The sequence below is a fragment of the Mesoplodon mirus genome (genome assembly GCF_964341445.2).
Source record: "Mesoplodon mirus genome assembly, chromosome: 3".
NCBI lineage: Eukaryota > Metazoa > Chordata > Mammalia > Artiodactyla > Ziphiidae > Mesoplodon > Mesoplodon mirus.
The window spans coordinates 177,337,446-177,472,235 of record NC_138978.1 but is presented as its reverse complement, the minus strand read 5'-3'; the positions used below and the strand labels follow the sequence as shown (position 1 = coordinate 177,472,235).

Below are 134,790 nucleotides of genomic sequence, written 5' to 3'. Positions count from 1 at the left end.
ATTTTGTGCCTGGAGCAATTCCTTCCATTTAAAGCCCTTTACAGTTTACAAAGAATTTCCTCATTGCTCCTCACAAGATAAGCAGTTTACAATGAGGCCCCATAGGTTAAGGGATAGGTTAAGTGACTGGGCAGAACCTGAAACCCAGAATGTGGACACCAAGCACAGGGGTGCTTTCCTCCATCCACCGAGAGGGTTGGATAACCATCTCCTAGGCAGTCCCCGTTGACCTTACAGTGTGGAGTTGTCAGAGGCCTGGGAGAAGCTTAGAAGAGAGCAAGGGATCATTTCCCGGTGCCTGGGGGTCAGCCCAGGCATTCCTTCATGTCACCGCATCACCCCCCAGCATCCTGCCAGGGTACCATCTCTCTCGTCCCCACCCAAGGCCACAGGCTGCCATGCAGAGAACAGACCAGCTGCCCAGTGCTGGGCTCTGAGGCAGAACTTCTGTTCTGGAAAGAGACTAATGGAGTGCCAGGGAAGTGGACCGATTTCCCCAAGGATTCTTGCTTCAGCCAAGTCATCCCACACACTCTCTGTGGTAGGGTCCTTGAGATTTCATTTCACAACTTGCTGGCGGATACCAGGGCAGCGGATGGTAATCCCATTAGAGTTGGCCAGTCTCCCAAACAGGCGGGAATCCTGCTCCATCTGCTGCAGACTTCCTCCTCCCTCACACGGCTGCCAGGCCAGCCGGGGCCATAATCTTGGTGGCAAGCTCTGAAACCTCGCCAAGAAGTCTCTCCAGGACACTTGACGGCAGCTCACGGTAATGAGCAGTGAGGCTGCTGTGCTCCCAGCACTACCACCCCCCAGTCCGGCCTTTCCCCTCAGTCAAAGGATGTGAATGCTCCCCACCCACCTCCGTTCACAAGCTCATGCTTTGTGCAGAGCCTGCCTTACAGAAGCCCTGCGGCACAGACACGCCCCTAGGAGCTTGAAGCTCCTCCAGGACCCGGACGGACCGGTCTGCACAGGGGAATGTGTGTCCTCAACCCATCTCATCATATCATCCAGCAAACTTCACCTCTGATCAGCCCAGCTCTTCTCACGAGGCTTCTTACTGCTCCCAGACCCTCCTTCTGAAGAAATCACCAGCCTCCCATGGAGTCACAAGACTTTAGTAACCAGGAACTAAACAGCATGGAAATGTGATGAATCGCATGGAGGCAAAACAGGACCACAGCAGTACCTACCTGCTGTTATCAAAGTCAGACCAAAGTGCTGCCTGCTTGGTCGTCTTTCAGTTACCCAGGCTATTGGTGGGTATGAGGTCGGGGAGGCGGTGGTAGAGAGAAAAGCACAATTTTTAAAATAAACACATTTAGAATATGTTATTTATCTCAATCTTCTAATGAAACTGTCTGGTACATAGTAGATTCAAATGTTGGTTTTTCTGAGGTTGGAAGGGAAGATATGATTATTCCCACTCTACAAAGAAACAAACCAAGGCCATAATTACTCAAGACTGTATATATATATATATATATATATATATATATATATATATATATATATATTACACTAACAATGAAATATCAGGAAGAGAAAGTAAAAAAAAATCATGTTTAAAATCACATAAAAAAATTCCTTCATTAGGAATAAATCTAACCAAGGAGGTGAAAGACTTATATGCTGAGAACTATAAAATATTGATAAAGGAAATCGAAGATGATTCAAGGAAATGGAAAGATAGCCCATGCTCTTGGATTGGATGAATTAATATAGTTAAAATGGCCATACTACCCAAAGCAATCTACAGATTTAATGTGATGCCTATCAAATTACCTATGACATTTTCCACAGACTAGAATAAATAATCCTAAAATCTCTATGGAAGCACAAAAGACCCAGAATTGCCACAGCAATCCTGAGGAAAAAGAACAAAGCTGGAGGCATAACCCTTCCAGACTTCAGACAATACTACAAAGCTACAGTAATCAAAACACTGTAGTGTTGGCACAGAAACAGACATATAGATCAATGGAACAGAATAGAGAGCCCAGAAATAAACCCACACACCTAGGGTCAATTAATCTTTGACAAAGGAGGCAAGAATATAGAATGGAGAAAAGACAGTCTCTTCAGCAACGGGTGTTGGGAAAGCTGGACAACTGCATGTAAATCAATGAATTTAGAACACTCCCTCACACCATAGATAAAAATAAACTCAAAATGGCTTAAAGACTTAAATATGCCATGACACCATGAAACTCCTAGATGAGAACATCGGCAAAACATTGTCTGACACAGATTGTAGCAGTATTTCCTTAGGTCAGTCTCCCAAGGCAGTAGAAAGAAAAGCAAAAAGAAACAAATGGAACCTAATCGAACTTAAAACATTGTACACAGCAAAGGAAGCCATACACAAAAACAGAAAGACAGCCTACTACTAGGAGAAAATATTTGCAAATGATGTGACTGACAATTTGGGCTTAATTTCCAAAATATACAAACAGCTCATACACTTCAATAACAGAAGAACAAAAAGCCCAACCAAAAAATGGGCAGAAGATCTAAATAGACATTTCTCCAAAGAAGACATACAGATGGCCAACAGGCACATGAAAAGATGATTAACATCGCTAATTATTAGAGAAAAGCAAATCAAAACTACAGTGAGGTATCACCTTGCACTGGTCAGAATGGTCATCCTCAAAAAGTCTACAAATAATAAATGCTGGAGAGTGTGTGGAGAAAAGGGAACCCTCCTACACTGTTGGTGGAATGTAAACTGGTGCAGCCACTGTGGAAAACAGCCTGAAGGTTACTTAAAAAACTAAAAATAGAGTTACCATATGATCCTGCAATCCCACTCCTGGGCACATACGCAGAAAAGACAAAAGGTCTATTTCGAAAAGACACATGCACCCCAATGTTCATAGCAGCACTATTTACAATAGCCAAGACATGGAAGCAACCTAACTGTCCACTGACAGATGAATGGATAAAGAAGGTGTGCTATACACACACACACACACACACACACACACACACACACACACAGTGGAATATTACTCAGCCACAAAAAAGAATGAAATAATGCTACTTGCAGCAACGTGGATGGACCTAGATAATATCACACTAAGTGAAGTAAGTCAGACAGAGAAAGACAAATATTATATGATAGCACTTATATGTGGAATCTAAAAAATAGTCAAATGAACTTATTTACAAAACAGAAACAGACTCACAATGAGAAAACGAACTTATGGTTATCAAATGGGAAGTGGGGGAGGGATAAACTGGGAGTATGGGATTAAAAGAGTCACATGAGCATATATAAAATAGATAAACAACAAGGATTTACTGTATAGCACAGGGAACTATAGTCAATATCTTGTAAGAAAATATAATGGAAAAAAATCAAGGGAAAAATGAATATATATATACATATAGGTATGTATAACTGAATCGTTTTGCTGTACACCTGAAGCTAACACAATATTATAAATCAACTACACTTACATTTAAAATAAAGTATATATATATATATATATGGTAGTGGCCCCTAGACTCAAAAGAGCTTTCCTGGCTGCACATGTCCAGATCCCAGAATCCTGGGGTATATACCTTACCTCTTCCTTCCTCTTAAGTCCTTCATCCAATTAGTCCTCTTGATGCTATAGCTTTAACCTATCTCAGATGTGTACCACCCTCACTATTCCTGGCACAGTTCTAAGCACTTTAAATCTAGTAACTAATTTATCCTCATAAAACACTAAAGTAGGTATCGTTATTATTCTCATTCTACTGATGAGGAAACTGGTGCACGTAGTGGTGAAGTCATTTGTCCAAAGTCACGGGCTTTTAAGTGGCGGAGCAGGAACCTGAGCCAGGTGGTCTGGCTCCTGAGTCTGGGCTCTTGACCGCTGCGTCACATCAGCTCTCACTCATTAAGTCCCTTGAAGGCAAGGATCATCTTTTTTTTTTTTTTTGCGGTATGCAGGCCTCTCACTGTTGTGGCCTCTCCCGTTGCAGAGCACAGGCTCCGGACGCGCAGGCTCAGCGGCCATGGCTCACGGGCCTAGCCGCTCCGTGGCATGTGGGATCTTCCCGGAGCGGGGCACGAACCCGTGTCCCCTGCATCAGCATGTGGACTCTCAACCACTGAGCCACCAGGGAAGCCCAAGGATCATCTTTTTATCCTTATCCGCGAGCCCTAAGAACAATGTCTGGCACACAGTACTTGCTCAATAAGTGTCTACTGTATAAACGGTCGGTAACTGGGAAGGAGGGAAGCTGGAGAAAGGCCATCCTGTTTAAACCTAAACTCTCAGAGCTCAAATTGGCCATGAATTCTTTCCTCTGCTTTTATCCAAGATATTAAACGGCCACAAAAACAGGTCATTGACCCCAGTGAGTCCACTTCTGATGAACTTTGAGGAAGCAGCCCTCCCAGGGGCAACACCAGAACCCAAGGACCGGATGCAGAGCTCCCGGGGCACCCTGCCTGAGGTCCGACTTCAGTCTCCCAGGACTGCACTTCTGGGTCTGGGCTTAGAATCAATAGGCTCCCCACAAAAACTGGAAATCCTACTCGCAGGTTCTATGCTGATGTGCTGAGTTGGAATCAAATGGCGAGGACTTCCCAGAACGTCCCAGTGAATCAGCTGCTCAGTTTGGGACGAATCCAGAACATGTGCCCGTGAAGGGTAGCACGTTGCAAATTGAGATCTAACATGAGCCATCTGGTCTGGAGAAACGGCCAACTGGAGGGATGGGGGCCTGGAAACCTCCCAGAGAGCAAACTTATCTGGGGGAAATGATGAGTCAGCTCTGCCCAGAAACAAAAGGCTTCCATAAAGCCCTTTGCAATAGGCCCCACAGCATCTCTTCTTGGAGGCGTCAGAGTTGGGCAACTCCATCTAAAGGTTACCTTTGGATTCAGGGTTCTAAGATGCCTGGTCCCGGGCTCAGCATGGACCTGGGTACCATAAACCTGCATTGCCGTGTTGGGGACAGCATGGGGTACAGAGAATCATTTCACAGCCAGACAGATGTGCCAGGCAAGACGTGACAGGAAGTACTGGACTGGCCGGGGACCAGCATTTTCCCCTAACATCAAGACAGCTTAGCCTTGATCCTGGAGGACAACTTTCTTCTGTGTCTTCTCCCAGCCATAGTCACTGTTGCCTGTAAAAAAAAGTAAAAAGCAAACCAATTACCAGGTCTAATTATCTCCCTTCTTTCTCCTCTTGGCAGCAGCTGCCAAGGTTCTTGCCAAAACTCTGCTTCACCAACACCCTGATCCAAAAAGCCCCAAGTTAGCGAGAGAAGGCTTTGCCAGCGCAGAGCAGCTGTAAGGCTTCCCAACACCAAGACAGGGTGCGGGAGTTTAGCGCAGGAGCTTCAAAGCAGCTCTCTCCCAGGAGACCCCTTGGCCTCCGCATGTGGACAGAAAAGAAGTAGTGGCACCGGCCACCTGGAACTGCACCAGAAAATGATGCAGTGGCCACCAGCAGCCACTTGCCCTGACTGCCCACCCACCCTGGGAAGTGAGGAGGCTGTTTAAAGGCTTGTTTGTGCTGGTAGTGGGAGCTGCCAGGTAAGGGTGAGCTTCACGGCCATTTCTGTCCAGGCTTGCTTAGAGCTGAGCCCGAGCCCCCCAGCTGAGCTTAGCTGGGAGGTGGGCCAGGGGCTCTCAAGGGGACACTGGGAAGCCCTCCAGGCACCACGCCAGTGCCTGTGCGCACCTCCTTGCACTTCCAAAGTAGCTGTCCTGTGTCTGCCAAGCCTGAGACCTGTTAGTCTCCTCCTGCTTGGAGCCAGAGGTAGCTCACTCCTGAAGGATGCCCCGAGCTTCGAGGCTCTCTTTGACTCTTGCCATAGTGAGCCAGCCTCTAAAACCCCAGTCGCCTCGGGGGCCTGGCCTTGTGGGAGCCACCAGGAGGCCATCTACTCAGCCTCCAACGCTGCAGCCTCAGGGGAAGAAGGACCAGGTGCAGTTCACGACACCTGAGAAGAAGCTGGAGCGCCTTTGGGCTGGTGCTTTGAGAACAGGCAGGTATTGTGTGGTTGGGTACAGAGCGGGTATAGAATACCCATCAGTTCACATACAAACACCATCCCGGCCTTGAGCGGGGAGGGAGCAAGGGCCTTCCAGGAGCCTGGGTGATCTCCAACCAGAATGGAAGAAGGACGGCTGTGTCCATGAGGAGGGTGGTGACCCACACCCAGAAGAAAGCAGGCCCAGACGCCAAAACGGACATGCTTCCCAGCCCTCACCCCAATGCACACAACAATTCCATAGATCTCAGAACCTGTGCCTGAGACACCTCTGCGGATACGGCAATTCCATCGGTCAGTGATCAAAGAATGTTTTCCTAAAATCCTTTGGTGGGGATTAGTTTCTCCACATGTCATCATGCTGGCCATCAGCAAATAATTCCTGTCTGTGTGGTCAAAGGTCAGTGTGGGCCCTCCCAGCCCCTGCATCCTGAAGACAGGCTGTAAAGGGCAGCAAAGCTTAGCTGGATCTTGAGCAACCAGACACAGCTGGCTTGCAACTGGTCAAACGCAGGAGACACAGAACACCTCATCTCTGTGCTGAAGTCAAAGCTTTGCATGTTTTACCATTTTTCTCTTTCACAGTGGCTGGAAGGCTGGGAAAGGCGAGAAGGGAATAAGAGCAGGAGAGAAATTGGGTGAGAGCACAATGGCGTGTGGAGAGAGTGATAATAGAGTGAGAGGTAGTGGGCCTCGGGGAGGGAGCTGTGGGAGGGCGGCTCCCAGGTCTGAGTGGGGAAGGAGACAGGCAGACACCTAATCAGTCATTGTTTCCCCTGGGGCTGGGCTTATCTTCTCCATCTGTCCTCCCACAGTCAGCCAGTGCTCCGGACTTGGTAGGTTTCCCTTTCTCCCTTTACTTACTGTGATGAAGGCTGCAGTTATCAATGTCCTGGTTCCTGCAGCCCCAGGCGGCCACACGAAGATCCCAGGTCAGTCCCTCACCCTGTGGCCTCTAAAAAAGATAAAATCCAGGCAGAAGGGGTGGGAAGACCTTCCTCACCGCGTTTCCAGTCATCAGTGGCCACTCCAATGCCCTCTTTCCCAACTGGTCACCTCTGCCACTAAGGACACCATATTCTGAGTACCCCAGCCTCCCCCTGGAGAAGCGCTGCACCCGCTCCTTAAAAGTGTGTCTCTGTGCCTTCGCTTACACCTTTTCTGTATCCTGAAGCCTGCCCATTCCATCTGTCGTAATCTGACCTTTATTTTTAAAATCCAGCTCCTCTGTGCAGCTTTTCCTGATTCCCATTCCCAAGTAACCTGTCCCTTCTCTGCTCAGAATTGTGTGACTTGAATGTAAACACTTACAGCTTAGCCTTACAGCTGTAGCCTTCTTCATGCCGTGTCCATCCTCCCTCACAAAACTCCAGCGAGTGCCAGGTAGACATTTAAGGACATGTTGATTGACTTGTTGGACTGAATGACTGAGGACATGACAGCTGTGATCAATCAAGAGTCCACAGTCACCATTTCCCAGGCCACCCGGACAGTTTCCACAGCAGAGCCTGCTGCTGAGTGGAGATGTCCTCCGATTGATTTATTTATTTATGCAGTTATTAGTGTTAATTTTATTGTTAGTATTATCGATATTCTTTTCTTGTCATTTCACAGAGCATCCTTGATCAAGTATTCTGCTTTCTTTGGCAACTGCACCTCCCTTCCCTCTGCCAAACTGACTTATTTTCCTCTTCCTTAAGAAGGCACATAGGGAGGGTGGGAGGGAGGGAGACGCAAGAGGGAAAAGATATGGGGATATATGTATATGTATAACTGATTCACTTTGTTATAAAGCAGAAACTAACACACCATTGTAAAGCAATTATACTCCAATAAAAATGTTTTTAAAAAGGCACAATTCTCTATCTTAAGAACAAAACAAAACAAAACTTTGATCACCTAACTGTCTTGGATTTATTTTATTGCAAAATTTCTTAAGTAATATGTATGTTAGTGTCCTGAGATTTGTTTTCCACTTCATAATTTTACTGAGTTTATATACTTAAGACTATTCTCTAATTTTCTTATTATCTTTCAAATCCAAAGGGGTTTTCTTTTTTTCTTATTAGTTACCCATTTTATACATATTAGTGTATATATGTCAATTTATTATTAATTATATGTTGAGTTATTAATTAACACAAACACTGTTCATCCAAATGCTCTAGGGCACAGTCTAAAAAGGAATCCAGAACATTTTTAAAACATGATAAAAATAACATTTACCAGCCTAGGAATAACTGAAGTTTTATTTATCGACCTTTTGTTCCAGCAGTGATCCCCGCCCTCCCCAACCGCAGCCCCCATAACCCCCTACCAGTTGGTTGTCCCCTTTTCCCACCTTCCCCACCGTGCTTCTTTGGTGATGAACAGAATTCCTGCCAGTGATGGCTAATTGGGTTAATGCAGTGACTGCGTAATTGTCCTCTCCCTGCAGCCCAGCCCACCACACTGGCTGCTGACTACCTGCCTCTCATCTGTTCCAGGATCACTAATTTGCAACAATGACTTCCATTGTCGTCCACATCTGGGACTTTGGGGTTTTAAGTGAATCTCCCTAAGGCCGAGAACAGAAGATGCTGCTATTTTGGTTTGTCTCATCTACAATGGGGCCATTCTCTGGGGTTTCTGGGCAGTGCGGGGCTGCCCGGGTGAAGGGGAAATCTGAGCAGTGATGGGACCCAGGCCAGAGCGCAGTGTGCTGAGGAGGGAGGGGAGCAGGCGGGGGTAAAATTCTGACCTTTCTCCCCCAGCGACTTGGGTTTGCATTTCATTTTAATCAGTTTCAGAGGAAACTGACAAGGCAGGAGCCTCGGGAATCTCAGTGCCCCCTGCCATTGGCCTCCGGTCTCCAGAGCACAGCGGCCAGGGTTGGGCAGCATCTGACCTGGCCTGACCCACCTTCCCCCAGAGGAGGCAACACTGAGGGTGGCCTTTCTGATCCCCAAGGCTCAATGGGAGCCTGTTCTCTCTCAACACCCTTGGACAAAACAAGGCTTTTCCCCCCTTGTTTTTTGAGGTGCGTTCATTCTGCTTGAAATCTGTTTCACCTTAAAGGGAGAATTACCTACCCAAAGTATGGCAATGTTAGCATCCTTGGCATGGGGTTCAACTGGGGCAGCTAGAGACAGCCTCCAGGAACCCTGCCACATGCCCGGGGGACGGCTTTGTCGGTGAGGATGGCATGAGGGTGCTAGCACAACCTTTGGTCTCTAAGCCCCTTTGAGCATGGCTTTGGGAAGGGGCTTTGTTTCTTAGGGTGACTTCTATCTCGGCCTGTGTCCCTCCCTCCATCCCTCCCTTTCCCACCCCGAGCCCCCAGCCTCAAGGTGATGCTTACTGTTCCTATGCAGCTCCGGGGGGCTTCTGATCACAGAATCTGGGAGTGCTGGATGTGGGTCCTGGAGGTCAGCTCTGGGCTTCACACAGTCACTCTCTTGTCTTTACCTCCTGACCACCCCTCCCCCCCAAACACCTGGGAGGGCAGGGGATGCTTAGACCTGCTTGAATCCCCATCAGTATTTGCTTCTGCCTCCGGTTTTGATTATTGATAAACTTGCCTTATCCCTGCAGCCCGCTCTGCTCTCATTCGCGTGTAAGCTGTTCACGCACATCTTTGTTTTCAGTGTAGAACACCTGGTAGGGTGACTGACAGGGAAGAGGTGCTCAATAAGTAATGAATGAATTAAACTGGGTTGGAAGTTCCTGGCAATTAAGTAAGAGCTGAGGCTTTCTCTTGAAAGGAAAAGTTGAGATTGAGCAAAAGGTAACAAAGCGCACCAATAACCTCCTCAGCTCAACTAGGGGTATGTGCTGCATGGGGACCATGAAAAGGCTGAAGTCAGCAGTCAGGGACCCGTCTCCGCGTGACCGCCTGCACACCACTGCCCTCCGCCGGACACTGGGCCGAAGCTGCCCCCGACCTGCAGCTGCGTCAGGATGTCCTCAGGTTTCCTTCCCTCCCCATTCTGGATGCAACTCCTGGGCAAACCGGTTTCTCAGTTGCCTTCTCTTACCAGGTTTGTTACACTCTGACTGCTCTGCCTTGAATCCATGAGACCTGGGAAGGCACAAGAGGAACAGCGGCTTCTTTGGCTCTGGTGTATCGTGGGTTCCAAAAATGCTTATTGCATGAAAATCAACATAGTAACGCGCAGTTCCTGGCATGCCAGCAGCACTGTGGACTGTCATTATGATTGTTAAATAAGAAGCCACTTAAGACCCTACTTCTATTCGTAGTCTACAACCACTATGGTGCTGACAGTTTTTAGAAGACAACCGAGGAGAACAAAAAGCTCCAAGGACAGAATTTGAAAACAATCAGTCATTTCTAACTTAAAAACAACAACAGATCTTCCTCCTTAGGGGAAAGAGAGAGGAACAGGAGAGTAAACACAAGTATCGCCAAATCTTGTGGAATGGACTGCTCTCTGCTGTACCGTGACACATTTTCTGTCTTTAATTGTAGGTATTTGTGAATTTGCCTTATTATCTCTGCCCCTGACCTCACTAGCTTATAAATAGTTTGCCCAACACAATCACTGGCCCTTGAAAGTTCTGCAATACATAGGTATTGAATTCCTGGCAGTCAAATATAGTATATGAATGGCTAATAATTTGCCAAATGGCAATAGTAAAATAAGTTTAAAAGGAGGCATCACATTTATGGCTTATAAATTGCTTCAATTTGCTGAAAAATTGTTTTCATCTCCCAAAATTAAACTCCGGGGTTGGCCCCGGGGTCTGGCAGGCTTTTGGATATATGAATCTGAAGCTCAGGGAAGAAGTCTGGACTGAGCAGCATGGAGGTGGAAGTGAAAACCCAAAGAACTACAGAAAGAACTACAGAGAGTGCAATCAAAGTCTGGTATCTTGGGGCCCAGTGCTGAAGTGCTGAAGGGCCAAAAGGGCACAGGAGGCTAAGACAGAGCCAGAGTGGGAAAAGCCAGAAAGGTCGAAGGAGGAGCAAGGAAGGATGGAGTCAAAAAAGCCAAGCAGGGGCTTCCCTGGTGGCGCAGTGGTTGAGAGTCCGCCTGCCGATGCAGGGGACACGGGTTCGTGCCCCGCTCCGGGAAGATCCTACATGCCGCGGAGCGGCTGGGCCCGTGAGCCATGGCCGCTGAGCCTGCGTGTCCGGAGCCTGTGCTCCGCAACGGGAGAGGCCACAGCAGTGAGAGGCCCGCGTACTGCAAAAAAAGAAAAAAAAAAAAGAAAAGGTTGAGAGCTGTCTGCTGGATTGGGAAATATGAAGGTCACTAGTGACCCTGAGAGCAGTTGGTGACCTCGTGAAAGCAACTTCAGTTGAGGGGTGTGGTGGGGACAGAGTGGAAGACACTGTAGTGGGAATGGAATTGAATGGGAGGCAAGGACAAGAAAACAATCACAGGAAGCAACCAACGCAGGCAAAAGAACAAAGGCTTTTGGTTTTGACCTTGCACCCAGGCTGGGCTCCACCCATCGAACTTCCCTACTCTTGCTAGTGACATGTTCTAAAAATCAAAATTAATCATACCGCTTCCCGTTGTTATTAACATCTGCTAGCTTGCCAGCTGCTGAACAACGGAGAGCAAAGTCCAGTGCCAATCTGTTTAGTATAATTTATTTCTCAGACTTGGTTTCTTCATCACTTGTAAAGGAGCGTCGCATAGGTCCATAATCCCTTATCTAAAATCCTTGGAGCCACGTATCTTTCGGAATTCACAGCTTGCTGGATTCTAGAAAGGTACTATGGTACACGTGCCATATATTACATAATACCTCCAGCAGAGCCTAGGCTCCACCCTAAAATCAAATACACCAACTTGGACAAATAAAGACTGCAAATAGCCTTATGAGAGGTCAGGTCAAGTTTTCCACCAAGATATCAAGATACTTCTGTGTTTCAGAGCTTTTCCGATTTTCAGAATTATGTTAAGGGCTCGTGGACCACCCTCACAGGGTTGTTTCAGTGCTCAAATGAGATACGTGTGTGAAGATGAAGCCAAAAGGATAACCACGAAGGGTGCAGAGGCCCTGCTCTTCCTGAGTGGGAATGAAAGGAATTTTTCTTTTCTGACGTGCAAGGGTGAGCAATTTATAAAGGACACCCTTTGATAGCCCTTCGGAAGCTATTTCTCCACAGCTGGAAGGAATAACCTCCTTTAAAGAACGCACCCAAGTGTGGCTGTGGGAACATTTGAATGAAGAAGGGCCTCTACCTTCTTCCTCATCTTGATTTCTCTCTCTCTTTAGGGGCTGGGCTGGGCTAAGCTCGGGGGATACTGCAAGTCATCATGGGACCCCTGACAATGGAAATCACTTCTTTACTGTCACCCTGCCTTCTAAGCTGTGATCTCGATGAGACAGGGACGAGGTCTTTCTTGTTCACTGCCGGGTCTCCAGTGCCTAGCACAGCTCCTGGTGCTTGCCCAGGCTGGGCACTTGATATATGTTTTGCTGAATTGAATTGATCTCTTATGTTCCTCATTGTGATGAAGGCAAAGTTGGCATTGTCTTCACTCCCCTTGTTTTCACCTTCAGGCAAAAACCCCTCCTCCCAGAGGGTCATTATTTCTGACTCTGCCCTCTCTGCCTCGTTCTATATGGCTCCCCCAACCCTGTTCTCATTAACTGAGGATTTGGGCCGCTGGCTCACAGCCTTCTCCTTCATCCTATCCCCTTTCTCACTCATGTGTGACTTTGATCCTAGTATGGACAACCCAGGAACCATTCTCCTCCAAAATGTTAAACCCCAATATCTCATCTGACCATAACTTCAGTTCCTCTTTCTATTATATTACCTGCAGATTTCCTAGAGACCTGGTCCCTTAAACGCTCTCTTTTGACCCAGTTAATTATCCCATGATTTATCACTTTAACTGCTCTCTTGCCTGTACCTTCAACATTTTTGTCCCCTTGTCCTTCTGCCTTGCATACCCTGCAAGTCCCTACTATCTGCCTTTTCCATTCTAAGACCCAAGCTTCTGGATGGTGCTGGAGACCATCCAGACTGGGGCAGATGTGCAGATTGGGGCAATTCCCAGGGTATGATCTACAGTTTCAGCTGGGCCTTCAACTCTGTTTGACATATTTCTTTTAAAGTTTCTGGTGTGCTTCCTTACTCATTTCGCACAAGGGCTTTTCTAAATCTTCTCAAGGCTCCAAACCCACTCTTGCCCTCCTATCTTAGAAGATGGCCTTGCCTTTCAGGTGGCAAAGAAAGTTTACCTTCTTGTCCTCGTATCTACATATTCACCTATATCCTTACCCACCTTACCCTCCTTCCCCACCACCTCAAAGGCAATGGTGAATCTTCTCCTGTTTTCATACATCTGTGCCTTTAGTCCTCCCCTTCACGTTTCCCCTGAAATCTTTTTTTTTTTTTTCGGTACGCGGGCCTCTCCCGCTGAGGAGCACAGGCTCTGGACACGCAGGCCCAGCGGCCATGGCTCACGGGCCCAGCCACTCCGCGGCACGTGGGATCCTCCCGGACCGGGGCATGAACCCACGTCCCCTGCATCGGCAGGTGGACTCTCAACCATTGCGCCACCAGGGAAGCCCTCGGTTGCATTCTTGTGTTTATGTCTCCTCTCTCTTTTACTAAACTGTAGGTGTAACAGCTGGACCCTAATGTCTCCATTCTTGTAGCTCCAGCACTTATCACTAAGCCGCTCAATGTTTGCTGAAGAAACCTGGGCTTTACCATTGGAGTCCAGCCCAAAGAACAGAGGGACAGATCCTCCTCCAGTCCTATAGGGGGCGCTGTGGCAACCTCCATCGTTTCCCCGCTCTCCACTTCTCTGGACCAGCTCCCAGAGCCACACGCTCGGGGCTCCACCTCCTACTTGGCAACATCCCTCCTTCCCATTGGGCGAGAGCGGTCCGGGCCGCCCAATGGAACGAGGCGTTGGTGCGAAGAGGCGCCACCATCGTTGAGCGGCTGGGTCTCTGCAGCAGGAGGTGGCTGCGAGAAGTAGGTGGGCTGCGTCGCGTCGCCTCAGGTCCGTAGCTTTGCCTCCCTCCTGTTCTGCCGCGGGCCCACGATGCCGCAGTACCAGACCTGGGAGGAGTTCAGTCGCGCAGCGGAGAAGCTCTACCTCGCAGACCCTATGAAGGTAAATCACTGGAGGGGCCAGTTCCTCTGTCCCAGCCCCCGGTCAGGATAACTTCTCTGCCGTCCGCTCGGCCTCCGAAGCTTCTCCAGCATCCTAGTAGGTTCTGTGAGTGAGAAGAGACGGACCCCGCCAAGTCCGCTTGTTCCTCCCTTATTAACGGCCCAATGAAGCCCTGAAACGGGCAAGATCGGGGTCATTTCAGGGCCCTTAGGTAGCCTTACCCCGCCCCCAATCCCTGAACATCCCTTATGGCTGTCGTTGGTTTACGTGTCTCTAAGGGCAGGGCTCCTCCCGCTGCAGTTTCGGCCTTCTGTTCCTCAGCTGTTTTGGTGCCCTTGTCCCGTACTACCTCGTGTAAGATAAAACGGTTATGTTTTTCTGCCACCGCAGAGAAATTTTGGAAAGACCCCAGTTTGGAGGCATCTACAGTCATTAGCGTAGTGGTTCTTAATCTTTTGGAGGTCAGTGCCTTTTTGAGAACGTGAGATGCTTGCACCCTTTTCTCAGAAAAATCCATTTGTACGTAGAAGTTTGTAAACAATTTTAGAGGGCCCATGGATCCCTGTAATTCATTCATGGCCCCCACAAAAATTATAATAAGTGAGTGTCAGAGGTTAGCTTATTATTAAAAAGCAAAGAAGTCGCAAGGATGAGGATATAGCATTTGGGTCTTGACTTTTCTTCTTTTCAGGTTTTTATTTATTTTATTGTCATCTAAATAATATTTGAAGCAGCTCCCTGTTAATTAGAAATTTTGCTAGTGGGACTTCCCCGGTGGCAAAGAATCTGCCTGCCAATGAAGGGGACACGGGTTCCATCCCTGGTCCGGGAAGATCCCACATGCCGAGGAGCAACTAAGCCCCTGAGCCACAACTACTGAGCCCACGTACTGCAACTACTGAAGCCCGCGTGCCCAGAGCCCTGCTTCGCAACATGAGAAGCCACCGCAATGAGAAGCCCACACACCGCAATGAAGACCCAATGCAGCCAGAAAAAAAAAAAATCCTGCTAGCTTTTTAGACCTAGATAAGTAACAAGAAGCTGTAAAACATTCTTAGTTTCATTCTTTGCAATACAAAGATGTAATAATAACAAATTATGAAATGAGTTAGATATTTTTGAAATTGAGTACTTTGTTTATGACACAATTTCTGGCTCCTCCATTTGGTAGATTTTGTTTGTAGGGCCATCTGTTTCTTTAAGTAGTACACCATGCGGACAATACAGGATTTTTGTCCAGAAGTACCCACAGTGTAAACTAAAAATATTTGAAAAGATAGTAAAGAATATACAAATTCACATCAAGAGTAATCATATTTTAAGAATGTGGTCATAGGGAAAATGAAAATAAAATGGTAATTATAGAGCATTGCTGTGAACAAGACATGTCTAGTATAGGCAAGAGAGTGAGAATCTTTGAGCCCAATCAGAAAATTCCAGTGGCCTAAAAACTTGTGCCTTCTTATGATAGCCTTGCACTAGTTAAAAAGTGATTTTTTTGATTGGAAGGTGAGGGGATGAGTGGGGAGAGACTGACAGTTATATTGAGTACCTTGTATGTGACAGACATTTTATATATATATTTATTTGTGTAATTTATGTGGACAATTAAGACAGCCCCTTGAGGTAGATGAATAAACAATCTTAGTTACGTTAAATGATTTGCTTAGTCTCTAAGAAATGAAGCTAAAATTTGAACCCACATCTCTAAACCCCATGTTCATGCTATTTCTACCGGTCCATACTGCTGGGACTAAAAAAGAAAAGAAATTTTGTCAGAACTCTTTGGGATCTGTTTTACGGAATTCTGTCTTCTCTCCCTGTTGATTACATCCATCACCTTTTACCATTCTCTGTTGCATCCGCTCTAACTGAAGATGGCATTATTTCTGGACCATGTAATGCACAGTCTGCCTGTTTTTAAAATCCCTTCTTCACTCTCATACCACAGCTCTCTAAAACACAAAAATTGAATTCTCAGTTTCCTGCTTTAAAACTGGTTCTTCATTGACTGCTGGTAGACATCTGGACTCCCAGTCCCCATTCTGACCCTCTCTCCAATCTTGCTGGCTTTGTCTTCCACCATTTCCACTATCCTCAGCCCTAGTCTCATGAAGCTACATAATGCATCGTATCTTCAGACTGCCACTTCAGCTTTTCTCCTAACTTCTTCCCTAAAAGAAAAAAAAAAAGCATTTCTGAAGCCATCTTCATAAAACCTTTTTACACTTCCCCTTCTCCCAATCTAAATTACTTGTGTTCTCTTTTAACATTTTACCTATATATGCCTTTGTAGGGCTTAATTTATGTTGTCTTATGTTTTGATTATTTTGCTTGGTTGAATTCAGAGTTCCTAAGAAAGCAAGAACCTTGATTTCTTTTTCTCTCTTAGTGGCATCTGACATGGTAACTTAGGCGCTCCCTAAGTTACAAAATGGACTCTCTTATAGTACCACAGACCTTTTAACTCTCATTTCTCCTACTCACCAGTGAGTATTCTTTTTTTTTTTTTGCAGTACGTGGGCCTCTCACTTTGTGGCCTCTCCCCTTGCAGAGCACAGGCTCCGGACACGCAGGCTCAGCGGCCATGGCTCACGGGCCCAGCCGCTCTGCGGCATGTGGGATCTTCCTGGACCGGGGCACGAACCTGTGTCCCCTGCATTGGCAGGCGGACTCTCAACCACTGCGCCACCAGGGAAGCCCCAGTGAGAATTCTTTTAAGTGAGAGCTAAAACTTTACGTAGTTGTCAGGCTTAGAATATTTTTTAGGTTCAGTTTCCTTTTGTTTCTGGAGGACTGAATTTTTTTAAATACGTAAAACTGAATTTAATAGCTCAATAAATAGAATCAGTTAGTCTAAAGGTACCTAACCTAGTTGTCATTATTTATACCTACTCAAGTGCTTAGTGCGTTCCCTTTCCTCCCTCACCAAGACAAATCTCAGGGTGGTATGACTTTTTTTTTTTGCAATCCCAGGAGAGCAGAGAGCATAATGGGAAAAGCTGTAGGAAAAGCTCTAATAGCCCTTTTTATCTAGTTTCCAGAATTGTCTTGAGGGTCCTGTGCTACATTGTAACCATTTTAAAATTATGTTCCTGTTTTGGCTTATAGATACTTAGCACTTTTTAAAACAGCTAGCTAAAATTAAACAATAGTTATTTATTTTGGTTAACAAGAAACTTGACTCTGCTGCAGTACACTTGTGAATCCATCATTTAAAGTAGTAAAAATAATGTTCATGGAAGTTGTAAACTCTATTGGGAGATGTCTTCTTTTATTGGAATATCGTAATACCTAAATCATTTCCTTGACTTCCTAACTGTAGAATACCAAACAACAAAAAGTGCTGTGTAGCATGGCACTCAATATAGGAGTTATTCTGGATTTAGAAGGTTGTTGATGGAGACATCATGTTGTGCCATCATGATAAAGATGTGATTTTGCTGAGTAACTTAGCCTGAGTCCACCTCCTGAGAGCCATGGGAACATGGAAAGTATGAACTGCGACTGCAGGGCTCTTTTCCTGGGGAATGGATTTGAACTGAACTAGCCATTTCTGCTATTTTTTCCCCCTTCTTTTCCTGTCATTCCTCTGTGGCTAGGTTTGTTGGTATTGTAGGGGACAAAAAACTTTCTCCTTTACTCTTAGGTGTTATGACTGGGGCTCTGCAAATTAACAGGTAGAAACATACATCGCACAGAAGTTCACAAAGAAATGTGACCTGAGGAATTTGGGACCTATATGCCATCTTAACAAAGGGTGGGAAAGAGGCTGGACAAAGGAAAAGAGGTTTGGGGCTTCTGGGAGGCGGTAAGTTGTGAGAAGGTGACTAGGAAATGTATGGGAAATAAGAGTCGTTTAGTAAGGTTTGTTAGGGAACAAACCTTGTTCTCTTTTCCCAGGGAGAGGGAAACACCTTTACAATTGGAAACTTATGTCACCTTTACAAACGTTAATTTATGTCCTGCTTTTGGCCAGAAAGGGCAGAGAGCTAATCGCCTTCAGCTCAAAACATTCCTTATGCCTAAGTGGTATACTTTGAGGTGGCAAGCTGTGAATACCCCTCAGTATGTTATTCTTACTGGCAAGATATGCCAAACCACCTTAAGAGTCTCACAGGCTCTCTGAATATGGATGTGTCTTGGGAATTTTCAGTACATCTCTTCAAAGTGGCTGAAAATAAAATACCTGACTTTTTTTTTTTTTTTTGGTACGTGGGCCTCTCACTGCTGTGGCCTCTCCCGTTGCGGAGCACAGTCTCCGCACGCGCAGGCTCAGCGGCCATGGCTCACGGGCCCAGCCACTCCGCGGCACGTGGGATCCTCCCGGACCGGGGCACGAACTCGCGTCCCCTGCATCGGCAGGCGGACTCCCAACCACTGCGCCACCAGGGAAGCCCTACCTGACTATTTTAAGTCTTAAAAAAATTGCAGCAATAGAAATGAACAAAATGCTGTTTTCCTGCATTTCAATAATAAGTTTACAGTAAAGGTGCCTTTAGATGTTTTGGCTATTAATTCTAAAAGGATCCATTTTAACCCACCTGAAGACTAAATTATTTATGAGAAATGTCTTCTGACTTCACTGTTTCTAAATATGTATTTTTATTTCAGGCACGTGTGGTTCTCAAATATAGGCATTCTGATGGGAGTTTGTGTATTAAAGTAACAGATGATTTAGTTGTAAGTATACATTTTTATTTGTTGCATACTTTCAGATTTGTTTGAGTTAATTATTTGTTTGAAGTTATTTACATAGAATTTATGCAGGTCACCCATTAGGATGCTTATTTCACATTTCATTCCCAAGTCAAGAACCTTGGTCTGGAAGCTATTTTTATAGGCACTTGGAAAGGTAATTCAACTTGCTTCATTAATGCAGTATGTTAAGTGTACTTTAATAACTGCTCTCTTCGGACCCTAAGCAAGAGGAACGTCGAGACCAAAAGTGGCTATGAGGGGTAAAGGTTTCTTTATACGTGTGTGAGAAGTAAATAATGGTATTTGAACACAAGTTATAGGCTCTATAATTATATTTCTGACCTTCCCTGTCTGCTCACTCTTGTCTGTTCCTCACACCCCATTCATTCCTTACCCCCCTGCCATCTGGTTTCTGCATGAAGTCTCCCACTCAGACTGCTCTTGGTGAGAGCTCAGCAGCAGACCCTTTATGTCAAACCCAGTAGTCTCAGCAGTTCATATTTTATGTGACCTCCTGGCTGCTTCTGAGAAAACCACTTCTTTTAGAAATTATTATTTTGGCATCTGTGCTCCATTTTATCTTGTTTTTCATTTTCTGTTTCATTCTTCTTTGCTAATTATTTCACTGATGTGCCCCCATAAATATTGGTTTCTCCAGGATTCTGTTCTTGATCTTTTCATACCACTTCTGGACCAACCCATTAAGTCCAGTACGGCCTGTATCTGTCTGTTTCCAGTTTTGTACCTTTAGCTCATATTTTTCTTTCGGCTTCCTGACTAGCTCTAAGTTGAGCATCCTGCCTCCTCTACTCGTTAACATTAGCCTGTCTAGAATGGAACTCATCATCTCTTATCAAACTGGCTCTTCCTGTTTTTTCTCTGTTAGTTGCACTGTCGTCTGTCTACCTGCTCAGAAACCTGGGGATCATCTTTGGTCCCTTCCTTTCCCTCATTCTCACGTTAACTATTCCTTCATTTGAAAAACTTGTATTTTGATCCTCCGATAAGTTCCATACATTTTGCTGGGCATTTGTGAATTATTGATTCAAGCTCCCTCGTCTCATTTTCTGCCATGAACTCTCCATCTTGACTGCTAACCTCTTAACTTTAAGGGCTCAACGTCACTCACCTGGACTAGTAGAATAGGCTCTAACTGTGTCCCTGCTTCCAGTTCATCCTTTAGTCGTCCTGTGGTGCCCTGCCGGAGTGATTTCTAAAAATGCAAATTTGGTTGTTACTACCCTGCTTAAAAATCTTTAGTGGCCAAAAAAAAAAACTTTAGTGGCTTCTTATCACTCATAATGTAAATTCCACCCTCATATCCTGTCTAATCTTCGTCTTTTCAATGTTACTTAAGGGCTCCTTTTATATGCCATGCTCTCTTAGGCCTCTGAGCTTTTGAACAGTCTGTTTCCATCTCTGCAATATTGAATCCCACCCCTGCCCCAGTGTGACAAGCCTGCTGCTTATCTTTCAAAACCCAGCTCAAAAGGATTGCTTCATCTCTTACTTTTATTTCTGCCTCTTTTTGTGCTGTTTCACAATTGTCTTATCACATTCGACTTTTAATAGATTGTGAGCTTCAAAATAAAGATAGATCAGTAATATTCTTACCAGTATTTGTAGTGACTAGCATGGTGTCCTGACCCAGAGGGTACTTAGCAAACACTTTATTTTTATTTTTATTTTATTTTATTTTATTTTTTTGCGGTACGCGGGCCTCTCATTGTTGTGGGAGCACAGGCTCCCGTTGGGGAGCACAGGCTCCAGACGCACAGGCTCAGTGGCCATGGCTCACGGGCCCAGCCGTTCCGCGGCATGTGGGATCTTCCCGGACCGGGGCACGAACCTATGTCCCCTACATCGGCAGGCGGACTCTGAACCACTGCGCCACCAGGGAAGCCCAACACTTTTTTTTTTAATGGATTAATTCTTTTAAAAATTTAATAGTGACTTTAAAAATGACTGTTTGGTCATATATTTTACTATATTTGTGTTCAGGGTTCCATTGTGAGGTGGTGTGAAGTCAGATCTTTTAATGATTACCATGTCTTGCAAGAACCAGTTGAGTTTGGTGAAGTAACTGTGAAAATGTGAAAAAGGAAGAATAAATTGAGCTGCATTGTGCTAAACCTAGATTCAAGAGATCTGAATCCTAGCTTAGCCATCTACCAGCATTTCATCCTGGGGAAAGTTCAGGCCAAAACTTTTGGCTCTTGGGGCCTTAATTTTCTTGTCTATGAAGTGCCACAGTGATAGTCTGCTTACCGAGTTGGGTTGTTGTGGAGTGTAAGTGACATATGTGGAAGTGCCCATCACTAGTGCCTGCAGTTAGTAGATGCAGTAAATGTACACGTGAACCTCGAGCATTCACACTGAGAAAACTTTTACTTACGGTTGTCGCAGAGTGAATCGATACATCTGCTGAAGAGAAATTGGTGTATCCTGCTTTAAAAATAGAGGAGAATGCAGAATTGAATTCAGTACAGGAGGCTTTATCTCCAGATGATAACTTTTTGCCTCTGGTAATGATTAAATATAGTTAAGGATTCATGGTAAGCAGTATTGGAAAGAACTTTATTTAAAATTGATGATTCCTGTGGCAAGACCTAAATATGAAAAATACTTTTTGTTCCCTTTCTTAAAACTGCTGAGAACTAGTCCATGTCTAGAAGGGACCAAAGATACAATCAAACCCATCCTCCTAAACAGTAAATATATGAATCAACTCCAACATAAAAATTTGTTTTCTAATGACTCTTAAAGAAAAGTTTGTATACTTCAGTAATTCATTTTAATGGCTAATAATTCCTTCACAAAACTCGTCTTAGACTTCATTACTATCATCATGGAGCTTTGTCTTTTTTATAGTTGCATTTATGCATCATTTTTTTCCAACGCCATGACTGATTTATAATATTGTCTTCTGTGGACCTAAAATCTTTCTGTGTATTTTAGTGAGAAGGTGTTTGTTCTTCTCACTAAACTGTAGTGAGAAGGTATTTGTTTTTCTACAGAACATATACTAAAATTGAAACGGTGGAGATGATTATGGCCGCTTTACAAAATTGTTAGACAAATTTGTACAATGCGTAGATAAAATTTTTTTAAGTAAGTGATTTAAAGGCTGTATGAATTCATATCAGTTGGGCATGATGGGGTTGAACTCCAAAGTACTTAAGTTGATGAATATTACTGTAGGATCATGAAGTTCCCATTGTTTAAAACTCACATGAATCTAAGATGGGCTAAAGAAAAATGGATCAGTGTTACAAGATGAAAAAAAGACTGCCAGCTTAAATTTGATAATTTTGAAGATTCTAGAACAAATGGTTTTATGGCCAGTGATAAACAGATCTTAAGTATCTGTCTAATGAAGAATTGAATTTATAGCAAGGAAGAATTTGGTTTGGTTTAAAAATTATAAGTAATGTCAGAAAATCAAGGTTGAATAAATTTATCTCGTTTGATTTAGGTAGTGACCAGCAGTAAGCAAGGGATTCCAGATTTTAAAAAAATTATCATTAACCCTCCCCCTCCCACTTCACAAATAGAGAAAGGGATCCTAGGATTTATATGCTTTTCCCACTGTAACTCAATCATTTATGACCAGATCCCAGGGATAAAATATCTGATTCCAATCTTGAAGTCTTCTCATCAGACCATGGCAGAATTTGAATACATTATTCAACTGGTCATTTTTGAGAAGCTTCTAATAGAGTTCAGTTTGTTTTTTTAACCACAGCAGTGGCATTTGAAATATTATAAAATACTGCACTTAAGGAATGTAATTGTTGGGGACTTGGAAACTTGCATGTAATTCCTTTAGTATGACCTCCAGAGGAAGTAGAGCGAAACAGTGGTAGGAAAAGACTCAAAATTTTATCCAAGCCTATGTTTGCTACGTCATTGATAATCCAGTTTTACATAGTTAATGTGTGCTTTTAAAACTTCTGACAGTGTTTGGTGTATAGAACAGACCAAGCTCAAGATGTAAAGAAGATTGAGAAATTCCACAGTCAACTAATGCGGCTTATGGTGGCCAAGGAATCCCGCAGTGTTGCCATGGAAACAGACTGAATGGTTTGAAATGAAGACTGTCATGTTCTTAGGAAGTAAATATCTTTTGAATTTGAGAAAGTGTTGGGACAGAAAATACTTTAACTAAGTGGGCTATTCAGAAGCCAAGAGATCATTTTTTGTACTTTGTTTTTTAATGTTTACTTTAGAGAGCTAGGACTGTAAATGCTTTCAGTTAGAAAGCCTTTATTTATTTTTGGAAATGGAACAAGGAATGGCTCTATCTTGGAAACTTTTTGCAGATTGTTTGATGTTAGGCAAAATAAATAATTACTCTCTGGTAAGTTTGTATCAGTAATTTGAAAATGAGATATCAGAAAAGCCAGTTCTTCCTTAAATTTAGTTAATCTGTCTTTAAAAGAAAAATTAAATGGGACCATTTTGCTGGATTCATATATTTCTTTTGGAGCATAAATTTTGTGCTGTTGATGACCAGCAAATATAAAATACGGTAACGGGAATTAACTGTGCACAGCAGTATAGCTGATTATATATGGTAGTGTAGTCTCAATTATATCTAAAAATAACTATGAAAACAAGTATGCTTTACCTTAAACTTTACAAATTTAAACTATATTTTTAAATATAAGGGATTCATAGTATCATTAACTTGTTGAGCAAAGACTAACTTTGAATCTAATTTTCAGTGCTCAGAAACATCTGCTGTTACTTTAAATGCATGAACAGAATGCTCACTAATGGATCAAAACCACCATATTACAGAAATATTTGCCATCTATATTTTCTCAGAAGGGCTAAGGATTATTTGAACTGTTAAATTTTTGCATACCTCTATGACACCTCAACCATTTCTCTCATTACTTAACCAAGGTGTTAAGCATGACTCTCACAACTGTTCTCCATTAAATCAGAAGTATATTATTTGATATTTATCTTATATTTGTAACCTGAGTTTTACCACCTAAATATAATGTTGATTCTTACATTAAAATATTTTTTGTTAGGAATTTGTTGTGTCGATCAGCGTTTTAACATGGAAAGTTCCATTAGCCATAAGAATTTTGGCATGTTTCAGCGAGATCAGTAAATAAAATATTACATGAATATATATTGTTTCTCTTTAAGTTTTTAACTTCTCAAGAATTACTTATTTCTTGACTGGGATATTCTATATTTAGACTAAAGTGAGCCTAATGATGCTATATATACATTTTTATTTATTTTGCTTCTTGGCACTTTTATTATATGACTTTCTCTGAGCTGTATGCTATGGCATTTTGTTTTCTTGATTAAGAAAAGTAACATCAAATAGTATAGGGTTTTTTGGGTTTTGGTGTTTTCCGCCTATAGTAGGATAACCAGAGGTTTTTTTGGCCTTTTTCTTTTTCATTTACACCTTTCACTTTTTAACACTACTTTATGAAGATAACCGGGAATGGGGGAGACTTCTATTTGAGTACTTTGAGTCCTTGTAGCTTGCAGCAGTGATTAAGAGCAGGGGTTCCAAGGCAGACTGCCTGCGTTGCAATCTTGGCTCCGGTGTTCCCCGATCCTGTGGCTTTTGAGACAGTACTTCTCTAAGCCTCCATTTTCTCCTCTGGAAATTGGGCTGACAGTAGTATTCATAGGGCTCTGAGGATTAACCGGCATAACCCCCTTTAAGCCCTCAGCACAGTACCTGGAACACAGTAAAGCTCAACAAACGGTAGCTATCGTTACTATTATTGGTATGATTGTTATTTTCCAGGGGACTGGGTATACGTAGCCACAGCTCTTAAGTTTTCTCACAACTGTAATTGAACAGTTACTTATAAGTAACGTTTGCCTTTTCTACCGAGCTATGTCTATTATCAAATGCCATTTTTGGCAGGTGAGGTGAGACAACATTGTCCCCATGGGGAGTGTTCTTATGTGGCGGGGGAAACTGAAATCCTTAAATCTAAAACATGTTTATTTGTACCTACACAAAATTAAATTACTAAGAGAACTAATTGGTGGTGAAAGTATTGAATCTCTTAAAGACCATATAAATAATAAAACACCAAATTATGTATTCTGAAAATCGCAATGCTGTATACTCTGATTTTTTTCTTTTATTAGGAAGTATTTCTGGATACTATAATCACACATTCATGGACTTTTTTTGGTGGGGGGGCTGCATGTGTAGCTTGCGAGATCTTAGTGCCCCAACCAGGGATCGAACCCCGGGCCCCGGCAGTGAGAGCCCCAAGTCCGAACCACTGGACCGCCACGGAATTCCCCATGAACTAATTTTTAGCAAACTGTTTTGTGATGTATTTGATCGAATGCTGCTGACCCTAAGGTAATCCAAATGAAGTCATCATAGTAATTAAGATTCTACGTACAGTGAGCGGTTTTGTTCTTCTCTTGGAAAGACCCACTCTCCTTGGAGCACAGAGCCCATTAAGCGTTGTTGGCTACATATGTTCTCTGTTGAAAGGGCTGGCTTCTCCTTTCTCCCTAGCCTGCCAACTTTGTGTCTTAAAAATATAAAATTTCTTAGTCACAGCTCTAAGTCAGTGATTAGAGGCAGTGTTGGCAGCATTTTATAGTTGATATCTTCTGTTACCCTTAGAAAAATCTAACAACAGTATGATGGTAATAGTCTTGAAAGTACTGTTGACCCTTGAACAACACGGGTTTGAGCTGCACAGATCCACTTATATGCCAGTTTTTTAAAAAAATGCATAATACAGTAATACACAATCTGCAATTGGTTGGAATTACAGTTATGGAGGGCCGGCTGTAAAGTTAAATGCGGATTTTCTACTGCATAGAGCATCAGCACTCCTAACCCCTGCATTGTTCAAGGGTAAGCTGTATTCTAAAACTAATTCAAAATGAGTGAAATGTGAAATTAATTGCCCAAGGACGATAAGAGGTACTCCTTTCTGCCTACTAAAGATGAAACAAAACCAAATCCCTAGTTAATATTTATTGTTCCCCTTTTAGTAAATACCTTGTTGTGCTAATGGCAATATCATAGTATTTAGTATTATTTCTTTTTAAAACAGAAAATATTCCTCTAGTTCTACAGTTAAAATTTATGATAGCATGAGAAGAAAGTCAAAATATTTCATTCTTCTTTCTTACATTAAAAGTAGTGATTGGGCTGGTTCCAGATAAAGATGAAGAAGCACACTCCACCATGGCGCTTGCACTGAAGACAGCTAGGAGTGCACAGGGCAGCTGTTTGAGGACTCTGAAAAGAAAATAGCAGGTGGGTTGGGCAAGAAGACTAGAATTTGAAGTACCACTGAACCAGTGATGAATAAGTCTTATCATTTTCCTCCCTCTGGTATCCCCCAGCCTGAATTCAACACATCGGAAACCTAGAAGTGAGTACTGGGGTGCAGACCAGGAGTGCCAGAAGCCTTTGGGTCTGACCCAAGAAGTAGAAGGGTAACTTCTAATATTTGGAGAGAGTGCAGAAATCCTTTTTCTTTTTCTACTCCCCGTCCCGTTTTCTGTGTTCTCTTACAGCCCACCCCCAAGCAATCCCATGGTGGTGACAGTGTCAGCTACTGGCAATGGGAGCCTCCAGGAGCCAAAACTCAGGGAGATAGCCCTGCCTTTCCATTACGGCTGTGTTTTCAAGAGGGTGGCACCAACCTTCATTTTTTTTCTCTTCGTTCTTTGTCTGCTTGGCCCTGGATGCAAAAGACGGTGGCAGAAGTATGCAGGGTAACTAAAGCCAGATTTCTTTTGGCCCGAGAACCAATAGAAGGAATCAAAGTACCAGGGAGATCATAGAAAGGAAGGAACTCAAAAAAGTGACCTTATAAAGCTGTTTGTGTAGTTCTGAGTCTGCCCCCAATCTGCTAATGTGTATGGAACTGATTCTTTTCAGCATGTTAAAGACTTAGAAACTGAACAGGTAGACCACCACCCAAATCCCAGACCAGCAGTTGGGAGGCATTCACACACAGTAGGTCCAAAAAGCACTGCAAAAATTGTGAAAGCTGCACCTGTCTTCTGTAGGCTATGATTCCAGTGTCAGTTCACCTTTCAGAAACTACCTGGTGTTGAACACCTGAAAGTAACCCAAAGAAACAAAAACAAAAAGCCTTTGCCTGAAACCTTACCAGGTTGACTACCTGCTGAAACAAACAAAAACTCTGTATTCTCCATAGGATTTAAACAAGGCCCAGAGTTGGTAACAATATTCAAAATGTCAAGGATACATCAAAAATTTCCTGGCATAGAAAACTCTCCAAATTTGGTGAAAAACTTAAAACCTATAGATTCAAGAAGGCCAAAGAAATCCATATCATAATGGAAATCCAATCACAATCAACGAAACTGGACAATGATCTTGAAAGCAGCCAGTGAAAAGCATTATCTATAGGGAAACAATTATTTGAATGACTGGATTTCTCATCAGAAATTATGGAGGCCAGCAGGAAGTGGCACAATATTTCTAAATTGCTGAAAGGAAAGAATTGTCAACCAGAATTCTATATCCACAGAAAATATCCTTCAGGAATAAAAGTGATAAAAAGCCATTCTTGGATGAAGGAAAAGGAAGAGAATCCATTGCCAGCAGACTTGGTGTAAAAAAGAATTACTAAAATGAGTTCTTCAGTTAGAAGGGAAATGATACCATAAGGGAAACTGAAACATTCAGGAATGAAGGAAGAGCAATAGAAATGGTAATTATCAGGCTTCCCTGGTGGCGCAGTGGTTGAGAGTCCGCCTGCCGATGCAGGGGACATGGGTTCGTGCCCCGGTCCGTGAAGATCCCACATGCCGCAGAGCAGCTGGGCCCGTGAGCCATGGCCGCTGAGCCTGCGCTTCCGGAGCCTGTGCTCTGCAACGGGAGAGGCCACAACAGTGAGAGGCCTGCGTACCGCAAAAAAAAAAAAAAAAAAAAAAAAGAACCCACCTGCCAATGCAGGGCACACGGGTTCAAGCCCTGGTCCAGGAAGATCCCACATGCTGCAGAGCAGCTAAGCCCATGCACCACAACTACTGAACCTGCGCTCTAGAGCCCGCGAGCCACAACTACTGAGCCTGCGAGCCACAACTACTGAGCCCGCATAGCACAACTACTGAAGACCACGTGCCTAGAGCCCCTGCTCCACAACAAGAGAAGCCACCGCAATGAGAAGTCGGCGCACCACAACGAAGAGTAGCCCCCACTCACCGCAACTAGAGAAAGCCCGCGCACAGCAACAAAGACCTAACACAGCCGAAAATAAATAAAACTTAAAAAAACAAAACAAACAGTAAAACTGTCAAAACTCCCCTTGCCCCACAAAAAAAAGTACACAAAAGATTTGAACAGACACTTAACTGAAAAAGTTGGAAAGATGGCAAATAAGCACAAGAAAAGATGTTTAACATCTTCAGTTTTTAAGGAAATGAAAATTAAAATCACAAAATATCACTATAGATCTATTACGATGGCTAAAATTAAAAAGACTGACCATACCAAGTGCTGACAAGGATGTGGGACAACCAAATCTCTCATACTGCTGGTAGGAATGTAAACTGTTACAACCATTTGGGAAACAGGCAGTTTCTTTAAAAGTTATACATACATCTAATCATCCATTCAAAGACTTGTACCTGAATGTTCATAGCAGCTTTATTTATTAATAGCCAAAACACTATCAATAGACACAACTGAAGTCCATCAACAGGTTTTTGGATAGACAAATTGTGACACATCCATACATAGCAATACTATTCAGCAATGAAAAGGAATGAACTGTTTATACACATGACAAGGTAGATGAATCTCAAAATAATTATGCTGAGTCAAAGAAGCCAGACATGAAGGAGTACATACTAAATGACTTAACTTACATGAAATTCTAAAAAGTGCAAACGAGTGTATAATGACTGCAGATCAGTGGTTTCCTTGGGGAAGAGGGGAGATGTGGATGGAAGGGATTATAATGAGACATGAGGAACCTTTGGAGGTGATGGATATCTTCACTATGTTAATTATAGTGACAGTTTCATGGGTGTACACATATATAAAAATTTGCAGAATTGTATATTCTGAATATTTGCAGTTTATTGTATGCCAGTTATACCTCAATATGGTGTTTTGAAGAAAAGGAGAGAACCTCCTGAAAAACTGCAGTTAGCTGGCAGCCTCCAATTGCCACACCTGTGAGATTTGCTGCAGGTTCACACTGATATGTCACTCTTCCTGGGCTCTTCCCAGCCAGTAACTGACCATGGCAGGGATACTAGCACCGGGCCAGTCCTGTCCCGTATAGCCTGGCCAAGACCGAGAGCTGCACTGCAGGCTGAGGCTCTTCCTACCCATCTTCCTTCCTCCCTGCTCTCCCTTCACAGGTGTCAGACCTGCACTGTGGTCTGAGGCTCTTTCCCTCTCCTGCTTCCTCTTCTGTTCACAGGCATTTCTTTTTTTTTAAAGAAGATGTTGGGGGGGGTAGGAATTTATTTATTTATTTATTTATTTATTTATTTTTGCTGTGTTGGGTCTTCGTTTCTGTGCTAGGGCTTTCTCTAGTTGTGGCAAGCGGGGGCCACTCTTCATCACGGTGCACGGGCCTCTCACTATCACTGCCTCTCTTGTTGCGGAGCACAGGCTCCAGACGTGCAGGCTCAGTAGTTGTGGCTCACGGGCCTGGTTGCTCCGCGGCATGTGGGATCCTCCCAGACCAGGGCTCGAACCCGTGTCCCCTGCATTAGCAGGCAGATTCTCAACCACTGTGTCACCAGGGAAGCCCTGTTCACAGCCATTTCTGCCAATAGACCTCTACACTTATTCCATCTTGGTATGTGCTTTCCAGAGGACTTGAGTTGATAATGGTATCTTCAAACGTGTTTTTGCTAATGTTCTGTTGGATTGTTGTCATTTCTTTAAGGTTTCTTGGAACCTTGGACAAGTTCTTTAACCTCTGTGCCTCAGTTTCCTCGGATGTAAAATGGTAGATAATAAGAACCTCATAGAGTTATTATGAAGGTTAAATGAATTAGCATTTGTAAAGCACTTAGGGCCTGGGACATAGTAATTTCTATGTGTTTATTAAATTAAAAAACAGGAATCCTCTATGTTTTCAGAATGTCTTTTGTTAAATATTTCCCAAGCATTTTGCCCATTCTGTCATTCATATTTTATCTTTGTGTATGGATACTGTTTTGATCCCTTGGAAACTAATTTGTTATTACTGCCATAACAGATTATCACAAATTTAGTGGCTTAAAAATCCCACACATTTATTCTCTTACAGGAACGGAAGTCTGAAGTGACTGGAAAAGGGCTAAAATCAATCAGGATTCATTCCATCTGAGGGCTCCAGTGGAGAACCCATTTTTTGCCTTTCCCAGCCTCCCGAGGCTGTTCTCATTCCTTGGCTTATGGCTCCACACTGCATCTCCTTTCCTACCCGTACTCTGTCACCACATCTCCTTCTTCCTTTGACCTTCTTGACTCCCTCTTATAAGGACCCTGGTGATTACATTTAGTTCCCACCCAGATAACCCAGGATAATCTTCACATTTTAATGACATCTGCAAAGTCCCTTTTGCCGTCTAAGGTAACTGTCACAGGTTCTGGGGGTTAGCTCAGGGATGTCTTTGGGGGAAACATTGTTCAGCCTACCACAGATACCTTTTGCCATGCAAAAGTTTCAGATTTTGATATAGTCACTTGCTCTCTTAGTCCGTTCCTTTATGGTTTCAGTCTGACACCACTTTTCTTGGCATTCATGTACATGAAACCCAGAAAAGCGGGGAATTCTAAGCCTGTGAGGTTCACCCTTGACCAGTGAGGGATGGCGCTAATACTCCTACTTTTTGCTCCCTGTGTGGACAGTCCTGAGAATCATTTTATAAATCTTCTCAGAAGGTCCCATAGAATCAAGCACCAGTTACCCAGAGCAGTGGTGTAGTTGAAAACACATCCTCGTATTGTCTTTTCCTCCTTTACATTTTCACCTCCCAGCCCTCACTCCTATCCCTGGGATGACTTCCCACATAAGCTACTATAAGTAAGCCTTTGTCTCAGGCTCTGTTTTCAGGGGAACCTAGATGAAAAGAACAGAAAATACTCCTGGAAATTAAAAACATGACAGCCGAAGTGAAAAAGTAGAAGTGGGAAAAGAAAAAATTGCAGAAATACCTCAGAAAATGGAGCCAAAAAGAAAAAAGAGGCAGAAAAAAAGGCAAGAGTAGATAGGAAAAACAGTTCAAGATTTGGATATAGGAATTCCCTAAAAAAGAACATGGAGTGGAAGAAACCATCAACAAGATTATTTAAGAAATTTTTGCAAAATTAAAGGACATGAATTTCCAGACTGAAAGGGCCTGCCTAGTGCCTTGCATGAGGGTGAGAGTAGACCAAATATCAGGACCTATGATCTCAGAATTTCAGTATAATGGTGATAAAGAGAAGCTCCTATAAGCTTCCAGAGGAAAAGGGGGGAGAGGTCTTTTTTTAAAAATTAATTAATTTATGTATTTTTGGCTGCTACTCTTCGTTGCGGTGTGTGGGCTTCTCAATGCGGTGGCTTCTGTTGTCGTGGAACAGAGGCTCTAGGCACACGGGCTTCAGTAGTTGTGGCTCACGGGCTCAGTAGTTGTGGCGCACAGGCTTAGTTGCTCCGCAGCATGTGGGATCTTCGCGGACCAGAGCTCGAACCCCTGTCCCCTGCATCGGCAGGTGGATTCTTAACCACTGCACCACCAGGGAAGTCCTGGGGGTGGGGGGTGGTTCTTTAAAAGGATCAGAACCTTTAAAAGGATCAGATACCTTTAAAAGGCATCAGAGTGGCTTTGGGCTTCTCAAGGGCAATACTAGAGACTAGAATATGGTGGAGCAATGCCTTCAAAATTCTGAAGGAGAACTGTTTCCATCCTGGACTTTTGTATTCATCTAAACAGTTAAAGGGAAATATTGAATAAAGACATTTCCCAGACACATTTAGATTAGGTTTTACTGAGGTAACCCTCCAATCTCAGTATCTTGAAAAAAGTTTATTTTTTGCTCCAATGACAGACAGTTGTAGCTCCTCAGCAAATCGCGGGGGGCAGTAATCTACTCCACAATGTCTCAGAAATTTACCTGCCACATAACCTTTTTCAGGAAGTCACTCCAGGGGGTGTTCCTCTAAAATGGAATGAATCAAGAGAGACGAAGACATGGGATATAGGAAGTGGATACCTAACATAGGAGATAGCAGGAAGGAATCCCCAGGATGGTGGAGACGCGGGAACTCAGATGACAGCTGTGCTGCAGGGATGGAGCCACCAGACCAGATCAGAGGCAGGTCAGGGAGCTCCTGAGGCACTTCTTTAAGAAAAGGAAAAAAATCTGACGTGAATGAATTTACTACGAAGGGATGTATATAACTGATAGAGAGGTCAGTGGTGAAGTAGTGATCGGTACAGAGAAAACCAAGCAAATTTTTAAAATATTAATTCTAGGGAAAACATGTTACACAGGAAAAGAAAATCATAGTGATAATAGCTTGGCCCTGAGTTGCCTTCAAATAATGAAAACACTGAATATTAAAATGTAAGTAAAATTGGGGGGAAGGAATACGGGGCGGATGGAAGTTCCCTAGCGAAGTCAGTTGAAGAGCTAATTTCCTTATCTGTTGAAGTCTTCAACAGGTAGTGCCTAAGATGAGGTTAAAAAAGAAAAACACTTGGGCTTCCCTGGTGGCGCAGTGGCTGGGAGTCTGCCTGCCGATGCAGGGGACACGGGTTCGTGCCCCGGTCCAGGAAGATCCCACATGCCGCGGAGCGGCTGGGCCCGTGAGCCATGGCCGCTGAGCCTGCGCCTCCGGAGCCTGTGCTCCGCAATGGGAGAGGCCACAGCAGTGAGAGGCCCGCGTACCGCAAAAACAAACAAAAAAACACTTAAGTATACAAACATAAAAATCAGTTAAAAGGGTTAAACCTGGTTTTTGCTCTTCAAGGAGAACAGGGGTTGGAGGTGGGGGAAAAGGGCTGAAACTGCTGTTGTCTTAAAACCATGTAGAGCCAACTGAGGCTTCAAATGATTGACTCTGATTAAAATACTGAGTTTAAATAACAATCTCCCCGTCCTGGGCAAAACAAGAATGAAATGATTCTCCTACTCAAATAGGGTATCGTCATAATGCAGTGTCCAATGCAGGCCCATAGAGGGCTCAAGAGGGCCTTGACTTCCTTTGAACTTTGTGTATAAACTGTGTTTACAACTGGCTTCTTTACTAAATTCTTCTGTTGACTTTTGATCTTCATGAGATAATATTGTTGACCTTGAAGTCCTGGGAATATAGTATAGTCAGTGATCTCAAGAAACGTGGGAGAAAGTGGTCAGTGTGAAGTAATTTAAAAGAAATTTCAGGATTGTTGAGTAAGAATATATCCTTCTGCCTTTCTGTGGACATAGGAAAAGTGCTTTAAAAAATCCAACATTTTGCATCTTTCCTCTTCGTTTGCATCTTTTTGTAAAACTATGAAATCTATTTAAAACCTAAAATTTGGGCTTCCCTGGTGGCGCAGTGGTTGAGAGTCTGCCTGCCGATGCAGGGGACACAGGTTCGTGCCCCGGTCCGGGAGGATCCCACATGCCGCAGAGCGGCTGGGCCCGTGAGCCATGGCCACTGAGCTTGCGTGTCCAGAGCCTGTGCTCCGCGATGGGAGAGGCCACAACAGTGAGAGGCCCGTGTACCACACACACACACAAAAAAAACCCTAAAATTATTTTCTATTTGTGGTGACTCAGGACATATTACTTTATTTTGTCATTCTTGATAACCTCCCAAAAGATATCTTTGTAAATTATCTTGTCTATTGTACAGTTGACAGAAAAAATCAATAAACCAATCTACAATAGGAGTAGAAAAGAGTTTTATTTGAGCCAAACTGAAGATTACAGCCCAGGAGACACAGATTCAAGTAGCACTTGAATTGTGTTCTGCCAGACTACAAAATGGAGGAGGCTTATAAAGGCAAAGACTGCAAAATTATAGGAGCTGTTTGTCAAGAATTATAATTGGAGCTGGCAAGACGTAAGGTTGCCTGCCAAGGGAGGATTGGTTGTAGTCCCAAATGGTTGCATAGTTACAAGGGGAGACCTTGAGACCGTGAGGTTGCAGCTGGCAGCTATCAGATATTGTTTTGAGAACGGATGGTTGTGTCCTTGAGTCTGATACAGTTCAGAAAATGTAATTCTTAGTAATCCAGGAACGTGTCTGAAACTGTGTCCAAAATGGCCATTCAGCTCCATTTTGAAGGCTTGAACCACAGTTACTCCATTTTGATTTTTTAAAATGCATTCTTTGTGTTAATGGTTAAAGCAGATGTACAATGCATGTTTAATAGGCCACAAACAAGCTGTTCTTGTTAGCCTAAAGTTCAAGTTAAATCATGTATAAGCCAGAATAAGTTCTTATACTTCACTATGTGAAAATCTCTTCCATTAGTTGGGGTAGCACGTATGCTAACAGATGACTGTTAAATATACTTGATTATAAAAATGATGAGAAATACAGATATGAAATAATTCTGTGTAATTGATTTTCTTACAAAATGCTCTCTCTTTAGGGCATTTTGTAAAATAGCCATTTGGTATCCTCACCTCCACTCTAAAGCCCCAGGGGACCTGTAATCTGTTCACTTTGAGGTAGATAACACTTTTGTGATGAGTAGCAGGTGATATGAGAATCTAACTCTAATAAAGTACATACAGGGTCTGATGCAATCAATAATCTTTCAATTGGCATCTGAAAAGGAACTTACTGATAAGCATCCAGAGAGCAGAGAGTACAAGGCAGTAGCCCCATGGGGAATAAACGTGAAGGAAAAGTTTGTGTGGAAGCAGAAGTAAGCAGCAGTTTATTGGAACTGATATGAGCCTGGAATTGGGAAGAGTGCAAGCCATGCTTTAGAAATCTAGGGAGAAATGCAACGAATCTGGAGTGTCCGATGGCCTTAGAAAATAATATTTTTAAATGAATTTCTATTTTTATCTGTACATGGTTATTGAGAAATCAAATAATCAAGGCTTAGAATAAAATATAACAATCCCCTTCCCTCATTTTTCTCATTCTACTTTCAAGTCTTTTGGCATTTACCTCTGAATATCTAAATAATATGCCTATAATGCATATTTCTTGGTTTGTCAATTTTAGACATGACCTATTGATTTTTTCTTATAATAAAGACTTAAGTATTATACACCCGCCCCTACTGCTCCCACTGCATCCTCCCAAGATAGTAACAACAACTTTGTGTTAAATCAATAGTGGTTACCTAATGATGACTATGTAAATATGCTCACTACACAGCCAAGCAGTGTACCATGATTAGATTTGCTTTCTTGAACAACTTTCCGTTTTTCCTGTTGTTAATCATTTTCCTCCTTCACTTATTTTTCCATCTTCCTTTCCTTAGTTTTTTTCCCCTAAATAAGCCATCAGATCTGACAAATATCTGTTCATGTTCTTTCCCAAAAAGTTAACTCAGTTAATATATATTTTCATTTCTTCCCTGGAGACCTGCCTCCCAGCCATTTGTCTTCCTCTTTCAATCTGGACAGGTTACTTTCTAAGCCTGCTGCACAGCTGTCAGCCTAGGACTCCTATTGCTGCTCCTTTATTAGATCCCCTGTTTCCCAAATACCATGTCTTCCCCTTTCATATTTTACCCCCTTGTTTTGCTGGAGCACATCCTCTAGTAATATCCCTAGAAACGGGTGCGTGAGAAGTAAAAATATATTTAGTCCTTATACGTATGAGAATGTCCTTAATTTGCCCTCACACTTTATTATATAATTCTTCTTTGGAAATAATTTTCCCACAACTTTTGAAGGCCTGGCTTCACTATTTTATGGCATCCGGTGTTATTGCTAATAAGTCTGAGGATATTCTGATTATTGAGTCTTTGTGTTGACTATTTTTGTTTTTTTGTGTCCCCCCCAACCAAAGCTTTTAAGATCTTCTCTTTTTCTTTAGTATTCTGAAATTTCACAATGACTTGCATTGGTGTGTTCTTCTGGCTTTTTATTGTGTCTTTTTCATCTGGAGACTCCTGTGCTTTGGTTTGGGAAATATTCTTGGATTCTTTCTTTAATAATTTCCTTCTGTCTATATTCTCTTTTCTCTCTTATGGAGCTCTTATTAGTCTGGTGACTTCCTGGATCGATCTTCTGATTTTTCTTTTCCTTTTTTTTTTTCTTCCACTGTCTATCTCTTTGATTTGTGTTCTATTTTACTGAGAGAATTCCTCAACTCTATCTTCTGACCTTTCTCTTAAATTTTTAATTTCAAAAAGTACATTCTAATTCTCTGAATGCTTCTTTTTTAATTCTGTCTTGTTCCTGCTTCAATTCGTTTTTTATCTCTTTGAGGATATTATAGTTTCTTCTGTTACCTGTGAGCACTTTCTCTCTCTAGTTTGGACTCTGCCTTTTATGTGGGAGACTTTTGCCAGTGTCTGGTGATCTTTTAATATTTAGGAGTGAGGCACTAAAACACCATTTGGAAGTTCTGTGTGCGTGGGGGGCAGTAGCCTGATTGACCTCAGTGGAGGGTGGTCAGATGGGGAGCCAGCTGTTTTGTTATGAGGCCCGCAGATGTCACTATCTGCAGCTCTTTCTTTCTTTTTTTTTTTTTACAACTTTATTGGAGTATAATTGCTTCACAATGGTGTATTCGTTTCTGCTTTATAACAAAGTGAATCAGTTATACATATACATCTGTTCCCATATCCTTTCCCTCCTGCGTCTCCCTCCCTCCCACCCTCCCTATCCCACCCCTCCAGGCGGTCACAAAGCACCGAGCTGATCTCCCTGTGCTATGCGGCTGCTTCCCACTAGCTATCTACCTTACTTTTGGTAGTGTATATATGTCCATGCCTCTCTCTCGCTTTGTCACAGCTTACCCTTCCCCCTCCCCATATCCTCAAGTCCATTCTCAAGTAGGTCAGTGTCTTTATTCCTGTTTTACCCCTAGGTTCTTCATGACATTTTTTTCTTAGATTCCATATATATGTGTTAGCATATGGTATTTGTCTTTCTCTTTCTGACTTACTTCACTCTGTATGACAGACTCTAGGTCTATCCACCTCATTACAAATAGCTCAATTTCATTTCTTTTTATGGCTGAGTAATATTCCATTGTATATATGTGCCACACCTTCTTTATCCATTCATCTGATGATGGACACTTAGGTTGTTTCCATGTCCTGGCTATTGTAAATAGAGCTGCAATGAACATTTTGGTACATGACTCTTTTTGAATTATGGTTTTCTCAGGGTATATGCCCAGTAGTGGGATTGCTGGATCATATGGTAGTTCTTTTTGTAGTTTTTTAAGGAACCTCCATACCGTTCTCCATAGTGGCTGTACCAATTCACATTCCCATCAGCAGTGCAAGAGGGTTCCCTTTTCTCCACACCCTCTCCAGCATTTATTGTTTCTAGATTTTTGATGATGGCCGTTCTGAGTGGTGTGAGATGATATCTCATTGTAGTTTTGATTTGCATTTCTCTAATGATTAGTGATGTTGAGCATTCTTTTATCTGTTTGTTAGCAGTCTGTATATCTTCTTTGGAGAAATGTCTATTTGGGTCTTCTGCCCACTTTTGGATTGGGTTGTTTGTTTTTTTGATATTGAGCTCCAAGAGCTGTTGTATATTTTGGAGATTAATCCTTTGTCAGTTGCTTCATTTGCAAATATTTTCTCCCATTCTGAGGGCTGTCTTTTGGTCTTGTTTATGGTTTCCTTTGCTGTGCAAAAGCTTTGGAGTTTCATTAGGTGCGGCTCTTTTCTCCGGGACAGGACGGCTCATTTAGTTCAGAGGCAGATCCTCTGCTTCCTGCCTCGGGATTATTACTTGGAGACAGTGTCCTGTGAGCTCAATTGGGAAGGGGCTGAGGAGGGCCTCACAGGTTAATGGGAAGACTTTCACTTGGTTCTACTGTTTCCAGTCGGGTGCCTCATCCCTGTTCTAGTTGGGCCTAGTGCCCCTGGGGTGGAAGCCTTTCAGTTCAGTTTCCAGAAAATAAACCCCTGGTCAGCCACAGTGAGGGAGGACTGGTCACTGGCTTAGACTATGAACAAGGGACAGGAGATATAAATTCTCCTTATACAAACTTTAAATTAATCCTCTTAGGGTTCCCCCCCCCAATGTGTGTGTGTGTGTGTGTGTTTGTGTGTGTGGTAAAATACACATAATATAAAATTTATCATCTTAACCTTTTTTTTTTTTTTTTTTGCGGTATGCGGACCTCTCACTGTTGTGGCCTCTCCCGTTGTGGAGCACAGGTTCCGGACGCGCAGGCTCAGCGACCATGGCTCACGGGCCCAGCCGCTCCGTGGCATGTGAGATCCTCCCGGGCCGGGGCACGAACCCGTGTCCCCTGCATCGGCAGGCGGATGCTCAACCACTGCACCACCAGGGAAGCCCCTTAACCATTTTTAAGTGTACAGTTAAGTAGCATTAAGTACATTCATTTATATTGTCATGCAACCATCACCACTACCCATTTCCAGAACTCTTTTCATCTTGCAGAACTGAACTGCTATACCCATTAAACAGCAATGCTCCATCATTGAGTCTTTGCCTTGCGTTCTTGGCACACCCAGCAGGAACATGCAGGGACACTCGAGGTCTATGGCAGATGACCATTTCCCACACCACCACACCCCTGCCTTCAGAGACTCCCCATACCTCTAGCTCCTAAGACTTTGCAGGGCTCTAAGGCAGGGATTGGCAAATGTTTTCTGTATAAGGGTCAGATAATAAATATTTTAGGCTTTACCGGTAACTACTCAACTCTGCTATTGTATGAAATCAATATGCAAACAAATGAGTATGACTGTACTCCAGTAAAACTTTATTTACAAAAACAATTTACAAAAATAAGTTGTGGGTCCGATGTGGCCCATGGGCTATAGCTGAATGATTTCTGCAAGACTAGGGCAAGAATCTGCTTGCTTCTGGTTGTAGAAAGCTTTTTAGCTTTATCTGTTCTGCTAAGTCAATCATCTGACTTTTCATCTTACAAAAATCTGTTGACATTTCTCCTCTGCTGTTATCTTTTCTCCCAATCACTTTCTCCTGGTGGGATTTATAGCTTTTCTACCCCTCTGTAGTTATTTCCATGGTGTTTTCAGTAGGGAACTGAGATAAATGTACATGTTTATTTAACCCACATTTTAAAAAACTTTTAATTTCACAATAATTTCAAACTTACAGCAAAGTTGTTGCAAGAATAGTATAAGGAATTCCCATATATGCTTTACCCAGAGTTACTAATTGATAACATTTTGTTGCATTTGCTTTGTAATTCTCTCTCTCCATATATATATATATATATATATATATGTATATGGAGAGTATATACAGTGTATTAAATGGAAGGACATTTCAGCCATGACTCCTTAAATAATTCAGTGTGTCTTTTCTGAGATCAAGGATATTCACTTAGAAAGAATTCATTCTCAAAATCAAGATATTTAACATTAATATAATACTATTATTTAATTTATAGACTTTCTTCAAATGTCCCCAGTAGTCCCAATAATATTCTTCATAGAAATGGTTTCTGGTCCAGGATCCAGTCTAGGATAGAGCGTTGCGATTTGTTTTTATGACTCTTTAGTCTCCTTTCATCATGAACGTTTTTATCTGCCTTTCCTTTCCTTTCATGACATTGACTTTTCTGACATTGACATCTTTGAAAAGTACAGGCCAGTTATTTTGTAGATTGTTACTTAATCTGGGTTTTTTTTTTCCTGATGTTTCCTTATGATTAGGTTTATATCATGCATTTTTGGCATAAAAGATGTTGTTTCCTTCCAGTGAATCAGGAATTGATCTACAATTTTTAGCCAAGATTGTTCCCCCCAACACATTATTCTTCATTCTCCCTGATGTACCTGGAAACTCTCCAGAAGTTTGTACAGAAGAACAGCCTTTGTTCTGAGTTTTTAAAATACATAATTTATTCTAGAGATCACTTTATACCCATTCTTTCACTCCATAAACCTTTCAACAGCTTTTGACCAAAAGCTGAAATCTGATTGTCTAAATTTTGCCCTGCTGAGTTGGACTCAGTGCCTTATTTATTTGCTGACTGTGTATATATAGACTGTACTTTGAAATATCTTGCACTGTCCTGGATTTCATATTCTAATACTCGATGAATATAACCAAGGAGGAGGATATTGGGATACAGGAGTGAGGAGTGAGGTTACAACCTCAGTACAGTTTTTTTATATAAAAATAACAGTTTTCTTGAGATATAATTCACATACCATAAAATTCATCCTTTTAAAGTGAACAGTTCAGGGCTTCCCCGGTGGCGGTGTGGTTAAGAATCTGCCTGCCAATGAAGGGGACACGGGTTCGAGCCCGGGAAGATCCCACATGCCACGGAGCAACTAAGCCCAGGAGCCCGCGAGCCACAACTACTGAAGTCCGCCCACCTAGAGCCCGTGCTCCGCAACAAGAGAAGCCCGCGCCCCGCAAGGAAGCGTAGCCCCCGCTCTCCGCAACTAGAGAAAGCCCACGCGCAGCAACGAAGACCCAACACAACCAAAAATAAATTTTAAAATTTATATAAAACATTAAAGTGTACAATTCAGTAGTTTTTAGTATATTAACAGAGTTATGGTGATACACCATCACCAATATCTAATTTTAGAATGTTTTCATCATCACTGCAGTTTGAAGAGTAACAAATTTGAGTCCCTTGGTAAAATGGCCACAGACAGAGCAGCTTCTGTCTGAAAGATATGGGGGAGGGATGGAGGGATCTCACAGGCTGCACGTTTTCAAGGAGCACAGAGATGCCAGAGACTGCAGGGTTAAGAAAAGGCTTTTGTAGGAGGGTGTGGAATTAAAGAACAGTAGGATTTCATGTTTGGATGCAGGAGAGCATCCTTTCCAGGCACGCTGCACAAGCAAAGTTTGGAGATGTGATTGAATTGAGTGTGTTTGTTAGCCAGGAACAGCCTCTCTTCATTGAAATGGAGTTCTTGGGCCAGGGTGAGCAGTAAGGTTGGAGGCCAAGGGGGTGAACTTTATCCTGAAGTTGTATGCAGGGTGACAGTCAGAAGTTTAATATCCCTGTAACAGGCTCTGGTTCTGGTCTGCTGGCTGTGATCCTGAGGATGCCGGGTGTTGAAACTTCATCTGTGAGCACATAAAAGCGGTGTCGTAGGAGTTGTGAGGCGGTGACGAGGAGCGATGACAGAGGTGATAGGGTAGGTTTTCTAAGGATGAAGGTCTGGGGATTATCGCTTGTTGCAGAAGTCAAGAGCCAAGCATCCACTGGCCTGAGCGCCCAGCTTCTGCTGAATGGAAGCGGATTAATTAAGTGCTACTGTCCAGGGCTTGAACTACCCGTTGTAGACCTCACCCTCACCATGAAGACCTCTTTGGGATTTGTTTGTTTGTTTGTTTTTGGTTTTGTTTTTACATCTTTATTGGAGTATAATGACTTTACAATGTTGTGTTAGTTTCTGCTGCACAACAAAGTGAATCAGCTATATGTATACATGTATCCCCATATCCCCTCCCTCTTGAACCTCCCGCCCACCCTCCCTATCCCACCCCTCTAGGTGGTCACAAAGCACCGAGCTGATCTCCCTGTGCTATGCGGTTCCTTCCCGCTAGCTATCTGTTTTACATTTGGTAGTGTATATATGTCCATGCCACTCTCTCACTTCGTCCCAGCTTAACCTTCGCCCCATCCGTGCCCTCACGTCCGTTCTCTACGAGTGCGATGAAGACCTCTTTAAATGGGTCGTACTTTCACCCAGACTACTGCTTCTCAGACTCTGTGTTGAAAGACAAATGTGTTTGTTTTTAAATTTCCCAATCTGTCCTGGACCAATACACGTGTAAAATACAATAGGAACGAACGACTAGAAACATGAAACAAGTCATACAACGTGCAACCTTGGGGTTTGTTTGTTTTTTGATTCAGGGGACAAAGTTACTGCCTGAGTTACTAAACACTTCGGCTTCGTTTCTGTCCTCGGGTCCGCGGGCAGCGCTTTGAGAGCCCTCTTCCAAAGCAGAGGCGGAGCTTAGGCAGGTGCAGAGATTCGCCCGGGTCGCTCAGGTAACAGGGGCGGAGCGCGACTGAACCTGGGTTGCCCCGCCGCCCTGGGCCCGGCCCCGGCCCGCCCCTCTGGGGGGCCGAGCCGGGGCGGGGTCAGCGCGGGGTTGGCAGGGGACGCGCGGATAGGGAGCCGGGGAACCCGGGGAGCCAGAGCCGGAGGGACCGCGTACCTGCTGCCGCCGAGCCCGGGAGCCAGGAGCAGACGACCGTAAGCGCCCGGGGGCGTCGTGCGCAGTTTCCGGGGCCCGGACGGCCCTGATCGCGCTCCCGGGGTGCAGGGGCGGATCGCGATCCCGCGGGCTGGGGGACGCTGTCGGCCGGCGCCGTCCGGCCAGGGCTCCAGGGAGACTTCCAGACAGGCCTCCGCTCCCGCCCGCTTCCCCGCAGCCCGCAGCTCCGTCCAGACCTAGGCTCCGAGCGCGCCGCTCGGCCCCCGCCCCCTCTGGCGCGCTAGCGCTCCGGGCTCCGGGAGAGGCCGGCGTGAGCCCTGCGAGCGGGCTCGGGCCAGCGGGGGAGAGCAGCGGGGCCCCGTTGCCTGGCTCTCCTGGAGAGTACCGCTTCCAGGGTGCGTCTGGCTCACGCAGTGCAAATGCACTTGTTTGTCACCGGAGTCCTAAAACCGATCTCAGGTCTCTTAGCTGAGACGAGCTGTCTCGCCATCTCTGTGCGCCGCCCCAGTTTTTCTCTCTCTCCCATTGCTCTTCTCTCGGGAGAGAAGGCCAACCTCCTCAGCTCAGCGCACAGGAGAGGAAACCTGGGCCCGGGGTTAAGAGTCCACCATGTAGCAGGAGCCCAGGGATGTGATCAGTGTAAGCGCAGCAGAGACCCGAGACTCCTTTAGCCTCCCTCCCCGCAGGAAGCTGGGGAATTTAAGCCTCCGGCCCCTCACTTGCCCGGCCCTTCTGACGCCTTCGGGGTGGAGGCGCGGTCAGCGACTCTAGCAATGTTGTGATCCTAGTTTTGACTTCTTATGAAGCTTCGTCCCCCACCCCCTTCACTCTCCTCCACTATATAAACTTCAGGCTCCACAAAGCCTGGGTGGGCCCCTGGCGCCCAGATGCGCAGACAGCCTTTCCTCTGCCCTGCCCCCCTCCCCGCGCTGCAGCTCCGTGCCGGCTCCGCCGTGGAGTAGCGGGGGGACCTCTGCATTCGGCACCTCAGCACCCAGTACATCGGATTTACGAGCTGTTGCGGGAAATTGCTGAGAGCATTGGGATTTATGCCTGTCTCGGTGCCGCTCTGCAGACTCCTCTGAATTCAGCATTAAAAATAAACTTTGGCAAGAAGCGGCACCGCTCCGGAAAGTAGCCTTGTCTTCTGGGATGGTGGTTGCTTCCTTCAGGGAGTGGGGGCTTGGGGACGTTGTAGGAGCCTTTTACTAGCCCCAGCAGGTCTGATTTAGCAAAAATCAGTTTTTCCTTCCCACATGTCCACACCTAGGCGTGGGCAGTGCGAGAGGACTGACCACTGGGTGCAGGCTCTGCCCCCGCAGGGGGCTCAGCAGGGAGCATGCCTTCACGGAGTCTACCGTTCTGCTGGGGGAAAGATGGACGATACGCACAATAGATTTGTCAAATATAAACTATGTCAGAAAGCGATGTGGGAGCAAAATACAGCACTGAAAAGAGAAGTGGGGGGCGGGTAAAAGAAGGCCCCCCTGAGAGGGGATATTTGAATAATACTGAGGAGTAAGGGGGTGGCAGACTGCTATCTGGAGTGATGGTTCACAGGTCAAGCAAGTGCAAAGGCCCCATGGCAGGCATGTGGCTGGCATGGATGAACTTTATATCTGTGTTTGCTGAGTGTGGGCCAAGCTGCCACCAGGGTCCTTTGGTGTGAGTGAGCTACTGGATAAACTTGACTGGCTCAGCCTGAGAACAAGAGGCTCCCCCCACCTCCAGTTCCAGGAAAGGAAAGTCTTCCATGGGAAATAACTGCTCAGCAAGGCCGCCAGGGTGAACTTCAACACCACCTGCTCCAACCCACGTGCTCCCTGTGTGATCCCGCCTGCCTCCCGGCTATCCCTTAAGTGCATGGGCTGGTACAGACTTATGGGAGTGGGATGTCCGTGGTAAGAGACTGAATGGGGCCTCTTTGGGCAGAGGGACCTTTAGAGAAAGGGCATCGGATCACTGGAGGAAGTGGAGTGCCTCCCCCAGCCCCCTCCTGTGGTGTCCTCGTTCATGTCTGAGGTCTAAATCCAGCACCAGCTGGAGGGCACAGGGGGCCCCCATGTTATCAATACACGGTGACCCTCCCATCGACATAACCCGACATGCCCAGGCTTAGTGATTGCTGACTTGCACCTTGACTTTCCTTGCAGCATCCTGGCCTAGCCCAGACACGGGAAGGCAGGGGCTGTCCAGATTCCAGTTCTCTATCCTTGAGCTGAGATACTCAAAGACATGGAACCCAGCTGGGCTTACAAAATAAGGCAGGGCTCAGTGTGAGCTGCTCACTACTGCTGAAGAAGGAGCCCAGAGCATACCCACTCAGGCTGGAGTGGACACAGACACAGCAGGCCTGTGGTGACTTGAGGGGTCTCTAGGATCCCATGCTCAAAACCCACCTCTGACAGGACCCTACATCCCATCAGAGTGATTCATTCCTTTGAGAGGTGATACAGTGATATGGAAAGAGAATTGGCATAGGAAGAATATCTGGCTGGTGTCCCAGCTCTGCCAGGAAGTTCCCCTCTGGGGACCTCGTCCATGAAATGAGGTTGGGCTATATAATCTGCAAGGCTTCTTACAGATCTAATATGTGATGATCCCGTGGTTAAGAATCCAAAGGAATCTTCAGAAAAGGAAAGAGGTTAGTGGGAAGCTGCCAGTTTTGTTGGGGCCTAGGTGGTCCCGCGGCCTACGCCGGGTTCGCTGTGGGCAGCGTCAAATAGAGTGAAGGGCCTGGCCAGGGTGTAGGGGGCAAGACCCCAGGCAGAGGTCGAAGGCCCAGGGTGGAGGCAGAAGCGTCACTACCCAGGCCAGCTGGCCCCATGGGTCACCTGTGGGCTGCTGGTGGGTGGTTCTTGGCCCGAGCCCAGCGGTTTAGGAGCAGAGGCTCCAGGGGCCGTATGGCCAGGTGGGGAGGTTGCAGCAGGGAGGTGGCACCCCAGCAGTTCCCCCAAGAGGGAACCAAAGCTTTGCCAAGGATCCAGCCCCCACCCCCCACCCCCTTCCCTGAGGAGGGAGTGCTGGATGCTCTCTTGTCAAGGAGAGAACGGTACGAGCCTGACCTTGGTTGCCTAAGTGAACACGCCATTGTGCAAACCAGGTTCAAACCGAAACTGCCTCTTCTGCCATCAAGGTTACAGTTGGCCCTCCGTATGCCTAGGCTTTGAGGCCGTGGATGTGGAACCCAGCCATACGGAGGGCAGACTGTCCTCTGCCATTGTATATAAGGGACCTGAGCATCCACCGATTTTGGTATCCGGAGGGTGCTGGGACCAATCCCCCACGGATACTGAGGAATGACTCTATGTTTACTTCCTGAGGGAGGTCCTCGTTCATCCTTTGTCACCAGAGAGCAGCTCTTTTCACTGTCTCAAGTCTAGCCTGTGAACATTCCTTTAGACAGGCTCAAGGACCTGGAGTGGAGTCTTCTGTCCACTGGACCCCATTGTCTGTCTTGGCTTTGCTGTCGGGCAGCGGGCACCATTCTCATGAGGAGCCATTTGAGTGCACAGTCCGACTACTGCAAAGCCACACCTGTTAGGCTCAACTGAAAGTGCTTGCAGTAGGAAAAAAAAAAGCTCTTCTCTTTGGGGATTTCAAGGACTTTCTGGAGGAATCTATAGCTAACCCACAAATGGGAACCATGGGTGTTGTCCTGAGTCAAGAGCAGGAGTTTTTACTACCTTTAGTGTTTGGGAAGATTGATAAACAGACTGAATTAAAATATTTTCTTGGGGGCTTCCCTGGTGGCGCAGTGGTTGAGAGTCCACCTGCCGATGCAGGGGACACGGGTTCGTGCCCCGGTCCGGGAAGATCCCACATGCCGCGGACCGGCTGGGCCCATGAGCCATGGCCGCTGAGCCTGCGTGTCCGGAGCCTGTGCTCCGCAACGGGAGAGGCCACGACAGTGAGAGGCCCGCGTACCGCAAAATATATATATATATATATATATATATATATATATATATATATATATTTCTTGGCACTTGCAAGCTGGGTTAACTTGGGCAAACTGTTTAGCCTCTTGGAGCTTCATTTTTAGATCTCTTTAAAGCAGAAAACAACTACGCCTTACTTCTTAGGGTTACCGTAGCACAGGAGATGCTATGCTTATGGAGTCTTCCCACCACCACGTCCCAGTCCAGGGTTTCTTTGGGCTTCCTCAGAGGAGGTGGTGCTGCCCAGATGCGTCCTCATGTTCTGTAAGGGTTCTGAGCGTCCCCGCTGTGGGCCTATCAGGCTGGCTCTAGCCAGACTGTGGCCTGCACTATGAGCCGTGAGGGCTGCAGGAAGCCAATGACCAGGAGCAGGAGGCCAGGTGCCTCTGAGTCAGAAACCCGTGCGGTGCTTCTCAGTGGCTGGGTGTGGGCCTTCCCCGAGGACCACCACCTCAGGGTGTCCCCCGGTGACTCAGCCTGCGACTTGGCTTTCCAGGTGGCATGAGTGACCTTTGCGATACTGGGTGCGACTTTCCGATTGTACTACCCTTCTCGTTCGAACTGGCGAGACTTGGACCTTTTGGAAAGTAAGAGAAACACTGATTCCAGCACCAAGCTCCATGATTAACCCCTGAGTGCCAAGGGCTCAGGGAAATCTGACGCTCTTACCAACTCTTTGGGAGAAAGTGGATGTATTTTCCTGCTTTCCAGGTTTTCTGCCTGTGAACCAAGTTGTCGCTGTGAGGAGGCAGGAGCCGGCAGGCTGGCCACCAGGTGGGGGAAGGCGGCCCCCTGCCCTCGGCCGGGTCTGTGCCCCCTTCCCACAGGCGGGTCTCAGGGTCACAGTGATACTGTCAAGATGGAACACCTTAATTTCAGAGTTGCCCCCTGGACCTTTGGTTGAACTTCAGAAGTATTTTTAGCCTTTTTTGACTTTTTATTTCTTTTTGAAACCTAGGCATTTCCACAAGCAAACTGACCCCACCAAGACACCAGCAACCCAGAATATTCCTCTGAACTCAGACTCTAGTCCTTAGGGCTTCAGTATGTGAAGCACAGGGACCCTTTCAGTGCATTTCAGACAATAAAGCCAGCTCAGGTGACTGTGCTGTGGCCCAGCTCGCAGTGCTATCCTGTTACACACTATTGAGGAAGCTTCCATACCGGGAGCACATCGATGAGGAAAAGCAGACTTGGGGAGGGGAGGGAGGAGAGAGAGTGTGGTTAATGGTGGAAAGGAATCAAATAGGTGTATTATACGGCCCACGCCTATTATCTCCTGAAATAGGAGTCTTTCTCTCCTCAAATAGAGAATGTCACGTATTGAAATTCCAGGAAGGGAATGTTTTTTCCTCATAGGCAGTGAACTGTGTTCCACTTGGGTGTTTTCTCTGGTAACTTAGAACCAGTGGACAACTTGACAGAATGCGAGATGGAAAGGATTCAAATGAAACTCCCAGAGCATGCGCGTGTGAACCCTGCAGGGTGGAGAGAGCCTGCTCCCCGCTTGTGCCATTTAACTAAAAGTCTGCATGGCAGCTTGTGTAAATGAGTTTGTGGTGGCCCCTGCTCCCCCAGCTCAGGGGCATTTAAAATCTGTGGAGGTCAGCATCCCCTCTCTGAAGGTGCTCTGGACCAGGCAGCCCACCCATCGAATTCCCCCCTTTCACCCATGCAGACCCTGCAGGCAGGTGCTGAGGCTGCCTTCACTCAGGCCCCAGAGCCGAGAGCCCCCTCCTTATCCTAGGCCGTGCTTCCCTCACTTTCTGCCTTCCAGCCACACCGGCCTTCAGGCATCCTATCCGCCCTGGAACCCTCTGCCCTCCCTCTTTCAAGGATCGCTCCTAACTTCCCTTCTTGGTTCAGGTAACACTTCCTCAGGGAAGGTTCCCTCAGCTTCAGGGTAGGCCTCTCTCCCCGACCTTTCGTGTCCTCAGGATTTAAAAACAAAGAGTGAATGCCTGTGACAGCTGTTCCCTGTGTGGCCACTTTCCCTGAGTTCATTCAGTAAGGGATGTACTTTTTTTTTTTTTTTTTTTTTTTTTGTGGTACGCGGGCCTCTCACTGTTGTGGTCTCTCCCGTTGCGGAGCACAGGCTCCGGACGTGCAGGCTCAGTGGCCATGGCTCACGGGCCTAGCCGCTCCGTGGCATGTGGGATCTTCCCGGACCGGGGCACAAACCCACGTCCCCTGCATCGGCAGGCAGACTCTCAACCACTGCGCCACCAGGGAAGCCCAGGGATGTACTTTATTCCACCCATTTTGCAGGTGTGGAGACTGAGGCTTGGAGAAATGAAGACACTGGCTAAATGTCAATGAAGTTTACCTAGGCTATGGCTAGTAAGGGATAGGGCCAGGATTCAAAGCAGACCATGAGTGCTTGACCACCAGCCGAGCTGGCTCCTGAGTCCATGAAGATTTTCATCAGATCAGATCAGCAGTCAGTAATTCTATTCTTTCTGTCTGTCTATACAGGTGTGTGTATGTGTGTGTGTGCATATATATATATATATATATATATATATATATCTCGTTGGGGGCATGGGGATGGGGGCAGGGGGCGGGGGTGACCCTCCAGGGCATACAGTGATGTGCCTTCACTCTGACCCCAGAACAGGGTTCCCCATAAGAAGGCTGCCCCCCACACTGTTTTTACTTTTTTACTTCCCTTTGTTTTTGCCTACAAACGACGTGTTTCTTTTCCTGCCAGGCTGCTCTCCCGGGGCTTGGTTCCAGATCTTTCAGGGAGATAAACATGGCCCTTGTCCCAAGTGCAGAGCATTCTAATCTGTCCAGCCCAGCTGACCTTGCCCATGGGCCTGGCCCACCCCAGCACCGCTGGCCACTGGGGTTCCGGGAAAAGCCTGTGGGTGGAGAGGCTGGTCACGTGCTGGGCTGTGCAGAGTTGGGGAGGCCCTTCACCCAGTGTATTCCCCCATCTATCCTGGGCCAGAGCGGTCTCCGCTACAGTGAGCTTGCCTGGGAGTTTTGGGCATCGCTGTTGGGGAGCCCCTGGGAGCCCCAGGCTTTGGCCAGCCTTTGGTGCATGTTGCTGGAGGGACGTTCCTGGTCTGGGTGGCCTTCCTTGGCATGACCCCCTGGAGCAGAAGGGAAGCCATCTGTTTTCCCCTTTCTGCTGGATATGCCTCTCCCCAGGGAGGAGCAGCAAGGCTGGGTAGGGCGGCGAGGGGCCGAGGCCGAGGAAGCACACAGACCCCCAGCCCCACCTTTCTCTGGCCTGGAGTCTGGGGGCACACAGTGTACCCCTCTGCCCCGCGGTTGTGGACTGCTGGCCGACTACTTCCCCAGAAGGAACACGAGGTTATCAAGCTCCTGAGTCTGAATCCCTGTCAGGAAGACATCAGACAACAGGCTGGAGGGAGGAATCCCCCGTGCAGGCCACAGCTGGGCCTTCTCCTCAGGCTCAGGTCTGTGTCCACCCTCTCGGCCTCTTCTCTTTTTTGGGGGGCCTCTCACTGTTGTGGCCTCTCCCATTGCGGAGCACAGGCTCTGGACGCGCAGGCTCAGCAGCCATGGCTCACGGGCCCAGCCGCTCCTTGGCATGTGGGATCCTCCCGGACCAGGGCACGAACCCGCGTCCCCTGCATCGGCAGGCGGACTCTCAACCACTGCGCCACCAGGGAAGCCCTCGGCCTCTTCTCTTGAAGGACATTTGGGCATCCAGCCCAAGGCCAGGTACCTGGTAAGAGTTGGAGTTAGCTAGTAGTTTTCTGTGATTTGGGGAGCATTTTCAGATTGTGGGGTTCTCACCACCTGCCTGGGTCCGAGGGAGGAGACTCTTTGAGGGCAGGCTGGCCGACCCACCCCTCCCCCATCGTGTTCAGCAGGATCCTGAGGCTGATCCTCATCTTTCTAGATCCCAAACCCTGACATTTACCGTGCGCCTGGGATACTGGCCCATCTCTACAAACTAGGCTCAGAAGTAGGTCGTCTATAATTCCTCAAGGAGAATTCAGCCATCTTCTAGCTCAAAAGGTCTGATCATTTTCAACGCTGTCATTCAAAGAACTTTTAAATTCATTCATTCAACAAATTTTTTATCACAAGTTGTCAACAGCACTTTATTTTGTTCGAATGCTTCTTGTTGGCAGCTGCCACCTGTCCAGCGATTCTGTCCAGATCTCTCTGTCCCTGAGGTGTCAGTTTGTAGCCCCCATCTTGGTCCTTTCCCACCTTTTTCAGCCCCTCCAGGGCTTGGAGAACCCGACGGGCCATGCTTTTGGAGCCTCTGCCGAAGTGGCTGGGCGTGACACCGTTTCCCTGACACCCACCATAGATCTTGGTCACAGAGCACCTCCCCCCCCCCCCGCCAACCCTGCGCTGCCCCGGAGGTACAGGTGCCGTGCTATGGAAGCAGCTCGTGTGTAGAACCCGTTCTTATCTTAGGGAGTGAGCTCTTTATGCTTGGCCGGCTTGACAGTGTCCACCTATTCAGGGGCTTTCAACTTCCTGGACTTTCTGAGGAAGGCTGCCAGGGCTTTGACGAACTCCCGCTGGCTCACGTCTTTTACAGTAACTCCAGGCATTGAGCAGCCTCCGAGCTGCCAGCCGGGGGGAAAAGGCCATTCAACAAATATTTACTGAGCATCCAATAAGTGCCAGGCACTGGGGAGACAGGGGGCCAAAGCAGCCCTAGTCTCTACCCTCAAAGAGCTTCCTTCCAGTGGGGGAGACCCCACCAGTCACATAACCTCATGGACAAATGTGACAGTGACGAGGGGTAGGAAGGAGAGGTGCATGGTGCTGAAATAGGCTTGGAGGAGGGACACGATCTGAAATCGGAAGGGTGAACACAAGTTAAGGAGCTGAGAAGGGACGGGAAGAGCGTTGCAGACAGAGGGAACCAGCATTTCCGCGAAGCCCTGCAGCCGGAGGGAGCAGGCAAGCGCACACGCCTGAAAGGATATGGGGGTCGGGGCTGAAGCCTGGGAGAGGTGTGGGCAGGTCAGACCACACAGGCCTTGAAGGTCACCTTAACCAAAGGAGCAGGAAGCTATTTAAGAGTTTTAGCAGGGAACGCAACAGGGTCAGATTTGCATTGCCAAAAGATCGCTCTGGCTGCAGAGTGTATTGGGGGGTGCAGAGCAGGGGTGAGTGGACCGGCTGTAGTCCGGGGAGAGACGGGCACCTGGGCACCTGGGCGGGGTGGTGGTGGTGGAGCAGGATTGGGGATATAAACTGGGAGGTAGAGCTGCCGGAACCTGCCGAGAGATTGGATGCGGGTGAAATGGAGGAGGGGGCTTTCAGGGACATCGCCTGGGTTTTTGGCTTGGCAGATGGAAGGTGGCTAGTGCCAGCTACAGTGAGAGGGAACCCCAGAGGAAGACAAAGTTTAGGGAGACAAGTGCGACTTCGGATGCCCTGGAGGAGGTTTTGAGACATGGAGGAACTATCGACTTGGCAGGTGGGTGCCTGGGTCTGGAGCTCAGAGGAGGTCTGGGTTAGAGATGCTCATGTCTGTCATCTGTCCAGAGATGGCAGTGGGAGCCATGTGCACAGAAAGGACAGCCCCGTTTGGACACCAGTTCTTCGGCAGCCAGTGTTTCTCCCACAGCCCAGCCAGCTTTCTTTACCCTGTTTCATAGGTTCGCCAGGCCCCCGGCCCTCAGATGCCCATGGGTTTCTGAGTTTCCGGATTCACCTTTGTCTCCAGGGTTTCTTGGCCACTGGGAAGTCACACCTCAGCTGCTGAGTGCGTTTGCGCAGTTCTGGTGCTGCGAGGTGTCTGACTCACTGTTAGAGCTGGATCATAGGGAAGACTCACTCTTGTGGTTGTCCATATTTTTAAAATGTATGATTATTTTGTTTTGGGGTAGATAGTACATGCATTTGGTAAAAAAAAATTTTTTTTCAACATGCAAAAGCATATTCAGTGAAAGTTTGTTTCCTCTTTGCTATCTTTTGAGAACATACCTTTATGCGATTGGGGAAGCAGGAAAATGTTTATTTATCATATAAATGTTCCAGAGACAGAACAGTAATAGAACATTGAAAATTTTGAAGACTGGGCATTTGTTCTTAAGAGTGTGTACCCTGGGGGAACTTGATATATTTTCTTTCCCCCCTGACTTTCTCAATTAGTTGGGATTATGTTAGGCTTTATATAATAGAAAACTCAAAATAACAATGGATTAAACAATATAGAAGTTTATTTTCCTGTCATACAAGGGAAGTTTGGGAGTAAGCAGTCCAGGCCTGGGCTGGTGGCTGCATGGTGAATGCAAGATCCTCGCATCATCTCTGATTTACTTTAAAAGAACAAAATGACTTCTTGATACTTTACATATTCAAATTACAAGAAAATAGTTTTCACTTGAACTTTCAGTATCAATCTAAAAGTGAATTGTGGGCTTCTCTGGTGGTGCAGTGGTTAAGAATCCGCCTGCCAATGCAGGGGACACAGGCTCGAGCCCTGGTCTGGGAAGATCCCACATGCCGCAGAGCAGCTAAGCCCGTGCACCACAACTACTGAGCCTCTGCTCTAGAGCCCACGTGCCACAGCTATTGAGCCCGTATGCCTAGAGCCCGTGCTCCACAACTAGAGTAGCCCCTGCTCGCCGCAACTAGAGAAAGCCTGTGCACAGCAACGAAGACCCAACACAGCCAAAAATAAATAAAATAAGATAAATAAATTAAAGAAAAAAAGTGAATTGTATGTTTTTCTTTTTAATTCCATTGGTATTTTTATTTATTTATTTAATTGATTATTTTTGGCTGCGTTGGGTCTTCGTTGCTGCAGGCGGGCTTCCTCTAGTTGTGGCGAGCGGGGACTACTCTTCGTTGCGGTGTGCGGGCTTCTCACTGCTGTGGCTTCTATTGTTGTGGAGCATGGGCTCTAGGTGTGTGGGCTTCAGTAGTTGTGGCATGTGGGCTCAGTAGTTGTGGCTCGTGGGCTCTAGAGCACAGGCTCAGTAGTTGTGGTGCATGGGCTTGGACCAGGGCTCGAACCCATGTCCCCTGCATTGGCAGGTGGATTCTTAACCACTGTGCCACCAGGGAAGTCCCAATCGTATGCTTTAAAACTTGTGTTTTTGCCCCAAGCATAACAGAAATACTATACATTCAGTGAAATTACTAGACTGGGTTTCCTTTTAGCAATTCTAGAGAACTAAGCACCCTTTTTACTTAATCTATAGTTAAAATTGTCCTTTTCGAGTAAGACCCAGAAAGACAAAAGAAAAGTAAAATAATAAATTGCTCTATTTGCATCTTTTAAGGGTAAAGGTCACCATAATTGCACAACTGACTTCTTCAGCTTGAACTAATTCCTAATTTTTTCCCAAGTTTCAGAAGCGCATGCTCAAAGCTTCAGTATAGAATGTGGGGACTTAAACTTCATATAATCCCATTTCTTATCAGGGTAGTCAACTGCTGCTCAGATTTACCTCTAAGCTCAACATTTTAGAACTAAATGACCACTGTCCTCCAGTTACTGTGTCTTTAAAAAAAATTAGGCTAGTTTACAACAAAAACTGCATTTTCCTTACTAGACAGACTAATCATTTTTTAAGGAAGGGTACTGTGGCTCCAAGAAAAAAATGCTTTCATTCTGAAAGGCTACCCCTCGCTCTCCAATTCTCTCAGCAAAGTATTTTGCCAGTATTCTGGAAACGTGCATTACAAACAAAACAACAACTTAATCAGATAAAATATATTTTCTGAACTTTTGGAGCAGATGCATTAACCTCCAGTTGTGGGTGCCAGCATAACAAAGCGGGCGCTCTCGTTTTGCATTGTATTACTTCTGAATTTTTCATGGTGTTTCCTAAGTGTTGATGTTTTGAAGTAGATAGAATATTTTCTACACCAGCAGGAGCTGACCACACAGAAGAGATAAATATAGCTTTCCTTGGAAACGGGGAGGCTTAGTAAACAGAATTCTGCTCCCTTACACTGAGAATGTAACTTCTCAGAAGAGTGGGGACTACCCAGGTACACGGACTGCAAAACACTGGTAGCCAAGACGTACGTGGCCTTGTGCTCTTCTTATCCTTCAAGTCCGTCCTTGGTGAGGGCACATGGGGAGGCCAGCAGATGCCCATGCCATGCACTTTCCTGCTCCCAGCCTGCTTATCCCTAAGTCATCTAATAGGGATAGGGGTCCTCTGGGGTCTCTTCCTGCATGAAGATTCGGCACAGTAATAAGGGCTCTGGGGGAAGGGGAAGGAACACACATTGGTAGAGTACCTGTTTTGAGCCTGTGAGGTCGGCGTTATCCCCATTTAATGAGGAGGCCACAGGTGCTCAGAGCAGTTTGGTAACTTGTCCAAAGCCCCTCAGCTGGTAAACGGCAGAGCTGGGCTTTGAACTACTCAAACAGGGAAGCAGGCTAGAAGATCCTTTACTGTAAACTCCAGAATGTTCCCGGTTCTTAAAGTCAAAGGTAGTCCGAGTTGCTGTTGGTGGGGTGATGTCTCATGGAACGGAGGTTCTCCAGGAAAGCCAGGCTGGCTCTTCAGATGGGAACACCCAAGTGGGCCACCAGGCTTCCCCAAACTCACAGGGTGTTTGCATTTCCTTGATGTAGGGCAGGACGGGGTGACACCTTGTTCCCAGGGACCCAGTGACTAGGTCTGCCCTCTTAATGTCCCACCCTCCTCCAGGAATCAGGCTTACCTACGGCTGACTTCTGAGTCAGTAGTTCTCACTGAGTAGAGAATCAGAGCCCGGGTGGTGTGCCACCATACAGGCTTATAGGGAGGCCTGCGACCGTGGTCACCCTACACTCGTGACTGCTCAGCACACCCCTGCATTGTTAAGGCACATGCCCCAGTCTTGCTCTTGAGGCCTCTCTTTCCTGGGCTACATACGGACCTGTCCCCTGTCTGCACACTGTATTCACTGGGGAGTTTAAAAAATAGCGCTTGGGCTCCAGCCCCCATACCAAAGGAAAGCGCTGTTCTCAAGTCTCTTACTACAGATTCGTTTTGCTTGTCTTTGTCCTTTATATAAGTGGAGTCATGCAGTGTGTGCTCTTTTGTGTCTGGCATCTTTGGCCCAGCACTGTTTGTGGGACTGATCCCTGTCACTGTGTGTAGTTACAGATTGTCTGTTCTCTTTGTATGGTGTTCCCTTGTGTCAAGAGACCATCATCTGTGGTGGAAGGACATCTGGATTGTTTCTAGTTTTTGGCTTCTACAGATCGGATCAGATCGTGCTGTTACGGACATTCTTGTTTGTGGCTTTTGGTAAACACGGGGACACATCTTGGTTGGATCTATACCTAGGAATGAATTGCTGAGTCATAGCGTTTGTATCTGCCCAGTTTTAGGAGGTTCTGCCAGACAGTCTTCCAGAGGGATTGTATCAAAGTCTCCTGTTACATTTTGATTCATCCTAGTTTCTCTCTAGCACTGTTACCTCAAGTCCAATTTTGAGGGGACCCTCCACAGACCCTTCCATCTTAAAGGTCAACGTCTTACCTGAGTCCAGCGGTAGGACTGAGGCCCACCAGCCAGAGGTGGGCCTGAAACCCCAGCCCTGCAGCTTCAAGTGTGTGCCTGCACTGACACTGAGCGCCTCCGTGGGCAGAGCCCCGTGCTTGGAGCCCCGGGGAAGACAGAAGAAACAGAAGATCGCATTCTAGCTGGAGGGGGCCGAGGGGTTGGGGGAAGATAGGAAAGACACCTGCAAGGAAGGTGACTTAGACGGCGTCTCCCCAGCTTCCTTCCAAGCTCTCAGCAGTCCCCCTGCCTCAGGCAGGCCTGAGCTAGCTCATAACCCCTGGTGACCTTGAGCAGAGCCATGTGGTCTCCCTGAGCCTCCGCCCGCTCTCTTTGTCACGTCGGGCTTGGCTATTACAGTATTCAGTTCTGTGGTTTATCGGCCACCTGTTACAAACAAGGCATGGTGGGGATTTGGGGCTGAACAGGACAGAATCCCTGCCTTTGAGAAGCACACAGTTTCATCGTACAGAAAAATCCTCCCCAAGTAACAAAGCATAAGGAATAGAGGTGGTCTGGGGAAGGGTGGGTTGTGGGTCTGGCTGTCTGCATTAGAATCCTGCCATATTTCCCCTCCAACCCCACCTCCTTTACTGGCTGTGATCTCAGACAAGTTACACAACCTTGGTTTTCTCATCTGTAAAGTGGGACTGTTGTGAGGATCAATAGGTCAAATGATACAAAGTGCTCACAGCAGTGTCCGAGGAAGCCCTCCCTAAGACGCCTGCTACCCTCAGACCTTGAGCCCACTGGGGTGAGAGTTCAGGACGAGCATAAATACACACTGCCATGGGGTCAAGGGTGGCTCACAGACAAGAGGTTTTGCGGGCTCCTGAGGGAGGAAGCGCAGGGTTCTGATGGGGGAAATGGAGGGTTGTCCCAGGATCTGGAGGTCTGTTTGTGGGGGACAGAGAAACTGCCTTGTATGGCTTTAGGCTCCAGAGTCGGGGTGCCTCCTGGGGCTGGCTAGGAGTTTAGCCTGTAGCTTGCAGGCGGTGAGGACAGATTATGGAATTTCTCCTCCCAAGGAAAAGAGGGCTGGTAAAATGTGAGAGTTGGGCTGCTGAGACTTTCACAGGCCTGGCTGCGGGGGCAGCAAGCCCCCCTGGAACTGTAGCATTTTCTTCAAATTTCTACTGGGATCTTGGACACCATGGATGTGGAGTCATGGGTCCACCCTTCCCCCTGAGGGTTACAACCAGGAGGGCAGCTTGGGGAATCCAGCTTTCTGCACAGGACCAACTTACCAGTCTGTGCGCTGAGAGAGGCTCTGGGATTGTCTGCTCACCTGTTATCTTGGAGATGGCATTTTCTCTTTGCTATTTATTTATTTATTTATTTAGCGGTACGCGGGCCTCTCACTGCTGTGGCCTCTCCTGTTGCGGAGCACAGGCTCCGGATGCGCTGGCTCAGCGGCCATGGCTCACGGGCCCAGCCGCTCCGCGGCGTGTGGGGGTCCTCCTGGACCGGGGCACGAACCCATGTCCCCTGAATCGGCAGGCGGACTCTCAACCACTGCGCCACCAGGGAAGCCCCTCTCTTTGCTTCTTGATCCTATAGAAGGGCCACAGTCCCTCCCACCTCAGTCAGGCCCAAGTGTTTATTCAACAACTGTTGGTGAGATTCCTGCATCTGCCAGAACTGGGCTCGCTGCTCACTGGGATACCTTGGGGAGCAAGACAGATAGCCAGCCTTCTTAGAGTTTATAATCCAGTCTAGAGCAAGGGTTCTCAAAGTGTGGTCCCTGGACCACCAGCAGCAGCATTACCTGGGAACTAGTTAGAAATGCAGATTCTCCGGCCATACTCCAGATCCCTTGAATCGTTTAACAGCTTCTCAGGTGATTCTAACACATCCTGAAGTTGGAACCGCTGATCTGCAGCATGGGTTCTGCACTGAGGGCAGTTTCCCTCCGAGGGAACATTCGGCCATATCTGGAGATATGTTTGGTTGTCACACGGGGCGTGGTGGGGTGGGGGTGGGGGGTAGGGGAGGAGGTGGAGCTGGTATTACTGGGTAGAGGCCAGGGATGCTGTTAAACACCCTACAATGCACAGGACAGGCCTCATAACAAGGAACTATCTGGTCCAAAATGTCAGTTGTGCTGAGGTTGAGAAGCCCTGCCCTAGAGCAGTTACAGTAGAGGGCAGCGAGGGCAGTGGTCCTTTTCTCCCTTTGTTCCAGGTGTGTTGCTCCCTGGCCACATGACCTGGGGTGAGTCACGGCCACCCCCGGCCTCAGTTTCCCCAGCTATGAAGTGAGGGGGGTGAACTCACGTTGCTGAGTTCCTCTTTAGCTTGGAGGTTCAGTGGTTCCAACCTAGCAACTGGCCGACCCAGGGAGGTTGGGCTGAAGCAGCCCTACTCTTCGTCTCAGGTGTCAACTGGCCTAGAGAGGCATTGTGGGAAGGGAGGCAGGTAAGGGCTGTGTCATCTGCCTAGTGCTATCGCCTTCCCAACCCAGGCTCCAGCAGCTAGAGTCCAGCTGGCCTTGGGTTTCCCGGTGAACAGTGCTTCTCCCCATTGGGGGAGATGGGGAGCCCAACCCCAAGGAGCCCGCCCTGGGGAGGAGAGTCACCAGCTGGCTCCACGCCCTCGCCTGCACTGGGCAGGGACCTGGGCAGGCAGAGCGGCGCCTTCTCTCCTGAGCCTCAAACTTCCACTTTCCTCATACTCTAAGTAAACCAGCAGGGAGGGCCGGAGGCCTGAGGGCAGCCGCGGCACCCTGGTAGCCGTCCCGCCGGCGCCCGGCACGCCCAGACTCTCCACGCCCCGGGGGTGGGCGTCTCGTCTCTCCCTCCCTACCAGGGAGCGCGGGGGCGGGGTTAAACCTAAGGACGCAGGGGGGCCCTGAACTCTGATTGGTCGGACTCTGAGGCCCCGCCTCTTCTCGGAGCTCGCTGACCTCCTTCCTCATGGACCCGCAGCTCCTGTGCACCGGGAAGGGGAAGGTCTTGTTTATTGTTATTTAATTTTTCGGAAAAAAAATGTGCAGGCCTGAGAGACCCACTCGGGTAGACGGCCGCGGCCCGCGTGCAGTCGTGGCTCTCCTGTGCCCTGAGGGTCCCAAAGAGCAGGTATGTAGGCTTGAGGCTGAAAACATGCTGAAGGGAGACAAGATGGGATGGGGGCGGGGTTGGCAGGAGCAACATGCCCAATGACAGGGAATGAATGCTTTGACTACAAATTCTAATCCTCACAAGTGCGATGCGATTCGGGGCAAGTCCTTTGCCTGCTCTGATTCTTACCTTAAGTGAAAAGGAAAGTCAAGTTCAATGAATTTTGACTCCTTAGTGGGTGGATTTGCATGGGCCATGGTTTATCACATCCCTGGAAAACCCACCTGCAGATAGTCAATGCCTGTTAACACCTGGCTAACCTAGAGCGCCTTACTTCGTGTGCATTTAGTACCCACTATTAAATAAAGGGCGGTTAGTAGGTGGCAAATTAACACACTGCAATAAAGCTTGCTTTGTAATCTGAGATCAGAGGCTCTAAAGCGCCCTCCTTGAGCCAAGGACTAATATTCTTATTATCTTAATTAGGATGCAAGAGAGAGGGCTTTAAGCTTTCTCCTTGAATCTGTTATTTTTCCCTGGGCCGTGGCCTATCATGGTGCCCCTTGTCCTGGTTCCCTGAGTTTAGATGCAGTGCTTGAACACTGATCATTTCAACATTCTCTCTCGTGGTTCTGTTTGCTGTTGAAGTCCGGGGACATAACTACGCTGCACACACATCAGATCTGCTAAGTTGGTAGGACCCAGCAATTGTTAAAAGGCAGTGGGGGGGCTTCCCTGGTGGCGCAGTGGTTAAGAATCTGCCTGCCAATGCAGGGAACACGGGTTCAATCCTTGGTCTGGGAAGATCCCACATGCCGCGGAGCAACTAAGCGCAGGTGCCACAACTACTGAGCCCGCGTGCCACAACTACTGAGCCCACATGCCACAACTACTGAAGCCCGCACGCCTAGAGCCTGTGCTCCGCAGCAAGAGAAGCCACCTCAATGAGAAGCCCACGCACCACAATAAAGTGTAGCCCTTGCTCGCCGCAACTAGAGAAAGCCCACGTGCAGCAACGAAGATCCAATGCAGCCAAAAAAAAAAATAACTAAAAAACAAATAAATTAAAAAAAAAAAAGGCAGTGGGGAGTGAGGGTGGTGCCTGCAGCCGCCCCACCTCTCCTGCAGGCCCCTAGCAGGTGTCTGGGTGCAGAACTCCACAGCTCTGCTTCCCTGGCTGCTTCCCAAGGAGCTGATCAAAGGGTGAGAACTCAGAGCTCATGTGGACAAATGAAAGCACTGGGATAATTCTATGCAGAAAAGGGAAAGTTGGGCATTTATATCCCAGCAGGAAGTGACAACCGTGCTCTTGGCCTCTCTGCGCTTGACAACATCCTGCAAAATGTATCGTATTTGCTTCTACCGTGTATGCTGATTTCACAGATATTGGCAAAGTGCCTTTCTGGGCAGGCATTATGCTGGGCACTGGGGTCAGGGCAGGGACCAGGATAGACACAGTCCTTGCCATCCCAGCTCCAGACTATCGTGTCGTGACCTTCCCACTGAGTGAACTGTGTCCATCTGCTCCTGCTGCTGGGGGCAGCTCTGCTCTCTGCCTTCTGCCTTTTCCCGTGTGCTCCCCAGTGCCCCACAATCCCTAAGCCTAGTCCTGCCTTCGAATACCACAGAGACTAGCAGCTGGCTTTTCTCCATCTTCTCAAAGGGTAGGGTTTCCTGGCAGGGAAAGAGCATCTCTCTGGGGGAGGCGGGAGAAGCCTGTGCGTGTTTTCTTTTCTTGGCAGGAGCAAACCTCAGAGCCTCAGCAAGCCCCCAGCAGAGTCCTGTGGCAGATAGAGGGCACCCTAGGGTGGGTTTGCTAGCAGCGTCCTCCTCCTGCCCCAGTTTCCCAAGGGAGAGTCCGGATGGGCCTGGGAAGCGGATCTTCTGAGGCCTCACCTGAGATCCATGCTTTCTCCTCCGGTTGGGTCCTGACGACCCTGCATCCAGGAGACCCTCTGCTGGCTCAGGCCCGAGGACGGTGCCCGTATTCATGCACATTTCTCTGAAGGTGAACCTTCGGGGGGTTACTTCCCCTGGGAATGTGCAAGATGAGGAGCTAGATAATAATGCTGGGCCAGTGTCAGCCTGGTACTGGTTTACAGGAACTAAGTTCTTTCTTCCCCTTCTGAGAAAAAAGCAGGGGAATCAGACTAATGAGGGTTAAAAGGGCTGAGTTGATATGAAATGTAATAGGCAAGTCTATAGAGACAGAAGTTAGATCAGTGGTTGCTTGGGGCCTGGGGTGGTGTGAGGGACAAAGTGGGGTGATAGCTAAAGGGTACAGGGTTCCTCTTTGTGGTGATGAAAATGTTCTAAAATTGTGGTCATGGTTGAACATATCTGTGAATATACTAAAAACCACCGGGTTGTACGCCTTCAATAAGCGAATTACATGGTATATGAATTATATCTCAATAAAGCTATTGACAACCAACTGAGATATGTAGCCACGTTTGGGCCACTGAACACTCGCCCACCCCGAATGAACTTAACCTCCCAGCTCTTCAGACCTCCCCTCTTACCCCTTATGTGTACCCTGAGGACAGGCCCTCCTCAGAGAGAGACAGCAAGGGGCAAGCATGGCTCCATCTCCTCTCCTGAGCCCACCACTCAGAGAAGTCCCTGCGTCTCCCGTTGGGGTGGGGGTGTCACGAGGGTGGAGAAAAGCTTCTCCAAAGCATCTGGAGCCAGAGGCCCCTCAGAGAACCATGAGGCCTCAGAAATGCAGGCCCACCGCCCAGGGCTGTGCAGAAGCCAACGCAGCTTCACCTTTTCCAAATTTGATTCATGAATTTCATAGCTCAGTAGGATTATGGGTAATTTTTGTGTCTTTTTCTGTTGTTTTCCAATTTTTCCATACTATGCTTATATTATTTTTCTCAGGTCAAAAGTACCTAAAGTCGAGGGTTGGGTGGGAAAGAAGTCGGGGATCTGGCGTTTCCGGCCAGAGGTCAAGGTGGATTCTATCCCCCTTGCAGGAGTCATGTGGTTGGAAATACTCCTCGCCTCAGTGCTGGGCTTTGTCATCTACTGGTTTGTCTCCAAGGACAAGGAGGAAACTTTGCCACTTGAAGATGGATGGTGGGGGCCCGGGATGAGGCCCACAACTGGGGAGGACGAGAGCATCCGCCCATTCAAGGTGGAAACGTCAGATGAGGAGATCAATGTAAGGCACCTCTTTCCAGGCGAGGGAGCAGAGGGAGGGTGGGGAGGCCCCTTCTGGGGCTGGGCCTCAGGCTGGGGCTGGGATGGGGGGGGGCTTGGGAAGTGCTCCTCTGGGGGGGGGTGTTTTTCGCCTACTCTTCTCCCACTGGGCTCTCCCGCTCTGCCCACCCGTCCCTTCTGGTCCTTCCCTCCCCTGTTTCCGCCTTCCCCTTCCCAAGGCCCAGCAGTACCCAGGCCGGCGAGTGGGTGCCAGCCAGACCCAAGGGTCACAGAAAGCAGCTGTTTTTGCCTCCTTGGTGCCCCACCTGAAGCCCTGGGGGTGAGCTTGTCGGCTCAGGGCCTGGGTGGAGATCGTGAGTGAAAAGCAAGGCCGTGGTGACATAAATGCTGCTGCACAGGGCCAACCGTGGCCAGGCACCTACTGTGTGTCAGCCCCCTTGTAGTCACATGCAGTCCCTGCAGTCATGCAGAAAGTGAAGCTCAGAGAGGCAAAGCAACTGACCCAAGGTGACCGAGATAATAAGCAGAGGGTTTAAACTCAGATCTGTCTAACTCCAAAGCCTAGGCCCGTCCTCTGCACGGGGCTGGAATCAGGATGGATGGACATGATCGTGGGGTGGGCTGATCTGAGAGCGAGGCTTGAGCAGGGCCAGGAGGGTGGGTGGGACCTGGGATGTCCCTACTCATCCTCTTCATTTTGTGGGTGTGGGAGCACCTACTGTGTGCAGGCCCTGTGCTGGGTGCTTGGAAGAAGAGGGAGAGCCTTCCCTCAAAGAACTCCTAGTCCAGCAGTTGAGAAATGTGGACAGAGAAACGTTAATGATTAATAGAGATAAATGTGGTAAGAAGTGCCGATAAAAAGTCATGGGAGCGCTGAGGAGGACGGGATTAAAGAGCGGAGACAGGGCTTCCCTGGTGGCGCAGTGGTTGAGAGTCCACCTGCCAATGCAGGGGACACGGGTTCGTGCCCCGGTCCGGGAAGATCCCGCATGCCGCGGAGCGGCTGGGCCCGTGAGCCATGGCCGCTGAGCCTGCGCTCCGCAACGGGAGAGGCCACAACAGTGAGAGGCCCGCGTACCGGAAAAAAAAGAAAAAAAAAGAGCGGAGACAGCTGTACCCAAGAGAAGCCAGACTGAGGCTCCCTTGGTAGCAGTTGATGAGGTGTCGCTATCGAGGACAGAGGCTGAGCCCTGTCGATACCTCCTTTAGTGGGTTCCTAGGCTCAGCGTCTGACATTCCTAAAATCTGTGTGGAGGTTACTGCCGTGCTTGGGAGGACACTCTGGGAAGGGTAACACTTGAGAGGCTCTGTGGACCAACTTGAACTTCCCCAGCTGGGGCTGCTCTTTCAGCTTGATGCACGCCTTCCCGTGAGACTTGTACCCTCTCTCCAGGTCTGTCATTTTTATCCTAACTGAGTTAGGATATACTGTATCGTTCAGTGCTGCGTATCAGAGTCAGCAAATCCATCCTGCCACCTGTTTTTTTTTTTTAATTTAATTTTTATTTTATATCTGAGTAGAGTTGATTTACAAGGTTGTGTTAGTTTCAGGTGTACAGCAAAGTGATTCAGTTATACATAGACATATATCCATTTTTTTCAGATTTTTTTCCCATATAGGTTATTGCAGAATATTGAGTAGAGTTCCCTGTGCTATACAGTAGGTCCTTGTTGATTATCTGTTTTATATGTAGCCTGCCACCTGCTTTTGTACAGCTCCCATGCTAAGAATCGTATTTACATCTTTAAATGGTTGGAAAAAAATCAAAAGAAGAATAATACTTTGCGACATGTGGAAATTACATGACATCAAATTTCAGTGTCCATAAATAAAGTTTTTTTGGAACACAGCCATGCCCATTTGTCCATGTACCATCCACGGCTGTTTCCACACTACAGGGTAGAGTGGAGTGGCTGCAGCTCAAAAAGCCTAAGATATTTATGATCTGGCCCTTTACAAAAAAGTTTGCCAACCCTTGCTGTATATAAGCCTCGATCAATTAAAGATCTGTATTGTTCATACATTTAAAAACTGAAAGATGAGAAGTAAACCTGAAGTCGAAAGTGAAGAACATATGTTTGGGGAACAGCCACCGCTGTGGGAAGCCAGGAGGTTTCTTCTGGGATAAACCTAACAACCCAGGGCGCACGTGTGCAGACCAGGAGTCTCCTCACCTTGTCTGGTGAAACTTTGCTTTGCCTCTGCTATACATATTATATATAATATATGTTAATGTAATTATAATATATAATACATATCATATATATATTAACTATATTAATATATAATATATATTACATATAATATATAGGATATAATAATATAAAATATATAATATATTATACATTTTATGTAATATAATAATGTTATAAAATATATAATATTGGGGTCTTGTGGCTGCAGGGAACTGTCTTCTGGAAACAAACTTTCTCTTGTGCTGTGCCTCATTCACCTTCTCTACTTGGGGTCCCGCATTTTGCTCCAGGATTTACACCAGAGGATTGACAAGGTCCGTTTAACCCCACCTTTGGAGGACAGCCGCTTCCACTACGGTTTCAACTCCAACTATCTGAAGAAAATCATCTCCTACTGGCGGAATGAATTTGACTGGAGGAAGCAGGTGGAGAGTCTCAACAGATACCCTCACTTCAAGACTAAGATTGAAGGTATGTTTCCAGAACACCAGCTGGAGGGGGATGTATATCACAGGAACGGCCTTCTTAGGTACTGGACGTGACTTAGGGAATTCCCTGGTGGTCCAGTGGTTAAGACTCTGCGCTTCCACCACAGGGGCATGGGTTCGATCCGTAGTCAGGGAACTAAGATCCCGCATGCCTCCCAGTGCGGCAGAAAAAAAAAAAACAACCTTCCTTAGATACTGGACATGACTTAGATAAAGCCAGGAGACCCAGAATTCAATTATTGGCCACTGAGATGTATTTGGAAGGTATAACGTCACAAGGATGCAAAAATAATGCAGAATCCCAACAAATCCAATGGTCTTTAGAACTAAACAGGAAAACATATAAATAAATTAAAAACCAAAGAAATGCACAATCCACTTCAGTGATGGAACAATCTCTGAGAGGATGGAGATAAGATTTAGATCTGGGCGTGGCCTCGGGTCAATCAGCCCCTCCTTGAAGCTTTGGAGTCCGTGATGCTGTGACTGTTCAAGGGTGCTCAGCCTGTCAGTCAAGGTCCGAATAAAAACTGTCCTGTCTCTGCAGCTCTAGACCTCCTGTCCCAACAGTATCACAGGTTGTCACCCAACTTCATCTGGAAGGGAAGGTATCTCTCAAAATGTTCTTGGGAAAGTAACCTAAGATCATTTGGGAGGAGATAATAGTTTCCTAAGTGGAAAAGCATTTTTTTAGCCCCAGAAAGATTTAGAATCAAATATAGAAGTGCTTAAGAAAATCAAGCTCATGCTGTTAATTTTTATAAATTTATCTGTTTTTAATTATGGTAAAATACACATAACATAAAGTTGACCATTTAAACCATTAAGTGTACATTGTTATGTGTAACGCCACAGTGGAGTAAGTACTTTTATATTGTTATCAGCCAGCACAGCCATCTATCTTCAGAACTTTTTTTATTTTACAAAACTGAAACTCTGGGGACTTCCCTGGTGGCACAGTGGTTAAGAATCTGCCTGCCAGTGCAGGGGACACGGCTTCGAGCCCTGGTCCAGGAAGATCCCACATGCCGCGGGGCAGCTAAGCCCGGGTGCCACAACTACTGAGCCTGCACTCTAGAGCCCGCAAGCCACAACTACTGAGCCTGCGTGCCACAACTACTGAAGCCTGCGTGCCTAGAGCCTGTGCTCCGCAATAAGAGAAGCCTCTGCAGTGAGAAGCCTGCGCACGGCAACGAAGAGTAGCCCTCACTCGCCGCAACTAGAGAAAGCCCGAGCACAGCAATAGCCAAACGTAGCCAAACGAAGGCCCAACGTAGCCAAAAGTAAATAAATAAATAAACTGAAACTCTGTACTCATTAAGCAATAACTCCTCATTCCCTCCCTCTCCCTAGCCTCTGGAAACCACCATTCTCTTTTCTGTCTCTATGAATTTAAATATGATTCTGAATCTAAGTATCTCATATGAATGAAATCATACAGTATTTGTCCTTTTGACTGGCTTATTGCACTTAGCATAATGTCCTCAAGGTTCATCCATGTTGTAACATGTGTCAGAATTTCCTTTCTAAGGCTGAATAATATCCCATGGTATAGATATGGCACATTTTGCTTATCCATTCATCCGTCAGTGGACACTTGGGTTGCTTCTGCCTTTTAGCTATTGTGAAAAATATTGCTATGATTATGAGTGTACAAATATCTGTTTATGTTCCTGCTTTCTGTTCTTTGGGTATATACCCAGAAGTGAAATTGCTGAGTCAAATAGTAATTCTATGCTGATTTTTTTGGGGAACTATAATACTGTTTTTCCTAGCAGTTGCACCATTTTAAATTCATCTTCTTAAAAAATGTTCAGAGAGGTTGTATTTACCTTCCCAAGGCTGAAAAGTGTGGGAATTGTCCAGTTTCCTAATTTTCCACCAGAGGAACATGTAAGTAGAAAAGTCCTAACTGCTTACATATATCGTGTGTGAGTATATATAAAACTGCGTGTGAAAGAGCTGCATACTGATTTTCATATGAGAATGTTTTGTCCCCAGGGACAGTGTCTGCTTCTGTAAATGTAATAAATACTACATTATAGGCAAGGGCCTCCCTGCATTTGAAGAGTAGGTTCTCATTTATATGTATTTGGGGATGAAAAATAATAAAATGAGTAAATATTTTTTGAAGTGTACAAGATTCTCAGTTTCTCCAAATTCTTGCCAATATTTGTTATTTTCTGTTTTTGTTTTTGTAATAGCCATCCTAAAGGGTGTGAAGTGGTAGTATCTCATTGTGGGTTTGATTTACATTTCTCTAATGATTAATGACGTTGAGCACGCTTTCATGTGCTTGTTGGCCATTTGTTTTTCTTCTTTGGAGAAATGTCTACTCAAGTCCTTTGTTCATTTTTGAATCGAGTTGTTTGTTTTTTGTTGTTGTTGTTGAGTTTTAGGAGTTCTCTGTATATTCTGGATATTCATCCCCTATGAGATAATGTGATTTGAAAACATTTTCTCCCATTCGGTGGGTTGCTCTACCAATAATTTTTCATGTTGAAGAAATTGCGCGTGTTTGGAATTTTAGATATTTGTAATGTTTAAGAGAATTTGGCCTTTGCAAATAACAGATACGACTTTTCAGTACTAATTTAAAGTGGGTAGTTGAGTCATGGATTTAGACCTGTGATTTTATATGAAAATCTTCCTGAGTTTATATGCAATATTGGAAGATTTAAGCCTCACCATATTTATAAATTTAATTTATTAAAATGTAAGAGTTACTTAAAGTTTGTGGAAGATATACTGGTTAGTCAAATCAAGTAAAGTTCTTATAAAGGAAATTGAAATTATACAGTGTTTAAGGGAGTGTCATAAAGCAAGTATAGACGTGCAGCCCCATTAATCAAAGGTTCCTGGAGAATGACTGTCAACATTTGCTAGATTAAGAAATATACAGAATAATATTTGTAAGTTGAACTCAAATGCTTAATGAAGAGCTTGAAATTTGTAACTTCAGTAAGTTGAAGAATGATTTTTAAATCTGTAACTTCAATAAGTAGGAGAATAATTCTAAATATAAACCAGTTGTTGCTGTGCACTTTAGAGGACTTTGATACCTTCTGTCATGAGCCTAACACGAGGATCTAAACCATTTTATCTAAGCCAAAGTACCTACAGGTCTTTGTATGTAATTTACGAAGGTTGCCTTTTTGTGTGTGTGTGTTTGGTACGCGGGCCTCTCACTTTTGTGGCCTCTCCCGTTGCGGAGCACAGGCTCTGGACGCATAGGCTCAGCGGCCATGGCTCGCAGGCCCAGCCACTCCGCGGCATGTGGGATCTTCCCGGACCGGGGCACGAACCCGCGTCCCCTGCATCGGCAGGTGGACTCTCAACCACTGCACCACCAGGGAAGCCCCGAAGGTTGCCTTTTGGATCCCTGGTGCCAGATGCCTGGCTCCCTTGGGTTTGACTCAGCTCCTTCTGTTACCCCAGCTCTTCAGTGTCCATCCGGCAGATATTGACAGGGCACCTCCTGTACCCAAGCATTCTGCTTGTGACACACAGTCAGAGAAGACAAGGTCCCTGCCTTCCCAGCTCACAGGCTCTCGGGGATGGTTATAGCATGTGGTAAGGGGTGCTATGAGGGAAGAGGCTCCGGGAACTTTTTGAGCCCCACATGCCACCTGGGAGTATAAGGGAAGGCTTCCTGGAGGAGGAGGCATCTAGGCTGAAACTTAAAGGATGGATGGGAGTTTGCCAGGTGTGTGGGGAAGGTTGTCCAGAGGAGGGAACAGCATGTTCCAAAACCCAGAGGCAAGAGGCACTAAAGGGCTGTTTCCTTCCTGGAGGCTTGCAAGCTTGAGAAAGCCTTACCCTGCTGGACCGTCTCAGGGTTCCTCACGACATCACAGGATATCAAGTGTTTATAGCACAAAACCTTCTCAGGGTACAAGTGCTCCAAAGGGGGTAGTTTCTCGCGTGGAGTTTATCACGGAAGCAGCCCACTGTGACTGAACCTGTGTGCAGTTCAGTCACTTCCCTAGGCCTGCAGCTTGGCCTTGGCCCTGGGCCCTGCAGTGTGGGTCCTCCTGCTGGACCCGGCTTCACGTGCCGCCTGCCCCCCCGCCGCCACAGTGCTGAGCTGGCCACCTCCCAGCCTTGGGCCCAGCATGCCTTCAACGTGTCTCTTTTCCTGGCTCCCCAGTCCAAGGAAAAGCCTTCTTGGCCCAAGAAGGCTCCCTCGTCACTCTCTCTGCTGCTATCCTCCTCCCTCACTTTTGGACCTTTTCGGGGTCCTTTCTGTCTCTGCACTGACCCCTGTGCTCCAGGCTGCTCAAGGCTCAACCTCTGACCGCCCCCCTCCCCGCTGCTCTCTCCTCATCCCCACTAGCCTCCTTATTCGGCCTGCCTGTTCCTGCCACTTCCTTGTTCTGTGATGAGCTTCTGGCTCCAGCCCATGTCCTGGGCCTCCTGCCACAGATCAGTCTCTGTTCTCAGAGAGTCTGAGACATTCAGGGGCTTCAGAGGCCTCCGGGGAATGCAGCCCATCACCTCCAGACGGGAGGGGGGAGTCGCCCGAGTCACAGGGAAGTGAAGGTTCAGGGCCAGAACCCAGCTCTCCAGCCTCCCAGCCTGTCTGTTCTTCCTTCACCTGTGGCCACGGTTTCAGCTCGGGCCCTAGGCTGTGACCACCGACTCCCCTCACCCCCTGGCCAGGCTCAGTGCTGCCCTCTGAGCCCAGTTCGTCTTCTTGATTCTGACCCAGCAGCCTGGGCACAGAGAACCTACCGGTACCACGTAGGGCAACCGAGAGAGCGTTTCCTCCCTAAAGGGAGGGGGGGCCCATAGGGCATATTTTAACATTTTTTTTTAATTTTAAAAATTTACGTTTTTAAAATTCAAAAAGTACAGAAGGAGACAGAGTGAAAAGGAAGTCTCCCTCTTGTCCCTCCCCAGGGACAGTGTCTGCTTCTGTTAAACATACGCTTCCAGGGGTTTCCCTGGTGGCACAGTGGTTAAGCATCCACCTGCCACTGCAGGGGACATAGGTTCGAGCCCTGGTCAGGGAAGATCCCACATACCGCAGAGCAACTAAGCCCGTGCACCACAACTACCGAGCCTGCCCTCTAGAGCCCGCGAGCCACAACTACTGAGCCCACGTGCCACAACTACTGAATCCCGCACGCATAGAGCCCGTGCTCCGCAACAAGAGAAGCCACCGCAGTGAAAGCCCCTGCACTGTAATGAAGAGTAGCCCCCGCTCACCGTGACTAGAGAAAGCCTGCACGCAGCAACAAAGACCCAACGCAGCCAAAAATAAATAAATAAAAAATGAATAAATAAATAAATTTATTTAAAAAAAAAAAAACCATACGCTTCCAGGGATAGCCCATGCATACACAAGAATGGATGTATATGTATGTTTTTTCTAACTTTAAACTCAAATGATAATGTGATTGATAGAATTCGAATAAAAAATAATCTCACATCATGCTCTGTGTTCCAAAGGAGATAAAATTACCTTCTAAAATAAACTTTAGGAGTAAATTTAGCAGCATAGAAGGACACCCAGGATATATTGTTAAGTGAAAAAAAATGAGGTTCCAAAATAGAATGTATGTAGGGTTCTATTTTTGTTAAAAGAAAGTTATTTTCTCTCTTTTTAAAAAAGTCTGAATTGTCTGAATAGCCAAAGAGGAGCCTAAGGAGACATGACAGATAAATGTAATGTGTCCTGGATGGGACCCTGGAATAGAAAAAGGACATTGGGTAAAAACTAAGGAAATCTGAGTAATATTCCATTGTTTGTATGTACCAATATTATTCAGCCTTTAAAAAGAAGGAAATCCTGTGATATGTGACAACATGGATGAAGTTTGAGAACATTATGCCAAGTGTTATAAGCCAATCACCGAAGGACAAATACTGCATGATTCCACTCATAGGAGGCGTCTAAAATTGTCAAAGAGAGTAGAATGGTGGTTGCCAGGGGCTGGGAGGTGGGCGAACTGGAGAGTTGCTAATTACTGGGTACAAAGTTTCAGTTACAGATGAGTAAGTTCTAAGGATGCGCTGAAGGACATTGCGCCTGTAGATAATGATACTGTACTATACACTTAAAACTTTGTGAAGACAGTAAGTCTCATGTTAGATGTTCTTACCACCATAAAATTTAAAACATTAAAACTTAAAAAGAAAAAGACTAAGGAAATCTGCATACTTAAAGTAGGGACTTTAGTTATTAATATATCGGTACTGGTTCATGCATTGTAACAAATGTACCATCCTAACATGAGATAATTAATAGTAGGGGAAACTGAGTAGTGGTATACGGGAACTTCCTGTACAAGCTTCACTATTTTTCTATAAATATAAAATTGTTCCCCCAAAAATTTGTTGCAAAAAGTTGGACAGACAACACAATGTTCTCTTCAGATCATGGGATTACAATGTGGTTTTTCCCCCCTTTTGATTTACCTTTGTTTCCTGTTTTCTATAGAAAACATGGATTATTTGTATAATGAATAAACAACAGACCTTGCTATCGGTGCCAGCCCTCATGGTGGAGGGCTCCAGGTGTGCCAGCAGCCCTGGCTGTGTTTGCCTTGAACATCCAGGCGCAATCCAGGCCACTTGCCTTGGAAGGGGCTGCTATCAAAGGGACTCTAGTGGGGCCTGGAATCCATTCACCTGCCCTTGGCCAGGATGGTGTTCCAGTGCCCAGCACTCTACCTTAGAAAAATTTTCTCCACTTAAAAAAAAAAAAAGTTATGCATATGTCCATTGTAGAAAAATTTAGAAGTTCATATAACACAAAAAAGACAATGATTTACTTGAAATTCTATTGCTCAGAGAGGACTACTTCTTATATTCTTGTAGTTTATCTCTTCAGACTTTAAAATTCCTATGCACACCATGTAAACATATGCATACATATGACTGTTTACGAAAATTGGGTCATACGATGGATATGGCTTGGTAGTTTGCTTTTATCACTTAGCAATGTATATGGAACTGATTTCCATATTCAATACACGTCGACACTGTCATTCTATTTTATTTATTTACTTTTTGGCTGCACCGCCCAGCATGTGGAATCTTAGGTCCCTGACCAGGGATTGAACTTGTGCCCCCAGCAGTGGAAGCGCGGAGTCCTAAGCACTGGACCGCCCGGGGAGTCCTGACCGCCAGGGAAGTCATTTTAGATGACTGTGTTATATTTCAGTATACTGTTAAACTATAATCTATTTCATTCTCTACCGCTGGATATATAGGGCTTTTTTCCCCCCGCAATTTGTCAATTACTAAACAAGTATTCATTGAGTGCTGCCACGAGCCAGGACCTGTTCTGGCCTCTGGGAATCAAGCCGTGTGTGAGCAGCCTGGCCCCGGCCTTACAGGCAGAGCTCACGTTCTCACGTGAAAGGGGCACGCTGCAGCTGGCCATGACGCTGAGCAAGCTCCCTGGGTATCTGGAGCTCCGTGTAAGCACGCAGCCAGTACCAGCGGTGGTGACTGTAGTCGATACCATGGGGCGCCGGGGGTGGCAGCCCTGCTCTGGTGGTGCAGAGCCTGATGGGCTGCCCTGAGAGCTGGGACTGTGGCCTCCACAGCCTCAGGGCCCTCTCCCCCTGACCCTGACCGTGTTCTGTCTCCCTAGGCCTGGACATCCACTTCATCCACGTGAAGCCCCCCCAGCTGCCCTCCGGCCAGACCCCAAAGCCCTTGCTGATGGTGCATGGCTGGCCTGGCTCCTTCTTCGAGTTTTATAAGATCATCCCGTTCCTGACTGACCCTCAGAACCATGGCCTGAGCGATGAGCATGTTTTTGAAGTCGTCTGTCCATCCATTCCTGGCTATGCCTTCTCAGAGGCATCCTCCAAGAAGGGTACAGGCTGCTGCAGGCTGTGTCACTGCCCCAGGGGTGGGGAGTCGGCTGGGACAGCTTCCTTCAGAGCCTAAGGAGGCTGAGGAAGGAGGGGTCTGAGACCAGAGGGAAGAGAAGCAATGGGGGCGATTTTATTGCCAAAGGGCCAGTGCATCTTCTCAGGTTGTGAGGGATGTGGCAGGCGTCACGACTGTCCAGAGCTGGCTCAGGGCCCGGACTCTCGTGTCCTCAGGAGCTGCCCACTCAGGGCAGGTCCATGTGTGGGCCCTGCACTGTTCCGGGCCAGCGAGGTCAACTAAGCCCCGCAAGCAGTGTGGGCCCACGGACGCCCAGCCGGACCGGCCTGAGCCCATCACACACCCTCACTGTCTCCTGCACCAAGGCCAGCACCAGGGGCACTGCCTTCTGGGCACTGGGCACCCCACCTTTGGGCTCCAGGATTCCTTCTCACCCCCTGTGAGCTGCTCTCCCCTCAGCCTGGGGCGGGGGGGATGAGGAATCTCAGAGGGCCCGGGAGGACCCATGGCGTGACCCCCGCACGGTTCTTCTTTCCCCTTTACAACCAGGCTTCAGCTCAGTGGCCACTGCCAGGATCTTTTATAAGCTGATGCTGCGGCTGGGCTTCCAGCAATTCTATGTTCAAGGCGGAGACTGGGGAGCCCTGATCTGCACCAACATGGCCCAGCTGGTGCCCAGGTGAGGGTGGCTGTCAGGCGTGTGTGTACGTGTGCAGGTGTGTGTGCACAGCCCATGTGAGGTGGATGTGCAGGGAGGCGGGTTATGCACGCCAGGCCCTGCCTGGGCGTAGTGTCTGAGCCTTGGAGCAGGGGCCACACAGGCAGGATATGTGTGGGCCCAGGGGAGACAAGGGAGGGTCCTCGTCATTCAGCTCTGCCTGGGGCGCTTCGATGTGGATCTTCCCTCCACTTGGTGTCACACAGGATTGGTGATTCTGGGCCAGGTTCCCAGGCAGAGAGGGCCAGTTAGAGGAGGGGAAAGTCTACTCCCTGATGGACCAAGTCCTGGGAGAGGCCTGACCGGGACCTGCTTTTCCACCATGTGGTCACCCCAGGGGCAGATGCCGAAGAGGGCTGGCCCTGTGCTCTCCAGCCCTGTGGCCTCTTTCTCCTCCATCTCCGCCCCCATCGCTTCCCCATCCTTGATGTCACCCAGCCTCCCCTGGCCCTTCTCTGCCCTCAGCCACGTGAAAGGCCTGCACTTGAACATGGCAATCATTATAAGAAATTTCTACACCCTGATCCTACTCCTGGGATGGCGTTTTGGGAGGCTTTTTGGCTACACCAAGAGGGATATGGAGCTGATGTACCCCTTCAAGAAGGTCTTCTTCAAATTAATGAGGGAGAGTGGCTACCTGCACATCCAGAGCACCAAGCCGGACACCGTAGGTGAGTGGGCAGGCGGAAGAAAGCCTGGCTCAGTGGTTCGGGTCGGGTAGGCTTACATCCATTCCATTCAGCAAGGCTCCCAACCGGGGGGAAGCCTCACCCACCCCAGGAACACGGTTCACGGGGTGAAAACCTCTCGTGAGAGACTCAGAGCTCCTTCCACCCTTACATGGCATTTCTCCACAGACGTGAGTGATGCGTGGTCATAAAATTCCCAAACAACTCCACTGAGCGGCATCAGTGTTCCTGTTGGCTTTGACCCCTGGTGCCTTCACCCCTGAGCCCAAGTCCTACAGTGAGAAGCAGAGGGATGGACAGGGATGGGGGGAGGACGAAGCCTAGGGCTCTTTAGGCCTGGGGCTTTGGGGGCAGGAGGGTGCCCCAGGGCCTGGGGGCAGTGTCTCCAAGACACTGAGGAGGGCCCAGCAACCGTTTCTGCCATCAGGGCCCTGTTAAAGAATAATATTTTTTTTAAAGATATTAATCACACAGCTATACTTTGTGTGTGTGGGGGGGTATACTATATATTTTGTCAATAAAGTAAGTTACAAATGTAAATAAAAACCTCCCAAATATTTAAAAAGATAAAATCATACAAATAAAAAATGAACACGTGTAAAAGATTTTACTTAACTCATTAATTAATAAAGGAACTAGTAAAATGTAAAACAGAACAGTTCGAAGGCAATTGGGAACACTAAAGTAAATTTGCTCATAGATGCAAAACTTGTCAAAATCCACAGGGTAAAACTCAAGTAAATCTCCACTGGACAAATTTATTTTTCTTGTAGTTTTTTTGAGATATAACTGACATACAGCACTGTATACATGTAAGGTGTACAGCATAATGACTTGACTTACATCTGTTGCAAAATGATTCGCACGATAAGTTTAGTTAACATCCAACATCTCATAGATACAAAAAAAAAGAGAAAAAAAATGTTTTTTACTATGTGATGAGAACCTTTAGGATCTACTTTGCTTCTCTGTGAACAAGAATCATTTGCATTCCTGTCAGTTTTCAACAATTTACAGAGCTGTAAAATAGCTCTAAGACAAGGGAAGAGGGGTCCCCTTGACAATCACATGACTCCAGAAAGGTCCACTAGAAACTCTCCGAATTCCACTCAGAGGATACCCAGAAATTGTTTTGCCCATTTCCAAGTCTTTTAGAGTTTCCGTGACAGTCTCATGCTCACACACGTTAGGCAGCTCATGATAATAACAGTGTTTTATAAAACCAGTTTTTTTCCTTCTGATTATAAAAGTAATCCATGTTCACTGTCAAAAAATTGAAAGATGCAAAAAAGCACAAAACAGAAAAGACAACCGCCTGAAACCTCTCGTCCTTCCCTACCTCTCCCCTCCCAGACCTGCAGAAGAACTTGCTAACATTTTGGTTGATGAATTTTCGCAAATGGGATCTGTCCATATAACCAGCACGCACTCAAGAAACAAAGCATGACCCACCAGCCCAGAAGCCACCTGCACCCTCTTCTGGGCACTACCCACCACGCCCAGGGCAGCCACCCTCCTGACCTCTGACAGATAGATTGCTTTTGCCTGTTTTTATACTTTATATGCATTGGAATCCTCAAATAGGTGCTCTTTTGAGTCTGGCTTCTTTTGCTGAATATTTTGTTTGTGAGATCCATCCATGCCATTTTTAATGCTTGCTCAGTCTTTGAGCTTATGAGTAGATCAATATGATCTGTAACTGATTCCCTATTTCGGACTTTTAGGTTGTTTCTAATTTTTCACTAATCATAGAATAGAAACCAAAAAAAGCCCGCTTTTAAAAAACAGCATTCATATGTATTTCTCATTTGGATCCTACAAAACCTGGAGTCGTAGACTCTTCAGTGTGAAGGAAGTTGCCCATGTAGCGTATGGATCCCTAAGAGGTAGTGGGAGAGGTGTTACCCCTTTGCCATTAAGGATTCCAAGGCCAAGGGTCAAGGAAGTGAGGTGCTCCTAGAGTTAGGGCAGGGCTGTGCTCTGACGCGGGCTTCCTGCCCACGGTGCCGCTCTGTGGGGCCAGCACCACACCTCTGTCCTGCTGGCCAGCTCCCTGGCCCCAGGCCTGAGTCGCTCGCTTGCTTCTTCCCTTGTCAGGCTGTGCTCTGAATGACTCTCCCGTGGGACTGGCTGCCTATATTCTAGAGAAGTTTTCTACCTGGACCAATCCAGAGTTCCGAGACCTGGAGGATGGAGGCCTGGAGAGGTGAGACCCCATCCACCCCTGCTGCTGGCACCACCTTCCTTACCCCCCTCCCTTCTCGCCATGTTCATCTCTGCTTGCTTAATCTGGGTGGGATGGTCAGCAAGTTCCATCTGTTGCTGGATGTCCCACAAATCCTCACCCTGTGGCCAACCTAACCCTGATTTTTGGAGGAGGAAGCTGAGGCCCAGAAAGGTCTAGCCTCACAGTGGAGGGGTCGAGAATAGGATGCAGGGCTCAAGACTGTTCCGCTTGCTAAACAGCCTCCTCCTGGAACCGGGGCGTCCAGAGGGCAGCAAGAGCCTCTTTTTGGCCAGGACGTAGGAGCAGCCCATGGCCCCTCCCCCCTGAACCTCGGCAGAGCCGGGCCTCATGGCTGTAGGAATGCATGCTCTGTGGAAGCCGGTCCTGCAGGATGGCTGCAGAAAGAGTGGGGAGGCCGTCCTGCCTCCCGAAGCCTTGGAGGCTGCGGCCTCGACGGCGCAAGACTCCTGGGTCCCTGGTCTGACTTAAGCTTCATCAAGGTTGGTCTTGACCCACCTTCTCCAGGGCCCATCCCTTTTGTTATTCCTTCAGAGACACAGAGGGTGCCAGATACAGTGCTAAGATGTGGAAAAGAGTGAATGGATCTGGCCCTGGAAGTAGGGACTTTGTCTAAGCCATGCCCTAGCCCCAGCACCTGGAACAGCACTGGGCATATAGTTGGTGCTCCATAAATATTTGTGTGGTGAAATGAGCTCTAAAGATACATGCCAAGGACTGTGGGGCACAGAGAAAGGAGGATTCACTTTGTTTAAGGGACAGGGAGGGGAAATGACTGGGAGAATCTATTTGATCTGGGCCTTAAAGGATGAGTAGGAGTTCGCCAGGTGGAAAGGGCGGAGAAGGGAATTTAGGCAAAGAGCAGAGCAGAAGCCAAGGTTGGAGCGATTAAAATGCACGGTGTGCTTGGAAGGGGTCCCTTGTCCCGAGGCTGGAGCAGGGACAGCGGAGCCACACCAAAAACTCATCCCTATAGGCGGCTCCTCCTAGAGCCTCACCCTGGGATCTGTCTCCCCCGCCCCACACTGGGCAGCACCCAGAGGTCAGTGGAGTGCCACCGGGAGCACCCTGGCGAGGGGTCCGGCCCTGCTCCTTGCACACAAGTACCTGGAGCCAGATGGGAGGCGGGCCAGACCGCCCACGGGCTTCCCCCTTCAGCTCCTGCTTGGCTGCATACCAGGAGCACCAAAGCTTTGAGCAGGGGACAGATGTGATCAGAGCTGTGTTCTATAAGGGACACAGATCTTTTTGCAGGAGGGTGGAAATGGTTGCTGTGGTAGTTTGCAAGCTGTGGTCATAGCTGTAGGGGAGATGGAAGCACTTGGCCAACTTGCCAAAAGCCAGTTCACCAGTTTTTTTGTTTTTTTTTTTAATTTATATATTTATTTTTGGCTGTGCTGGGTCTTCGTTGCTGCGCGTGGGCTTTCTCTAGTTGCGGCGAGTGGAGGCCACTCTTCGTTGCGGTGCGTGGGCTTCTCATTGCGGTGGCTTCCCTTGTTGCCGAGCACAGGCTCTAGGCACGCAGGCTGCAGTAGTTGTGGCGCATGGGCTCAGTAGTTGTGGCTCGCAGGCTCTAGAGCGCAGGCTTAGTAGCTGTGGCGCATGGCTTAGTTGCTCTGCGGCATGTGGGATCTTCCTGGATCAGGGCTTGAACCCATGTCCCCTGCATTGGCAGGTGGATTCTTAACCACTGCGCCACCAGGGAAGTCCCAGTTCACACGTTTACGTGCTTCTTTTAACTGTTCAGTTTCCATTGACTGGTTTTCATTTTGTAATCAAAATTGCATTTAAAAAGATGTTCAGGACTTCCCTGGTGGCACAAAATGTGGTTCTAAGGATAAAAATATAATTGACCAACTGCATCTAAATAGCTGAAGCAAAAAAGTAAATTAAGCAAACTGACCATTTTGGGCCAATTGGCTTCTGATGAATCAACGAAGCTAATTGCATACAGCTGAGGAGCCTGGCAGGCAGAGCAGCAAATGTTCTTTTTTATTTTTTTGTGTGGTACGCGGGCCTCTCACTGTTGTGGCCTCTCCTGTTGCGGAGCACAGGCTCCGGATGCACAGGCTCAGTGGCCATGGCTCACGGGCCCAGCCGCTCCGTGGCATGTGGGATCCTCCCGGACCAGGGCACGAACCCGTGTCCCCTGCATCAGCAGGCGGACTCTCAACCACTGCGCCACCAGGGAAGCCCGCAAATGTTCTTTAATCCAGGCAGCAAGGATGGGGTGGGAATGCAGGAGTGAGGGCAGCAGGGCTTGGCGGGGACACAGACAGGCTGAGCTCATTTTCGTCACAGACATGCCGAGTGGGAGATGCTGGCAGGATGCCCGGGCGGAGGTGCCCACTTGGTAACTGGGCTCACAGATCTGGGGCTCAGGTGAGGGGTTGAATTGGAAGGAGTTATTTCCACTGTTCTCTTGGTGAATTAGTAGCTGGAGCCACAGGGTAGATCTCCTCAGACAGAGTGCAGCAGGGCAGCATCCAGGGATGCTGGGAGGAGCCTTACTGGCTGCAGAAGGACCAGAAGTGAGAGAGTCTGGGAGGCCAGACCTAGTGAGAAGGCCCTACCCGCGAGGCCTGGGCGGCAGGGACAGTTGCGGTGTGCAGGGTGAGGAGGTATGGGCGAGTTGGCAGGGGCGGGAGAGAGGGGACGGGGGAAGGCCTGAGGGCATTCAGGGTTGCAGGGTGGGTGACCGATGTTTGGGCCTGAAGAGGCAGATGGAGGCATTTAGGGCCCAGGACAAGGGGCGACAGCTCTCCTAAGCCCCAGATCTGGACTCAAGCAGGGAAGGGTGGGGGGGTGGGAGCTGCTGCCCCATGAACTTGGATTTCCTCAAAGAGGCAGGCAGGGCAGGCGGGGGGCTGTGGGTGAGCACACGGCTGTCAGGACCCTCTGAGGAGGTGGCAGCTGAGTTGGAGAGCGTGACGTCAGTAGTGCTGGAGTCCCCTCACGTCTGTGGACTGTCGGGTGGGCTCAGGGTGGCAGGAGGCCCCCAGGGTGAGGGCACTGAAGGGGTGAGTGATGTCAGGGGAGCGAGAGGGTCTGGGGTGCGGTGGGCAGTTATTCCGGGGAAGAGGGCACGTGCTGGGGAGTGGAGGACGAGTTGGGGAACAGTGGGGACATGGAGGCCCAGGAGGCCCAGCCAGTGGAAAGCAGCAGCTGAAGTGGGCAGAGGGGAGGCCATGGAGGGCTCCGGGGGCTCTGGATGCAGGCCGGGCTGAGGGAGCCCAGCAGCAGGAGAGGGAGAGGGCCGGGTGGGCCCCGGAGGAAGCGGGGCTTTCCAGAGTCCACAGGCCACGTGCTCCAACATTAGGTACCAAATGATGATTTCCTTCCAGAGTGTGGGGCTCTGCAGTCTGGGTGGGGTTCACCTGCTCAGCAGTTCCCAGGCTGGAGAAGAAAAGGGGTGTCCCATGCTGAGCGGGTGTGGCGGGTCTCTGCAGGACCCCGTGGCTCCCTCCTGGGGTGACCCAGGTTTGGAGGGGAGGCAAGCTGGGGGCTAGTGAATAAAAATGCCCCAGGAGCTGCTGACCCTGCCCTGCTTCTCCTGGTGCCCGGTCAGGGCAGGATCAGGGCTCCTAAAGCCTGCCTGGAGATCAGGTTTTGCTCAGGGCCTGGCAGGGGTGGGCCCCCCTGAGGATGGTCTGAAGGTGGCCTGCACTGAGGTCCCAGGAGTGGGCACCACCTCTGAGCAGGGTTTGCAGCATCCTACCCACGGACCTCCTGGCTACCCAGCGGTGACCAGCCAAAGCCTCTGGGTTCAGTTGACCTCACCTGCTTCATCCCTTCTGGCCTGAACTGTTAGGGAGGTCAGGGAGGGGGTTGGCTGACACCACCCAAGATGACAGCCTGCCTCGTACATGGTCATCACTCTGCATTACCTGTCGTCACGGTTATGGCGACCCCGGGCCGGGCCTGCCTGTGGCACGGGGATAAGATCACCAAGCTGGCAGTGAGGCCTGAGGAGGGAAGCCAGGAGGGCATAGCGCCTGGCGTACAGCTTGAAAGTGGCGGCTCTTATTTGTGATACAACTGCCCTTGGCACTGAGAGGGGCCTTCCGGTCTGCTTTCCCAGGAAGTTCTCCCTGGACGATCTGCTGACGGGTGTGATGCTCTACTGGACGACAGGCACCATCACCTCCTCCCAGCGCTTCTACAAAGAGAACATGAGACTGGACAATAAGCATGAGGGGTAAGTCCGGCTGAGCCCAGAGCGGGGCTTCTGAGGAGGGTGCCTCCGAGGCAGGGAGCAGGGGAATGGCCCGGCCTTGGACTCAAGGGAGGACGTTGGATGTGGTAAAGGACAGCCTAGCCTTGGGTGCGTACCGGGAGTGTAAGATGAGAACACAATTTAAAGGTCAGGGGATGGGCTTCCCTGGTGGCGCAGTGGTTGAGCGTCCGCCTGCCGATGCAGGGGACGTGGGTTCGTGCCCCGGTCCGGGAGGATCCCACATGCCGCAGAGCGGCTGGTCCCATGGGCCGTGGCCGCTAAGCCTGCGCGTCCGGAGCCTGTGCTCCACAACGGGAGAGGCCACAACAGTGAGAGGCCTGCGTACCACAAAAAAAAAAAACACAACAATAAAGGTCAGGGGTATTGAGAGAGATTCCTGTCATTAGAAGTAGCTCACGGAGGGAACACCAGGCCTGGCCCCCACACATCCCGAGGGGCTCCCCCAGGGCCAGGAGGCCGTCCTAGGGTGGCGGTGATGGGTCTGGGACTTCCCTGGAACCCTTTCCTGATCTCACAGGGAGACTCTCGGGCAGCAGCAAAGTGAAGGGCGACAAAGGTGGGAGTTAGAGGCTGTCCTACCCCACCTTGGTGACGCTGTCCAGCTGGGGCAGCCCTTCCAGAAAAGAGGGCCCCAGAGAGGGCTGGAATTGAGGTGGGCGGTTAAAACCCTGGGTCTATCCTTCTATGGCTCCACGTGGGTGGGCGAACTGAACCCCCAGCCCCCTGAACCCCTGCTTTGGGGGAGACGGGGGCCAGACCACAGCTTCCCCCTCAGTGGGATCTCTGTCTCTTCCAGGATAAAGGTCCACGTGCCCACGGGCTTTGCTGCCTTCCCTTGTGAGTTAATACACGTCCCAGAAAAGTGGGTGAAGTCCAAGTACCCGAAACTCATCTCTTATTCCTACATGCCCCGTGGGGGCCACTTTGCTGCCTTTGAGGAGCCAGAGCTGCTTGCCCAGGACATCCACAAGTTCATGGGGCTGCTGGAGCGGCAGTGACCCTGGCGGGGAGCGGCTGTCACCTCGCAGGCAGCCCCTGCCCTGGCATGGCAGGCTTCCTCCTGACACCCGCCGTTTTCCCCGGAAGCCCCCGGTCTCCCAGCCCAGCTCCCAGTAGAAGTGAGGCTGGCAGGGAGGCCCCCTCCCAGTCCTCTGTTGGTGGAGTTGCCCCTTTCCCCAGGAATGTGCTTGCTTCCGTCCCCTGTCCGTGCTGGGACCCCATGCTTACCCTTCCACACACTCCCCACACACTGTGTTAAGCAACATGGCTTTGATGATAAATGATTTTCCTTCTAAGAGTGGCTGGAACAAGTGACATGTCGAGCCCCAACCCCACGTGGGGTGCCCCTTCCAGCAGAGCTGCCAGGTCTGCACTGGGGCTCTTGCTCCAGCCCAGCTGGGAGAGGCAGGATGGGCCACTGGGGCCGGAGGGAGGCCACTCTGTCCTCCCACGTGCCCGCCTGAGGCATCTGTGAGCAGAGGCAGTGAGGCCGAGGGACTGCCAGGGACCTGCCCGCCTCGCCTCAGCGGGGATGGAAGCGGCCTCCCAGCTCTGCCCACCGGCACCCATCACACCGGCACCCATCACACCGGCTTGTGCCTCTGGCAGTAGGGAGGCAGCTTCTCTGGCAAGTGCCCAAAGGTGCGTCCCAGCCGCGGGATCCCGTGGGGAGAGAAAAAGCAAGAGGCTGCGCCCCTCCTTCTGTGGCCATAGTTCTCCCTTGGCTTCCAGGAGGCCCTGAGCACTTCTCCCTTTGGAGGGAACAGACAGATGGAATCAAGGGCTAGAGGCTGAGCCCCACGCACTGGGCCCCGAAGAGGTGGCATCTCACCAGTCTGGCTGAATGGGCATTTTATTAGTGGTCCTCATTGTCCCTGCCAGCTGTAGGGGACCCTGACCCAGCCACAGTGTCACTGGCAACGTGACAGAAAAACACAGAACCATGGCAGGGATGTAGACGAGACTGGGGTGGCCCAGCACCGGCCCGCTCCTGTCCTGCGCCCTGCAGCTCGCTCCTGGGGGGCGGGGAGCAGGGGTGTGAAGGGCCTGATAGCCAGAAGGGGAAGCTGGGATGGACCTGGACCATCACCTGGCACCCATCTCAGGCCTGCGGTTGCTGCGGACTCTTTGGTTATCAGTTGCGTGTGTGCCCGGAGGGTGGGGGGCAGTGTCTGGATGCTCAGAAGGAGAAGGTCTTCCACACAGTACCTCCCTCTCTTACTTGATACAGTCACCACACTGATGGGTTGAAGGGACACAGTGCCAACACATGATCCTGCTGAAAATCATCGGGGCATCATCCCGGCCACAGAGCTGGGCACTTAGGCAGAAGGGGTACTTGGAAATAAACAGAGCCTCGGGCAAGCAAGGGAGAGTCCAGAGCTGCACATCCTCCCCTTACCAGTGCTAGGACTAGACAAGACCACCAGCTGATGGCAGTCCCGCACTTCCGCCTCAGCCAAGGGCCAGAGCCCCTCTCTGCTCCCATGTTTTTAGAGCTGTTGTGCTTAAAACAGGCGGAAAGAAGTACTGACTTGGTTGAGGTTGGAGTCAAGCCACTTCTCCACCTGTGTCTCTTCCCCTCCCAACTCCCTGGGTCTGGACCAGTCCGGCAGCTCCCCGGCCCTCAGGCCTCCTGGCTGGTGGCTGCCACGCTGTCCGCAGGGTTCTGATCCAGGCACTGCCCCGGGACGGTCCCACTGATGTTGTGGATGGCACCGTAGGTCTGCTGCTGCTGCGGGGACAGGGCTATTTTCTCCGAGGACAAGCTGTTCAGAATCCGGGGCACGTAGGACTGCCAACAAATGGGGGTGTTAGTGCTTGGGTGGCATGGGCGTGAGAGTCCCTGTCCCGTTCCTCCCTTACCGCCCCGCCTCCCTCCAGCCGGAAGACACACAGAATGCTCATGCAGGACACATAAAGAAATAACATCAACCTAGGACATCAGGACCTAAAATATGCCAACTGCAGGTTTTCCTAACAGCCAGAGCAAATCAGAACACACAGTCGCAGAGTTCTCGTGGTCATAGAGAAGAAAGCACACACACACCAATTTCTCAGAGGAAGCAAAACTTTTCCTGGCACTGGATTCTAGAAGAATTTCTCACTTTATGTAGGAAACAGGTCTATCTACACAGGGCAGGCTTAGAATGCTGTCAGTGGGACTTCTGAGCAGCGGACCGACTCTGTGTAGGTTCTGTTTCCTCTCAATCCCAGACTCCAGCTGCCGACCTGAACCAGGCTGAGAATGAGGGATCTGCATCATCCACCTGCCCTGTCTGGCAGGCACAGTCACAGGTGTGCCTCTGGGTAATGAATCTTCCTGAAACCTTCTCTGGGGCTGGTCCAAAGACAGACACTGGTAAGAGTGCCTGACACCTGAGAGGGAGCCACTGGAAAGAATGCTGCTGCTGATCTAGATCAGCGCTGTCCCAGCCCTGTCTGTCAGGCCGGGGCGGTCACAGCTCGGGGAGCCTGTGGCTCCACCTTCCTTTCCCAACCCCACCCTAGGAGCAGGACCCTGGAGGCCGGAAGCAGGGAGAACCAGGAAGGAAAGGAGTCCTGGTGTCTTTCTAACACTGTGCCCCCCTCCATAGCAGGTAAAATGTTCATTTGTTGAATTCAGGGGGGAGTTAGTGTGACACCCTCTTGGTGCCTATAGTAAAGGACCTCACACAGGCAGGGGCTGGCAAAATGCTCTGAGAAAGCTTCATCAAACCGCAGGGCCTTGCGATATGGCTTCACTAAAGGCCCAGGCTCACCAAGCATTAAATATGCAGAGAAGGAAAGTGAGCAGGCAACTGAAACCGAGGGAGATGGGTATACATCATGGCAAAACTAATTATCTTCTGGTGATGGATGTGGCTTCACACATGCAAGAGAAAACATCCAGAGGGACCAGGGATTCCTTCTCCAATGATGTTAATTCAGAAACCCGCCTGGCACGTGATCAAAGGACTTCTGTCTTAACGAGAGAGGATCAAAGCAGGTTTGCAGGGCCCACCTGGTCGGGGCCGTTGCAGGTGCTCATGCTCGGCTAAGAACCGCACTTACTGTGAATGGTAAAGGCACGTGGGCCTCTGCCTCACTTCCTTTGTCATTTGCTGATTCTTCCGTCTGCAAACAACAGCAAAAACTTGCGATGATAAACAAAACCGATCTTCCTGAACTAACACCCTCTAAACAAACAGACTATTAACACCCAGAATAATAGTACCAGCTGGCACAAAGCTCCCAGCAGCAGCCCAAGAGAGGATGGTGTGGGCAGTGCAGGGAGCAGGGAAGGGGGCAGGGAGGGAAGCTACACATCACACCCAACTACCCACGCCTTCCCCGTGGATAAATAAAATCTGGAGAGGGCTGTTGATCTGTTGATCTGGGAAGAGGTGGAGGAGGGATGGAGAATGAAGCCACCATCTCCTCCTCCCAGACCCTGGCTGGGCAGCAGTGGGGGAGGGGTCCTTTACCTTGTAGTTCAGAGGGCTGAGGTGCTTGAAGCATCCAAAGCAGGTGTAGGCCAGGCAGACCAGGATAGTGAGCAGAAGCACCAGGAAGGTGAACAGGGTGAGGGGAGCCTTCAGACCTGGGGACAAAGGGATGCCAGCCTTGGCGTGGGGGGGAAGTCACACCTGGTGCAGGAACTGTGTGTGGCTTCTCTCTCAGGCCGAAGATGAAGAGAAGGCATCACCCACCCCCTTCCCACCATCTCCAGCAGCTGGGATGGTATCTTCACAGGCAGGGTCACAGAGAGTGACCCACTGAGCAGCTGGCATTATCCCTGGTCAGATTTCAGGTGCTGGGGCACCGAGTCAAAGGCCAGTTGCCAGCTTCCTTGCTGGGTCGGTTCCCTCCCGTCTCCAGTGCCCCCGGCAGAGTCACACATCTCTTCTGCCTCCTCCTTCTTCTCAAGAGTGGCAGTTCTCCCTCCTGCGTGTCCTCACTGCCTCCACACTGTGAAGTGTGAGGACTTGGGCCCATCCACACCCACAAAGAGCATCGCGGACTAGCTTCCCCCTCTCTGGTTCAGCCCCTCCATAGCTGGTAAAGGGACCATCTTCCCTGTAAGGCTGTCTGGGGCAATCGACCTGGCCTTCACCAGGTTACACCTGACCTCAGGATAGCTTGGAACTGGGTTGTCAGTACTGCCCAATCAGCCCTCACCCTTGGGGTACCACCTTCTGGTTGGGCACCGAGTTGATGCTCTTAAAACAGGAAGGGAGGGGGCTTCCCTGGTGGCGTAGTGGTTGGGAGTCCGCCTGCCGATGCAGGGGACACGGGTTCGTGCCCCGGTCCAGGAGGATCCCACGTGCCATGGAGCGGCTGGGCCCATGAGCCATGGCCGCTGAGCCTGCGTGTCTGGAGCCTGTGCTCCGCAACGGGAGAGGCCACAACGGTGAGAGGCCCGCGTACCACAAAAAAAAAAAAAAAAGAAAAAAACAGGAAGGGATTTGACTGGCTGGTGTGGATGCGGGAATAGGAGGCTGAGTGTTGCCTCCTGCCCTCCACCCCCACCCCAGTCAGAAGGGCCGCTCACCCAGGCGCAGGAAGGAAAAGAAGTAGAGCCAGAAGAGGCACAGGATGGGAGCAGCCAAGGCCTGGTTCACGGCTGCCAGGTGGATTCTCTTCTGCAGCTTTGCCGGCAGGTAGGCGAAGTAGAGGTTGTGCCGGTCGACCATGTGCTTGAGCAGGATGTAGATGAGGCCTGCAGAGCCAGGGCCGTGAGCTGGACAGTGGCTGGGCCGCGGGGGCCACTCTACGCCCTTCCTCCTGGAGGTGGCTCTCTGTGCGGGGAGCTGGGCTGGGGCCGCGGCTGGGCTACGTGCACACGTGCACACGTGCACGTCCTGGCTCCTCCTGTTTCTTCTCCTTCTCCTTCTCTCCCCCCGCCCCGCCCTGTCCACCTCTCCCCCTCTCTCCTCTCCCCACCCCCCCTGCTCCCTCCCAGCCGCTTTCTGACCCACGAGTAGGGGCGTCTGTGCTGCTGTCCCCACGGACACTGACATTCTAGGACCGTTTTGGGGAAAGAGGCGACTTTACACCCAGAGGCCTGGCCTCAACTTCCTCCCACGCTGAGCCCCCCTCCCCTTATCCCTCAGGGCTCCCACGCTCCCTTCCTTCTGCCACCCAAGCTGACCCCCTGTACCGTCACTGCCAACAGATGCCCAAGGGTCTAAACCCAGGGATGGCACAGGAGGTGGGTGGGTGCTGCCTTTTCTATTATGTCAGGTTCTTCAAAAACATTTTTCGTTGCTGTTTTGAAACAGTAATACTATTGTAGATCTTTAAAACAGTACGAGAGAGTGTACAGGGAAAACTAACACTTCCTCCTTGCCCTAAACCACAGCTGTCACTGCCACCAGTCTCCTGGGTGTTCTGTTTCCTTCCAGACGCTTCCATTTGTCTGCCGGCCCCTGAGGGTGTATTTTAACTGCAAGACCTTGACCTTCTAAGTCAAACAGTCCTGAGTTCACATCTGGGCTCTAGTCCTCACTTAACAAGTGTTAAGTGCTTCATCTGTGAAAAGGGGACAGAAACAAGACCTGCCTTGAAGGATCGAGAGAGAAAGAAGTGTGACAATCCACGTGGAGAGTGACAGTGGCTGCCAGAGCACAGACACGAGAGCCTCCACCAGTGCTGCTGGCGCTGTCCCAGCTGCTGCTGGAGGATCAACCAAGAATGAAGCGGTCAGCCGGCAGAGGCCCTCAGACCAGGAGGGGTACCAAGAGAGCTCACAGTCTGGAAGGCCCGTAGAAGGAATCCGTGAGCAAGTGAAATTAAATCTGGTGTCCCCTGTGGCTCCTTGGCAGCTTACGGTTCCTGTGGCTACAAGAGGCCCTCTGCTCGTGGGGCTCCATGACGCCCTGCTGATGGCTGTCCTGGGGTGCTCGGCAGAATCAGTCATCCACCCACCCTGGGACCGGCCCCAGGGCCACTCACCGAACGGCACGATGATGGGGCAGGTGATGCTGTAGGCCATGATGACGGTGAAGACACACAGCATCCACGCGTACATGGCTCCAAACTCGTACTCGAAGGCCTGGTTCTGGGAGGGGGAGGTGGTGAGGGGCTTAGGGGTTTGGTCCACACCAGCCCGCCTCCGTGCACTCCAAGTGGTCGGGAGGACTTTGGAAGTGGGAGCCTCACCGCGCCCCTCACCTCTCAAGGCCCCTTCTATCCCTCCGCAAACCTCCTCCAGCTTCACCTGGCTCACACCCAGACCTCGAAAGGCACAATGACTCGTGTTTTCGTAGTGTTTCTCGTGTTCTAATCCTGTCTACACAACAGGCCTGTGAGCCCCCAGAGGGCACAGGGGGTACATCTGACTGTAGAATGACCCTCCACAGACTCTGTCAGACCCAACATCACTCCGCCCCTTCTAGCCGTGTGTCCTGGGCCAAGCACTTGACCTCCCGGTGGCTTAGTCTGTGCGTCTGCAAAGCAAGCTCCCGTAGCGCCCATCTCACAGCGGGCTCTGAGGATTAAATGACAGGATGCGGGGCTTCTCCTCTCATGGTTCCCACAGTGGCGAAGGAGAATAAAAGAGAACCCCACACACCCAACTTAGAGAGTCCTGGAACAAATGCCACCAGCCCAAAATGCTTTCACCTCTGTAGTAATCTAAGAATTTATGCAAATGAAGGTCCATGGGAAAGAAATGTATGTATGTGTGTGTGTGTGTGTGTGTGATCAGCCCGGTTAAAATGCAAGAATCCCCACTCTCTCCTCCAGCCCGAGTCAGCGTGGAGGATGACCTAGCCAGGCCCTCACCCAGGCTCCTTACACCTCCTCCCCCCACAGCCCTGGGCCCAGTTGAGAGGTCCTGAGCAGAGTGCCCGGCACTTAGCAGGCGGCTGGGTAAACGCGGGCGGCGGGGAGGCTCTGGGACTTTAAGGCGGCGCCCACCCCCACCCTCTGTACCTGCTTAATGTTCCTGCGGTCGGCTGCAGTCTTGGCCATGACCATGCGGAAGGTGTACAGGATGAGGCCGGGCAGCCGCAGCAGCTCCATGCCGTTGCCAATGAAGGCCGAGGCGATGACATAGTTCACAAAGAAGGCGCCCTGGTCGGGCAGGAAGACGCACCTGGGGAACCACCGGGTGTGCGAGCTGAGCGCCCCGAGAGGGAGAGGGGCCCGTGACTGAGCAGAGACGGGACTCAGAACTGACCACGGATTTGGCCATCTGGAAGTCACTGTCAACCTAGACCCGAGCTGGTTGGGTATGGGTGTGTCTGTCTGTGGCTGCCAGCTCCCAAGTCCTCGTTTTACCCAGCGAGAACCCATTTAAGAAAATTCACTCTATCCTTTCAGATAGGCACGGCCAGGCTTCCCTGTGAACAGTCCTTTGGAAAAGTCTATCTTGGACATTCGGGCCTACATTAGGACTTAAAGTATAGTACAGTAGGGGCTGGGGATGAATCCCAGCTCTGTCTCTTAACTAGCTGGGTAGCCTTTTTTTCTTCAGCATGTCTGGGCCTCAGTCTCCTCATCTGTAAAATGGAAATAGTCAAATTTCTGACTCATAGCTTGTTTAAAGATTAAATGAAAAAAAGAATCAAGCATTTAGCATAGCATCTTCTTAAATAACAGCTATTACTATTAAGTGGGTTCGGTACAAGTTGAAAATACTAACGAGGACACACATTAGAAATAAGTTCAACTCCTCTCTCCTAGCAAAAATAATCCTGGACCAGACAGTCATTCTGGTTGCTGCGTTAATTATTATTCTCCTTCCCCCTTCCCTGGCACCACTGAGACCCAGCAGTTCCTTCTCCCCAGGAGGTTCTGTTCTCAGTAAGTAAGTTTCAAAGAATGAATGAGAACGCCACTAATTGAGTTTCAACCTAGAAGATTAACCACACTTCTGCACTTGTGGCACAAAGTGGGTCAGTTCCCCCGATGCAGCCCCGCCAGGAACCTGTAGTGGTGCGGGGAGTCCACAGGCCCTGAAGGACAGACAACCCTCCCCCCACTGCAGCCCCAGCCCAAGTCCCTGGGGGACGTGGCTCCAAAACTCAGCGTGGCTGATACTTACTCCAACCTGACAGAGGCCTCCGAGGAAGTTTTATCAAAGAGCCACCGGAAGAAAAAATCCAAACTGAAAGAAAGATGAATCCCGTAAAAACTTATTTCCAACAGTCCATGTGATCACCGCATATGTTTTCATTTTCTTCTGCTTTCTGCTTTTTTTTTTTTTTTTTTTTAAAAAGGCCATATCTCAAGATCTACCCTGGTTCTCTAAGATGCTACTTATTATACCGTAACTCATCAGGGCCTGCTTTAACAGAAACTTCCTTCCTCAAAATAACCAAAGCCATGATTAGACCCTCTCCCTAAGTGGAAGGTCCATGGTAAGTTTCATTTTCAAGTTTTTTTTTTTTTTTCTTTTTTTTTGCGGTATGCGGGCCTCTCACTGTTGTGGCCTCTCCCGTTGCGGAGCACAGGCTCCGGACGCGCAGGCTCAGCGGCCATGGCTCACGGGCCCAGCCGCTCCGCGGCATGTGGGATCCTCCCAGACCGGGGCACGAACCCGTATCCCCTGCATCGGCAGGCGGACTCTCAACCACTGCGCCACCAGGGAGGCCCAAGCTTTTTTTTTTTTAAGGCAGAAAGATCATATCTCTGGAAGAATCAGTGGGCCAGCACAACTGCATGCCAAGTGAGTGTGACAGGTTTAAGTGTTGTCAGGAATTTGCAACCACTCCCAAAGCATCTGCATTTTCTTGAGGACAGTGTTCTCTGTTGTGGCCCTGGTTCTGAATTTAGAGCAGGAGGTGGTAATAGGTACCTGGTGAGGCCCAGGGAGGGCAGAATCAGCACCATGAAGATCAAGAATATGTAGACTTTGGTCATCATGATTCGGTTTTCCCCTGACCTGCAGGAAGTCAGAGGTGAGCCCTCACAGTCCCCCAGATGTACCGGGCGTCCCCAGTACGGCCCCTGCTGTGTGCCCATCGCGCTGGCGGGGAGGGGGCATCAGCGACACCCAGCTCAGGGGCGAGCCCCAGGGCACTCACTTGGTCCAGTGAGACTCTAGCAGCGTCGAGTAGTAAACGACGGTGGGCAGCAGGGCCGAGAAGGACCACAGGAGGAGGGTCGGGAAGAACTGGCTGATGATGGGGTCCTAGAAAACAGTCCATAGCAGAGAGCGCTGTGAGCCCTGGGGGCTTTGGGCCGTGACCTGTTGGCATGGTGACTCAGTGACCTCTGGGATTTGGGTCACTTCTGTCCCCCAGAACCAACACTGTACCTGGTACAGGGTAGATAATGTTGGCTGAACAGACAATAACAGCACCTGACATTTGTACAGTGCTTTCTTTTTCTTTTTCTTTTTTTTTTTCTTTTGCGGTACGCGGGCCTCTCACTGTTGTGGCCTCTCCCGTTGCGGGGCACAGGCTCCGGACGCGCAGGCTCAGCGGCCATGGCTCACGAGCCCAGCCGTTCCGCGGCATGTGGGATCTTCCCGGACCGGGGCACGAACCCGTGTCCCCTGCATCGGCAGGCGGACTCTCAACCACTGCGCCAGCAGGGAAGCCCCAGTGCTTTATTTTTCTTATTTTTATTTAAAAAAAATTTTTGGCCATGCTACGTGACACGTGGGGTCTTAGTTCCCCCACCAGGGATCGAACCTGTACCCCCTGCAGTGGAAGCACAGAGTCTTAACCACTGGACCGCCAGGGAAGTCCCTGTATAGCTCTTTAGAGCGAAGAATGCAACTTCACATACAACTGAACTCCACTTGTCTTACTGACCAGAGAAATAACCTCCTCCATTCCGTATAGAAAGCCAACGACGGACGCCAAAGGAAGACGGAGCACTGACGGCCAGAGCCCTTCCCCAGCCGCCTGCCCACTCAACTCCCACTGGCCCAGTCGTAGCTTCCCAGAACTGCTTCGTGTTTGTTCCCAATCTCATCTATGCCTGTTATACTTGTTATTGCAATTACATGGTTCGATTAACTTATTCCCTTCTCTGATAAAAGGAGCATAGCAACAGAGAGATTTCTTTGAAAACTAAGTTGGATACATTGGAAAGACTTGATAAAGGCCAATTTCTCAAAAATGCTGCTGAATTAGATGAGAGTGAATTAACTGTAAAAGAGCAAGGGAAACGAAATCTAGGAGGGTTCTATACTTTGAACAGCTTTGCAAGTATCTTTAAGTTCTTGCTTGACTGTAAGAAACCAAAACTAGAATCACAAACAAGAAATAAGTGTGTATTTTATATAAAATACACAAAGGGGAAATCTAATCAGCAGATCCTTCCTCAAAAGAACAGGCCTTGACCATACATCAAAAGACTGGCAAAGGAATAAACATGTAGATGCTTTAGATCTAAACAAAACTTACATATTTTTTATTGAGTCATTTGATCATCACAACGGCCCCATGAGTATAACATAGCAGAGTGTTACAGAGGACAAAGCCAGTTTTTAGAGGAAAAACAAAGGCTCAGAATTCATCAGCTAGGGAATGGCAGGGCAAGGACCAGGCCCTCAGGCCCTCCAGCCCACTGTGCTTTCCCAGAGTGTGATTAACCAAATGCCAAGTGGAACTGAAAACACGAAAAGGATGTGGAGTGATATTTCAGCAAAGCCGATTATGGGAAACCAAGTAGATGCCATTTTTAGGGAGTGTTCAGCTGTTATCATCTAAGATCCTTAAAAATCATTCATTACCTATCTAGAATAAGTAACTTTACAACAGGATTATCAGAAACTGACATATAAAAAGAAAACTGGATTCATGACCCTGCCACCCCAGTCAGAGAAGCGCTTTGCATTCTTTGCTACCCACTCCCCGTAGCAGCCATCCTGCACACACATCACTGGCACATCACTATAACCATTGCTGAGAGATAATTTTATATTCTGCTTTTATCGTAAAACCCCATGTCTGCCACAAAGTCTATACAATTTTTTTTTTTTTTTTTTTTTTTTGCGGTACGCGGGCCTCTCACTGTTGTGACCTCTTCCACCGCGGAGCACAGGCTCCGGACGCCCAGGTCCAGTGGCCATGGTTCACAGGCCCCGCCGCTCCGCGGCACGTGGGATCCCCCCGGACCGGGGCACAAACCCGTGTCCCCTGCACCGGCAGGCGGACACCCAGCCACTGCGCCACCAGGGAAGCCCTATACAATTTTTTAATGGATGCTTAACAGTCTGTCAGACTGAATATACCTCATTCAACTCAAATTACCCCTACTGTTGAACATTTAGATTGATTCCACTGTATCTATGTCTCTATAGTAACACATACACACACACATATCATACACATACATGTATACATAAAGTACATACACATATGTATATCTACATGATGTTACTATAAAGACACTGTAATAAATGTGGCCATGCCTGCTCAGGGCTTAAAAGCACATGAGCCGAGGGACACGGCCTCCTGGTTCAGTGGCCCCCATGGCTCTTGGTCCCATTCCTCCCCCACCCGCCATGCCCTCTTGGGAGAGGTCCTGCAGAATGGTCACTCACATTTAGCGCATGGATGGGTTTGGTGACGTTGAACTTGTCCATGGTGGACAGGATGATGGAGGGCGTGGTCAGGAAAAACAGCCCCAAGAAGAGAGTGAAGTTGATGCCCAGCCATTGGAACCACCAGCGGAGGCCCTGGATAGAGAGGTTCTTCCTGCAGGGGGGAGGACACAGGCCTTGGAGGTTTATCTCTCAGGCTCTGGCCACCTGTGACACCTACAGTGCCCACGGCTTGGGTGAGTCAGAAGGTCAAATTTAGGCAAGGCAAGAGACTAGACTGAGGGCTCTGGCTGAGGGTCCATCTGGACCTTGGGAGCACAGGCAAGTGTCCTGCACTGACCTTCAGCTATAGGAAGGTCGAATTTGGGGTCCCTATGAGCTCCGAGGGAAAACAGGTTATTTGCAGCTAGAGTCTAGGAGCCAGAACCTACTCGAAGAGATGCCATGAGCCCCCTAGCAGACCAAACAAGGCCCCAACATGGCGTTTTTCAGACGCACTAAAGACATGTGACTCCCCACGGGGCCGTGAGCTGTGGTGTGAGCTGGAGGGAGGCGGGGGACAAAAGCAAAATGCCTGGAACCCGCCCTGGCTTCTCATCCCACCAAGAGCAGACCGACAAACCAGTCCCAAGTTTAGAAAGCTCAGTGAACCAAAGAGCAGAACTGCCGGGGGCTGAATGAAGTACAGCCCGGTGGAGATGAGCGCCCAAACCCTGCTCTGGACCAGGAACTGAGGCCAGGCTGGATGGCGAGCCACGCTGGGGCCTCTGCCGGGCCGTCCTCACCCTCGGCATCGTGCTTAAGGCTCCTGTGGACACAGCTCAGCTCACCAGCTTGTGCCCCAGGCTAGAGAGGCAGCCAGCACCTAACCCAGGGCCGCACTGTCTGATACAGCAGCCTCGAGCCACAGCAGGCTACTGCGTGTTGAAATGTGGCTGGTCCAAACAGAGATGGGCCAGAAGTGGCACATACACGCTGGATCTCAAAGACACTACGTATGAAAAGGAGACTGTAAAACATCTCAATTAAAAAAAATTGATTACATATTGAAATGATAATATTTTAGATATAGAGGGAGAACTCTTATTAAAGTTAATTTTAACAGTTTCTTTTACTTTTTTTCTTTTTTTTAAGACCTGTTTTTTTTTTTTTTTTTTTGCGGTACGCGGGCCTCTCACTGTTGTGGCCTCTCCCGTTGCGGAGCACGGGCTCCAGACGCACAGGCTCAGCAGCCATGGCTCACGGGCCCAGCCGCTCCGCGGCATGTGGGATCTTCCCAGACCGGGGCACAAACCCGTGTCCCCTGCATCGGCAGGCGGACTCTCAACCACTGCACCACCAGGGAAGCCCTAAGACCTGTTTTTTTGTTGTGGTTTTTTTGGTGTTTTTTGGCCTCGCCGTGCAGCTTGCAGGATCTCAGTTCCCTGACCAGGGATTGAACCTGGGCCATGGCCGTGAAAGCCTGAAATCCTAACCACTAGGCCACCAGGGAACTCCCCAGTTTCTTTTACTTTTTTTAATGTGGCTAAAAGGAAACTTAAAATTACATACATTGCTCCCATTATAATCCTACCAGATGCTGCTGATACTGGGGAGAAACACTGGAGTGAAGTCGTGGGTGTGGACACACCACCCACCCCCATCACGCCTCCCACCCCCTGCCCAGAGGGGTGCAGGAGAGTATGAGTGTCTCTCTGAGTGCCAGGTCACACCTGTGCTTCCAGGTGACTTGGGCAGCCCTGCAGGGCTCCCAGGCCCCATTCCCGCCCCTTGCCGGCCTGGGGGCTCACCAGCAGATGTCTTCGGGGTAAGCGGCGAAGCTGACCGTCCACTTGGAGGTGCAGAGCTCTCTGCTGTGGGAGGATGGCTGCGGGTCACTTTTGCACTGAAGGCCCTGACACTTGCAGGCGTTGAAGTCCTTCAGGATGCTGCCAGGAAATGTAGGAATGGCCAGGGTTCAGACCCCTCGGGGTACCATGCACCCATCAGCAGAAAGGACTGTGTGAGAGTGGGAGCCCCATGGCACAGGACCTTTGCTTTATTATTAGTTTATTGTACTTATGCTATAATTAATGCTATGAAAGAGATGCCATTCTTAGCACATTATGTGCAGAATTTTGCTTAATCCTCAGGACAACCCTCTAAGCCAGGGATTACCATTCCTATTTTACAGATGAGGAAACTGAGGCTCTCAGAGTTAGGTTTTGCACCCTGTCTGTCTGACCCCAGCTCCCATGCTGTTGGCATTGCCCCAACATAGGGCTCCTCCTTGCGGCCCCCTCTGCCCTGTCCATGAAGTTGGACATCCCGCTGCCAGGCCCGGGGCCTCACTCTTCCACTCCCTCACCTCTTCCCAGGCCCCATAGCAGCATTAGACTTCACCACCTACGACTCCAAGATGCCCCTCCCTAGGACTCCCAGCCCCGCCCTCTCCACTCCTTCCCCCTTTAGTCTCCCACAAAGAACCCACCAGCGCCCCTACTCCTGTCTCAGAACACTCTTCCTCTTTCCACTGGCCTCGTCCCCACCCCAGCCTCACTTGAGAGTCTGCAAGGCACAGCCAAGAGTCTGTTCCCAGGGTTCACGATGCCCGAAGCAGGGAAGGCAGGGGAAGGAGCATTTGCTGGGCCAACTCCTTTCCGTCTCCCTCTACCGACCCCATCCCCTGCTGCTCCCGAGGCGAGACGAGATGGAGATCCCAGGCATGAGAGCATTTTAGGAGCTAGAGCTCATGCCAAGGTGCACTATGAAAACCCACTCCCTTGGGCCAGGCTCTCAGCAGCAGTGAGCATCCTGGAGTGCCCAGAGGTATTCCCCCACAGCAGTGCATTTGTAGGGAGATGGGAAGGCCACGCACAGAAGGAAGATCTGTGGCTCCACAGTGGGTACATGAAAGAGGGTGGCATCCACCCGACCTGGTGAAATGCTGGGTCATAGAGGCAATGGGATCCCTGGGGCAGCTGGTGAGAGCCCGGCAGTGGGGTAAGGCCATATCCACCCAAGAGGGACTCAGCTGGAATCACCCATAACCAGCTGTCACACAAACATCGGCCGGGCTCACCAAGGTAGTGGGTGTGGATGGCTGCCCCCATTCCCAGCCATGCCCACAGAAGGAGATGGAAATGCTACAAACAAATCCCAGCAGTGGCGGTTCAGCAGTACCGGCTCTGTCCAAGAGGGACAGCAATTTGGACAGAGGCAGACAAGGAACTTGCCCACACTCACTAGGTGGCCATGGACTTTTCCTGGAAGGTGACGAAGGCCATTCCCAGGGACTGGTCCTGGACCCTGCATTCCTCCTCTGTGATCCTCTCCATCAGCCTGTCCTTCATGCGCGTGTAGTAGGAGATGGCGTCCTCCTACCAGAGGACACATGCCCTTGTGATGACGTGGCCCTGTGCAGGTCTCGGGGGACCCAGCGCCCACGTTCCCGGGGGTGTGGGCCCTCACCCACTCACACCCCTTCACTTCACAGCAGCAGAACTGGCCGCAGGGCTTGGGGTTGATGAGGGTCCGCTGGCCTGTCTTCACCTGCAGGTTTGTGTAATAGGTCAGGCTCTTCTCTGTCTTTTTTCTGCAGTGGGAGGGACACACTTCAGACTCGAAATCCTGTGGTGTGACTCACAGAGCCACTCCGCTCCTTTCCTCGCTAGGGGATCCGGGGCCAGCAAGGAAGGAGGATGGCACCTCAGACGGAAGGAGTCAGAAAGATGCAGCCAGCTCAGCCCACGCCCGCCCACCCTGCCGGCCCTCCCTTACCTCTCCCTGCACAGGTAGATCAGCTTGGCCACGTTGTAGCACAGCTGGACCTCCACCACTTCACACGTGGGATACGCGTCCCTGTGCCCAGGGCAGATCAGAAGCAAAAGACAGCCATTGGAAAAGAGAACCCCCCAGGCAGGAGAGACCCCCAAGACTCCAGGGGTGTCAGAGCAATTACACTGCTCATTTCTGTGCCAGGGGAGACCTCTTTCCTCTTTGTCTTTTACCAAAGGGGGAAAGTTTGAAATGTAATACAAAGAGGTCCTTTTAAATAGCATGAAAGTAACTGCCTGAAACTGACAAATTTATACCCACTTGGCTTTAAATCAGTCAGTACTTCTCCTGAAGAAAAAAAATAACACTATTCATTACCTCCTTTACCCATGCAAAGGAGTCAATTTATTGTTTGCTCTAGGTCATTTCTACTCTGGACCATCACTGAAATCCTATTCAGTTTGTGACCCTTTTGAAGATCACAGACCTTTTTGGTCTCATGGAAGCAAACGACCCTCAGCCCAGTAAATGTCTACACATACACTAACAATCACAGTGAAATACGATAAGTACGCTGTATGTATACTTATTCTTGGCCAGGTACTGTTAGAGCAGTAACTTATTTGATCCTCACCATAACCTGTGAGGTTTCTGTCCCCATTTTACAGATGAGGACAATAAGCGTCGGAGAGGTAAAATGACTTGTGCCCAAGATCACACAGCTAGTGAGTGTCTGAGCCAGGAAGTGAATCCAGGCGGCCCAGCTCCAGGGCCCGTGCCTGTACGCAGCGTATGATGCTCCCCCACCATATACGCAAAATCCTATGTGCAACTCCTGGGCATTCCTGAACCGTGTAAATCCCCACCTACTACTTGCTAGGCACTGGGATGGAGCCTGGATAAGTTTACATTTTAGTGAGAGAGAGACACACAGCCCATAGACATGTCAGGTAGACAACTTCAGGTCCCATTACGAGCTTTGCGGAAGAGAACAATGGTGTACGCAACCCTGCTACAAGGCAAATTCACACATCAATCCCCATGGATTGCAGCAGTGTTCACTAAAAGGGCTGCCTGAAATAGGAGAAAGTGTGATTCAGTGTTTGTAATGGGAATGAGAGGACTTTTTTTTCTCTTTAAGGTAATATATTAAGTGGAGCTACTGTTTCCAAATGTTGCCTAACAGGCAACTTCGGGGAGCTGTTTCAAGGAATAGAGAAAAATGATTCCAGTACCCAATGTTTATATATAGAAAAATACTTCTAAAATACTTAGAGTTTCTAAAAGAGAGGTCAGTCAATAAATTTTAAACATTCATTTTACAATTCTGTTTACACTAATAATTTGCTTAGCAAGTGTTCTTCATAACTAGTGCAAAGCCAAGCCACAGCCAACCCCTAATCCATACTACAAATTAATGACTGCTGCTGAGGAATGAATACAGACTGAAGCCTCAGCTCCCTAGCCCAGGTTCAAGTCCTCCAGCCCAGGGTCCTGGGAGCCTTCCCGGCCTGCCTCTCCCCCAAGCACCCCCTTTCCTGAAGCTCCATGAGATGCCCTGCATTCATCGCACCGTACGCACAATTTCCTTCTCACAGGAAGGCCCTTCCTCTAGCCTCCACCTGCAGGTATCCCCGGTGCAGGTGCTCAGAGGAGGCTGCTGGAAAGGAGGTTCTGCTGGGACAGCCGTGAGCGAGCTGTGTGAGGACAGGGCTCCAGACCCGGAGTGCTGACTCAAGAGACACGTGCTGAGCAGAAGGATGCACCACGAAACGCAGAGCGGGGCCCAGCTCCCTCCCCGCCGCCAACACTGCTATCTCTTGGCTCTCTCTTACTCTGCAGAGCTGACGCTGAGAAGCCCAGGGTGAATCCTTTCCTTTTCTTTTTTTTTTTTGTGGGGGATGTGTGGGCGTGTTGTTTCTATAAATCTTTTTCTCTGCCCCTGAGCTCTCAAGATGTTTACCTGCCCCACACCCTGGCCTGTATTCTGGCTACTGCGGTCACGTGGGCAGCCGCGGCTGCTGGCAGAGGATGTGCCGCCCCAGCCCAGGCCCTCAGAGCCCCAGAAGAGCCTGCCCAGGGCAGCATCCGCGGCTCTGTGGCTGGGCCACATCCTCCTAGGGTCTCCCTCCCCTTCCCTCCCAGTGGAAGCGGCCCTGCTCACTGGAAGTGGCTCTCCACAGTCTCCTTCTTCGCGTCTCTGGGGAGTCCTGTGATGAACAGGGTCCGCCTCACCTGCCGGAGAAACACACCAGGGAGAAAAGTCACCAGGGCAAGCCAGTCTGCCAGGGGGACACTCTGTTCAAGCCTCCCCAAGGAGAACGATGGGGACTCAGAGGCTCAGGTGCTCGACTTCCTGGCCTGACAGAGCCTTGAAGTCGCTTCTTTACATAGCATCTTCTTCTAGGCAGTCAAGAATAAATTTCCAGGGGCTTCCCTGGCGGTCCAGTGGTTAGGGCTCTGCGCTTCCACTGCACGGGGCACGGGTTCAATCCCTGGTCAGGGAACTAAGATCCCGCATGCCACGCAGCGTGGCCAAAAAAAAAAAAATACATTTCCAAAGCAATTTCGATGAGCCTCCTTTGCATCACAAGAGACTGAGAAAGAACCCAGAAAGGGGAAGTGACTCAAATGAGGCCACACAGCAGATCAGAGGAGGACCCAGGCCTGGAACCAAGTAATAGAAACTCCCTGTCCCCCCATCAAGTTATGGGCCGCAATGAGAGAGGGAGCTGCTCTCAATTCAAACTTCTTGGAAGTTACTTAGAATCAGTAACTACAAGCCCAAACCCCACAAATCTAAAGGCTAGTTGGCAAAACGGGGGGAAATAGCCAAATCCTAAAACAATCTACCAGAAAAAAATGCTTAATGCCGATTCTAAGCACACATGTGCAAGCCTGAGGCCCCTCCTTCCCCTCACTGCCATCGTTGTGCTGGGGAATAAGCCTGGTGCCACTCCTCCCCAGCTCCACCTGAGACCCTCCCCAGCACATGCCCAGCCCCCCACCACCCCTCACTCACCAGGTTCTCCTCTTTGTACTTGATGGACTGGGTGTGGTGCCGCATGAAGCCCACAGTGAGGATGAGGTAAAGGATGGCGAAGATGGTGTGTAGCCAAAGGAGGTCGTTGCTGGGGGGGGAGGGGAGGGACACCACCTGCCATCAGGGCTGGGCTTGGTCACCCTCATGGCACTGAGCTGAGGGCCAAAGCCGTCCTCACAACAGATTCCTCCAACAGAGGTTGAGCGGCCAGTGCCCTTTAGAGAGGGCACTGTCCTGACAAATGAACCCCAGCTCCACGGGGCCCTCTGTGTTTCCTAAAACCCACTGCAAAACAACAGCGGCCTGGGGCGTGTCCATGCCCATAGCCCAGCAGCGAGCACTAGTGGCAAAGAGGCTTTCAGACATTAACTCGCTCACTTTGGACGACCTCTGGCCTATCCCGGGCTCCAGAATCTGCCCTCTCCTTGGTCTCACACATCAGCACCCTCAGGCCCTCCCACCTCGAACTCACTCAGTCTGTAGGTTTGCGATGGTCGTCCTCCCAAAGCTGTAAGGGTCTTTGTCTGCAGAGAAGCACAGATACTCAGTTGCAGGGTCACACTAGGGAAGTGGGAGGGGGGCAGCACAGCCTTGGTTTGTGGAGCTCTAAGAAGGAGCAGCATAAGATGTCCGAGAAGTCAGAGGACTGTGGCAACTGTCCGGTCTTTTCAGAGCTACACCAACCAAGGCCTCTGCTTTACTCCAAGATGCTTCTGGCAACTTCTTCTCAACCTACCAGGTGGGTAAAGTCAAAATCTGAATTCATCTTGCTTTGAGAGTCTTGTGGCATTCCTTGAGAAATCTAGAAACACCCTAAGCTGTTCCCAAAACCAAGGCTGGGAATCACTGGGCGTAAGAAGTGGATTCGTGATGGTGACGCTGGATTCCTGTGGGTGCTTGGAAATAGAATGCCACACTCTGATTTTCACTTTGAGCATCACAAACATCTTCTGGATCCACTACTTGTGGCCTCCTGATTTGGGTGGGGGCAGGAAACTATAAAACACACTCTGAAAGCCCCTGATCTTATTAGTCTTGGGGTCTTCCTCCTACTTAGATATTAGGGGTCCCAGCTCTTGGCCCAGGTTTGGGGTGGATTCTTCTCCAGATCTTTAAGCAAATGGAAAAGTTCAGAAAGTCACCCTGAGACCTTCTCACATCTGAATTTGAGCATGAATCCTGGGGTTCTGATCCACCACCACGAGGCCCTTGCCCCAGGGCTGCTGCTCTGCCTGGGCCCAGCTCAGGCAAGATGAGGACTCCTTACCCAGCAAGCTCCCCGAGAGGTTGACGGGCAGGATGACACACAGAGACAAGAAGCTGACCACCACCAGCAGGAAGATGATGTGTCTCTGGAACGACAGGTAGTGGATGGCGTCCTCCCCACACCACTCCAGGATCTGGTCATCTCTGGCCAAGACACACATGGAATCGTAATGAGTAGTGGTAACAGACTGGGCCCTTTGGGCCTTGCATGGATGATCTCATTTAACCCTCATGACCGTCCGAGAGGTAGGTCCCAATTTGATCTCCATTTTTTTAAATATGAGGAAACAGGTACAGAAAAAGCACGTTAACTTTTACAATCATCCAGCCTGTAACAGCAGAGCTATGATGTGAACTCCAGAGCCTGCCTCTCAGGCCTCGCCCCACACTCCTGGACGAAGGAACCTGCCACTGCTCCACTTTAGGTCTCTAGAAACATTCGTGCCCACGTTTGTGTGTAAATACAATTATCCCTCAGCCCTTTCCTGCACCTATGGACAAGTAAAGCCACTGACAAGAGGGCTGCTGAGAATCTCCTGAGCGAAGCTGTGTGTGTCCAGGCTCGTGGCTCCCACCCTTTCTCCCATCTCCTCCTCAGGGAAACTGGGAGACAGAGGTGGAGCCACTGCTGTATTTTATTTATCTTTTAATATTTATTTATTTATTTGGCTGTGCTGGTCTTAGTTGAGGCGTGTGGGATCTTCGTTACCATGTGCGGATCTTCATTGTGGCATGCGGGGTCTTTAGTTGCCACGTGTGGGATCTTTTAGTTGTGGCACGCGGGATCTAGTTCCCTGACCAGGGATTGAACCCGGGCCCCCTGCATTGGAAGCGCAGAGTTTCAACCACTGGACCACCAGGGAAGTCCCTGGAGCTACTGCTTTAAACATTCTAAGGCTCAGTCCATCCTGCTGGCCCTGCCTCTTCCCTGTGTCCCTGCTGTGGCCGCAGAGGCGGGGGGCGCCCTGCTCCACCCTTTCCCACCCTCAGTGCTGTATTTGGAGGCTCCAGGTCATTTGGGGACCCAGACAATTCTGGGTTCTGACAGCCAGACTTCCATACTACAGAGGGAGAAGGGGAGGGGGGTGTCTTCTGCTTTCCCACTCTCCTGACAGGGAGCTACCCTGAGGATCCTGCTTCCAGAAGGCAGGGAAAGCCCTGCACTGGGAAGAAAGGGCTCAGGGAAGCAAGGGCCACAGCATAAAAAGGCAGGTGTGAAAGGCGTGGCGCGAGGGCTCTGCAGCCAGCCAGACAGACCACAGTGGACTCCAGCTCAGCTGCCTCCAGAGAGGGTCACAGCACCCACCAGAGGCTGGGACCTAAAGCAGGGAGGCTACTACCCGCTAGCTAGCTGGTCACTCAGCAGGTGCACAGGAGGCAGTGAGAATCCAGGCCCAACGCCGTGCCTGGTGCCGGGTGGACGCTCGCAGTACGCTTGCTAATGTTACTCCTTTTTACTGCTTACCTGGAGGACAAAGCTCTACCACTGACTACACTGTTTTCACTTCTAAATAAACTACCAAAATGCATATACTTTGCCACAATACGTGCTTACTAAACAAACATTGGTGAAGATTACAACCCGTAAGTGGGACTTCCCTGGTGGGCCAGTGGGTAAGACTCCACGTTCCCAATGCAGGGGGCCCGGGTTTGATCCCCGGTCGGGGAACTAGATCCCACGTGCATGCCGCAACTAAAAAGATCCCGCATGCCGCAACTAAGACCCGGTGCCGCTGAAATAAATAAATAAATAAATATTTTAAAAAAATAAAACCAATAAGTGAGCAATTTTCATCAACAATTTTTTTCTTGAGATACACCTCTAATTTCCCTATCTTGCTGGGAAAGGCAATTTGGAAGGAAACTGAGAGGCCTCTTTAAATGTCAGTTGTTAACGCTGGGCGTGAGCAGCTGTTAAAATTTAATTGCAGCCTTAAAAAAAGTCAAAGGGTAGTCCTTTCTGTGGCAGGAACAGAAGAGAAAAAACAGTGGGAGTTGAAATGGAAAAATGTGTCTGATACAGCATTAAAATGACAAAGCAGAATACACAGCTGTATGGGTATGGCCTCACTCAATGAGAGGTGAGGTCCATGCAGAGAGGGCTGGAAGGGGACATGGAGTGACAGAAACAGTGGGTATGGACTGCAGTGCAAACCGTCAGCAGCCTTTGCTAGTTAACGTGAAGATGACGAGTCAAAGTTTCTGGCTTTGCCCCACCCGATCGAGGCAGAGAGTGGGGGGCACAGCCCAGGGTAGGGGAATGGCCTGAGTCCCAACCAGCGGTGACATGGGGAGTGTCTGAGCAGAGGGAAACATGCCGAGGGCATCTTTCAGAGGTAGGGGTAGGGCTGACTTAAAATTTCTTCCTATGAATTCTGTTCTGTATGTGATGGTTTTTTTTTTTTTTTTTTTTTTTGCGGTACGCGGGCCTCTCACTTTGTGGCCTCTCCCCTTGCGGAGCACAGGCTCTGGACGCGCAGGCTCAGTGGCCATGGCTCACGGGCCCAGGCACTCCGCGGCATGTGGAATCTTCCCGGACCGGGGCACGAACCCGCGTCCCCTGCATTGGCAGGCGGACTCTCAACCACTGTGCCACCAGGGAAGCCCCGTGATGGATTTTTGCACAGAATACGCATGACTTCCAACACCCGGAGGAAACGCTGACATGACTTTGGAGAGGGCAGGGAAGGGCGAGGCTGGCAAACCTACCTCTCCCACCTCTGTCCCCTTGTCCCTCCCAGAAACCTCCCCTCCTACTCCAGACCAGAGTTCACTGGTTTCTTCTGCACAAACTGCCTCCTGCCAGTTCCCCTGGGAACAACTCTCGCCAGCCTGGACTGTTTAGAACACGCTCACACGTGTGAATGCATTTGAACTAGACAGAGCAGGTGTTATTCTCAGCCTGCTTTTATAGTTGGGGAAACTGAAGCCCAGAGAGAGGGACTTACCCAATATCCTAGAACTATCACATTTCATCACTTCTAAGATGCCATTTCCATACTTCAACACCTCTGAAATGGGGAGCACCCTGGGATCATAGCCAATCACAGCATAATAGGAAGCATTTTCTCATTCTTGGTGCTGTGCGTCTTACAACAGTGGTTTCTCAGATAGGATGCAATACGGCCGCAGGCAGCAGAGCTGAGACTCGCAGCCTGGCTCCGCCACCACATGCAAGGGGACTAACTGGCTTATAATCACCAAGCACCTCTTTCAGGATTTCTCTCCAAAGGGCCCAAGTTTTAAGAAAAAACAGAAAACTTTCAACCAAATGAGCTGAATATATTAAGCAATCATTATTTCTCCACTTTTCACTAATTCAAAGACATGACACTGCCTCGAAGAGCTTCCATCCAAATATATCCGTGTTAAATAGTACGTAGATATAATTCCTGCCTAAAGCAAAAAATGAGCTTTAATTAGCTTGCACAGGGGCTCCCTGGGCCACCTTTATTCTCAGCCCCCAAGTATAGCTTTGGGTCCGAACCGAAAAGTATCTGAGAGACTCCAGCTCAGGATCAGGCACCTTGGCTCTCTCCTGCTGACTGGCTGAACAACCAAACAAACCCACCCAGACAAAGACACCTCCAGCCACCCGCGCTGTACTCACTGCAGGCGGAAGATTGCAGTCAGCCACGGGCAGCATCCCTGGAAACGGAGAACAGGGATTAGCTTCCAACAATCTCTGTTTTTCGGAGGCAGATATAATCATCATCTTTGACTTTAAACAACCATCTAACCTCCCGTTTTATAAAAAGCAGTGCTTTTGTCCCCAATTCAGCAAGCAACCCTCTTGTCCAAATGCGACAGAGTCAGTGTGTTCCCAGTCCTCTGTAACATGCATCCTGTGCCTGGAGATCTTGTGAACGCCTCTCAAGTTTTGACAATTTGTGGAATTATACAGGCTCCTGGGTCAAATGGTGCAACTTGAATGGAGAGCAGATGAAAGTTCAAGGCCGCTCTGGAGAAGCTGATGGGGGCTTCTGTTTGTTTCAGGATGACTGAATGAGATGCAAGACAAAAGCAAGGAACCAAGCCCACTCCACTGGACAGTTCTCTGGGGCGGGGTTTAAAGAGGGAAAGGGTTTCATGGGTTTTAGTGTCCATCGTATCTCTTAAACTTGATACCCCGTAAAGCTGGACTATAACCCAGCTGGGAAAGACAAATATTTGCTCGTCATTCATTTGACAGTTACTTAGCACCTACTGGGTGTCAGGAGGTGGGGAACAGGGCTGGATAAGATTTGCTTCCTGCCCACAGCTGGCTCATAAGCTAGCGAGCAAGTCAATAATTAACTGTCACACAAAGCCGTTAAGTATGATAACACAGACAAGAGCTGTAGCCAGGTGCCTGAGAATTAATCAAGTCTCACGATCCTGGATCACCCAGCTGCCATCTTTGCTGTGGTATTTCCCAAGTTCAGGTGTCTTTGTCAAAGCAGAGAAGAGCTCTCACCAGCATGTGCCACTCAAGGTCAAGGGTATTGAGTTAGCGGCTCAGCAGGAGTACAACTGCCCCCTCCCTGCCAATTCATTAGTGCCCATCCTTGCAAGCCCCCATCCCGCAGCCACAACCACACCGGCCCCTTAAATACCAACCAGCTCGTTTTCAAAGTCCTGCTGCCCTGAGGAGGAAGATGACAGTCTCTGGAATCTGGACTCACTAGAAACACAAAAGGGAAAAATGGCAGATAATCCTTTTAAAAGGTCTAAAAACTTATGTCTAGTATCTCGCTGCCTCTTAGAGCTCAGGACCAAAGCTACTAGTGCTCAGTGGCTGGGACAAAATATAACTCACCCTGTGAAAAATATAGGCAAGGGCATCGACCATTCCAAGGTTTGATGAGACGTCAAACTCTATGTTACGTGGGATGAATAACAGGGGTCAGGGCATCAGTGGACCATCATGTGCTCCACACCCTTGAACCTCAGCCCTGTGACGGGTCTACGTAAAGTGACTTCAAAGTGTTGCCTGTTTACAATATATTTCCCAATATAGCAAATAAAACTTGGAATAAATACTGTATTTTATCAAATCGAAGACACCACTGGCTGTAAAGGGCACAATTATTTTTTGAACCACTAAGAAGTAAAGGATGCTGTCAATTAACTATGATCACCATTGATAATAAGTTGCACCCAATTTCATAGATGAGAAAATGCCAAAAATGCTCATCTTAGACTTGATGAGCTGGGGCATTTTACATCGCTAATTTGGGCAGATCCTTTCTTCTGAGTAACCCATAAAAACACCCCGTGCGCTGTGAATCTGAGGCGTTTGCAATGTGCTAAGTTTTGCTTTTCTCTCTGTTTTCCTACTCCTGGCTTCACCATCCCACTTCTAACGGCGTAAGGCCTGGTGAAGCTCAACTTTCAAAGCCTTTCCGGAGAACTGCCTCATTTGACCTCCATGGTAACCCTATGGGCAAGAAAAGGCAAGAGGGAACAACCCAACGAGCTCAGGGTCCTGACCAAGATGACACAGCCACGAAGTGTGGAGGCTCCTGATTTCCAGGTGCTCTAGTCTGTTGTGGTACTCAGCCCTCCTAGGAGTGAATGTGCCAAAAATGCACCAGGTGTTTCAAAAGTTTCCCCCCAAACAGTCCAAGGCTGGCACACAGCTGAAGCAGAGGCCCCAGCACCTCACCCCAAGGTTAATCTTGGGATTCCACAAACACCAGGGTGGAGACTGTGGGGAAAGAAGGTGCATTTACAGACACCGCCATCGCCCTCCTGCACAGACCGCATTTCAACACGGGAGCCCCCTGTGAAGCAAGAGTGGGGGTCTGCCTGCGGAACCCCCGGGGAGGCTTGGGCGGGGCAGCCCGGGCCAGTCTCTGTTTCCCCAGTCGCTTCCTATTGCTGCAACTGACACAAGATCCTGGGGTGAGGGACAGCTAGCTGGAGCTGGAAATTTCAGTTGTGCAGACCTGGAACTCATTCTCCCCCTTCAGGTGACATGCGTAGAGAGCCCAGGGTAGAGGATGTGAGTCCTGGCCACGGCAGTCTGTGCCCTGTGACAGAGCGTCCGAGCTGGCGGATTAGGGCCGCTGGCTGACCCCGACCCGGAGGACAGGAGCAGCTCACCTACGGCCCTTCTCAATCCAGCTCGCCTCATCCCCAGCCCCGAACTAACTAGTCTCAAAGAAGATACACTTGAAAATGTCCAAGGCGAGAAAGAAAGCTGGCATCCTCCTCGGCTGATGATGAAAGCCTTAAGTATCTAAGGCAACTAGATTTCTTCCGTAGCCTGAAGCAGCTGGTTCACAGTCAGCCACCAGCTCCAAGCCCCGGGGGAAAGCTGGGTGTGTGGGCAATGGTTTTCCTACCACCACAAAGAAGGTACCAAGGCTAATCTCACAGGTCTGTGGTGAAGAGTAGAGAGAACAGTTCCTGGTACAGGCCTGGCAGACACACTAATGAACACAATCTAATACGAGCGTCATGTGTGGGCTGTGCCTGGTGGGCTTCCCAAGCCCCCAGCCCCATCCCAGCCTCTGTCTCTGTCTCTGTCTCTCTCTCTCACACACACACACACACACACATAGACACTTGACGTAATGAGTCTTTTTTACCTGTCTGCTTCTGACACCAGGGCAATGCGGCCATAATCCCAGAATTTTCTTCTAATGATGGAAAATACCAATACTAAAAACTAAAAGTAGAAAAGAAATCAAGTCTTGTAAAAGCATATTGGATGGCTTCTAATTAGGGGCAATTGTCTTAGGGGCAAAGCCCACCCCTCCCCAACCCCCGCCCCCAACCAGACTCAGGAGGGCTAAAAGGGCCAGAGAAGGCACGGAGCTGCCCAAGGCCACACAGCTCAAGGGCTCAATGCTGTGCTCACCCCCTTCACCAGCTCCTGTCCCCTGTGCCCAAGCCACAAGGGCTGTCAACGCTGACCCGGAGCTTGCCCTGGCAGCCCCCTAGTCAAGCACTCAGGTCCTGCTCTGTACTCTCTAGGCAGCCCTGACAGCCACGGCCCTCCTCAGCCCTCGTTTGCCTGCAGAATCTCCTGAGCAGTAAGGCCCTCACAGCAGCCCTGGGGACCAGCTCCCTCCTTCACTTTACAGAGAGCTGCATTTTTCATTACAGAACAGAGGTAGCGGAGCTCCCAGATGCTAAGCCAGAAGTGCTCAGATCTTTATCTTGAGTTTGGTTCTCCTGGAGGCAAGTCCTGGGGACGCCTGACGCAGAGCATGCAGGGGCAACGCCCACTGAGGGCCTGGTGCTCAGTGTGGCTTGGCCTCCACAAGCAGGGGCCCTTGGCAGGCCTGTGTGCCCAACGGCAACGCGAGGCGCTGGACTCAACTCTAACCCCCTTTCCGCTCTCAAAGTCTGTCGATTCTAGACTATCTCCTCCCTCCCTCTGTGTCCACCTTCGCAGGTCCTCTGCCTTGCTCCTGCCTGTCTCCCCTCCCTGGACAGGCTCCCTCCCTTCAGGGCTCAGTGTTTTAATCAGTATATCCCTGCCTGCCCTAGTCAGGAACTGTGGTTTTAAATGTGGGTTTTGCGTAAAATAGATGGCTAGTGGGAAGCAGCCGCATAGCACAGGGAGATCAGCTAGGTGGTTTGTGACCACCTGGAGGGGTGGGATAGGGAGGGTGGGAGGGAGACGCAAGAGGGAAGAGATATGGGAACATATGTATATGCATAACTGATTCACTTTGTTATAAAGCAGACACTAACACACCATTGTAAAGCAATTATACTCCAATAAAGATGTTAAAAAAATTAATGAATGAATTGGCTAAATGGAATTTATAATAAAGAACATTGTATATTTAAAAAAAAAAAAAGAAAGCAAGAAATCCTTCCTATTTGTCCGCGTTGGACATTCCCTTTATTCACGTCACGATACTCTTTCTGGTATTCCTTCATGCTTAAGCACAAATAAAATTGCTCTGTTTCTCAAGATATTAAAAAAAAAAAAATGTGGGTTTTGGACCCCAGAGGGGCTGAGTTCCAGCAGCATTTTCTCAAGGTGAATCTGGAAGTTGGTGATATATTTTCAAAGGCAGGTGAGTCCTGCTGTCGGATAAACATGAAGGCGGCTCGGCAAGTGCCTGCCCTCTGCCCTGGCTGCTGCTCCCTTGGCTCGAGCGGTGTGGACATTTCCCACGCATCTCTCTCCTCCAGGCCCCTCGGGCTCTTCGGTGGGTCCCTTCCTCCACCCCACCCCCAATCCCCGTAACTTCCTGCAATACAAATCCACCCCCACCAGCACACTCCACTGGAGAGCTACTCTCTCTTCTCAGCTAAGACATACCCAGCCCAGCCTGCCTCTCCGGACTTCTCTCCTTGGCCCAGACCCTCCCCTCCCTGGAGACGCTGGATCACAGCTCTAGGGCCACCCTCCTCCATGAATCCCACCAACCCTCAAATCCATCACCAAGCTCCTGCCTACTCCCTCCTCCCAACCAAGGCTGGTAGATATGACTGTTCCCAACCTACAAATGGGTTTTGGCTCCAAGACGTAGGTTATTTGGCACTTAAAGAGCCCTTTTTCGTAAAAGCAACATGAGTAGCACATGGGTTCCCACATCTGCCCCTAGAGGACCAACAATGTAGCAAAAGTCTAAGGCAACAATTTAGACTTTAATCCTAGGGAGGAAAACGCAAAGAGGAGTTAGGACTCCCTTTCCCTCTTCCTATGAACATTTTTCCCCCCAAGCAAACTTGGGTTGGATACCCGCCTCCTTCAGGGATGGGGGTCCTCAGGCTACCCTAACCCCCCTCCCCCAGGCCCCCACCTAACCTCTGGCCCAAAGCAGTCCAAGGGGTCTACTCCCCCCGCCCCCTCTTACCCTGTTTAATCAGATGGTCTCCACTACATGGGAGGAGAAGGTGACAAGAGGGACCAACCACCCCATGGGCACTTGTCAAAAGAAGGTGCCCCTGAGCCCCAGTAAATCTCACCTAGCATGTCTGAGCCAGTCTAGGGGAGAATACGGCATATTTCAAATTGGGTTGTGGGGGGGGGTCTATGGGAACAAGGAGGTCTGAACTAAAGAAAGGCCACCTGGGGCTTCCCTGGTGGCGCAGTGGTTGAGAGTCCGCCTGCCGATGCAGGGGACACGGGTTCGTGCCCCGGCCTGGGAAGATCCCACATGCCGTGGAGCGGCTGGGCCCGTGAGCTATGGCCGCTGGGCCTGCGCGTCCGGAGCCTGTACTCCGCCTGGAGCCTGTGCTCCACAACGGGAGAGGCCACAACAGTGAGAGGCCCATGTACTGCAAAAAAAAAAAAAAAAAAAAAAGAAAGGCCACCTATGAGGGTCGGCCCTGATAAGGTATACTCGCCTTTCCCCAGTTTTCTCCTTTTCTCGTCTGATTCTCTAAAGGCCCAGGGACCCCAGTGGGGAACAGGGGGGTGACATTTATAAACTGGGAATTGCAGCTGCTCTAATGCTCATTCACATCTCTCATCCCTGTGGACTGACCCTTCCCAAGGGTCTTAGACACATGACGGGCTGATAACTCGGTAACAATGGTAATAATCAAAAGAATCGTAATGTGTATTCTTTACATACATTGCCTTATTCAATCTTGTCCCAGAATCTTCGAGGTAAAAATTACCACCTCCATTTACAGAGCAAACACCTGAGGCCTAAACAAGCTACGTAACACGCCCAAGGTTACAGAGCTGCGAAGTCGCGGAGCTAGGGCTTCAACCCAGGGATGTCTGCTGGCTCCTCACCTGAGTTTCCCAGAAAGCCCTGGGGTGGCGGGGAGTTGGGGGATGGAGGTTAAACAAACAAATAACTGACACGATCCCCAAGGAGTCTCACCAGGAAGCAGGTGACGTCTATGAACAGGACAGTGGGGATGCCACCGAAGGTGACCCCCTGGAGCACGGTGCTGTTTTTGGCCGAGTTGTAGCAGTAGGAGTCATTGGGCTGGTCCCCGATGCCCAGCCGCTGGCGGATGGCCACCGCCCTGGATTGCCACAGCTCCAGGAATGGGGAGTCAGTCATCATGCTGGTCCTCCCTGGAGAACGGGACCCGGCGGAGGGTCAGGGCTCCAACTCTCCCGTGGTTTCCCCAGCCAGCGCTGGCAGAGCCAAGGGTGGGTGTCTCCTCCAGGGGCTGGTGGGGCACAGGGATCGGGGAGAGGCAGACACTGGTCCCGAGTGCCCGGCAGAGTCTACAGAGAATAGCTCCATTGTGGGAACAGCCCGGAGGGTCAGATGGACCGGGCGGATGGCTCACCCAGGACACAGCTGGCCGCCTCCCCCAGCGGGGGGTGAACAGGACGACAGGGAAGGACAGGAGCTGCTGTGGTGCCTGCCTAAGGGGTGCCAAGTTCCTCCAGCCTCAGGGACGACTGCCGGGAAGTCATTCCTGCAGGGGGACCCCGGGAGGTCCGGAGGGCAGGCAGGGAGGCCAGGCAGGGCACAGGAATCAACAGAGGAGGAGGAAGAGAGTCCAAGTGCAACAACCCTTGATCATCTGAGCCACAGACAAGAGTTCATGGGATGTCAGGCCGGGGCCTCAGAGACAGGCCCACTGCATACACTTGGAAACCGAGGCTCAGAGGCTTGAGATTTCCATTAAGATTAAGGAGCTGCTCGGGGCAGAACTGGGTCTCAGACCCAGCCTCCCGGGTCCCAGACGCCAGCTCTCTTTCTACTACGCCACACTCCCTCTGCAGCCGGCTACACACATGGGTTAGTTTAGTGAGAGATTAAAAGCCAGGAAAGGGGGAGCGGAGAGGAGACAGAGAAGGCAAAAGGGGGTGGTCTAGGTTGAGGAGGATGGGGTCCCAGGCCTCCTCAGGGACCCCTGAGTCACCCACCGTGCATCGCTGGAGCACTCCCCAGGCTCTGCCCTCTCATTCCTACACCCCTAGCCTTACCGGAAGGTCCGGCATTTCCAAAGCAAATATCACTCCAGGCTGGTTGTTGATTTTTCCTTTGAGGCTCCTGGTAACCCAGGTGAAACTAATGGAAATCTCCAAACACCAAAGGCCCCAGAGTTAGTGGCCAAGTTCTGGCCTGCTTTTCACACTGTCTGTGGCTGAAGAGCCTGGAGAAATGCTCAGCAACACCTTCCTCTCAAGGTCCCACCTCCTTAGATCTGGTTAACCTAGATTCCCAGGGGACTGCGGCTAAGTCTGGTCTTTCTACCTGTTAGACGGACAAAAATCTTGGGGACAAGAAGAGGAGGTACAGAGAACAGACAGATATTTGGACTACCTGGTAATACTGGCAGGGTGTGTGTTGGGGGAAGGTGATTCCCAATTCTGGCCCCTGGGACGGCTGGGTTGGGGACAGTCTCACACACACACGACAGGAAGTGCAGGGTGGGTGGGGGGAGGTGGCAGGTCAAGGGCATGGGAGGACTCCCCAGAAGGCCAAGCCACTCTCTCAGCCCTGTAAGAGACTGGGCAATGGCCGCAGGGTGGGATGGCAGAGCCACAAAAGCTGCCTCTGGCAGACAGATGGTCTTAGCTTCCCTCCTTTAAACCCCACCCCCTGGCACCGCCCCAGCAGAACGCCCAGCCTGACACTGATGGGCAAAGGCCTGCCCCTCCTTCCTGTCCCCGCACTTACCAGATGCCAGGGGAAGGAAGTGTGGATGAATGCCTTGGAGAGGACCTCAGTTGATGCAGGCTCTAGCAAAGGCAGTGGCAGCCCTGGCCACCTCCCCAGCTGCCTCGGGTCCGCCACTCATTTCCTGCAGGGCTTTTCTGACTGGGGTCATGGGGCGCCAGCCTTTAGAGACTTCCCTGAAGAAACACAGACAGTCAGAGTCACGTGGGAGCTGCCCTGTTCCAGTTCAGGGCTTCTGGCCTGAAACCCTGCAGCCCACTTCCCCTGCACTCACACGTGCCCCAACGTGTCGGAACTCAAACGCTCGTACGGAGCCTGTGGTTCTTCCCAAGGCGCTCCCTCCTGCCCTGGCTCTCTCCCCAGACTCCTAGCACTATGGAGGGTCCACACTCCTCTGTGCTGCCTTGCTCCTCTCTCCTCTCTCTTTCCCAGCATCACCTGAGGGTCCAGCCTCCCCCGTCTTGTCCAACGGCTCAAGGCCCTACTGAAGCCAGGGCAGTGGACCTCCCCCCCCACAGAAGCACTGGCAGCTGTAGGCTCCAGGAAGACTGAGTCCAGGACCTCATACGGGCCCCAAGAGGCTTCCCCAGGGCCCCCAAAGGCTAGAATCAGGAAAAAGGAATGCAGCAGAACAAACAAGGAAGGCTTGAAAAGTGAAGTGGAAAAAAAAAAACATCCCCATAACATGGTCACAGAGGGAGCATTGTCCCTGGAAAGGGGCAGCTACTGCAGTGGTGCTGGGGCAGGAGGAGCCTCACCAGTGCTGCTTTGTGCTGAGCTTTGGGAGCGCACAGGCCCCGTGGGAAGCAGGTACCTAAGCTCCTCTTCCCCCTTCAGCCCCAGTCACGCCTCTAAGTCAAACAGGCTCCCCTGGGTGGTTTTACAAGGTTTGATAAGAAGGACTCAGCCTGGGATGGAACCTCAGGGCTCCCCAGAGGTGGCCTGTCTTGCCTGCCCCCTCCAGGTGAGGGCACAGCTTTGGGGGACCGCATTCTCTCTCAGAACTTTCTGCTTAGTTGTAGTCTGTTACACATGGAAAGTCCAGATCCTGCTGAACCATCACGGTCCCTCCAGGGCCAGCCCCCTGCATCCTCCCAAACGGGCACGCTCTGAGAGGGCAGCTGGAAACACACGCACCACAGGGTGGCCCCGCCAGGCTCAGAAGGAACGGGACCGGGAGAGAAGGGAACTGAGCTGGTGGTGACCGGGAAAGAGCTAGCTCAGTGGGCAAAAGACTGGTAGTGCTGGGCAGGGGCCAAACCAGCAGGTAGGCCCTGTGGCCAAAGGCGCCCTGCCTGGCAATGTTCACTCATCGCATATTTGTCACATATGCATGTGTGAATGCTTAGTTTTATCCATGCCTTCCAGAGAGCTCTCTGCTCATCACCTCATTCAGGAAAGGCAAGATATACTGCTGAGGCCCAGGCGCCAGGTGAGCAGCAGGTGACTCAGGCCCCAACGCCAAGTTCAGCCCACATACACCCTACAGTCTGGTTGTGGCCAGTGAGACAGAGAGCTCAATGCCATGGCTGGTCCGAAAATTGCCAGAGAAGTCAGCCACCAATGCTAACCCCCTGCCCACCTGAGCTGGTAGCCGGTGGCCCCTGTAGCACACCAGAAGATCTCTACACCTCCCCTGCCAGGAGTGGAAACAGAACGCTGCAGGAAGTGTGTGAGCATCGTCAGCTCTTGCAAATTCAGGGTATTTTTATCATCACCAAATTTTCCGACTTTGTTAGGATGACAAGCAGCTCCAGGCCTTCTGCCACAGAAGGTGACTCTGATGTTCTAGATGGCAGGTTGCAAACTTCTCCTTAAAGCCCCACCAAACAGGGCCCAGGAACCTGGACAACCATTTACCTCCACAGACACAAGCCCTGGAGCGCCAAGGACACAGCACAGAGTCTGGCTGCAGTGGGAGGCGGGGCTGCCGGCAGTCACCTGAGCAGGCTCTGGAGTTAGGGTCTCAGCACCACATGCCTTTAGACAAGTGGCTTAACCACTCTGTGCTCTGGCTTCCTTCTCCATGAAATGGGCACAAGGACGTCTCTCCTGCAGGGCTGGTGAGAGGCAATGCCCATAAAGCACTGAGCCCTCGTGGGCACTCAAAATCTGCTCTTATTTTGTCACCTCTCCAGACAATGGGAAAGACAATATTAGGAATAGCAGGACCCCATCTGATATTTTTCCTGTTACAGCCCAGTGAGCAGCCAAGGGAGACCTTTGCCCCCAAACTAAACAAACAAGAGGTGTATGAAAGCAAAAGGAGGCCTCTGCCTCTGTACACATCCACCTCAATGCAGAAGCAGACTCAGGACTACCTGACAGGTGTCAGAGGAGGGGAGAAGGTAGAAAGACAGTGGGTACACAGAAGGCAGAAGGGAAATATGGGTCGTTTCTCCAATAAGCGATGACCTGGAGTCTTTCCTTCTCCCCAAAGACCGTCCACAGCCCTGCAGGAGCCAGGGCCTGAGAAAGACCCCAGGATGCCAGTTTGTACGCACTGGGCCTGGACTGGTGAGCACAATCCACTGGCTTAACCTCAAACCCTGCACACTGTGGGGCTGGGACACAGCCACACAACTTCAGCGTGGAAGGAAGCTGGCGGGCCATTCTGTGTACAGCTGTGGCCTGCTGCTCTTCAGGACACCGCCTGAGCTGAAAGACAGAGGCCACGCCAGAGTCTCAGGTGGCCGGGCTTATCAGGTACGAGCACCTCTGCGTTTTGGGTTTCCTGGCAGAGCTCTCCTCACCCTCCCCACCCTCCCCAAACCCCCAGCTTCCCTCCTCAGGACTCCACCAGGACTGCAGGGAGCGGTCACGGGGGAGCAGCCCCAAGGTGCTTTCTACCTTCCCAGCAGCAGGTGACTCAGATGCCTGGCCCCTTCCCAGGCCCACCTCGCAGAGTCGGAGAAGGAAAGGCCCCCAGGCTGCGCTCCGGATTAGGCTGGGAGGTCGACTCCAGCTGACAAATCCCCAAAGAGAGGGGTGGGAAGAGAAAGGGATCAGCCATGAAGGCGAAAAGCTGGAGCCTTGGAGGGAGAAGTCCCGAAAAGCCGTTAGGAAAGCTGGAGAAGCGCGGCGCTGGAAGAGGGGCGCGGGGTCTGCGCGGCCCAGGGACGGACCTTCTCCCACCCACCCGGTCACCCCTGCTCTGGAGTCGGGGCTGCGGAGACCGGAAGGCCGCACCCCGGAACCGGACACTAGACATGGCACCCTGACGTAGACCCCAGGTCCTGCACGTCCCGGGGAAGGCGGAGGGCGACATTCCCCCCTCCCAACGCTTCTTCCCTTTTACCTGCAGCGGCGGCGCTGCGGCCCGGCGCGGCCCGGGGAGGTTGTCTGGCTCCACCTGGCCGGGCGGGGCGGTGTCCCGACTACTTAAAAGTTACAAAGTGAAACTCCGGCTCTCGTGCACATGCGCAGACCCGCACCCACAGCTTGCTCAATTTGCAGCTTCGGCGGGGCAGGCGTCCGCGCTGCTGCCGGCTCCCGCGCCCCGGACCGTGCTCCCCTCGGCGATCCTCTGCCCTGGCCTGGCCCCGGGGCGGCTGCTCAGCCCGCGCAGCTCCTCCTAACGTTCTGCAGGCCCCGGTCGGGCCGGCTCGTGTCCTGGGACCGAGGAGGGCGCCGGCACGGCTAATTCCTCTCCCCAGCCCCCGGCGCGTCCCCTTTCCCCCGGCACCTCGGGGAGCCCCGGGCCTAGCACAGGGTGGTCGCGTCCGGGGGATGCGCGGGGAGAGCATTGGCAAACGTTCTTGATTGTCCTGTATTGCACTGAATTTCCGCGACCGGCTCTTAGGCCCGCCCGGGGGAGTGGGAGGATGGGAAGCTCGGCTGGGCTCAGCCCACACCTCGGCTCCACGCAGTCCGCGGTCACCCGGCTCCAAGTGTGAAAGGCCGCGGCTCCCCCACCGCTCTGGGCAGCCGGACAGGGAACGCCCTGTGGAGGGTGGGTGCGTGCGTCCTACGTTTGGCCCCAAACGGAGGTCGCAGTATTTTCATCGGTCCCCTAGAGCCAAAGCGGGTACTGCCAGGACCAGGCCGCCGGGGGCACCCATCTAGCCCAGCTCACTAAGCGTGCCTTGTTTCCCCGGGCTGGGTCCCAGGGTGTTTCCTATGAGCCAGCGGCCTCCGCAACTGGATTGTAAGCTCCCCGGGGGCGCCGGGGTGTGCGCTGGGCCACACGCAGGACGGGGTTCAGTGAGGACTGCGCCGCCTGTGAAACCGAAGACCACCGCCTGCCTGCGGCACGAAACTGCGCTCTTCCGCAGGCCTCGGTTTCCGCGTCTGCAACACAAGGGGGTGGGACCGGAAGCTTGCCCTCAGGTCCCTTCCGGCACTAGAAATTAGTAAATCCTGAACAGGCCTTCTACTCCGAACGAGTACGGCTTTGCAGGGCCTCTGACCTGTCTTCCGTTTCTGGGCTTTCCTCTTTCCTGGAAGTGGTCCAAGTGTTCTCCTTCCCTCCCTATCCACGCCTCCAGCACCAGCCTGGGGCTCTCTGGAGTGGGGTGGGGTAGGGGATGTCTCCTGCTTCTCTAACAGCTCCTTTTGTCCCATCTGGCTTCCTCCCTCTCCTCCACCCACAGCCGCTAGTTATTTCCCAGAGTTTGCCCTTGGCCCCTGCACTCAGCCCGGCCCTTGTCCTTCTGCGCAGGTGCCTGACCATCTCTCCTGTTCTTACCTCCCGTTGCCAAGGGCCCACGCCTGACCTCCAGCAGGTTCCTGGGTGTGGCTGCCGGACTTGCCCCTGGCTTCTCAGACTGCCTCTGTCCACTCTCTGCCCCCCCCATACGCCCCACCTACGTGTCCCTATTCCGTCCCTGCCTCAGTTAATGGAGCCACCCCCTGCCTGGTCTGTGCCCTGGGGCCCAGGGAAGTGCAAAGTTCTAACCCCTACCCTGGTGGAGCCACTGACAAAGAGAAAAGTTAGGATCCTTGATTTCAGAGAGGGAAGGGATTTCTAAATTTGACTTTCAGTTGGTTATTTCAAAATCAAGAGAAGGCCAAGATAGATCAAAATGTGAGTTGAGATAACTATAGCCCCCATTACATGTCAGGCAGTACGTAGAGTGCTTATAAAAACACTATTTCCGGGACTTCCCTGGCAGCACAGTGGTTGACTCTATGCTCCCAATGTAGGAGGCCCAGGTTCGATCCCTGGTCAGGGAACTAGATCCCACAAGCATGCCACAACTAAGGAGCCCACCTGCTGCAAATAAGACCTGGCACAACCAAATAAATAAATATTAAAAAAACAAACAAAAAACCCCCCACTATTTCCTTAAATCTCCAGTAAAAGTACAGAAGTCAGGGATTGTTCCTATCTGATAGACAAGAAAATGAAAATTTAGAGGATATAGAATTTATAGCTAATAAGAGCTGTGCAGCCTGGCTGGCAAGGAATCCAAGACATCCACGCCCCAGGCCCAGATCCTACATCAAACTCAGTTTAAAAGCCAGTGTAATCTTGGCATTTGAAAGTCTTATATTCACCATTTTATCATTTGCTCCCTTTATCTGCCCCCAAATCTAAAGAAGTGACCCACATTCTTGTAATATTGATGATGATTTTGATCACAGATTTTTAAAAATTTTGTATCAAGTAGAATTGAAATAAAGCCCACTCCCTGTGCCCAGAAAAGTTAAAATGTCAACAACAATGACCAAAATAAATTCTGCCTTAATCCTAAGAGGACAGGCACCTGAGAATCAATGCCTTTTGATCCTAGCACCCTGTATCTCTTAACTGAGACTTTGAACAAGTCTTTTTAAGTTTTTCCCTTAGTTTTCTAATCTGGTTGACCCAATCCCTATAGAACTTTCTGTTCCCTCACAATTTGCAGGATTCTGATTAAAACATAGCAATACCAAATAAAATCTGTTTTATTTGTTTCTTACAGAATACCCTTATTATCTGAGTTGGGAATGCACAACCCATACTTGACCCTAGGTTTTAAGCCCAGAGTGTCAGCTGCGTCTCCCACCCATACCACAGAGCTCAGCCCAGATCCAGTGACAGGACAAGGAAACAATGACAAATTGTGGTTTCTCCTCTTAGGTTACAAAATCTACACAGATAAGTGCTTAGGATACAGTGCAGTGAATAATGTCAAGAAAAGGTAGACTGGGCAGGGGTTATCCAGTGGCCAGGGAGTCTTGTTCCTGGGAAACAAAAATCAGAAGGTGAGCTGACTGGTCAGAAGAACTCAGGAGAGAGCACAGAGCGTGTGCCATCCACGGTTCAGTAATCCCCATCCCTCCTTGTGCCCTGGAACACCGTGACACACACACAAGCCAAGTCCCTCGATGGCTACACCCTGTGCCTACGGCTCCAGCTTCCTTGGTACAGGTGCCCCGTCCCAGGCACAGCTGCACTTCTGTACCCTCATGTTGGGCAAACTGACCACCTGGGGCCTGGGCTTGCCTCCCTCCGGGATGCTGACAATCATGGGCAGCGAGGTCGTCTCTGAGGCGATGCACTGTCGAGGCCCCAAAAATGGCCACTTGAAGGTCAGGGGCTCTGGGGGCTGCTGGCAGGTGCCCACACACTCATAGGCCAGGAAGCCTGGGGGCTCCAGGACCCAGTTCTCGGCCCACTTCATCCCCTGCAGGTCAATGTACACCTCCCGGCGGCAGCAGCGGGTGCCCTCGGTCACTGGTGCCTTAGGATCACAGTTTCCCTGAGCTCTGTGGGGGGCAAGGACAGGCAGAGTCAGAGGTCAGCTGGGAGGGCAGAGGTCAGGGGGCCCAGGGCGGGGCTTAGTGGGGCATCTGGAGGGAGATGTATGGTCCATCTCTTGTTATGTTCAAAATGCTGGGTATTTGTGATAAGGATGGATAACTAGAAATAACCCCCAAATAAATAATTAGACCTGATACTACTCCTAAGAGCGTTAGGAGAAATTTTGTATATTCATCCATTCCCATAGCACCCTGTAAAGTTACCCATTTCAAAATAAGTTTAATTCCGCCATTTGCCTCATTATTCGGGTTCACCCATCTGACCCACAGCACCTACCCGTAATCCCTGAGGTCCAGGGTGTGCAGCTCCAGCTGGGGCTCCCGCTGCCTGGCGCCCGACGGCCCCTGCGAGGCAAAGCGGACCAGCCTGTGGGCGCTGGAGGCCAGCGGGCCCAGGTGCTCCCGCTGCACCAACACCTGGAGCAGCAGCGGCTGCCGGGGCCGGCGCAGCTGCTGCCAGAAGTTCACGGCATCCGTCACGTCCAAGGCCTTCCAGCCGCTCTCGTGGATGGACACCAGCCTGCGACACCACACGGAGACACAGGTCCGCGCTGAGGGGTGGGGACTGGGACGGCTGGGGTGGCCCCGGGGGGGCCCTCTCCCACCCCGTCCCTTCTCCCCTCCCTCTCCCCTCCCCCCCCAGGGGCCCGGCCCCGACCGCGCCGCCCCTCCTCCCCCAGGCCGCCCTCCTCCCGCGCCGGGCCCAGCCCCCTCCTCATCCCTCGCCCCACACCGCAGCCGCCACCTCCCCACCTGGAGTCGATGAGGGAGGTGCGGTTGGAACCGTCGTCGCGGACGTGCAGCCACTGGACGGTGACCCGGGCGCGGTCGCTGCGCGGGAAGAGCCGCTCGTGGCTGCGGAGCGCGGCCTTGGGGACCGGCTCCTGGAAGAGGCGCAGCACGGCCTGCACCAGCTCGCTGTGGGGCGGCAGCCGCTGCTCCATGTCGAACACCAGCAGGTGCGAGGAGACCTCGGACACCAGGAACCTGCCGGCCACCTCTGGGGACACGAGCGGGGTCAGCGGGGCCCCTCCGGGCACCAGGGGAGCTCTGAGGGTGGCAGGGTCCAGGGCCAGTGACCAGAGTTTCCCCAGTAATCCCTAGGGAGAGTTTGGGGGCTGGGAAACTAATGGGCCAGGCCAGAAAGAGAGCACCTCCACTCCTAGAAAAACTGCTAGGGCCAAGCCGGCTCTCCCCCATCATCTGAGGTTGGGGCTTGTTTACTAGTGGCGTCTGCCCTCACCTGGTAGGGCAGCTTTGAGATGCTCTGCAAAGACTGGTGGTTCCAGTGAGGACTACAAACCCACAGCCTTCTTTAGGCAAAGGGGCAGGAGGGGGAATGGAGGGCAGGAGGCAGAAGACCCAGCTAGTGAAAATCTATGGTCACCGGCTGAAACTGGCTTTTCCTAAGAGCCAGAGGAAGAGCCCAGAATTTACTTTCATTTCCCTGCTCATGCCCAGTGAAATGTCCCCCAAAGGAGGAAGAGCAGCCAGGGGCCTGTAAACAACTTTTGTGGGACTACTGAGCCCTGAGGGAAATGGTGAGGATGGGTACAGCACCCTCCTCAGAGGCACCAGCAACATGTCCCCAACACCTGAGGCTCCAGGTGGACAGCATGATCACCTGACCAGCCAGCCACGTGGCCACAAGCAGTCACCCCCTCCAAGTGTCCAGGTCTCCTTATCTCCCCAGACACCTGGCCTGGTCTATCTCTAGGCACTGAGGAGGTGAGCCCCAGCCCCAGGGAGGTGACAGGCTGCAACAGGATTCAGACCTGGTACCTCCCATCTCATAGAACGCCCACAGTTCTGGGAAGTAGTCAGAGCTACTTTAATCTCACTTCCAGAAACACAAATAGGCTAGAGTTGTTCGGTGACTTGTACAAAGTAAAACAAATATCAGAACTGAGAACTGAACTCAGAGGTCCTTACTCTCTGAGGTAACCTCTGCTGAGGCCAGCCTTTTTGTCCACCAGCACAAAGTCCCCTTGACAGTCTGTCTTCTCTTCTCTATTCTCCCCTCTATTCACTTTGCTTCCCCACCCTGTGATATCTGGTCTTGCCTTGGCCTTGGCAGCGGGTCCAGCCTGGCCCAGCTCCTGCTGGCCCCGAGGGGTGGGGCCCTCAGTGCAGACAGAGACCAGGGACCCGGGCCCAGCCTTCCTCACAGTCCATGGTCCCTCCTCATCGCCCTGTGGACCCTGAACCCCCAGACCGCCTCCCCAGAGCAAGCCCTCCCCCCAAACCCCCGCAAGGACCAGGCTGCAGCAGGGAGGGAGGGCCTCACCTCGGAAGTTCTGGCTGAACCTCTTCCCCCGGGAGCGGGCCTCGTGGCTGCGCTGCAGCAGGGCCACGTACTGGGCCCTCACGTGGGCAGGGATGATCAGCCTCTCCACGTCGGCTTTGTCCAGGACGGGAGCCTCGCTGAGGCGCAGCTGCCGCAGCAGACTGCCCAGGACCCGCTCCTCGGTCAGGGCCACCGCGGGGCCGGCCAGGGGCAGCGCCCAGAACACCCAGCAGAGCCAGAGGGGCCACATGGTGCTGCTCGGGAGAGGGAGGGGCAGAGCGGACGTGTCCCCGGACGAGGCTCCCAGCTGGGTGTGCTGAGGGCCAGGCTGGGCCAGCTTTATAGCCAGGCCTGGGCTGGGCCTGGGTGGTGGGAGGGAGGGAGCCCAGGAGGGAGGGAGGTCACACCCCTCGGACCTCCTGGGAGTTCAGTGGCCAGACAGGTCCCTGAGCCCCGAGGAGGGGGCTGTCTGGACTGTGGACCGTTGGCTATTGTTGTGGGTCAGAAGCCTCTACCTTGGCTTGGGGTCCCTGACCAGTTAAATTTAAAAGCTTGTTTCCTGAAGAAGAGGCAGGGATCTCATTCTGTGCTAGATCCCCTGTCCGCAAGTCAAAGAGCAAACTCCCGTCCCTGGAGTGTGGACGTAGAGTCCTGTTCCTTGCTGCAGCTGAACTGCCAATTCAGCACCAGGGCTCTCTGCCTAAGGTCCGATCCTGCCTGCCGGGATGAGCGTCTGAGCCTGGTGCTCAAAGGGCTCCTGGGAGCTGCTGGGCTCCTGGGAGCTGTTGTGCTCCTGGGCTGTCCACGGTTGGAAAACCCATTATTTTCCCCGGTGTTCTGGGGGGTCTTCCTAGGCAAGGGAGCCTGGGATAATTTAGTTCCAATGGGGTTTTGTCCAATAAGGAAGCCCATCCTCTCCCTCTTCCTGGCTGTTCATGGATTCAGAGGTCAGAGTCAAAAAGACCATCCAGTCCATCCCCTCCTCCAGTTTTTGAGTCAAGAAAACCAAGGCTCAGAGAGGAAAACATCCCCAGGCTCACAGCCGTTCTCCATGGACGCCTGCATAAAGTCAGGTCTTCTGATTCCCAGCCCAGAATTCTTTCCACAGCCTCAGCTATTTGCAGCCAGAGTCCTGCTCAACCCCCTAAAGCTAACCAAGTGGACTCAATCCAGGTGATCAGGGCTGGGCAGGGGCAGGGGTCATGTCCGCCAGTTTCCTGAGACTTCCCCATGTGAATGTGGATTTGCCTGGTTGAAGAGTTTCACTGGGGAAATAAAACAGTTGGGCAATCAGCCAGGGATCAGGCTGCCAGATGAAATACCCAACACAATTTGGGATGTACTTTAACAAATTATTTGTTGTTTATCTGAAATTGAAATTTCATCTCTCACTGGGAGTCCTATATTTTTAGTTGCTAAATCTGGCAACCCTAGCCAGAGGCCAAAAGAAGAAATCGAATGTGGATTGGGAGACTTTTGACAATGGGCTGATTAGCGGTCGGGCGGGAGGGCAGCCCCCATCCTTTGTCATGCAGAAGAAGGAGCCAGGCCTCCCCCACTTCCACCCCAACCTGTATCTGGCCTAACACCCTGCCAGGTCAGGTCGGCTGGAGATGGTTAAGTGGCCCCTGAGCCAGATCTTGAAGGGAGGAGAGGGGCCAAGGGAACAGGGCGTCACTACCCCTGATTACGGGCCAATCTGGACCTGGCCCACAGCCGAGGGTACCCCAGAGGGCAGTGGGCTGGCCGTCTTGGGGTGTGGGCAGCAGACCTGGCCCCCAGAGGGTCCAGGAGAGATGGATGATGGGGACTGAGGCAGGTGAGGAGCGGGACCAGGTGCCCACCACCATCCTCCTGCCCCTAACAGGGTGGGATTCGACCCCAGCCAGAGTCCCGACTGCCAGCTGAGGGCCATGAGAAAATGTGAGGTCAGAGGTCATCCTGCGGACTCTGCAGATGGGGACAAACTGGACCAGAGCCTGGGCTTGGAACTAAAGTGAGCTGTGAGGTTGGTGAAGACTGGAGGCCGGGAGCCAGTTCACCTGTGGATTAGAGCATCTGGGGGTCTTTGCAGGGATAGGGGCTCCTGTCCCCTTCCTGAGCAGGGCAGGCACTGCTGTGGTGCTTCCGAAATTCCCCGAGGCCCAGCCCCAGGTGCCCTGGGCTGCCCCAGCCCTGCACCCATTATCCTCCCTGACCCCAGACCTGGGGGCCCATGTGGCTCCTTGGGGTCTCCAGACACACCTCTGGGTGGGCAGTGGGCCCTCCCTGTCCTCCCAGAGCAGCTTGGCCTCCGCATTATCAGGGCCAACCCTTCCCTGGGGCTCCCTGGGCTGAGAAGGGTGGGGAACAGGAGAGGACTAAGGACCCATGTTTCCGTTTATCCACACCTTTCGGGCAAGGGTGAGCCCTGGGTTCAGTGCTTGCTGTGCCACTAATCGGCTGTGTGGCCTTAGATGGGTTTTCTATCCCCTTCAATGTAAGTCTCCTCCTACAAAATGGGGATAATGTACTTTTTTTGCAAAGAACTTGTCAGTATTGGTGGAGATGTCAGCAAAGTGCCTCTCACAAACTCCCCCCCCAACACACACACAATAGGTGCTCAATAAATGGTAGGGGTCTTTCAACTGATACTAACTTACCATGTTTAACTTTTTTAATTTTTAAGTTAACAATGTTTCTTAATTATTTTCTAGTTAATACACATAGTACAAAAGTCAAAAGGTGTTCATGAAAAATAGCAGCCTCGGGAGTTCCCTGGTGGTCCAGTGGGTAAGATTCCATGCTCCCAATGCAGAGGGCCCGGGTTTGAGCCCCGGTCCGAGAACTAGATCCTGCATGCATGCCACAACTAAGAAGTCCACATGCTGCAACTAAAAGATCCCACATGCCACAACTAAGACCCAGTGCAGCCTAAATAAATAAATAAATAAATAAATATATATATATATATATATATATATATATATTTTTTAAAGTCAGCCTCCCTGCCTTTGCTGCTCATCTCCCACTTCTCCTCCTCAGAGACAGTCTGCTTACAAAGAAACTCAGATATTTTTCCCACCGTACGAATCTTACTAATCTATCATCGTGATCCATACCCCCTTTTCAAAATTATAATTTTATTCTGTAAATGGTACAGTAAAAAGTCTCTCCCATCCCTGGCCCCAGTCTCTCTATCCACCCCTACCCCCACCCCGTAGACACCAGTGTTCAATTGATTCAAAGGGGTTTATTGAAAGGGGTTTAGTTCAATTGATTCAAAGGGGTTTATTGTTCTCTCTGACACGCTGCCTCTTTGAAATCAGAAATTGTCTCATAATCACTGACAGGCAAGTGGCAGTTAGGACACTCTTGTGCAACAACCTTCTGATGACATTTGGTGTCTCAGGCTGCTCTGGCGGCCATAACAAAATGTTAGTGGGGAGAGGGGAGAGGGCGGTCTTAAACAGCAGAAATTTATTTCCTCACAGTGTGGAGGCCGGAAGTCCAAGATCAAGGTGCCAGCAAATTTGGTTTCTTCTAGGGCCTCTCTCCTTGGCTTGCAGACGGCCACCTTCTTGCTGTGTCCTCACATGGTCTTTCCTCTGTGCACACACATCCCTGGTGTCTCTCCATGTGTCTAAATTTCGTCTTCTTAGGACACCAGTCAGATTGGTTTAGAGCCCACCCTAAGGGCCTCATTTAATTTAATCACCCCTTAAAGCCCCCTGCACCACCATCTCCAACCACAGTCACGCTCTGAGGTACTGGGAGTTAGGACTTCAACATATGAATTTTTGACACAGTTCAGCCCTGGTCAGATGAAGGAAGCTCCAGCATCAAAAGCCCTTAGAGGGCTTCCCTGGTGGCATGGTGGTTGAGAGTCCGCCTGCCGATGCAGGGAACACGGGTTCGTGCCCTGGTCTGGGAAGATCCCACGTGCCGCAGAGCGGCTGGGACCGTGAGCCATGGCCGCTGAGCCTGCGCGTCCGGAGCCTGTGCTCCTCAATGGGAGAGGCCACAACAGTGAGAGGCCCGTGTACCGCAAAAAAAAAAAAAAAAGCTCTTAGGTTTGAGGAAATACCATAATTTCTTAGGTATCCTTCAGAGATATTCTATGCAAATATATGCAGATACATTTCTTTCTTTCCTTTTTTAACTCAAAGATTAGCATACTACACATATTTCCTACAGTTTTCTTCTTTCACTTAACAATATACCTGTAGAATCTTCTGTATAGTACTGCCACATTCTTTTATTTTATTTTACTGTTACATAAATTTTTTATATAGATGTACCATAATTTATATAACCAGAATCTTTTGAGTGAATATGCAAATTCCATTTCAATCCTTTGCTATTACAAATAATGTTGCAATAAATCGCCTAGTATAAATGACACTTTATACATATAAGAATGTATCTTTTGGATAAATGTCTACAAGTTGATACACTGAGTTACAGTGTATGTGTAGTTTTCATTTTGATAGTTAAATCAGTTACTGATAGTTTATATTTTTTATAGTAGTTTATAGTAGTAGTTTATATTTTTTTGTTTTTGAAAATGGGATCTTTTATTCCACAGCACTGTCAATTATTGTTTGTATCATTGAAGAATGTTGATTTCTATGTACCAATTTTGAACCCAGCCTCCATACTGAATAGTCTTATCATTTGTACTATTTCTTAGTTGATTCTCTTGCATTGTCTAGGTACAAAACCTTTTTTTAAAAAAATTTTTATTGGAGCATAGTTGCTTTACAATGTTGTGTTACTTTCTGCTGTGCAGCAAAGTGAATCAGTTATATATATATATATATATATATATATATATATATATATATATATATATATATATTTCCACTCTTTTTTTGATTTCCTTCCCATTTAAGTCACCACAGAGCATTGAGTGGAATTCCCTGTGCTATACAGTAGGTTCTCATTAGTTATCTATTTTATACATAGTAGTGTATACATGTCAATCCCAATTTCCCAATTCATCCCACCCCACCCCCCTTGGTAACCATAAGTTTGTTCTCTGCGACTCTATTTCTGCTTTGCAAATAAGTTCATCTGTACCATTTTTCTAGATTCCACACATAAGCGGTATTATTCGATATTTGTTTTCCTCTTTCTGACTTACTTCACTGTGTGTGACCATCTCTAGGTCCATCCACTTTTCTGCAAATGGCACTATTTCATTCCTTTTTATGGGTGAGTAATATTCCATTGTATATATGTTCTAGTACAGTTTTTTTTTTTTTTTTGTCCATGCCACCCACAGCATGTGGGAACCTAGTTCCCCAACCAGGGATCGAACCCACACTCCCTGCATTGGAAGCTCAGAGTCTTAACCACTGGACCACCAGGGAAGTCCCTAGGTACAAAAATCTCAATGTTTGTTAATAATGATAATTGAATTCTTCTTTTTAAACCTGTATTCCTCTGAGAAATGCAAATCAGAACTACAATGAGGTATCACCTCACACCAGTCAGAATGGTCATCATCAAAAAAATCTACAAATAATAGATGCTGGAGAGGGTGTGGAGAAAAGGGAACCCTCTTGCAGTATTGGTGGGAATGTAAATTGGTACAGCCACTATGGAGAACAGCATGGAAGTTCCTTAAAAAACTAAAAATATAACTACCATATGACCCACCACTCCCACTACTGGGCATATACCCTGAGAAAACCATAATTCAAAAAGAGTCATGTACCACAATGTTCACTGCAGCTCTATTTACAATAGCCAGGACATGGAAGCAACCTAAGTGCCCATCGACAGATGAATGGATAAAGAAGATGTGGCACATATATACAATGGAATATTACTCAGCCATAAAAAGAAACGAAACTGAGTTATTTGCAGTGGGGTGGATGGACCTAGAGTCTGTCATACAGAGTGAAGTAAGTCAGAAAGAGAAAAACAAATACTGTATGCTAACACATATATATGGAATCTAAAAAAAAAAAAAGGTTCTGATGAACCTAGGGGCAGGACAGGAATAAAGATGCAGACGTAGAGAATGGACTTAGGGACACGGGGAGGGGGAAGGGTAAGCTGGGACAAAGTGAGAGAGTGGCATGGACATATACACACTACCAAATGTAAAATAGATAGCTAGTGGAAAGCAGCTGCATGGCACAGGGAGATCAGCTCGGTGCTTTGCAACCACCTAGAGTGGTGGGATAAGGAGGGTGGGAGGGAGACGCAAGAGGGAGGAGATATGGGGATATACGTATGCATATAGCTGATTCACTTTGTTATATGGCAGAAACTAACGCAACACTTTAAAGCAATTATACTCCAATAAAGATGTTTAAAAAATGTATTCCTCGGGCTTCCCTGGTGGCGCAGTGGTTGAGAGTCTGCCTGCGGATGCAGGGGACGTGGGTTCGTGCCCCGGTCTGGGAAGATCCCACATGCCGCAGAGCGGCTGGGCCCGTGAGCCATGGCTGCTGAGCCTGCGCATCCGGAGCCTGTGCTCCGCAGTGGGAGAGGCCACAACGGTGAGAGGCCCGCGTACCGCAAACAAACAAACAAACAAACAAATCCGAAAAGAAAAACACCTACATAGACTATCCTCAAATCTTGCCCTGAGGAAGGACCTTCTAGAAGCCCTATGTCTCCATATGCTCCTCTTCCGGCCTCTCTTTCTCTTCAATTAATTAAGCAAATGTATATTGATGATTTTCCCTCTTCTCTGTAACCTGGGGGCAGCTGAGAACACAAAGGGGCAGCTGATGCAAGAGGAAGCTTGAGTTCAGTGGGGCTGGAGGCCATGGGCCAAGGGCACCCTAAATGCCATGCTTTGGTGGTTCCACAGCCTCACCCCTGCCCCGGTTGGGCTCTCCCTTTGCCTCACTCGCCTCCCATTTCCCCCTCAATCCCCCTCACACCCTTGGGAGGAAGACATTGTTGACATTGCAGGAAGGAGGCTCAGAGCAGTTAAGACCCTGGTCCAAGGTCATAGGTGGCTAATGAGAGCACGGAGGGGGCGCTGATCCTGGCCAATGACCTTGGACGAGTTCATCACCTTGCCTGCGCCTTGGTTTCCTTATCTGTGAGGTGGGAGCACTAATAATATGTATTCCACGAGCTCAGGGTGAGAGTTCAATGAGGTACAGGCCCAGAGTAAACACTCAATCCAAACCAGCTATTGTTATCTGGCTGCAAAGGTGTCCTTCCTGGCCCTCTTTCCAGAAGCCAGGCCTCACCCAGCTGACCAGCAGACAGCTGTCACAGGGAGGCTCAGTGATCCTCCTGAGGCCACACAGGCGCCCAGCAAGGACTGAACCCAGGACCCAGCCTCGCTGGGAAGGTGTGGATGAATGGAAACGCGGGCCCTCCTCCACCCCCCACCCTCTTCAGCCCAGGGAGTCCCGGGGAAGGGCTGGTCTGCTGATGCTGAGACCAAGCTTATCTGGGAGGACAGGGAGGGCCCACTGCCCACCCTGTGGGCAGGGGTGTATCTGGAGACCCCAAAAAGCCACATGGGCCCCCATGTCTGGGTGCAGGGTTGTGGCAGCACAGGGCACCCGGGGCTGGGCCTCGGGGTGTCTCTGGGGTTCACAGAGTGGTGTCTGCCCCTGTCTGGAAAGGGAACAGGACCCCCCTGGAGCCCCCAGATGCTGGGCTCTAATCTAGAAGGGAACCTGCTCCTGGGCTCCAGCCTTCACTGACCTGGGTCCTCTTTGGTTCTGAGCCCAGGCCCAGGTCCAGCTCATCCCCACCGATGGAGCCCATGGGATGACCTCTGACCCTCATATTTTCTCATGAAGCCTCAGCTGGCAGCCGGGACTCTAGCTGGAGTCAAATCCTGGCCTCCAGGGGCAGGAGGGTGGTCATGGCTCCCACCATCCATCTCCCCACAGTTCTCAAGCTCAGGCCCACGGCCAGGCCCGCAGTCAGGGGTGTTGAGCTTTCCCCCTTCCTCCAGACTCAGGCTCCCAGGCTTTGGGATGAGTTCACCACCTCTGGGCCTTTTAGGACAAAGCCAGTCTGCAGAGGGCCAGACTCTCCCCCAGACCCACAGCCGGAAGCCAGGCTCCTCCCTCTGCATGACAAAGATTACCCCAGAGGGCTAATCAGTCCATTGTAAGAAGCCTCCCAATCCACACTGACCTTCTTCTGGCTGATTGCCCAATTATTTTACTTCCCCAGCAAAACTCTTGAACCCGTGTGGAATCCACATTCAGGAAAGGGGCCTGTGTTTGCAGAGGGATAATAGGTCTGGGGGATTTGCTCATTGTCTGCTTCTACTGATCCGCTTGCCAGGTCTGCACTCAATCAGTCCCCTGTATTAATGGTGTCTCACCATCTCTCTGACCTCCGGCCAGAAGGGCCCCGGGGCTGACCTGCTATTACGAACAACCTGAGGTCATGGAAAGAACCTGCTGCTCTTTCTTCCGAGGTGATGTGGTCCAGTCTCCTGGCTTCCCTCGCCATCCAATCACTGATGGCTCTAGGCTCACACCTTCAGCCTGCCCACTTCACTGGGTACCAGAACCACATATCCAGCTGCCTTTCCACCCTGACCTGTTCCCATCTCAGTAAATGGCTCCACCCTACACCCAGCTAGACCTCCAGACCTCAGGGTCATTCTTGATTCCTATCCCACATCCTTCAGAGTCAATTCCCAGGAAGCCCGGTTGGTCTCCCCTGCAAAATCAATCTTGTATTTGTTCGTGACCTTCCATCACTTACCTGAGCAACTGTCACTGCCATCTCCCTGCTCCCATTCCCCACCCCCTAGTCAACAGTAATCTTAGGCAAACTTTAACCAGATGAACTCTATCCATTAAAATCCTCCAAAAATTATCTCAAAATGCATCATAGGACTAAATATAAAGCCCTAAACTATAAAACTCCTAGAAGATAACATAAAAGAAAATCTAGATGAACTTGGGTTTGGCAATGATGTTTTGGACACAACACCAAAGGCAAGATCCATAAAAGAAAGAATTGATAAGCTGGACTTCATTAAAATTAAAAACTTTGGCTCTGCAAAAGACACTGTCAAGAGAACAGTAACATGGGACTTCCCTGGTGGTCCTGTGGGTGAGACTCCACGCTCCCAATGCAGGGGGCCCGGGTTCCATCCCTAGCCAGGGAACTAGATCTGGCATGCATGCCGCAACTAAGAGTCCTCATGCTGCAACTAAGACCCGGCGCAGCCAAAATAAATAAATATTGTTTTAAAAAAAGAGAGAAAGAACAGCAGCACAAGCCACAGACTAGGAGAAAACATTTGCAAAGACACATCTAATTAAAGACTATTATTCAGAGACTTCCCTGGTGGCGCAGTGGTTAAGAATCTGCCTGCCAGTACAGGGGACACGGGTTCAAGCCCTGGTCTGGGAAGATCCCACATGCCGCGGAGCGGCTGGGCCCGTGAGCCACGGCTGCTGAGGCTGCGCATCCGGAGCCTGTGCTCCGCAACGGGAGAGGCCACAACAGTGAGAGGCCCGCGTACCACAAAAAGAAAAAAAGTGGGAGTTTTAGCTGTGCAAGCTTCGTTTTTTGTTTGTTGTTTTTTAATAAATTTATTTATTTATTTTATTTTTGACTGTGTTGGGTCTTCTTTGCTGTGCGTAGGTTTTCGTTAGTTGCAGCAAGTGGGGGCTACTCTTCGTTGTGGTGCACAGGCTTCTCACTGCGGTGGCTTCTCTTGTAGCGGAGCATGGTCTCTAGGTGCTTGGGCTTCAGTAGTTGTGGCTTGCAGGCTCCGTAGTTGTGGCTTGGGGGCTCAGTAGTTGTGGCGCACAGGCTCTAGAGGGCAGGCTCAGTAGTTGTGGCTCACGGGCTTAGTTGCTTCGCGGCATGTGGGATCTTCCTGGACCAGGGCTGGAACCCGTGTCCCCTGCATTGGCGGGCAGCTTCTTAACCACTGCGCCACCAGGGAAGTCCCTGTGCAAGCTTTGTGAATGTCTCTGGATCTCAATTTCTTTGTAAAATGAGGGAGATAAACTAGATTTTCCTTCCAGCTCCACAGCACTGGTAGAGAGAAGAAGGGTGGATTGGGCGTCTTCCTGGACAAACAGCCACCAGTGTAAGATGCTGCCAGACTCCTGCCAAGGCTGGTCTCCCCAGGACCAGGAAGGGCTGACCATGTCCCAGCTGTGGGCTTCCTACCCGGCAGCCCTCTGAATGTCAGGCCCGTGCCCACGGGTGGGACTCTTCCTTGAGCAGCAAGCCCCGCTGCTGACGGGGAAGTTTCTGCACCTGCCCAGGGCTCAGCTCCAGCAAGGAATGGAGCTCAGCCCCACACAGTGGCCCCAGTTGGCTCTGTGCTTACTGTAAGGCTGACCCAGAGCCTGCAGGATGTGTCTGGTGAGGAGGTGGGCTCAACTTCATCTCCTCAGGAAAATAAGCTCTTCATTTAAGTGGTCGGTCTCCCTGGGTCCAGGAAGGACTCTGGCCACATGGGACCCCCCAGAGTCACCCTCCACCGAGGCATCTCCTGACAGGAGAGCACCCTGTGCTTTTTGTGGAGGCCTCGCTTGGTGAGGGAGACAACATCAGGGGCCTGGACTCCCTCAGTCCCAGGGTGGCAGGTCCTGCTAAAATCAGTCTGTGCTACAGCCACAGAGAGCTCCCTGAGCCTGAGGTGGTGAGGGGCTGGGGACAGGGCATGACATGGCATGCAGAGCAGCCCTGGACACCCCAGGGGCAGGAGTCTGGAGACCTGGCTTTGACCTGACTCTTCACCAGCTCATAATGAAGACTCTTCTGCACTCTGGGCCTGAGGGATAGATATCCTGGAATTTCAAAAATAAGTATCTGTTCCCATCTTTTGGAGCAAGAAAGCTGCACTGGGCACAGAGAAAGGAGGAGGGTCAAGCTCCCATGGGGAGAGCAGGGAGGAGGGTCCTTCCCACCCTGTGGCAAGGCACCATCCTCCTGCACTCCTCTGGGCCCCAGGGCACAGACCAGGCAGGGGGTGGCTCCATTAACTGAGGCAAGGATGGAATAGGGACACGTAGGTGGGGCGTATGGGGGGTCAGAGAGTGGACAGAGGCAGTCTGAGAAGCCAGGGGCAAGTCCGGCAGCCACACCCAGGAACCTGCTGGAGGTCAGGCGTGGGCCCTTGGCAGCCGGAGGTAAGAGCAGGAGAGATGGTCAGGCACCTGCGCAGAAGGACAAGGGCCGGGCTGAGTGCAGGGGCCAAGGGCAAACTCTGGGAAATAACTAGCGGCTGTGGGTGGAGGAGAGGGAGGAAGCCAGATGGGACAAAAGGAGCTGTTAGAGAAGCAGGAGACATCCCCTACCCCACCCCACTCCAGAGAGCCCCAGGCTGGTGCTGGAGGCGTGGGCAGGGAGGGAAGGAGAACACTTGGACCACTTCCAGGAAAGAGGAAAGCCCAGAAACGGAAGACAGGTCAGAGGCCCTGCAAAGCTGTACACGTGCGGGGTGAAGGCCTGTTCAGGATTTACTAATTTCTAGTGCCGGAAGGGACCTGAGGGGAAGCTTTGACCCAATGCCTTACTTCACAGATGGGGAAACCGAGGCCTGCCGAAGCGGAGCCAGACTGGAGTCCAACGTCTGGGTCACAGAATCCCCCACATCTCCAAGCTCCAGGCCGCACTGAGCCTCTCACTCTGTGTTCCATGCTGTGGGCCTGCAAGGCTTTCCATCAGGAGAACAAAAGTCAAATTAGAAAGCTTACTATTTCTGGGCTTCCCTGGTGGCGCAGTGGTTGAGAGTCCGCCTGCCGATGCAGGGGACACGGGTTCGTGCCCCGGTCTGGGAGGATCCCACATGCCGCGGAGCGGCTGGGCCCGTGAGCCATGGCCGCTGAGCCTGCGCGTCCGGAGCCTGTGCTCCGCAACGGGAGAGGCCAGAACAGTGAGAGGCCCGCATACCGCAAAAAAAAAAAAAAAAAGAAAGCTTACTATTTCTGACTCAGTCTCGGAGGCTTTGCTGCCTGGCTCTGTAATTAAAAATGAAAGAACATGCAAAGTGAGGAGGGAGCCAGTCCCCAGGGCTGCCGGGTGACCAGCCTCTCATTTCCTGCAAGGGAAACTCCCTCCTGGGGCCTCCTGAAAGAGGATGGAGGCTGTGTGGGAGGTTGGAGTCCCCACCTTGAATCAAAGCACCGGGTGGGAGCACCCCAGCATCTGTTTGTGGGTCAGCATTGACAAAGGTAGACTTGGGGCTGGCCTTCGTGGCTTGAACTCAAACCAAGAGGGCCTGAAAGAGGGAGTGGACGCAGGACAAGCCTTCAAGCTGTGTGATCTTGGGCAGCCCAGGACCCTCTCTGGACAAAGAGGGATTTGACCTGCATAATCTTCACATCTCTCCAGAGACTGGTTCTTGACCATGGCGATCTCCTCTAGCTAGGAATCATCCAAGATGTGTCTCTGTTTTATTTCCAATCCATTTTTACTGTTGCTGTTTTTCATAAGATCCTGAGATGTGTTAGTTCAGCGTCAGCAGCAATTGGGTAAAACAGAAGCATCTTCTGGGTGTGCACGTGTGTGTGAGTGTGTGTGAGAGTGTGAGTGTGTGCATGGGTGTGCAAACCCCTCCCTGACTACAAGCTGACCAAGGGCAGGACCTCGGGCTCTGTAACCGCACGATGACCACAGAGGAGCTCATGGTGGTCCCAGGAAATGTTTTGTTTGTGTTTTAGTGGGAAGGCCATTTGCTCCTGGCAGGTACCCCTAAGGCCCCCAGAATGCGTCTAGTAACAAGGCCAGGGTCCCTTGGTCTCCACATGGGAGCGGCTATTGGTAGATTCTAGACATGGACAGGATGGGGAAAGAAAAGGAACCAAACTGGCCCCTTTGGAAATGGTTCACACACCTGGGTTGGGCTGGCGTTCTGGGTCCTGTAGTCAGTAGCTCAGCGGCTCAGGGATGCTTGGACCACCTTTGTCCCAGGCTTGGGCTGTGCTTGAAGCAGACTATGCGCTGATGGGAGTGGACACACCTGGAGAGAGCCTGCTTCCCTGTGCCCTGGCTTTGCAGCTGGTCACGCCAGCAGGGGTGTGGTCAGTGCAGCAGGCGCCCCTGGCCCCCAGCTCTGGGGAGTGGCCTTCATCCCCACTGATGAAGACACCACAGTCCCCGATGGCAATTGACCAGAGGTGCCTCCACAACTGCGTTGACCTTTGTCTGAAGCAGGTCTGACTGATGCTTTAGCTGGAGGTGTGGCCACTCCAGCCACTTCCTCCTCCTCCTGAGAAACCTCCCATTTCTCAAAGTTCTGGGTTCAGGAACAGAGCCCCGGTCACCCTGGTCCCCTCTCCCTGGATCACCCGGGACCTCTGTCATTTGCCAGCCTCAGGGCTTCTGTTCCACCCCATCCTACGAGCTGCCACCACACTCCCAGGACGTCCTCTCCTGCCTCCCAGGCTCTCTCTGGCCCTTCTCCCCTCAGCCTTTGAACCTGCATGATCCCCAGACTGTGCTTGCTATGGGCTGAACTGTACCCCCAAATCCACATGTTGAAGCCCTAACCCCCAGAGCCTCAGAATGTGACTGTGTTTGGAGACAGGGCTTTTATTTATTTATTATTTTTTAA

The 134,790-nt window shown here is 49.8% G+C and overlaps 4 protein-coding genes across 5 annotated transcripts; 2 read left to right on the top strand and 2 right to left on the bottom strand.

The window, feature by feature from the left end:
- The first annotated feature begins 13,891 nt into the window (after positions 1-13,891).
- SRP9 (signal recognition particle 9) lies at positions 13,892-23,952 on the top strand. The gene is made up of 3 exons (XM_082614430.1): positions 13,892-14,102; positions 18,717-18,785; positions 22,764-23,952. Exons 1-3 carry the CDS (start codon positions 14,031-14,033, stop codon positions 22,881-22,883), a joined length of 261 nt encoding a protein of 86 aa, XP_082470556.1. The 5' UTR covers positions 13,892-14,030; the 3' UTR covers positions 22,884-23,952.
- An 18,065-nt stretch (positions 23,953-42,017) lies between these two features.
- On the top strand, positions 42,018-81,446 carry EPHX1 (epoxide hydrolase 1). 2 transcript variants are annotated; one of them, XM_082615793.1, is made up of 9 exons: positions 42,018-42,125; positions 61,529-61,716; positions 64,202-64,382; positions 72,006-72,233; positions 72,800-72,929; positions 73,434-73,639; positions 75,755-75,863; positions 79,984-80,100; positions 80,936-81,445. In XM_082615793.1, the coding sequence occupies exons 2-9, from the start codon at positions 61,534-61,536 to the stop codon at positions 81,135-81,137; spliced, it is 1,356 nt and encodes a 451-aa protein (XP_082471919.1). In that variant the 5' UTR covers positions 42,018-42,125; positions 61,529-61,533; the 3' UTR covers positions 81,138-81,445. The 2 variants fall into 2 exon arrangements, with proteins under 2 accessions (XP_082471919.1, XP_082471920.1); XM_082615794.1 differs by lacking the exon at positions 42,018-42,125 and adding an exon at positions 58,392-58,568 and having other exon boundaries at positions 80,936-81,446.
- Positions 81,447-81,973: 527 nt separating this feature from the next.
- On the bottom strand, positions 81,974-116,179 carry TMEM63A (transmembrane protein 63A). The gene is made up of 24 exons (XM_082612968.1): positions 115,542-116,179; positions 112,244-112,419; positions 110,480-110,679; positions 107,267-107,346; positions 105,291-105,354; positions 104,302-104,339; positions 100,693-100,835; positions 99,898-99,949; positions 99,405-99,513; positions 98,547-98,617; positions 96,386-96,466; positions 96,077-96,200; positions 95,852-95,985; positions 94,417-94,554; positions 92,627-92,780; positions 90,153-90,259; positions 89,924-90,010; positions 89,171-89,233; positions 88,057-88,219; positions 87,076-87,181; positions 85,673-85,840; positions 84,606-84,721; positions 84,193-84,255; positions 81,974-82,933 (listed from the first exon to the last, which is right to left on the bottom strand). The coding sequence occupies exons 3-24, from the start codon at positions 110,666-110,668 to the stop codon at positions 82,766-82,768; spliced, it is 2,418 nt and encodes an 805-aa protein (XP_082469094.1). The 5' UTR covers positions 110,669-110,679; positions 112,244-112,419; positions 115,542-116,179; the 3' UTR covers positions 81,974-82,765.
- A 2,393-nt stretch (positions 116,180-118,572) lies between these two features.
- On the bottom strand, positions 118,573-121,527 carry LOC309800761 (left-right determination factor 2-like; the record flags this gene model as incomplete). The annotated part of the gene is made up of 4 exons (XM_082615093.1): positions 118,573-118,936; positions 119,268-119,510; positions 119,744-119,990; positions 121,278-121,527. 4 exons carry the CDS (start codon positions 121,525-121,527, stop codon positions 118,573-118,575), a joined length of 1,104 nt encoding a protein of 367 aa, XP_082471219.1.
- Between the last annotated feature and the right edge of the window lie 13,263 nt (positions 121,528-134,790).

What these genes read in the sequence shown, in the direction of transcription:
- SRP9 (XM_082614430.1), top strand. Translation starts at nt 14,031, where the DNA reads ATGCCGCAGTACCAGACCTGGGAGGAGTTCAGTCGCGCAGCGGAGAAG. An exon ending in ACCTCGCAGACCCTATGAAG is followed by an intron (nt 14,103 to 18,716) that starts GTAAATCACTGG and finishes TTTTTATTTCAG; the next exon opens with GCACGTGTGGTTCTCAAATA. An exon ending in AAGTAACAGATGATTTAGTT is followed by an intron (nt 18,786 to 22,763) that starts GTAAGTATACAT and finishes AACTTCTGACAG; the next exon opens with TGTTTGGTGTATAGAACAGA.
- TMEM63A (XM_082612968.1), bottom strand. Translation starts at nt 110,668, where the DNA reads ATGATGACTGACTCCCCATTCCTGGAGCTGTGGCAATCCAGGGCGGTG. An exon ending in ACCGCAGGAACATTAAGCAG is followed by an intron (nt 87,182 to 88,056) that starts GTACAGAGGGTG and finishes TCCCCCTCCCAG; the next exon opens with AACCAGGCCTTCGAGTACGA. An exon ending in ACGTGCCTTTACCATTCACA is followed by an intron (nt 82,934 to 84,192) that starts GTAAGTGCGGTT and finishes ATTTGTTGGCAG; the next exon opens with TCCTACGTGCCCCGGATTCT.
- EPHX1 (XM_082615794.1), top strand. Translation starts at nt 61,534, where the DNA reads ATGTGGTTGGAAATACTCCTCGCCTCAGTGCTGGGCTTTGTCATCTAC. An exon ending in AGAGGCATCCTCCAAGAAGG is followed by an intron (nt 72,234 to 72,799) that starts GTACAGGCTGCT and finishes CTTTACAACCAG; the next exon opens with GCTTCAGCTCAGTGGCCACT. An exon ending in CTGGACAATAAGCATGAGGG is followed by an intron (nt 80,101 to 80,935) that starts GTAAGTCCGGCT and finishes TGTCTCTTCCAG; the next exon opens with GATAAAGGTCCACGTGCCCA.